This window comes from Panthera leo, chromosome C1 (genome assembly GCF_018350215.1).
Source record: "Panthera leo isolate Ple1 chromosome C1, P.leo_Ple1_pat1.1, whole genome shotgun sequence".
NCBI classification, from domain to species: domain Eukaryota; kingdom Metazoa; phylum Chordata; class Mammalia; order Carnivora; family Felidae; genus Panthera; species Panthera leo.
In genome coordinates, this window is record NC_056686.1 from 8,772,664 (window position 1) to 8,890,200 (window position 117,537).

Here is a 117,537-nt window from a genome sequence, read left to right on the forward strand (position 1 = left end):
CCCTCGCCGCCTCTCCCAAACTGTCGGTATGACTGCTCCAGTTTGGGGACGAGGCCTGTCTTCAAGCCTAAGGGGCCCCAAGAGTGAAGGTGACAGGCAGAGACCCCTGGACAGAGCTTCATGTCTCCGTGGCCTGCTTCACTCAGCCTGCAGCCCCCACCCGCTGCCGTCCTGCCCTCCCAGCTGCCCACGAGCCGCTGCCAGTCCTTCAGGGTCCTTCCCTCCCCCTCCCTGGGGTTGCCCGGATCTCTCCTTGTCCCGCACCTTCACCCCTCTAGCTCCTACCCAGTCTTCCACATCTCAGCTGGCGAGCCCATCAGATGGACCCCACCGGTCACACGCCTCCCCTCCCTGCACCCGTCCGTCTCGGGCCTCGTGTGTTACTGAATTCCTGATCGTGAGATTCCTTGCTGTGTGCCCCTCTGCCCTGCTAGAATGTAACAGCTCCATGAGAGCTGAGGTAGTTCTTTTTTTCTTCATTGTAATTTTTCCCCCTACTTTCTCAAGAGTGGTAGCTAACCTGCGTTCCGCATTTGGCGTTTTCCTCTCGCCTGGTTTTCCACCCACATCATGAAGGTGACGAGAAGGATGCTCTAATTTCGCGGAACCGAAGGAGCCCTGTGGTTGCCACAGACACTGGTATGTCTTACCTGTGTCTCCCCACTCCTGCAAATTAACAGCATTCTTTTTTTTTTTTTCCTTTTTTACGTTTTATTTCATTTTTTTTTTTTGAAAGACGGAGACAGAGCACGAGCAGGGGAGGGGCAGAGAGAGAGGGAGACACAGAATCAGAAGCAGGCTCCTGGCTCTGAGCTGTCAGCCCAGAGCCCGACGCGGGGCTCGAACTCACAGATCATGAGATCATGACCTGAGCTGAAGTCGGATGCTTAACCGACTGAGCCACCCAGGGGCCCCTAAAAAAAATTATTTAAAAAAAAGAAGTAAAGGAGCACGTGGGTGGCTCAGTCAGTTAAGTGTCCTACTTCAGCTCAAGTCATGATCTCACAGTCCAGTCCGTGGGTTCAAGCCCCACGTCGGGCTCTGTGCTGACAGCTCGGAGCCTGGAGCCCGCTTCGGATTCTGTGTCTCCCTCTCTCTCTCTCTCTCTCTCCACCCCTCCCCCGCTCATGCTGTGTCTCTCTCTCTCAAAAATAAACATTTAAAAAAAAGTAAGAACAGGGGCTCCTGGCTGGCTCAGTCGATGGAGCATGCGACACTTGATCTTGGGGTTGTGAGTTCGAGCCCCACCTTGAGTGTAGAGGTTACTTAAATAAACTTAAAAAAAAAAAAAAAACAGAGGGACTGACCTCTGTTGCCTGTATCACAGCATAGACTCATGGACCCCGCACAGGTCATTCACTCACTCGTTCACCGTGTGTGCACCGAGCTCCTGCCGTGTGCCATCACTGTGTCCGGGGCCCTGCAGTAAACCTGACGGCAGTGACAGCAGCGTCCTGCCCCCACGGGGCCCCCGTGCAGGAGCAGGGACCGAAAGAAGCCAACTCTGTAAAGTGCGAAGCGGCCGTGGTGCCCACCACCTCTCCTCCCTTCCGCTCCAGCCCTGCTGCAGCTTTTCTTCTGGGTCTTAAACCTGCTGCTGCCCCCCGCCTCCGGGTCTGGATCCACGCAGCTCCTTCTGCCCAGAATTCTCTTCCTACCGCCGAACTACGCAAGCCTCAGCTCCCGTGTCTGCTCGTCAGAGGCCTCCCCCAATCCCACAGAACTGGCCAAGGCCCCCCCGAGTCTGAGACCCGCCTCGACTCTCCTGCCGTAGCCTCTTCCGCCAAACAGTGAGATGTTGGGGGGCGGGAACCGGGCCCAGACTCGTCCTCAGCTCTGTCCTAAAACAGCATATGGCATGTGGTTGGTGTTCAGTAGGTAAATGGTGGGTGAGTGAATCAATGAGCCCCTGGGACTTGAGAGACAGACCCACACAGCCCTGGGACCCGGGTGATCCCAGGGGATCCGGGGGTTGGCCCTGGCAGGTGAACTGTAACTGACTAGTTTTTAGTATGTTATGTTGTCCTGTGTCTCAGGCAGATCACGGGGGGTCTGGCCTCCTGGGAGGGGACGTGGGGAGCGGCTGGGGACACCGTGACATCTCCATCCTGGAAACTTCCTACACCTGTCTGCCTCCGTCCCCGGAATGCAGATGGGGAGTGTGTGGAGAAGCGAACTCTAGCTGGCCTCTCAAGGGACCCTTCCAACGTCCCAAAGAACAGAAGCTCCCCCAGCTGCCATCTGGGAGGGTGGCTCTCCCTGGAGGGGTGGAGTGGCCGCTCTGCTGCTGCTCTGTCCTCACGGAAGTGGCCCGCACGTGGCCCGGAAAACAACACAACGTTGGATTTTCCAGAATTATTTCCCCACGTGCTGTTTGAATGTAGCGTTCTGATGTCCTGAGGATTTACAGCATTTTGGTGCAATGAAAAGTTTCTACTGGGCACCCCGAGGCAGAGATCGGGGTTCAGACCCTTGCCGCGGTCTGGCGGCTTCCCGACCCATGTCCTTGGGTGCGTCACCTACTCATCCTGTGGAAAGGGTGGCAGCACCAGTGGGCAGGTACAGAAGGCTGCACGTGGGCTGACCTGAGAACAGGGCCCTAACTGGTAAGACAGGTCAGGTGTCCCCAGCTCTTCACGTCCCCCACCCCGTCTCGTCAAGACCAGTGCCATCTAGACGGGGCACAGTGCCCTGCCCTCTGAGTTCAGCTTCCTTGTGCTCCCCTTCTCCAGGGGTGAGGGGGGCGGGGAGCCATTAAGTGTGGAGTCTACAGGGTTAAAGCCTTGCTGCTCTGGGGGCTGTTGCCCAGAGCAAATGGGTGACAGAGCAGTCCTGTCATCGGGGCTCTGCCCGCAGGGAGTAGGACAGGCGAAGCCAGCCACAGGCCGCAGGTGACCAGGGCCTTCCCCAGCCATGTGAGGGTGGTTGGCCAGGCTGTGCAGGAAGTCATGAGGGGAAGCCAGGGCTCCATGGGGCCAGGTTGTGGCCAGAGGGGGTGGCCTGAGGTTGGACCTCGCTGACTGGGTGGCCTTCAGGGACATCCCCCTGTCGTGGCACCAGGCTGAGCCCTGACCACAGGGTACTCCTTTTCAGGTCCTCTTTGTCTGACTGGAGGTGGCAGGGTTTCTCTCTCTGTTTCCAGAAGCCGCCAAAACAGCCTCTGAAAGTCCCCAGAGTCCTCTCTGCCTTATGGCAGGGCAGCAAGGGGCCCGGGTGCAGAAGGGACCATTCTTGGCTACCCTGGACTGGGAACCCATGGGATCTCAGCTGGGAAAGAAGGTGAGGGAGGCTTGGAGAATTTTCCAGATCTCAGATATGGTGGGGGTTGGGGGGGGGGATCTTTCCTGCCCTCAGGGCTGGGGAATCAAAACCCCAGCCCAGAGGGAGACCTCTCCTTTCTAATCCCAACAAATTCGGACAACCTCCCCAGCCCCCCTTGCCAAAGTCTGCTGGGAGTGGAAGGAACAGCACGAGAAACACCCTCCCTGGTTGGCGGGGTCAGTCCCAGCCAAGTGGGCAGAGCACTGAGCCTGGAGCCGTGGGCCTCTGAACCTCAGTTTCCTCATCTGCGGAATGGAGATTTTAATGCTGGCTACCTTATGAGGGTGTTTCGAGGACTAAATGAGATAATAAATGCTTAGTGCAACAGCTAACACTCTGTGCTTGATAAATACAAGGGACTGATTGAAAGCAAGCGTCTGTGTAAGTATTTGAAGGTGGAGGTCCTGTCTTTGGGGAGGTCTTCCCCACCAGACTTGAAACATAGTAAGGAATGAGGGAGGGAAGGGGAAAGTTCTAGGTAGTTTCTCTGGTAAATGATTGGTAAAGGACCCTGCCTGGCCCCATGTCCCTCCCAGGGTGGGCCCCCATGGGCCTGCATGCCCAGGAGAGCCGGGTGGGTGGGTGAGAACAGCATGGCCGGGCTGACCAGAGGCCTGGAAACCACTCAGGCCTTTCCAGGAATCGTCGGGTTAGAACTAGGGGCGTGGGGCTGGCTGACACAGCCTGGGAAGAGAGCGGGACGTGGGCATGAGGTTACGCAAGCCTCCATCCGTCTCCTTTAGGAACAAGCCTCTCTCCTGTCTTCCCTTCAAGAACTGTTGTCCAGACCTTTCCTCAATCTCCCTGCCTGGCCCCGCACTCCCTGCCCCCAACCCCCCACCTCTGGAAGCCATCCCTGGCCTTCATCTTCCCACGTCTCTTGACCAGGGCCGGGTGGGCTCATTGGATCTTCTTGCCTTGCCGGGCGGGGGCCGGGGTTCCCAGGGGCTGCTCAGCCCCGTCAGCCCCAGCTCGTCGATGCCCACGGAGGACGTGGTGGCCACCAGCATCGGGAAGAGCCAGTATCGCCCCTGGGCCCCAAAAAGTGGGTTCAGTGGTGGCCCCAAGGATGGATCTTCCCAGAACCTCAGAATGTGACCTTATTTGGGGTTGGGGTCTTTGCAGACGCCATCAAGGTAAGGCTCTCAGGATGAGCTCGTCCAGGATGAGGGAGGGTCTTAACTCCAGCAGCAGGTGTCCTCGTAAGAGGAAAGGAGCACACGGACGCTGGAGAGGGGGCGTGACGTGTCTGGAAGCCGAGGGCTCCGGGATTGCTGGCGGCCGCCAGGAGCTGGGCAAGGTGCCGGGGACAGATTCTCCCTCAGAGCCTCCAGAAGGAACCGACCCCGCAGACGCCTTGCTTCGGGGCTTGCCGGGGAACGAGGCGCGGCCCTGTGCGGGGCTGGCCCCCTTGATGGTTGCTCACGCGGGCGCCCCGGTCCACAGCTGGGCTCTCAGCTGCAGGAACTGACTTTGTGGGCAAGCAAAGCCTCCGCGTCACGGGCCGAGCGTGCCCCGCCACCACCGATTCATACGTTGAAACCGTAACCCCGCGCACCTCAGAAGGTAACCAAATTAGGAGACCAAGTCTTTAAAAAGGTGATTCAGTTCTTTACAACCCAGCACGACTGGTGTCCTTATAACAAGGGGAAATTTGGACTCAGATGCACACGCGCACACACACACACACACACACACACACACGGAGGAAACACATTTGGGCTTTGTCAGCCACGGGGCGCGTGGTCCTTTGTCAGGACAGCCCCGGGAGACTGAGCCCCCCCACCCCCCCCACCCCCGCTGCACACACACACACACACACACACACACACGCGGCCTCAAGGGCACACGCCCTCCTGCACGCTCACACATCCCCTCACACGATCAGCACACACACAAACGCACACACACACACACACACGTGCTACAAGAGGCCTTGTCGTTGTCACAGTGGCCCCAGCACCTAGTCATTTAACACCCCACTGGCCTCCGCTGCTTTCATGGAAGCCAACGTTTGGTTTTTCTTTTGCCGAGAGCTTCTCACTCAATTTCTCTCGGTCTCACTTTTCATTCTGACTGGGAAGGGTTTTTTTTTTTTGTTGTTTTTTTTTTCAATCTCTCTCTCTTGTGGTTTTGGCTGGGCCAGTGGCTGCAGCTCTGTCCCCCCACCTCCGGGCTAGCTCTTGCCTCTCCCAAGTGTCTGTCCACTGGGGGGTGGGGGGGACGTGCCCTGCTTGTCAGTCCCCTCCCCCGCCAGCTGCCCAGCCCTTTGCAAAATGGAAGGTAGAGGGGAAGGACGTGTGAGGGTGACACGCGAGGTCGCCGCGGGGGCTGGGGTGGAGGCCGGACCCCAAAGGCACGAATGTGTCATTCAGCCTCCTCTACTGGGAGTTTCTGTGAGCAGTTCGAGCAGTGTTTGGGCACAGAGAATAGTGACGTGATAGCTAGAGCCCCTTCAGGGACTTGGGGTCACCAGCTGATCACAGAGCTTTCCTGGGGATGCTGACACCTGCTTGCCCCAGATTCTTGCCCCTCCCCCAGCCACCACGCTTGGGGTTCTCCAAGCCGGGCCTCCACCCGCTTCCTTCAGACCGTCTTCAAGTTCAATTCTGCCTCTGCTAACGGAGGAACTCTGGGCGAGGCCCTCCATGCCCTCATTAACTCAGAGTTGTGAAGTATGAAAAGTTCTAGAACAGTCCGTGGGAGAAAGCAGCCTCTTCCTGCTTCCAGACGCTTCAGACCCCAAATCCTATGACTCCCCTCTTCCTTTTCAGATTATTTGAATTTGGGGAGAGGGGCCACGGAGAGATGTGGTTCATCACTGGAATAGCAGAAAATTGTACTTTTTCTTCCTTCTGATGGGATATTGGATAATTCACCCCTCAACTCAGTTTCATATCCATAAACTGGCTATTGTAATGCCTACCTTGTGGGACACAGGGAAGAATAAACGAGCTCGTGAGGCCCTACGCCCCAGTGTGACCATATTTGAAGATAGGGCCTCTGGGGACGTACGGTTAAGTGAGGTCATAAGAGCCCCGGTCCTATAGTGGGCCTTAAAAGGAAAGGACAACGGGGGGTACACAACCAGGAGCAAGGTCAAGTGAGGACACTGAGAAGGTGACTGTCTGCAGGCCAAGGAGAGAGACCTCAGGAAAACCAAACATGCTGACACAGCGACCTTGGGCTTCTAGCCCCTAAGGCTGGAACTCGGCTTCTGCTGTGTGAGCCCCCAGTCTGTGGTATTCTGTTACAGCAGTGATAGCAAGCTAATGTAGAGGCTATTTTTTTAAGTGTTTTTTTTTTTGTTGTTGTTTATTTATTTTGAGAGAGAGAGAGAGAGAGAGAATGCAGGGGAGGGGCAGAGAGAGAGGGAGAGGGAGAATCCCAAGCAGGCCCTGAGCTATCAGCACAGAGATCGATGCAGGGCTCGATCCCGTAAACAGCGAGATCATGACCTGAGCTGAAATCCAGAGCCGACACTCAACCGACTGAGCCACCCAGGTGCCCTTAACCTAGGGGCTATTGTTGGGATCACTGGGATGCACAAAGAAACTGGTCAGTAAATGGGAGGCAGTGTCGTCAGTGGGAGGTAATTCTCCCTGCTGTTTCTACAGATCTCATGGCGGCTTTTGTCCTGGACAGTCCGTTTGCACAGCCCACAGCCGAGGGACCTAGTGACTGTCTCCCTGTGGGTCAGAGAACAAGTTCATTTACCCTCTAGAATGGTAGGGTAGGGTCTGCCACCGCCCCCCTCCCCCTCCAGTCCCCAGTGGAGATCTGCTTCCACTGCCGGTTAATAAAAATAATGTCATCTTGGGGCAAAGGATGAGTCTTATGAGATCGGGGGTCTCCTAACCTGTGACCCAGACAACTGTATGCTCAGCATTCAGCTGGGCCAGCGCCACGCATCACCCTGCGGGACTGGAGGGCAAGGGGACCCGTTCAAACACGGGGCTCAGGCTGCATGCTGTGCGGCGAGCAGTAAACCATTTAAATCCCTTTGGGCTCCTTGAATGCCACGGAAGGGCGGCAAGCCCAACTAATTGTTTGACATTTGTTATCACTAACTCAGGATGGCTGTGTTCATTAAATCAAATATTTATAGTGCCAACCCCCGGGGGGGAAAAGCATTGAAGAAATTAGGCAAAATTCCCTGGCTCATTGAACTTGCCTTCCAACGGGGGTTCTGAGACTCTATGCACAAGTGCTCCTGTGTGCGTGCGCTGAACCCTTGGGGACCTCGGGGGGGCCTGCAGGGAGCATGGTGGCCTCATTTGTACTAGATGGCGGTGTATTTGCATGTTTAGAATAGATCCCTGTCTTTGTAGTAGTTAGGCAATGAATATTCGCGAGCTTCCTGTGTATCCAGCACTCCGTGAAGACTTATCAGCTCCTTTAATCTCTGCACAACCCTGTGAAGTGGGTGAAGCGGGCCTGGGAGGTTAACCAGCTTGCTCCGGGTGGCTCAGCTGTGGCAGAGACAGAGGCACGATTTGAACCCAGCTTTGTCTGACTTACTTTCCCCAAATTCTTGCTTGCTTGCTGCTTTTTTTTTTTTTTTTTTTTTTTTACAACACTGGGTGTGCCTCCAATTCCATTCTATTCATACAAGGCATTTCTTTTTCTTCTTTTTCCAAAAAGTTTGCGGCCCAGGTGCTCCGCATGCCGTTCATTTCGCTGAGCCCCGGGGAAGGCGACGGGGATGCCGATGCAAGGAAAAGATGCAAGGAAAAGCTCGCCTTGGCGCCTGGGCTCTTGCAACGCTGAGCTCCCACACAGGGGCCCTGGGGGCTGAGCTCTGCCTGACCTGGTCATTTTGAAATCAGGGGCCCCTCCTGGGAAGGATGCAGGCTGGGGAGAGCTGCAAGGCAGGCTCAAAAATCAGGGCTCGAGATGACTCATCTGTGGCTATTTATTATCCATCTACATTTCTCGGTCTGATTGGGCTGCTCGAGGGCCAAGCCTCCTTTTTTCTGGGTGCTGAGTAAGCAACCCAGCGTCCTGCCCACTCTGGCCTCATCTGGAGCTCGCTCTTCTCGCCCTCGGCAACACTCGGGCCCCGTGGGGCCACGGGAAGTTCCCCCCAACTGCCCTCACCGAGGTCTTCCCAGCAGCGCCCCCCCCGGCCGGTTCCTGTCCTTTTTCCCCAGACGGCTCTTCCTTCTGTTCTCAGCCTCTGTGTCACCACCTCAGGGAAGCCCTCTCTGACCACCACACCCACCCACCCCCCGCAGTCTGCTTACGTGGGCAAGATGGAGTCATTCATGTCAAGCAGGGGCCTCTGTCGAGCAATGACACAAGCAGGGAAGGGCATCGCAGCTATAAGATAGCGTCGGGACCGGCATCAGCTGGCACCCCAGAACTGGTGACAGCCAGAAGCCGAGGGCGTCTGCAAGAGCCCAAGAGCGATTGCGTCCCTTTCAAAAGGGGAGGATTTTTTTTACCGGCAAACTGTCAGACTCTTCAGATGTGACCCCTCCGTGTCTAACCACTTCAAAAAGGCAGCTCCCGCCCAAGGCTCTGCCGGATGGCTCTCCGAACAGAACTGAGGTCCTTCCCTGCTCCGACGTGATAGGCAGCAGGTGTCGAGAGCCGACCCGGACGGGACGGACCGGGGCCTTTATCTCAGCTGCGCGCCTCGGACTGACTTCACGTTTGGCTCGTTGACTTCCTACGGCCTCTGTTACCTTGACCGTGGTGTGACTTGTCTCATGTTCTGCTCCGTGTGCCACGTAAGAGGCCAAGTTAGTCACGTGGTGAGATGTCATTGAGTTTGGAATCCTGAACCTGCTTTAGAACCATGTGAACTTTGTGACTGAATAAAGCTGACATCCTGGAGAGACGCGACCCGTGTGGGCGCCTTCCGAGCATGCTCGTGACAGTCTGGCGTGGTCGGCAGGACTCCATGTCGCCGACTCATCGTGTGTTAGAAAATTTAGAAACATCGGAGTGCCCGGGTGGTTCAGTCGATGAAGCGTTGGCTCTTCCTCTCAGCTCAGGTCTTGATATCAGGGTCGTGGGTTCAAGCCCTGCGTGAAGCTCTGCCTACTTAAAACAAATGTTGAGGGGCACCTGGGTGGCTCAGTCAGCTAAGCTTCCACCTGACTCGGTTTTGGCTCGGATCATGACCTCACAGTTCCGTGAGTTCGAGCCCCGTGTCGGACTCTGTGCTGGCAGCACGGAGCCTGCTTGGGGTTCTCTCTCTCTTCCTCTCCCTCTGCTCCTCCCCCACTCTCGCTGTCTCTGTTTTTCTCAAAATAAATAAATAACGTAAAAAAGCGAAATCTTTAAAAAAAGGAATAACTGGAGGAAAATTATATACTGGTGGGGTCTCATATTACAGATTAGAGACTTGCTATACATTCTTGTGCCCCTGCTTACTTTGCACTTAAACGTTATAGGACAAGTCAAATACATGCACGCTCACTCACGTTATCAATTAGGATACGAAAATGCATCGCCGATCTCGTTTCCTGCTATCGACACTGCTCAGTGAAATATTCCTTATAATTGCCAATATTCTCTTGATTTCCCCAGTTTCCTTTATAATTGCCAATATTTTCTTGACTGAGCCCCCGGGGCTCAATCTCACGATCCTGGGATCACGACCTGAGCCAAAATCAAGAGTCAGACGCTTAAGTGACTGAGCCACCCAGGCGCCCCTGAAGATTTTATTTTTAAGTAATCTCTACACCCTACATGAGGCTCAAGTTTACAACCCCCAGGTCAAGAGTCGTATGCTCCACCAGCTGAGCCAGCTAGGTGCCCTGGTTTAAAAAGAGTTTAAAGGGTGTAATTCCTAATAGAACATTCTTTGATTGAACACCCTAATGACAAACCACTGTACCATTAACGTTTCGGTTGCGTGTGGGGGTAGAGGCGTAGGGATTATCTTGACGGCACCCCAGCTTTCCTCTTGAGAAGGTCAGAGCTACACTGGTTTGTAGTAATGCGACATCCATTAGATGCTTGAAGTTGCTTTTCCTTCAGGGAGGGCTTTATTTGCCAAGAAGGCGTTGTGCTTGATCTCCAAACTTGGCTGACAGCTTACTGATGAGATTCATAACCTTTGGGTTGCCGTGATATTTGACACGTTTGCTGGGCTCTGGGCCGTGTCCTGGAAGGCCACCATAACTTCTGGATCCTGCGTGGCTCCAAGAACGACTGGGTCACTGAGAATTTCACTGAGCCCAGGCATTCCTGCCATTCCAAGCTTGTCCGCTGCCACTCCTCTGGGAAAATTACCAGGGATTCCCCCGGGAAAGCCACAGGGGTAAGAGCCATCCTGAGCTCCTGATTGTCCTATGGCTTCTTCCTTCCCTCGGGCTCTCTCATGTTCTTCCTGAGCCTTCTTAACCCTTTCTATTCTCTCTTTGACTCCTAGTTCCTCACGTCTTTGCTCGTATTTTCTCCAACGTTCGGCAATTTTCTAGGCCCTCGATCGAACTTCTTTCAGTATTGAGCTAGCATTTTCGTCATGATCCAGTTTGCAAGCAAGGGCAAGGTCGTCTGCTGCTTCTTCCCAATGGCCCGGAAGTCTGGGCGCTTCCCCCCTCGCCACTCGTAAGGCTGAACCGAATCAGGATTTGTTTCAATAGCCCCGTCACAGTCTCGGATGGCAGCTTTTGGCTTCTGTAATTTGACGAAGACACCGGCTCTCTTGGCATACAGAAGGGCCAAGGGAGGATTCAATTCGATGGCATCTGAACAAGTCAATGGCTTTCTGTAGTTCACCATCGCTTAGAGCATCAATGGCAGTCATTCCTTTTTTTTAATCATTTACCCGATCCATCATTTCCTCAGTCATCTCTACAGCGTCATCTCCCGTTTCTTGAGGGGCATCAGTATCTGCTTCAATGACACCTTCGTTGTCAATTTCTACAACACTTTCTTCGCCTGATGGTTCATGTGTCTTTCTGTTTCCTCTGCCTTCTTACTTTGCGATTTTTCTTCCTTGGTATTGTCTTCTGATTGAGTTTGATAAGGAGCAGGGGGGAGTCCTCCCTCCCCCTCCCCCTCCCCCTCCCCAATGCTCTCCGCCAACTCCCTCAGGAAGCTCATTTCCTCAGTGTGCAGAATGCTCGGATCCTGCTTACGCATTTTCACAAAGATCTAAAGCTCACTCACTGTGTGTGGGGGGGTCCGTGGTCCACAGGCTCCCCGTGGGGCAGTGGACCCTGCAGAGGTTGCCGCCAGATTCCAAGCACAGGTACCAGCTCAGCGTGACTGTGACCGTGTGAAAGGGGGCGGCTGCCGCGAGCTCTCCTGACGTTTTCTCTTGTTGCATGAACCAGATACTTCACCTATTGCCACAACGGAAATTGCCACGGTGGTAACAAGACCCCAAGCATCGCGCGGAAAATTAGCCAATCCTACCATCTGCTTAATTTTTTAAAGGTTACTTATTTTGTTTTCAATTGTTATTTATTTGTTTTTTAGAGAGAGCGAGCGGGAGAGGGAGCAGAAGGAGACAGAGAATCATATTCTTTTTTTAATGTGTATGATTTATTTATTTTGAGAGAGCTCCAGCTGGGGAGGGGCAGAGAGAGGGGGACAGAGGATCTGAAGAAGGCTCTGCGCTGCCGGGCTGACAGCAGCGAGCCCGATGCGGGGCTCAAACCCACGAACTGCGAGATCATGATCCTGAACTGAAGTCAGATGCTCAACCGACTGAGCCACCCAGGTGCCCAAGCTTGAGAGGATCTCAAGGAGTCTCCACACTCAGCTCGGATCCCGACATGGGGCTTAATCTCCCAAACTGGGAGATCATGACCTGAGCCGAAATTGAGAGTCGGACGCTTAACTGACTGAGCCACCCAGGAGCCCCACCATCTGCCTAATTAATACAGCATTAAAAGAGCAAGGTTTTTCACATTAGCGGAGAAAGACGCACCAAACAGCAGACCCGGCCATACCAGACCTCCCGGAATCTTCTGACAACGATCTAGATTTGGCACGTACAACGTGGGGGTGGGGGGGGGGGGAATGATCCAGAAATTGCCCTGCTCGTTGAAGCGGCCTGGGAAGATCTCTCAGATTTTTCAGAAGACACGTCAGATGTCGATGCCTGGCCACAACAGGTAAACGCCAACTGGCGTGAGTATCGTATTGTCAATGTCTCCAAGGGCTGATTCATCAGAGAGATAATGGAGGACACGATTCTAGGCTACAAACACACCCCACCCCGTACCACATTATTGGCAAAATTTGGTGGCCCCTCTTATGTACCATAACCATAACTATGATCAACATCCTGAGGAACTCAGAAGACAAAAATGATATGTTAGCTCCTGAATACAATAGAACATTCCCTACATCCCCAACACAGCTCACACCTGAACTCAGTTTTTCAAATCATGTCCCAACCACACCAGGGTTGCCTGAGCACATATCAGGCTGTATTTTATACAGTAACATCTTTTCAGAGCTAATTACATACGCACTTCATTCTACCAGAGCTCAGAAAGCAGCTTGAAGTCACGGTAGCACAATTTTAGAACAAAACTTTTATTCTAGCTTACAAACTGCACACCTTGGGGCACCTGGGTGGTTCAGTCGGTTAAGTGTCTGACTTCAACTCAGGTCATGATCTCACAGTTTGTGGGTTCGAGCCCCACGTCGGGCTCTGTGCCGACAGCCTCAAGCGTGCTTCAGATTCTGTGTCTCCCTCTCTCTCTGCCCCTCCCCTATGTGTGCGCTGTCCCTCTCTTGCTCAAAGATAAACATTAAAAAAATGCTGCACACCTTTGTCGAGCCATATACAGAATTAACTACGCACTAGATGATTGTGGACAAAATACGATAAAATGTGAAAGACCAGAATTATGTGCTTTCAATGAGGACTTTTTTTTAATGTTTATTTTTGAGAGAGAGAGACGGAGCACGAGTGAGGGAGGGGCAGACCGAGAGGCAGACACAAAATCCGAAGCAGGCTCTGAGCTATCAGTACAAGAGCCCGATGTGGGGCTCGAACCCACGAACTGCAAGACCATGACCTGAGCTGAAGTCAGACGCTTAACCCACTGAGCCACCCGAGCGGCCCAAGACCTGTGTATTATTGAGAGAGGATGTTGGAATTCTCACTGTATGAGAATGTTCCACTGGAAGCCACAGTAGATACATGGTGTTACCAACCCAACACCAAAAATCCTTAGGCCAAATATGTTTGAGTCTATTTTACTTAACCGTCTGAGAATTGTATACAAACCCATGCCACAGAGAGTTGAAATAATCTTCCAAAAGAAACAATGCAAGTTGTACTATATACAATCTGAACGTAAAATTTATGGCACAGAGTTAGGAACAACCACCCATGAAGGGTCCAACTGACCACCCATCAACAGGATTGAGTTTAGAAAGCCTACAGTTCTGGTAGGATTAGGCAGCATCTCTAATTTAATTATCTCTGGAATTCAGGAAGCAAAAATTCAAATTACGAAGCAGGAATTATTTGCTTTGTAAAAACGTGTGAATCCCCTGCTTAATGCAGTAGGAAGTTTAGATTCCAAGATCTCAGCATTCTGAGAACTATATTCCCTTGTCTCAACTCTGCATGATTACCATGCCTACCAACGGGAATTTAAAAAAAAATTAAAAATAAATTTTTTTAATGTTCATTCATTTTTGAAAGACACAGAGAGACAGAGCACAAGCAGGGGTGGGACAGAGAGAGAGGAGGACACAGAATCTGAAGCAGGCTCCAGGCTCTGAGCTGTCAGCACAGAGCCCAAGGTGGGGCTCGAACCCACAAACCGCGAGATCATGACCCGAGCTGAAGTCGAACGCTCAACAGATTGAGCCACCCTGGCGCCCCCACCCCCCAATTTTTTTTAATGTTTATTTTTGAGAGAGAGAGACAGACAGAGTGTGAGCAAGGGAGGGGCAGAGAGAGAGAGGGAGACACAGAATCCCAAGCAGGCTCCGGGCTCTGAGCCGTCAGCACAGAGCCCGACATGGGGCTCAAACCTGAGAACCGACATGGGGCTCGAACCCGAAAAACGTGAGATCATGACCTGAGCTGAAGCCGGACCCTTAACCCACTGAGCCACCCAGACGCCCCTATGTGTGCAGCATTTCAACAGGCCGCCTGCCTCCCATCCCCTAATGTTTCATCAACCTCTGCAGTCACTCCTTGGTACTTTCCTTGCCAGGGTCTGAAACTCTGATGTCAAACCTTTGCTCCCCTGGAGAAGGGGGATGGTACCAAGCAGCAAATAAGCATGATAAAGCAGGGGGGGTGGTGGGAGAAGAGGGCAGAAGACTGAGGTCTGGGGACTGTCCCTGCACTAACTTGCTGCCCGACTTTTCCTTAGGGACGGTGTAAATGGGTGGGGGAGGGGTTATCCCACGGTAGCGACTCATCGCCTTCCAGATCCCTCTCAGCACTCACACTCTGGGCTGCCTTCTTATGCAAATCAGTAGCTGGGGGCTGTGGGTGATGACTGTTGGGTTTTTGTCAGCCCAGAAGAGAGTCCCAGTCTCCAGCAGGGACCCCGTGAGTCTCCAGACCTAGCCGAGGCCTGAGTCGGGGCGGTGCCTCAGTTTCCCCAGATCGTGAGGCTTCGGCTCCTATTTGGAGGGAGAGAAGGCCCTGGGTGTGATGGCCGCCCCTTCCTCAGAGGTGTGGAGGGACTGGAGCTGGAAAACGCCAGGAGGATTTTCCGAATGAACTTCACGTGCTGATGGGCAGCTCTTGCCAGGAACAGGGTCCCTCCTGGCTAGGACTGTGGCCTGTTCCCATACCCTCTCCCCTACCCCTGCCCCCCATCCCCCTGCTGTGAAGACAGCAGGACAATGGTGCCACGACTCTGTCCTGGGTTTTACTTTCAGAGCAGTGCCTGCTTTTCTCAGCCTGCACGCTGTACCCCTGGAGGGGTCCCCGGGAGGCAGGGCTGATGTCTGCCAGGCCTCCCGGGGCCCCTGGCCTTGTCGTTCAGTCATCCAAAAGATATGCATTAAGCCAAGCCCTGGTCACATCAGTGGGCAAGGCAGATGGTCCATGCTCCCATGAGCTCCCGTCCTGGGGGGGACAGTCAGGCTCCTGGCAAAGAGACAGTTTTAGATGGTGGTGTAAGACGTTCCTTGAAAGGAACCAACAGGGTGAGGTGACAAGAGACTGGCACCAGCAACTTGGGGGAAGGCCTCTTTGAGGTGGTTTCATCTAAGCCAAAAACCTGAAGGATGAGAAGGGCAGCATTTAAACAATTTATCTTTTTAGGGATGCTCGGCTGTCTCAGTCCGTGGAGCATGGAACTCTTGATCTTGAGGTCTTGAGTTTGAGCTCCTCGTTGGCCATAGAGTTTACTTTACAAAATTTAGTTTGGGGGGCACCGGGGTGACTCAGTCTATTGAACATCTCACTCTTGATTTCGGTTCAGGTCATGATCCCAGGGTCGTGGGATCGAGCCCCGCATTGGGCTCTGTGCTAAGCATGGAGCCTGCTTGGGATTCCCGCCCCCCGTTTTCTCTCCCATCTTCTCCCCCCCCCCCATACTCTCTGTCTCTAAAATAAAAAATAAAAATTCAAAAAAATTTATTTTTATAGCTTTACTGAGGTATAATTGGCATATAAACTTTATTTAAGGTACACAATTTGGTGTGTTGGCGTATGTATGCATCCATACAACCACAACCAAGGTAATGAACATATTCATCACCCCACAGTTTCTTTGGAGGGCCAGCATTTTGAAAAGTTGGGGAATAGGATTTCAGGCAGCAGAACTGGCAAGTGCAAAGGCCCTGTGGCAGGGACAAGCTTGGTGGCCCCAGGAGCAGAAAGGAGGCCAGTAGGGAATGTGATAGGGGGTGAGGTGATGGTGGTGAGGGGCAGGAGCCCCACATGGGGGTCTTTTTGATCTAGGTAAGAAGCTGAGTTCTGAATCTAAGTGCTTCCTCGACACCCTCTTGACTGGTGAGTAAGCAGCCACTTTATACTTGGCCATCAGCTCCTCTGGCCCTGTTCTCACCAAGGCTCTTCTGAGAAAGCAGCCATGTGGGTCTATGACACCTGTGAATGACTTAGTAAGTGTTTTCCCCCAGAAATGATTTATGTTTTACTGGGGCCTTCAATACCTCCACCCAAAGGAGTGAGTAATGATGGAATTTCAGGCTGATGGGCAGGCCTGTGGGAGAAGACTTGATCAATCACTCTTCTGTCTCTAAGTTCTCAGCCTTCAGAAAAGTGAAGCTGGCTTCTTGAATATTCTGGTTGTAAGTCACAGATTTGAGGACAGGGTGCATTTGACTCCCTCAAGTCCTCCAGACTTGGTCCTTGGGAGCCTCCCCCAGCTGGACTGCCAGAGGCAGAAGGGGAAGGAGGGGGGTTGACAGAAGCCGATCCTCATAGAGCAAGTTCCTTGACAACAGACAGCTCTGGGAGCTTGAGAGCAGACTGTAGGACCGACCACCAGGGAGTGAGGAGTACCCCTGGGGCTTCAGGACAACATGATTTTGGGGGGCCGGTTACAGCAAGGACAGCCACCACCCTAGAGAGGAGCGAGGCTTACTCTAGAGTCACAGATTTGGGTTTGAATCATGACTCTAGAAACTTAGTAACTGGGTGGCTTGAGCAGATGATTTCTCTGAACATCTGATTTCTCATGGATTTTACAAAATCGTCCCTTAAAACAAAAATCATCACTTTGCAGGGCTACTGTCCAGGTACCTTGTAAGTACCTTTGATTCATTTATTCTGCATTTTTTTTTTTTTTTTTTTTTTTACCATACACCCATTTTGTGCCATGCATGGAACATGGTGGGCAAAATCCCTGCCCCCGGGGGTTACTTTTCCTCCTCGGAAGTCAGCAGACCCTGGCCTTGATTTTTCCATCTGTAGGGTGAGGGCAGTGCTCCCTGGAGAGAAGTGTGGCTCATCCAGGTAGGAAGGTCCCTGTAAGGAGTGATGCCCTCTTTCCCGAGGAGCCACCTGGGGAACTCTTGTCCAGGCACACAGGATTGGGGACGTGCTCAAGGGTACACCCCCTCCTCACCTGTGCCTCTGACTGAGCTGCTGGTACCATCAGTTGCTTGTTTCTTTCTTGCACCCGAAGCCTCTAATTCCATGATTAATATCGGACTAGGCTTGGTTTCCTGAGAGTTGAAATGACTCACCCCCATTCACAACGGCCCTGCTGAGCATGAAGGTCTGGGGGAGACGGGGACTCCGTGATGGGGAGCTGAGGTCCCTGGGGTCATCCCTGCCACCTTCTCGGCCTTGCCCAAGTCTCTTTCCCTCTCTGGTCTTACCTTCCTCCTCTGTCGCTCTGGAAGGTGGAAGGAAATATTGGAAACCGGGAAGAACAGTGGAAGCCCCTGCCAGGCTCCTGGTCCCAGGAGCTCAAGAGGGTTACAATCGTCTCCTGGGGTCTGGTCGGGGCCTCCTCACGGTTCTAGTCACAGGAACCTTTTTAGTCCTCGCTCAACCCTTTGCAGTGGATACGCTGTTCACATTATGCATGAAGAAATCGAGACTCAGAGAGGGTAACTTGCTGAAATCCGCATAGCTAGTAAGTGGCAGAGACAGGGCTGGACCAGTGCCTGGTCTTAGCGTCTCCGCCAGCCTAGAAGAGCAGGGCTGGAAGTATCCTGCAGGAGCCCCGCAGGCCTGGATGAGACCCAGGCCTCCTCTCCTTCATTCTCCCTGGAGCCTCAGACCAAGAGGACTTAAAGCAGACTGTCAGATACCAGCCCCCCATTAAAAATTTTTTTTCTTTTTCTTTTTTTTTTTAATGTTTATTTATTTGTTTTTGAGAGAGAGAGAGAGAGATAGCGAGCAAGGGAGGGACAGAGAGGGAGGGAGACAGAATCCCAAGCAGGCTCCGTGCCGTCAGCACAGAGCCTGATGTGGGGCTTGAACCCACGAAACATGAGATCATGACCTGAGCTGAAATGAAGAGTTGGATGCTGAACCTGTTGCATCCACACGACTCCTGAAACAGAACGCTACGGGCACCAGTGACAGTCACAACAAAGTTTATTACAATGAGAGGCAAGGCCGACCGATCGGGACCAACACTCTTGATAAGAGTGCGGCCCCGAACAGCCGGGGTACAGAGTGTTTATAACCGATCACATCGTTTTATCATCACCTGGGAACAGAACAAAGAAACAGTTTCCAGATGAGTTAGAAACAGTTGCCTAATGAGGTGTTTACTTTAGTCTTTCTGCCTCTAAGTTGCAACCAGTGGATCTCCTTGACCCTGCCTCTGATACTCTTTTCTTTGAACTTTTGTTTCCTTAATTGGTGAAGCCTAATTTACAAGAGTATGAGGCGTAGGTTACCAGAGCAAAGCAAGGCTGTTATCTCTTAACCTTCAGTGTCAACACAAAGCTGTTATTTTTCAGGCTAAGCATTAGCCCTACACTACAATTTAACCCTTACAAACCAACTGAGCCACCCAGGTGCCCCTAAAAAAAATTTTTTTTAATGTTTATTTAGTTTTGAGAGAGAGAGAGAGAGACAGAGCATGAGCAGGGGAGGAGCAGAGAGAGAGACACACACATACAGAATCGGAAGCAGGCTCCAGGCTCTGAGCTGTCAGCACAGAGCCTCACGTGGGGCTCGAACCCACGAGCTGTGAGATCATGACCTGAGCCAATGTCGATGCTTAACCGACTGAGACACTGCGCCCCCAGGCCCCCATTTTACAGATGAAGGCACTGAGGCCTGGAGATGGGTAGTTGTACAGCTAGATGCAGACCTGGGCTCGAACCTGGGCTCCTTACCCTCCTTTCAGTCTTCCCGCCCCTACCGCTGCCACCTATTAGGCGGGAGCCTAGACTGAGCCCGTAGCTGGGCACGGAGGCCCGAGGAAGTGCCCCACAGCAGCTGTGTGACTAGCAGGCTGGCCTGTGCTGAGGCACAGGGGGTGGTCGCCCATGTAGCATCACCTGAGAGGCCAGGGAGGACCTCTGACCCCAAGGCTCTCGCCTGCGGGCACCCGGAACCCCGTCTGAGTCACTCCTAGCTGGAACGGTGAATGCCATGGGAAACTCATCCCTGGGGAAGGGGAACCCCGGACTGTGAGCATTTCGTCTCTGGTCCCAAATGGAGAGGACTGAGGCCGCAGCAGGGGCCTGGATACCCAGTGGGGGTGGGGCAGAAGGCAGCGAAGCTCTTTACATGTCAGAGCTTTCTGCGTCCACTCTTTTATTCAGGGTTCATTGCAGCCCTCAGAAGGCCGCCTGGCAGCTTTATTTATTTTTTATTTAAAAAAAAGTGTATTTATTTATTTTTATTTATTTATTTTATTTTATTTATTTTATTTTTATTTTATTTTTATTTTTTAATATATGAAATTTACTGTCAAATTGGTTTCCATACAACACCCAGTGCTCATCCCAAAAGGTGCCCTCCTCAATACCCATCACCCACCCTGCCCTCCCTCCCACCCCCCTGTATTTATTTATTTTTGAGAGAGAGAGGCACAGCACAAGCAAGGGAGGGGCAGAGAGAGAGAGGGAGACACAGAACTTGAAGCAGGCTCCAGGCTCTGAGCTGTCAGCACAGAACCCCGACGTGGGGCTCGAACTCATGAAGAGTGAGATCATGACCTGAGCTGATCAACCGACGGAGCCACCCCTGCGTCCCTGCTTGGCGGTTTTAAAACCCACATCTGGCAGAGAAGGCCACATGCTGCCGGTGGGCCCCGTCCACCTCCTGGTATTCACATGCCTGTGCAGTCCCCACCCACAATGGGGAGAGCCAGCCTGAGTCACCAGTAACATAGTGCGGAAATGACGAAACATGGCTTCTGAGGCCAGATCATCGTCTACGGCCATACCACCCTGAACGCGCCCGATCTCGTCTGAGGCCAGATCATCAAAGTCATTGTGGCTTCCATCTTGTTCTTTGGGGATCACTTGCTCTGGAGGAAGCCAGCTGCCATGTTGTAAGGGTACTCAAGCTGCCTCGAGACTGATGCCTCCTGCCCACAGCCATGTGAGTGGCTGATTTTGGAAGCAGGTCCTCTAGTCTCAGCCAAGCCTTCAGATGCCTGCAGCCCCCCGGGGACATCTTGACTGCAACCTCCTGAGAGACCCCCGAGCCAGGATTACCCTGTGCAATACCCCCTGGATTGCTGACCCACAGAAACAGTGTGATATAATGTTTATTGTCAATTTAAGCTGCCAAATTTTGAGATACACAGCAACAGATAACTAATACACTCAGAGAAAAGAAAATGTCTTGTGCCATGGCTAGCCCCAGGATTCCTATAGCCGTGATCTTCCTCCTGGGAAAAGCAAGGGTGACAGGGACCTAGAAGGAAAAAAGAAGGTGGCTGAGGCCTGAAAGTCAGACACGGTTGGAGCCAAATCCCAGCTCTACCACTCTCAAGCTGTGTGACCTCAGGCAAGTTACTTAACTACTCTGAGCCTCGGTTTGTTCATCTGTGAAGTGGGGACAGCAATAGTGACTTGAAATCTCGTTGCCAGGATTAAATATGTAGCCAAGGGCCTGGGTCACCTGCTTGGGGGGGGGGGGGGTGTACTCCTGGAACTCATCCAGGCAGCTGGGAACCCCTAGTGTTTGTTCCTTGCCAACTTGAAGGAGTGAACTTCCTGCCCCCAGCCCTCTGTGGCCACTCCTCACCACCTTCTGAGAAGCCCGAGCTGAGTGACCAGGATCCACCTAGTGTCCTGGGCCTCGAGGCAGGGAGACCTCTGAGGCTTTGATTTGGAGGCGGCCGGACTCGCAGGGCCTGCCCGATAAGCTCCCTAATAGTCCCACTTGCATTAAGGCTCCAGAGAAAGGTACTCAGAAAAGCACCTGGGCTAATCAGAGCGGAAGGGTCCGGGCTTTCCTCTTCCGGTTTGCGGCCTCCTACCTGCCGGCTGCTGCCTGTGGCAGAAAGAATCCCTTTATCTGCCGAGGGTATTTTGGGGCCATTTGGGGCTGGGGTTCCCAGCTGTCGGGGAAGTCCCTGACTTTCCTGAGCCTTGTGTCTTACTTGTATCTCTTCGGCGACACAGGCTGCCTGTTCCCTTCCGAAGGCTTCCTGCTGTGCCCACCTTGTGTCCCCCTCGTCCGAGACGAGATGGTGCGGGCAGGCACTGCTCACCTTCCCGCCCCCTGCAGGCCTGGGGTTGGTTTCCACAGCTCACTCTGGGCATGTGTGGCAGCCCCTGCGATGCCACAGCAGCGCCTGCCTGCCGCACCTTGCATGGGGCCCAGGGACTTCCCCTCCTGTTCTTCAAAGCACTTTCACACTTGCGAGGGGGTTCGTGAACCGCCTGGAACCTGCACAAGGTGCCCACTCGGCCCCGTCCAGTGCCTGCCCTTTATAGTCCCCTAGGCCGCCAGTTTCCTGGGCCGCTGCGATTTCTACAGTAGAGGCCGGACTTCCCCGGGCTCCAGCTCGTCCCCTGGCCCCAGAACGTGCCCTTCTCCCTGCTGGCCAGCTGTGGGCTCCCAGCCCTGTGCCGGGCACCGTCTCGGGCTCCCGAGGCATCCCGGTTCTCCAGGAGCCCACAGTTTCCTGGGGCAGATGCATCCACGAACCAGTCATTACAGTCATGACGCAGTAAGACCAGTTCTAGAATTGACGTACAAAAAAACGACAGAAACCGCCTTTCTGACTGGGAAGATGGCTGGGGGGGGGGGGCGGGGGGGAGGGACAGTGCCAGGAAAGTGACAACGAGGAGGTGGCCCTGGAGCAGGCTCTGAAGGTACACGGGAGGCTGAAGGTACACGGGAGGACCTTCCCTGTCCCGAGGGAAGGACCAGGATGGGCAAAGGCATGAAAGAGGCTGGGGAAGCTGGAGGGGAAGACAGGACGCTAAGACTGGGCCTTGGTACCAGGGGCCCTGAGTGCCCCCGGCTTGGAGGAACCGGAGCCTGGTGGATTCACTGTGCCGTGCCTCGGTTTCCCACCTGCACAATGGGTATGCCATCTTCCTCGTGGGATTTTCCAGAGGATTGGAGGAAGCAAGGCCTGAAAAATCCTGGCCCCAAGTCAGCACTCGAAGGCAGCTGTTGTTATTGTCATCAAGTAAATTACATGAGTTTTCGTGTAATGAGAGCCCCCGCCCCCACCCCCACCGCAGGTCTGCGAGGCTTCTATGCAGAGGAGACGTGGGGAGCTGTCCCTTAGGAAGCCCATGAGGGGAATGCCAGCGAGGGGACGCAGGCTTCCAGAGCACCATTATTATGATCATTTTTAATGGATGTGTAGTATTCTAGTAAGCTGGTGTACCATAATCTTCTTAACCCTTAACCCCTGATGTTGTGATTCTTAGGGTATTTCCAAAATGTATAAATAACATTTTAGGAAACATTGCTGTGTTTATAGTTTCCTTTTTTCTTCTTTCCAGTTGAACTATTACCTTGGTTTTTCTTTATGGGGGTGAAATGACTGAGCCACAAGTTGTAAACATTTTTTTTTTTTTTTTTTTTTTGCGGCGGGTTGGGGGGAGGTTGGGGTGGGGGTGGGGGCTGAAGGGGGGCTTTTGCTAAGAATTGCTACATTGCTTTCTGACCAGGGTTGTTAACATTTACCAGCAGAGCATGAACGCATATTCCAGTTTTACCACAACTTTGGGGTTGGATTTTACCAAAGTTGCTTTTATAAAGAAAAGCAAAAAAAACAAAAAAAAACCCTGATGATTTAATGAGTCGAAGACGACATCAAAGGTTGCTTTAATTTGTGTATCTTCGCTTGCTAGAAAAGTGGAATTTTTAAAGCGTGTAATTAATGTTCATTGTATTTCCCCTGTGTCCACTGTTTTGATGTTGTTGTTTGGTTATGCATATGTGTTTTATTCAGAGAAGCTCTTCTATAGTAGAAAGCCCTGACCTGAGGTGTCCTGAGTGACTCCTGCCCCTGTCTGGCTCTGTAAACATCATGGGTGGTCACTTCCACTATTACTCACTTGTTTTTTTTAAACACTCTTTTAAAAATTTTTTAAAAAATGTTTATTTATTTTTGACAGGGAGAGAGACAGAGTGTGAGCGGGGGAGGGACAGAGAGAGAGGGAGACCCAGAATCCAGAGCAGGCTCCAGGCTCGGAGCGGTCAGCACAGAGCCCGATGTGGGGCTTGAACTCACGAATCCCAAGATCAAGTCGGACGCCCAGATGAAGACGGACGCTTAACCGACTGAGCCACCCAGGCATCCCATAACAGACTCTCTTTTCTTTTTTTGTTCTATTTATCTTAAAAGAGAGAGAGAGAGCGTGTGTGCACACAACTGGGGAAAAGGCAGAGAGAGAGGGGAGAGAGAATCCCAAGCAGGCTCTGTGCCGATGTGGGACTCAAACCCGAGACTCATGAGATCAGGAGCCAAAATCAAGTCGGACGCTTAACTGACCGAACCACCCAGACAACACTTATAATCACTCACTTAAGTATTTAAATTGTTTAATGAAGTCCCAGCTCAAACATCCCAGGGCACTGGGCCCGGGCACCCAAAGGAGAGCCTGGAAAGGGGTCTCCCCGGGGTGGGTGCCCACTGCAGAAAGTTTCTCCAAGTAGAATCCAGGAGCACGAGGACAGTAGGGTGTGGCAGGAAGGGCAGCTGTGGAGTCCTGGTGGGAAACTGCTGGTGGGCCAGGAGATGAAGACGTTCCTGTAAGATGGGGGGTGGGGGCCTTATACTTTGCAGGACAGAACGAGGTACAGATCCTGAGGGTCACTGGGCCATTCTGGGCTCAGCGAGAACAAATGGCCATCTTTAATCACAGCACCTAGGACTGGCTGCCTGTTTCTTGGTTTCCAGGTCTGGGAAAAGATTACGAAGACAAGCAAATGAGTCCCTGACCAGCAGCCTCCCTGGAGGATGTGCAGTATATGTTTATGGAATGTACAATGAAAGGAGTAGAGAAGCCGTGGGTTGGAGAAGCACGGGAAGGGAAAATTACCCTCTGCAAATGAGAACTTAATCGGAACGAGGCTTGTATATCTTCTTTCTCTTAGGTAAGAGTTCTAGCCTCTTCCTCTAGGCAGACAACTTTCAGGGGGGCAGGGAAATATTTGTGGATTGATAACCAAACGCTCTGTTCTCTGTCCACCAGTCCCTTCAACAGTCAGTCCATCCACCTATCCAATCATCTGCCCTCGTGTGTGCCCATCCATCCACTCACCCACCCACACACCTGTCCATCCGTCCACCCAGCCACCCAGCCATCCAGCCAACCACCTATCCACCCATTGATCAACTCACCCACCCACCCATCCATTCATCTGCGGATTCATTTTTCAGCGTATATTTCTTCATGGATGTTGGCTGTCTCTGCAGTCTTCTGACTCCAGCTGTCCCTTTGAAAAGAATCCCCAGGACAAGAGAGAAGGTCTGGGTTGATCTGTGTCAGAAGCAGGAACCTACTCAGGTCTGGCCCTTTCTTGGGGTGGGGGTGGGGGTGGGGTGGGACTTTTGCGCCTGGGACCTCCCAATCTCCTGAGTCCCCCACCTCCAGAAGCAGGGGGTGGTGGGCAGGGTGTGTGGGGGGTGATGTGGGAAACAAAGGCGGAAGGAAATGGTAGATAAAATAAAATTTCCTTCTAACCTGCAGCCAAGGTGCTGCTCTGTCTTCCCAGCAAGGCAAACTTGGTCCACATGCCAATACCCATTGTAGTCTAGAATGTGATGGGGGAGCAGGAGAGGGCAGAGCCTTTATGGCAGGCAGTGATCATAGCGATTTTGCTTCAGGGCTACCTTGAGTTGCTTTGATGTCAGGAACCTCTGACATATCCTGCGTGTGGGACACCACCCGGGACTCAGGGGAGGATTTTCTTGATAATGGACCCTGTCTACTTTTCTAGGATCATGGGGGCATCTTCAGTCCCAAGGACTCTCCCTTGACATGCCTTTTAACCCACTGGAAACAATTCAGATTGCAAAGATTGAAGAAAGGACTGACCTCCTCTAACACTGCCTGGCTTCAGTAGGGGTCAACCAGTTAGACCTCTCCTGCAGAAAACTGGGCAAATGGATGGAAGTACCAGGCCTTCATGGCTGTAAATCAGGACCTGGACCTAAGGGCCTCTTGCAGAATGGTTTGGCCACTAATCAGGCCAACAAACCTCCTGCTCTCTTGGATGATAATAGTCTAAATAGGTCTCCTCCAAATAAATCCATATAATAATAAATGGAAACACAGGCCATCCTTAATGAAGACGATACTGCCCCTCTCTCCCACTGTTCCTCCTCCTAATAGATGTGGGGGCTTCTCCCTCATATATTTCCTGGGCTCATGGTTATAATCAGAGTCAACTGTCTCCGGTAAGTCTCCCTTCGACAGGGACTTTACGTAATATTCCCAAGTAGCTGCTGAAACTCCCTTTGTTTTGGGGAAGTTCCCCATTCTCCTGCCCCATGTGGACTGCATATTTCCACTTTGGTGGGAAAATCATGGTGTCTGCTCCTCTGTCTGAGCTGGCAAAGTTTAGAATCAGGAACCCTCTTTCTCTGCCCTTTGGTGGCACCCTGCCTCTTCTGCCTCCTCCTGTTTCTGCACCCCTGTGGGTGCGGCCTGCATAAGTGGTTCCCACAGAGTCCTCTGTGGTGCCTCCTCAGGTACCATCGGCTCCTCGTCCTGCCCTTGTTGTCGAGGAGTGAGGAGCACCCAACCAGAACTTGCTCTGCCCCCTTCAGATTTCCCCACTAGTGTCCCAGGTAAAACACTGACAGTGGGGAGCAAATTGACTTTTAAGTGGACACAGGTGGAACATATTCAGCACTTAAGCTAATTTAAGTTTGTTGGTTTAATTAAAATAGGCATGTATTTAGAGTTATCAGCATTCAATATGAGAATGTATTCTACCTAGATTTACTGAAGGTCGAATAAGCTAGTGGTCTCTGTTGCAATTTGTTAGCAAAAAGTTGACTTAAAATGATGGTTAATTCTGTGTCAAAGTTTTCACGGGTAATTGTTAAGATAGCTTTCAAAGTCTTTGGTAACTGGAAACTTCAAAGCTTTGCATGATAAATGGGATTCAATCCATTGGACATCTAGGTCTTTTCCAAATAGGCTGGGGCACTGAAGCATTGATTTCTGAACATAGGTGTGTGTTTTTGGTTTCTTCTTATTGCAGAGAAGCTAAGGATACTTGGGTCTGATGGTAAACATTTTTTTAAGTTTATTTATTTATTTTGATAGATAGAAGGTGGGGGAAGGGGCAGAAAAAGAGAGGGAGAGAGAGAATCCCAAGCAGGCTCTGCACTGTCAGCACAGAGTCAGACTCAGGGCTTGATCTCTTGAACCGTGAGATCATGACCTGAGTTGAAATCAAGAGTTGGACGCCCAATGGACTGAGCCACCCAGTTGCCCCAGTAAACCTTTGTGCTTAAGTGTATTCATAAATTTGCCATCTAAAGAATTCTGGTGTAACAAACCATTCATAATGGGTTACTGCTTAGTTTTCACTGGAGACTAAAGTTTGCAAGCGTTAAAAGTGCTGCTAATTGTAATTAGATGGAAATTAAGGAAGCAACTCCAAATTTAAAAAAAAAAAGGATTTTTCTCTTTTGTCTTCCTGGAAAACTAATTTCTATGCTCTTTCTTTATCAGCTCTTTGATTACTTAAAGTTTAAACCTCTCAACATAAAAGGAGCTCAGTGGGGTTTTTTTTGTTTTGTTTTTAACGTTTATTTACTTATTTTGAGAGAGACAGAGAGAAGCAGAGGCAGAAAGACAGGAGAGAATCCCAAGCAGGCTCCACAATGTCCGTGCAGAACCCCTCTTGGGGTTCAAACTCACAAACCATGAGATCATGACCTGAGCTGAAATCAAGAGTCAGAAGCTTAACCAAGTCACCCAGTCACCCCAGAGCTAAGTTTTCCTAGTAAGTATATAATCCTACATATTTGCTTTTGGAATTTTTTATTGTCACTTTGGTTAAATAAATAATTAAGTTTTGTAATGATCTCTAATCCTCTAATCCACTTTAGGAACTGCTTTATAGCTTTCTAAGTTTTTTTTTTTTAATTTTTAATGTTTATTTATTTTTGAGAGAGAGAGAGAGAGACCGAGTGTGAGTGGGGGAGGGGCAGAGAGAGAGAGAGAGGGAGACACAGAATCCAAACAGGCTCCAGGATCTGAGCTGTCAGCACAGAGTCCAATGGGGGCTCAAACAGCGAGATCATGACCTGAGCTGAAGTCGGATGCTTAACCGACTGAGCCACCCAGATGCCCCGTAGCTTTCTCAGTTTTTAACAAACTTCTCAAGATTTTAATTGTAAATAAAGTCTTTTTGACCAAGTAGATGTTTTTATTTGGTATGTTAAGTTACTCCGGGAGCACTGTCAAACAAATAATAAGTCATATAATAGTTAAGTTGTAGGTTCTGTTTGGGTAAATGCTATAACTATTCTAGAGATAATATGCAATTCATAAGGTTTTAATATGTTTTGGTAATAAGATTGTCATGTGATATTGTGATTATCGAAGTGTTTTGTGTTACAGAAATAAATGGATTTCCTTGTCAATTGCATCAGAATGAACTCTCATATCAGATTAACAATGTCCATTCCTGACATTTTGTCATTAATAGTTAATTGTTCTGATTCTCTGACAAAAAAAGTAGTTTCATCTTTAAGGAGATTTATAAAAAGGACTTTTAGGGGGCACCTGTGTGGCTCAGTCGGTTAAGTGTCTGACTCTTGGTTTAGGCTCAGGTCAGGATCTCACGGTTCATGAATTCAAGTCCTGAGTTGGGCTCTGCGCTGACAGCACGGAGCCTGCTTGGGATTCTCTCTCTCTCTCTCTCTCTCTCTCTCTCTCTGTCCTTCCCCTGTGCTCCCTCTCTCTCTCTTTTGAATAAATCAACTTAAAAAAAATAAAAAGGACCTTTAGGACAAATACAGGTATTTGACATCTTTAAAATCATAAAACTGAAATAGGTAAAGAATTTCTAGAACTAAAAAGCTGCATTCAGGCAGTCTCGGTGCTCAGTCTGTTAAGCATCCGACTCTTGATTTTGGCTCAAATCATGATCTCGCAGTTTGCGAGTTGAAGCCCCGCGTCGGGCTCTCTGCTATCAGCACGGAGCCCACTTTGGATCCTCTGTCCCCCTCTCTCTCTGCCCTGCCCTTGTGCTTGCTCTCTCTCTCTCTCTCTCAAAAATACATACACATTTTGGGGTGCCTGGGTGTCTCAGTCAGTTAAGCATCCTACTTAGGCTCAGGTCATGATCTGGTGAGTTCGAGCCCCACGTCAGGCTCTCTGCTGTCAGCACTGAGCCCACCTCAGATCCTCTGTCCCCCTTCCTCCCCCACTCATGCTCTTTTTCTCTAAAAAATAAATACACATTAAACAATTTTTTAAAATAAATATATGTTAAAAAAAAAAGCTGCTTTCAAACTAAACAAGACTTAGTAATGACGAAGGAGCATAAGGCAAGTTGATAATCCACAAATGCCTTCCCGGCTTTGGTGGGATACATGTGACATTCCCCAGGGCATTCCTGGCTGCTCCAAAGCTAAAAAAGGAGAAAAACAAATGGTTTACTGATAGAGATCACAGTCATGCAGGATATGAGTCTCCATCAGTTTATAAACGTCTGCAATTTTATCAATAGCCTAACCTCCAGAGACCCATAGATTCAGCTTCCTGGAGCCCTAACATCACGCCCCCCTCCATAGAGATGTGGGGAATAAAGGCAAGAAGGAAATGGCAGATAAAATTCAATTTCCTTGTAACCTGCAGTCCACTGACAAATACTTGAGGTGGGGGAGTATGACATTTCTCCAGGAACTCCCTCCTGCCTTAATGTTCATGCTTTGCTGGAGGGAAAAACAACCTTAGCCTGACAACAGCTAGACCTCCAGTGTCTTTGGAGTCCTCTGTAGCATATACAAGTCCTTTTGCAATCTTACCTTTTTTTTTTTTTTTTTTTTAGTGTTTTACATTATTTTTATTTATTTTTTAGACAGAGACAGAGAACCAGTGGGGGAGGGGCAGAGAGAGAGAGGGAGACACAGAATCTGAAGCAGGCTCCAGGCTCTGAGCTGTCCGCACAGAGCCCCTCCCGGGGGCTCGAACTCACGAACCGTGAGATCATGACCTGAGCCGAAGTTGGTCGCTTAACCAGCTGAGCCACCCAGGCACCCCATATTTGAGAGCGACATGCATAGACTCAGATATGAGTAGACAGTTTTAAGGAACTAGGATCGACTTTATGATGCATAAAGCCATAAAGCCCCTTGGAAATGTTGGTCTGATACCTTGCTTCCAGAGTTCCCAGCAGCCTTCCCATCTGAGTAAAGACTGTCACTTCCTTGCAGGTGCAGGAACCTCAGGATATCTTGGGGACCTTGTGAAGAGGAATTCCCCCAAATCTACAGGTATTGCAGGCGAGTCTCATGGCAAGTACTTGGCTTGGTGTCTGGCCTTGGAGAGGCCACTAAACGCTCAATCTAGACACTCCTTTTGAAAAAGTTCCAGCAAAGCAAACTTTAAAAGATCTATATGCTCAATCACTATTCTTGCTTAGTTTATGTAAATAATTAGGCCACGTCTGTGTCTGTAAAATTAGACTTGTTTGCTAAATGAACAGATCCTGAATTCTTCTGATTTCCTCAGATATTTGGCTATGACTCTCCAAACCAAGGTTTCCAATCTTCTTCCAAAAAGACTTTTCTCACTGCAGACATATCAATAGATGGAGACTATAATGCTTTATTAAGTTATTCCCTTGAGGCCAGGTTAATTCATACGTTTCTAAATAAATATACCGTCCATATCCTTCCTGAACCTAGCTGATAGTGCTAGAAACCCACCCCATATAATCTGGTTTATCTCACGGATTGAACGTCTAATAAAGCAGGGGATGTAGCTCCAAAATGGAAGGGCCCCCGCCAGGTCCTATTATGTACTCCCGCTGCAGTAAAAGTAGGACGTTCCTCATGGGCTCACATATCAGGAATTAAACCTGTTCCTTCCCCACAGGAATCTAGCACGCCAGCTGACACGCTTTCTTATTCCTGTGAACCTGTGGGTGACCTCCAATTTCTCTTCAAGCGACGATGTAGAACTGGAGGAAAATTTTGATTAACCGTCAAAGGCCATTTTTATCGGGCTTCTTCTCATAGTGACATTAACCACATTTTGTTGTCTCTTCCCGTGTCTCTCTGCCTGGTGCCGAGATTCCTTCGCCGCCATAACTTCCAGCTGACAGATGTTCCTTTCTACTGAATGAGGTTCATATACATGTTGTCCCCCTTGGATTGGCTGCCTCTGCCTTTGGTAACTCATATATAAATATATATAAAATGGTCAGGTGGGGAATTAATACATATATAATAATTATATATATTTATAGTTATATATATAATTATATATATATCATGGTCAGGTGGGGAATTAATATATATATAATAATTATATATATTTATAATTATATATACATAATGGTCAGGTGGGGAATTAATACATATATATAATTATATATATGTTTATAATTATATACAATGGTCAGGTGGGGAATTAATATATATATAATAATTATATATATAATTATGTATATAATTATTATATATAAATGGTCAGGTGGGGAATTAATACATATATAATTATATATATATTATATATAATTATATATATAATGGTCAGGTGGGGAATTAATATATATAATTATGTATATAATGGTCAGGTGGGGAATTAATACGTATATATAATTATATATATGTTTATAATTATATATAATGGTCAGGTGGGGAATTAATACATAATAATTATATATATTTATAATTATATATATAATTATTATATATAAAAGGTCAGGTGGGGAATTAATATATATAATTATATAATATTATAATACAATATAAAATATAATATATATTTAATATATAATATATATTTAATATATAATATATTATAGAATATATTATATATTATATTATATTTATTATATAACTATATAATTATAGTATATAATTATATATATTGTATATATTATATTATATATCATATTATAATATATATAATATAATATATATAATTATATATGTTATATATGTTATATATATGTTATATATAATTATATATATAATTATATATATAATGGTCAGGTGGGGAATTAATATATATAAATAATAATATATAATATATATACTATATATTTGTGTGTATATATATATATATATATATATAATATATTATGTATTTTAATTCCCCACCTGACCATTGTTGACCTATAGGTGGGACAGCACGCCACCCCTATTCAGCAGGAAGAAGTTACAGAAGAAAAGAAAGACCTCCCACCCTCAGCGACCTTAAATTAAGGGTCAAAATGGTTCCGGGGACAATGATGTGGGGAACAAAGGCCGAAGGAAATGGCAGATGCAATTAAATTTCCTTATAACCTGCAGCCCATTGACAAATACTTGAGGCAGACAGAGTAAAACATTCCTCCAGGAACTTCCTCTGGTCTTAAGGTAAAAGCTTTGCTAGAGGGAAGAACGGCCTTAGCCAGGTCTCAGGGATCCTGTGAGTCTTCTTTAAGCATAAGAAAGTCCTTTTGGAAACCTGCCCCTGCCTTTCCCGCCCCCAGCTCCCAAGTTTATAATCACTCACTCCTCGCAGTCCCCGGGCGGCTGTTTCTGCCCAGGGTCCTGTCCCCAATAAGATCACCTTTTGGCATCAAAGACGTCTCAAGAATTCTCTCTCGGCCCTCCGCTAAGGACGCCCCCCCCCCCCCCTCCAAAACCACATCCCCCTGGGGGAGCTGCCTTCCCGGCCCCTCAGCCCCGCTGGGCCAGGCAGCAAACTCCCTGGAGCTGGGGGACCACGCCTTCTGTCCAATAGCGGCAGGTCTTTCAAACAGCCCGAGGCGAGCCTGGCCGGTCCTGAGTCATCTCTGCACGTGTTTGTCCGCGCTTACTTTGCTGCCGGTAGCGTTCCTGGAAACAGTTCGGGCTACACCTCGGGATGCTGGAGGAAGTTAAGAGCTAAGGCCGAACGGTCGGAGAAAGCAGTCACTTCTGAAGTGACTTTGCAGCTGTGGCTGGTGCCAGCGGGGTGCGCGGGGGAAGGGGGCCGGCGCCCGAGGTCCACGCAGGTGCGGCTCCGGGGCCCCGGCACCGCACGTGGGCGCAGCGCGCTTCCCAGGCCGCCCGGGTGGGCACCTCCCCGGCCAGCTCAGCCTTCCGCCCGCCGGGATGCGCCCCCTCGGCGCTGTGCTGGGACTGCTGCTCCTGGGGGTGCTGGGAGCCTTCCCGCAGGTAAGCGGCCCGGTGGTCCGGAGCCCCCTCTTTGCCGCCACTGCCCAGAGCCCCTGGGAGCGTGGGCAGCGTGGGGGGCGGGGGAGGCCAGGGAGTCTCCTCCCCTCACTACCGCCCAGCTGGGGTGAGGGGGCACAGGTGACAAGGAGGGGGGCCGCAATGTGCGAGTATTCACAGGTGGGAGGTGCGCCGGCTGATGGGGGCCCCTCCTCTCCCCGCCCGGGGCGGAATGCTGGGATCATTCATTCCGTCAACGGCAACTGAGCGGTGGGGGGCTGCCTGCAGGAGGTAGGCTGTTTGTGGGTGGGGGGTCCTGGGCAGGCCAGCTGGGGCCTCCGTGACCAGAAGAAGTCGGTGTTGGGGCTCTCCCTGCTACTTGCCCCTGGTCCCTAAAACGGTTGGCTTGGGGGAGTGGAGTCTGGGTGCCAGGCAGGGGTGAGGGTGCTAGACAGGCCAGACTGGTATCCCCCCCCCCCCCCCCCCTGTCTGGATCCCTTGCCCTGGAGCACGTGGTAGGTGTCCGCCCCTGGAGAAAGGTCAGTGGTGGGGCTGACGTCTGTTGTAGGAAAACCCCGGAGCAAATGTGGGGACTACTTTAGGAAAACTGTGCACTTACCAGTGGCCAGCACTGAGCTAGGCATGGGGTGGGGGGAGAGCTCAGGTTAACCAGAGGTCATCTACCATGCCAGCGCCCAAGCGGCGGGTCTGAAGAGGAGAGACAGGCCTGTGGCTGACCATAATACCCGGGTGGAACACAGTAGGTGTTGGTGAGGGCCCGCCCAATCTTGGTACCAAGGACAAAAGTGGGAAGAGCAGTCTACTGAGGGAGGGGCAGGCCCACCCCCTTTAATCCTATAGGAAGGGGGCCCTCCAGTGTGGAGGTCAGTCCTATTCATCCCAACCTCGGGGGCGGGGAGCAGGGGAAGAGGGTAGAGGGGTGGGCTTCAGGCCGGAGGAGGAAGAGTTTAGGTAGAAAGGGGGGGCCAGCAAATGCCTCCCACCCCGCCCCAGTCTTCAATGGGACTGTATGAGACCACCCCCCAACAGAGGGCAGAGGGGGCAGCTGATGCCCTGGCTAGAGAACCCTCCTGGCCCTTCAAGTCCTCTGCTGGTGACCTGGGGGAGGGTGGGAGTTTGGGGTGCCAAGGTCTTGGGGAGATAAAGGGAAAGAAGGAATGTGAGGCAGGACTTGGGGGCTTTGCTAGTGTTTGGTGGCTGTAACTCCTATGCTTCCTTTCTATAGCGAGAAACCCCTGTTTAGATGAAAAACAAAAAAGGATGCATTTAATGACACAGGGGTATATGAATATATCCTCAGTGCAGAAAGTACAGATAAAGCGAAATCTTCGGACCTCCCCTCTTCTTGATTCCTTTGGAGGTGTAACTGCCGTTATGGCCCTGATGTTTCCTTGGCCGACCTTGATTAACGCGTGTCCATATTTTATTAGTGTTGTAGAAGTAGGTGGGGTTTTCCATATACTCCGCAGTGTGTACTATCCTTCCTTTGGCTGTTACAATGTCTGCAGTAGGTCTTGGGGATACTGCCGCAGCGAGCCCCTGTTTATCCTTTAAAATGCTGTCTACTGTTCTACCAAATGGGGGGTTCCATTGTTTTACTTGTTTATGTCCCCGATGGGTGGGTGATGAGGTTCCTCCCACTGTTTTTTGTTTGTTTGCTATTGCAACGTATAGCCCCACGGCCCCGTATGGATGCTTCTGGGAACGCGCGTATGCTGCTTTCCCAGAGAAGAAGCTGAGAAGAGAACGTAGAGGTTGCTGGGTGAAAACGCATTCAAATTACAAGACGCCACCGAATTGCCTTCCAAGGTGGCTGGACAATTTACCCCCGACCAGTAGTACATGAGTATCGACTTCCCCACATCCTAACCGACCTTTGATCTTATCAGAGTTTTTATTTTTGTCAACGTGACCGGTGAAAAGGGCCATATCCTTGTTGTCTTAATTTGCATTTCCCGCCTACTAGAGAGACTGAGTGACTGTCGTGGGCTAAGACACTGGGTCATTTCTTGGCAGGAATCGGGTTCCCTGTGGGGGTGGGGGCTGCCAGCTCCTCCTGGGACACCCTTCGACTCAACCAAGCTTTCTTCTGCCTCTGCTGTCCCAGTAAAGTTTTAGGAATTCATTATTTTTTTTTTAATTTTTTTATTCATTTTTGAGAAAGAGAGAGACAGAACGTTAGTTGGGGAGGGGCAGAGAGAGAGGGAGACACAGAATCCGAAGCAGGCTCCAGGCTCCGAGCTGTCAGCACAGAGCCCAACATGGGGGCTCGAACCCACGAACTGTGAGATCATGACCTGAGCTGAAGTCGGACGCTTAACCCAATGAGCCACCCAGGCGCCCCTAGGAATTCATTGCTCAAAAAAAAAAAAAAAAAAAAAAAAAAGAAAAAAGAAAAAAAAATCCCAAGTCAAGGGTTGCATTTTAAATCTTTTTTCTCACCGTCTGATTTGAGACTCCATCATTTTGTGGTTGACGCCCGAGATGAGAATGCTTTCTTGCTGTGTGTCACCTTCTGAGAAAGAGATTTGGCTTCTGATGCCTGATACCATAGTCTCCCCAAGAGTGGTTTTTGTAATGTGACCCACGATCGCTCTGATGTGACTCCGGAGAAGAATTCATTGCCCTAATGCCTCCCCCTCCCCTTCGGCCTCCACCCTTCGCACCCCGGTGGTGGTGGTGGCGGCGGCGGTGGTGGCCGCGCAGGGACGCCCAGGGTCTTTCCACGAGCTCTGCAGCCTTCACATTCCCATCCTGGGCTTCCAGCGCTGAAGTTACAACACAACTCCCTCCCACACCCACTCCCTCCCGTTCCACCTCCTTTTCCCTCCAGCCAGATGTAGACCTTTGAGGCTCCCGCTGGGCATGGTTCTTGTTTGCTGGCGTGGTTGATAAGCTCTGTATGTCTCTCTTCTCACCAGGCTTTCCAGAGCTGGGCTGGTGACCCTGTGGAGTGGAGTGCTGATCAGTGGGTTTTAGGTACCGGCAGATGGAGAGGAGAGAGTTTCCGGTTTTGTTTGGGAAAGGGGACTTTTCCGGGGCCGCTCAAACGCTGCATGGGGGCAGTTTATGCACCAGGAGGAAGGGACCTGGAGGGCAGGGGGTGCCGGATGTGAAGAGCGGGCAGCGGGGAGCTTCGGGTTGGTCTTACTCAGGGCCTCCCCTCCCTCAGAGAGAGGCTGGGGCAGCCAGGAGAGCACAGTGGGGTTTGAGAGGGGCCATTAGTCAGCTTGAGAGCAGTCAGTGCTGGAAGAAGGGCAGCGTTTACTGTAAGTTTCTGACTCTGCTCTCACTCATATCTGACCTAGACTTGTTTCTTGAGTTGATTGTGATTCATCCTTAAGCTCAAATGCACCTTCCTCAACACCCCTTTCACCTCGGGAACATCATCAGAAGGAAAACGGGGCTGAGGGATGTGTGTGTCAGGGCCTGGGGAGCCCCGGAAACTTGGGGGTCCTTGGCACAGATAGGTAGGTTAGGCCAGCCGGGGCCGGCGTGACCTCATGGTCCCCATTTCCCAGACAAAGAAGCAGAGTCTCAGAGGCAGAGGAGGGCCTTGTCCACAGTCCCAGGACTGGTCAGGGGTTGAGCAGGACCACCGCGCCAGACCCTAGGGACAGAAGGTCAAAAAAGGCACCTTCAATGAGACAGTTCTCCAACATCTCTCTCTCTCTCTCTCCTGCCACCTCGCCCAAGGGGCCCTTGGGGTGGAGGTAGGAAGATTTCAGTCCCAAATCTTTGCTGCCTCTGGTTGAAAACTGCTGGCATCCTCAGTGGCCTCGCTGGTGGGAAGGGACTTTTATATGTCACCCAGTTCAATTGCTTATTGACTTCTTCAGTCTTCAGGGACATGCATCTGAATACTTCATTCATTCATTCATTCATTCATTCATTCATAAAATCATAAAGCTGCTCTGTGCCTGGCATGTGCTGAGTGCTGTGTAAAGGTAAGCCATTATTAAGCTCCTACTGTATGCTAGGTATGGTGAATGCAGGCTGAAGGTGAACCAGTCCTTGCCCTTGAGGATTGTGAGAAGAGGGACACGGAAGAGAGTGACCGGCGCTATGTAGAACCCTGTCCCCCACCAGCGGGATCCCATAAAGGGCCTGCCCTCTCCTCCACCTGGGTTGGTGGGGGACAGCTTTTGGAGTGGGGGAGATGAGATGGCCAGGCTGTAGAGTGAGTGACAAGAAGCTGTGTACCGTGGATGGTGCCAACGTCCTCACCAAGGGCCGGGTGGCACAGCACGTCAGCGAGGGTGTGTGTGCGGGCCCGGTGCTCAGAAGCTCCATCACTAACTTCCACGCAAGGTCTCTGAGCCTCCAAAAGCTACATGCCTGACACGCTTCCTGCACCGGGGGAGTGCACGCTTTGCTGAAAAGATTCCAATCGTCCAGGACCATGAAACCCCTAAACCAAATCTTCGCCTTCCTGCTCAGAATGTGTGTCCACCGCTGCTGTGTCAGAAGAGGGAGGCCAAGAGTTGGGTCTTGGGGAGGCTGGGAACCTGGCTTCCCTCTCGTGCAGGCTGGGATGGAGGTGGTCGAGGAAGCAAGCCGGCCCCTCTAGCTGGGGGAGGAACCCAAGGCACCTCGGAGGGCAAAAGCCCAAGTACCACTGGGTACTTCTTTAATGCCATTAAACTTTCCCTGGCAGCTGCTGGTGTCCCTCGGTGGCTGCTGCTGGGACTGGTGGTCCAGGGCTGGTAGATTTTATCCCATCTGAGGTATAGCTGAGTGTGAGGCCCAAGGACTTGCTGCAGCCCAGAACTTTCGGGATGACTGTAATCCAAACAGTTGGCTCAGGCAGCCGGCCCCGGGTTTCTCTAGGGCGGGAGGGGCTTCGGTGAGAAGTGAGGAGTCTCAGATTTTGAACTCCAGGCCAGACCCTGACAAGGTTGACTTCGTGGCCTCCATCCCGTCCGTTTCCTCACCTATGAGTGGCTCTGTAACCTTAAGTGGCTCCCCATGGCCAAAGGCCACATTTCCCAAAGTCACTTCCAGCGAATGAATAGGGGTTGCATGAAGAGAGAGTTTTATGGCCAACTCAGGGTGGGAAACAACTTGTGTCTCTCTCCCCAAGCTTTTCCGTGGCGAATCAGAGAGCAAGCAGGCACATTAAAGGCCCTACGATTTAAAACGCAAACCTCTCCAGTGGAATCCAGTGGCTGGGTGGTGGGTTGTATTTTGTTTTTGCTGGCCACGCTTGGACATTGGGTAGTATTGGCGTTGGATGGAACAGTGTGTGGGAAATGACAAGTAAGTGCACACTGTGTGGCCCTGAGTCCTGAGCCTTTTGTCCTTCTGCAAACTGCTGAGTCCCCCCCCCTCCCCCCCATGGCTCTGTTCTTTCCTGCTTCCGCATCCTTCGCTTCTGCAGGGCTTCCTGCCAGGGATGCTCCCCCTCGTTTCCTCCTGTCAAGATCTCACCCTCCTTCAAGAACAGGGAAGTGCTCCTCGTCCAAGAAGCCTGCGCGACTACCCTGGGCTAGTTTTTCCCCCTCCTTACCGTGTGATACTTGCATCATTCTGCTTTGGTTTGGTCATCCGTGTGCTCTTCTGATCTTGTCTCTGAGCTTCTCCCACAGTCATTCGCTCCAGAGATTGCTGTTTAGTGTCTCCCGTGTGCCTGTCGTGGGAGCTGCGTTGGTGAGCTGGAACCATCTGGAACTGGCTTTCGTGTGGCCCCTAACACCTACCCCAGCGCCTGATTCCTGCTGGGCCTTCGAGGAATGCTTGGTGGCAGGGGGGACTTGGTGGAGGGGGGGTGGGGTACTCGGCTTTATTCTTTGCCTTTTTGGCTGGGGCCCTGGTTTAGCTCCCTGTTGTGGCTGTCATTACCATTTAGGGGCTCAGAACAACACAAAGGGTTATCTGTGGTTCCTAAATCCCAAACGTCACCGGGCTGGAATCAAGGTGTCGGCAGGCCTGCCTTCCTCTCTGGAGGCTCCAGGACAAAACCCACCCCCTTCCTTTTCCAGCTGCTGGAGGCGCAGGCTGTCTGACCCCGCCGCGTCCCAGCTTTCTCGGACTCTGACCCTTCTGCCCTTTCAAGGACACTTGTGATGGCGCTGTGCTCACCCGGATAATCCGGGACCATCTCCCCATGTCAAGGTCACTGATTAGCAACCTCAACTCCCCTCTGCCACATCAGGTGACCTAGTTCTAGGTTCTGGGGATCAGGACGGGGATGCCTTTGGAGGGGCATTGTTCGGCCGACCACGGCCCCCTTCTCCTCTTCTTCTGCCCCACCGGGAAGATTCTCCGGGAGAATGGCTCCTATTCTTGTCAACTCCATCTCAGAAAAGGTGCTCACCTATTCCTCGTGTTCCCTCCTGCCAGGGGTGCCAGACTGCCTCCCCTGTGGCTGTATCTGTGTCTTACTGACTTTGAGCTTTCTCTCCGGCCACGGGGCCAGGCCACACACAGCCATGCACCCTCCCCCCTCAGCAACCTGGAGGCCAGAGGTGGGCGCTGGGGAGAAGCCCCACCTGGCTCCCGCACACGGGTGTGGGAGCTGCAAGGGATGTGGCCCGTGGGCAGGGACAGACTTCATGTCTGTACGTGTGTGGCAGGTTGGGCAGGAGCATGACTTCAATTTTAGCTGGGCTCTTGGCCTGGAGCTCCAGTTTGCCCTGTGGGTGGACAGTGGGGCTCAGAAGCCCCCAGGACTAGGAGAAGACAAAACCCAGTCTGGTGGCAGGATAGCCTCGTGGTTACTTACAAGCAGGACTGTAGTCAGCAGAATTATAGTCCCTTAAAATGTCCACATCCTGACCCCTGGAACCTTATGGAAAAAGGAGACTTTGTACATGGGATTAAGAGTCCAGACCTTGAGGCGGGGAGATTAGCCTGGATTATCCAGGTGGTTCCACTGTCCTCACATGCATCCTTAAAAGAATCTTCCTGGGGCGCCCAGGTGGCTCAGTTGGTTAAGCGTCTGACTTCGGCTCAGGTCACGATCTCGCGGTTCGTGAGTCCGGACCCTGTGTCGGGCTCTGTGCGGACAGCCCGGAGCCTGGAGCCTGCTTCAGATTCTGTGTCTCCCTCTCTCTCTGTTCCTCCCCCGCTCACACGGTGTCTCAAAAATAAGGAAACATTAAAAAAAAAATTTTTTTTTAAAGCAGAATCTTCCCTGGCTGTGTCAGGGAAGGGTGATGTGGAAGAAGAGGGAGATGGGATGGAAGGATCTGCCCCAGCAGTATGGGCTTTGCAGAAGGGGGAAGGGGGCTGGTGGAGTTGGAGGAGTCAAACGGTGCAGTCCAGGGAACATAGCGGTCTCTAGAAGATGCCCTTCGTTGATGGGCAGCAAAGAGATGGGGCCTCAGTCTTCACCACAAGGAAATGGGTTCTCCCCCATAGCCTCCAGCAAGGATGCAGTCCTGCCCGCACCTTGATTGTAGCCTGCTGAGACCTGACCTGAATGGGGATGTAAAGGGAGGGGGGGAGGGTTCCCCGAGGATGCGGCAACGCATGAGTGAGGTCAGAAGGATGGGTGGGGGTGTGCTGGGCAAGGGGAATGGGGTGGTCAGGGGATGCTGGGGCTCCTGGGCCATTGTCCACACTATGGGCTTCACTCCCAGTTGAGTCGGAACCCTTCTGAGTGTCTTTCAGCAAGGTGGAGGGAGGACACCAGGTCTGCGTTTCGAAAAGACCCCTCTGGCCTCTGCACTGTGAGTGGGGCATGGGGAACGAGGTTGATGCGAGGAGGGCCTTGGACACCCTTGGGGGGTGGTGAGGAGGCGCTGGTGAATTTGAGGGTAGCGCTGGAGGTTAAGCAGGCAGGACCAGTAACGGAGCGTTGTGGATAAGAGCCTGCGCAGGATGATTCGGGCCAAATCCTGGCCCTAACGTTGCCCAGCTGTGTGATTTTAGGCGCGTTTCTTAATTTCGCCGTGCCTCAGTTTCCCCACCTGGTAGTCGGTGGGGCTTGGGGTTCTGCGTTTTTAGCGAGCTGCCGAGGGGTGCCAGTGCTCCTGGCCCAGGCACCTCACCTTGAGTAATAGAGGTGGGGGTCCCCTGGGGTGGGGGTGGGGTGCACCCCCCAGCTCTCCCTGGCTCTGACCCCTTTGGGTATTTTGCATTTGACCTGACTCCTCCAACCGCCCCCCCACCCCCCCCCCCAGTCTCCAGCTTGGTCCCTGCAGGTGAGACTCCCCTCCTGTTCCCCTCTGCGGCTGAAACCAGGTGGGGCTTTTTGAAAGTGAAATTTACCAGGTTTTGCAGGGAAAACCAAACCAGCCTGAAAATAGGCAGGTTTAGAAATGGGAAGGTTTCGGGCCACCCTCTTTTCATCTTGATGCCTCCAAGGTCGGGCCACAGGCCTCGGGTTGCACAGCTCGTTACCCTGTGGACACCTCGCTCTGCCTCCACCCTGCTGGGGAACCCCACCCAAAAGCCCCCCTTCCAGTCCCCGGGCTTCCCCCTCCCACTCTCCCCTTTCTGACGCCCCTTCTCTTCCAAGGCCAGGGCCAGTTCCCCAGGGGCAGCAGGAACTGATGGGCCATCCGGGGTCTGGGCCCATGGCCGGCGGGGATTGGTGGGGCCCCAGTATTCAGAGGGTCAGCCTTCTCGGGGCTGCGTTGTGCTGAGGTAAATGGCCTGTGTGAATGGGCAGTGGTGCAGGGCAACAGGGGACATGGGGGCAGGTGGGGAGATGGCGGGAGGAGGAGAGTGATGAGCAGGCCCAGAGGTGAGGGCTGTGCAAGCTTTGGGAGATCACAGTGTTGCAGAGGTGAAGCCCAGGACCCCAGATGCCAGCTCTCTCTAGTTTATGAGCTGGGTATACCCTGGGAAGGTGCGGTTGTCTCCCCTACTGGAGAGACAGCTCCTAGAGGCTGTTTGGGGGCCCGGTCGGCTCTCTGGTGCTCCGTGGGCACTGGATGTACTCACGGAGTGGTCCGGAGTCAGTTGACCTGGACCCAGATCCTGCCCTGCCACAAAGTGCCGCCTTGGGCAGCTCGTTCTCCTCTCTGAGACTAGCTTTCACGGTAGGAGGGTCTCACAAGGGCTGCTGGGTTCAATTACTGCTGTTACTTCTACCACACGTGTGCACCGCACTGGCCCCATTTTCTGGGCACTTGCAGAGTCATGACATCATAGGCAAGAAAATTCCCCTAGTGTCTCTGCCAGAGACGGCCAGCCACAGCTGCCTGGGGCATCTGCGGTGGATGCTGGGGGCTGGCCCTGAGCTGTGCCCCTACCTGGACTCCGCCTATGCCCCTTTCCCCGTAAGTCCCCCAAGGGAACCCCGCCATCACGACCTCGACTTCTCCCACCACATCCTGGCTGAAGTCCCACCGACCTTGTGGACCGCGAGAAGGCAGCGCCCCCTGGCGGCGGCAGCCATGTTACACAGGTTTATCGCTGAAAATTGTTGCCATCTGTTTCCCGGGCACCTATTATTGACACGTGTGGTTTTGTACAATTGCTTTATTTCTCTCTCACGATGTATGCTCCTCCTCCTCCTCTCCTCCTCCTCCTCCTCCTCCTCCTCCTCCTCCTCCTCCTCCTCCTCCTCCTCCTCCTTCCTTTTCCTCTTCCTCTCCTTCTCCTCCTCCTCCTCCTCCTTCTTCCTATTTCCATCTTCTTTTGCTAAACCATTAGCAAGTTAGTTGCAGACATTTTGAATTTTTACCCCTAAATATTTCAGCAGGTTCTTCTACAACAAGGACACCTCTTAGACAAACAGGTTATAAGATTCAGGCTTTCAACATTGATAGGACAGAATCGGATACAAAGTACGTATTCAAATGTCATCAGCAACCTCAATATTCTCCTTCATAGCCCCACCCAGATTCGGAATCCAATGCAGACATTGCATTCAGCCACCATGTCTCATTAGTCTCCCTATTCTGGAGCATTCCACAACTCTTCTTTGTCTTTCATGCAAAGAGTCAAGGCCAGTTGTTTTCTAGAAAGTCCCTCAGTTTGGGTTTATCTGATGTATCCTTATGATTTGATTCGGATTATGGAGTTTTGTTAGAAAGACCACGAGTGTGGCAGGATATCCTTCTCAGCACAATAGACTGTTTTTCTTTTATAGCTGGGCAGCCTGTGGGCCAGAGAGGGGAAGAGAACTGGGGACATGGTGAAGCTCAAATATCATCTGTGCGTTTAGTTGCTGTGTGACCTCGGGTGGGTGACTGCACCTCTCTGAGCTGCAGTGTCCCCATCTGTAACATGGGGTGATGATGTGTGACTGGGAGTAGGGGGGCAGTGATATGCAATACCATGGGTTCCCTATTCCCTTCCATTGGCCCAGGATTGGCAGGAAGTGAAGAAGAAGAATTCAGGCTCCCTTCAGCTGTCCCCGCCAGACCCTGGAAACAGAGCAGGGGCTGGACCTACATCTCCTCCAGAGTCCATAGTTATCGATGAGAGGAGCAGGCAGCCAGGAGGGGAAAACCCAGGCCAGAGACCCAGAATTTTCCCCACACTCAGCAGGCCTGGCAGGCCTGAACCCTCACACCCGACTCCACCCCACCTGTAGGCTTCCAGGCTCACTGGGCGAAATGCTGTGGGTCAGACCGTGGTTGTCCTGGCAGGTCTCTCTTCCTAGAGAGGCTCCCAGGAGCTCCCCGCTCTCCTTGAGAAGAATGGGATCCTGCTGGAGGGAGGAGGCTGGGTGTGGGTGGGTGAAGAGAGGGTCCTCAAGGCCTGGGGCTCTGGATTAAATGAGAAAGGAGGCACACAAGTGCCATGTGACTAGTGTTGCACAAACGTCACGTCGTATTTGTTATTTCCCATGTATATGGCGACGTTTCAGATGTGCAAAAAAAAAGAAACAAGGAAAATGTAATCGATGCTCCGTGTGTCCACTGTCCTGCCACGCTGGCCTCCTCCTGCTCTCTGACCACAAAGGAAATATTTCTTAGTTTTCACTGTTCCCTTGGCTGGAGAAGAGAGTAGGGAAGCCCTGAGGCCAGCCAGGCCTCTCCCCCTGTGGCTTCTGCTCCCCCCGCCGCCCCAATCCAAGAAAGCCCTTTCATCCTCATCCATCAGGCCAGATGGCAGGCACCACCTGGGAGGCTGCAGATACAGAGGTGGGACACAGCTCCCTCCTTCCCTCTCCCCTCTCCCTCCCGCCTCCCTTCCTGAAGTCTAGAAACCTGGTTTCTGCTCTGCTTTCATTCTACCGGGACAAAGTTCCTCCCCCAGGATGTCAGCAGAGAATTTCCTCTCTTGGGCCCCCTCTAACAAAGGGGCTTAACTTTCAAAGAGCCCTGGAAACCTATGGGGAACTTGTTAAAAATGCATGTTCCAGAAAAAAGCGAGTCTTGACCTCTACTGCACACCATGCGCCAAAATGAAACCTACCTATGGCCGGTTAAGCGATAGCATCTAGTGGATAATGTGGGAGAGCGTCTGTACGACATCGGGCTGGCAAATATTTCTTACATAGGACATTAACTGTGAAAGAAAAGACTGATAAATTGTTCCTCATTAAAACTAAGAACTTCTGGGGGCGGTGACTCGATCTCAGAGTTGTGAGTTTGAGCCCCACTCTGGGTGTAGAGATTACTTAACATTTTTTTAATGTTTATTTATTTTTGGGAGAGAGAGAGAGAGAGAGAGAGCACGCATGAGCAGGGGAGGGGCAGAGAGAGAGGAGACAGAGGATCCAAAGCAGGTTCTGCACTGACAGCAGAGAGCCTGATGTGGGGCTCGAACTCATGAACCATGAGATCATGACCTGAGCCGAAGTCAGATGCTTAACCCACTGAGCGACCCAGTGCCCTGGGTGTAGAGTTTACTTAAAAATAGAAATCTTAAAAAGATCAAAAAACAAAACTAAGAACTTCTGTTCATCAAAACTCTCCCTTAAGAAACTGAAAAGGCAAGCCATAGAATTGGGAGAAGATATTTCCCAATACCAAAGGGCCTGTATCCAGAGTATATAAAGATTTCCCACCCATCAGTGAGAAAGGTCAGACAATCTAATTTTTTAATGTTTATTTACTTTTGAGAGGAGAGAGAGAGAGAGTGCGAGGGGAGAGGGGCAGAGTGAAGGAGAGAGAATCCCAAGTAAGCTCCACACTGTCAGTGCAGAGCCCCATGTAGGGCTCGAACTCAACAACCTCGAGATCGTGACCTGAGCCGAAATCAAGAGTCGGACGCTTAACCGACCAAGCCCCCCCGGTAGCCCGATGGTAATACCAAATGTTGACAAGAATGTAGAGTGACTGCAACGCTTCTAAACTATAGTGAAGTGTCAGTCCAGTTTGGAAAACCGTAGGAAGAGTCTATCAAGGCTGAGCATACATTACAACCCAGCAATTCTGCCCCCTACGTATATATCCAATAGAAATGCATACGTTTGTGCACCAAGATATATGTATAGGAATGCTCCTAGTGGGATTATTCATGACAATCAAAAGTGGAAACAACCCCAAGGGCCATCAAGGGTAGAATGGATCAGTACATTGTGCATGTTCACGCGATGTACTACAAAGCAATGAACCTGAATGAATGGCCACCATCGGCAACAATGTGGGTGAGTCTCACAATATGATGTTGAGTTAAAGAAGCCAGTTGCAAGAGAACAGAAATGATTCTATCCTACGTCAAGCTCCAAAGGTGACCAAACAAATCAATGGCGGAGGAGCTGGGTCAGCGGGCACCTTTTGTGTGTAGTGCATGGGAGAGGCCTGAGGGAGGGTGCTGGGGTGTTGCCCATGTCCTGTTGCTTGAGCTGGGTGCTGACTGCAAGACGTGTTCACACTGTAAAAATTCAGTGGGTATGCATCTGAGGTCTGTGCACGTTTCTGTGTAAGCGTGTGAGACTTCAAAAAACAAATTTCCTAGAAATCTGTATTGCTGGGTCCATGCCAGAGGCCAGGTAGGAGGCAACTGAATTAATTAATGCTGGGGAGAGAGGATGGGGACTGGGACCAGGTGGAGGAGGTGAGGACATTGGTCCAAAGAGGCAGAGAGAGGGGGTGGGGTAGAGAGTTTGCTGCTGGGTTGAATGTGAGCATGAGAAGAGTCAGGGGAGACCCCAGGTTTGGGGCTGAGTTATGGAAGGCTGGAGTTGCCATCACCCGCCCCCCCCAGCTGGGGTGCATTTGAGGCAGATGTGAAATCGGTTATTTCTGTCCCGATTGCCTTCTAAAACTCGAGGCTGTGTCTCAGGCCTGGCCTTGGCAACGAGTGGAGACCAGGCCTCCTGGGACCCGAGGGGCAGGAGAGAGGATGCGTGTCTGGGACCGGCCCGGTCTCACCAATTTATCCCGTCCTCCAGGATCGAGTTCCGAGGGACGTCTATGCTGGAGACCCTGGCCACCATCATGACAAAACTGCCGGTAGGTGCTGTCACTGCTGCCCCGTGGGTGAGTGGGGGTGCTGGGGACAAGGGGGGATTTTTGTCCTCAAGTTCTAAAATTCCAGGGGGAATTGGCGAGTGGCAAGATGGGAGCCCCCATTGCCATGTGGGCTATAGGTTCCTGAAGGCCAGCCCTCTGAGTTTTTGCTTTTAGTTACTAGCTGCCCCTTATGAACTTACACCATGCACGCACTGGCCTGAGACCTTCACATGCATCGCATGACCTCATAAGATCCCCACAAGCATCCTTTATCGTTCCTACTTTGCAGACGAGGCTGTTAGGGGTGCTAACAGATAAGGTAACTGGCCCAAGGTCACAGTGGAGCTGGCCGGGGCTGGAGCCCAGGGTTCCGTGACCCCGGAGCCTGGGCTCTCGACACCCCCTGGCCGCCCCTCATTTCTGGGCCTAGAAGCCCTTTGTGGTCCTCGTGTTTTTCAGCCCAGAATGTGTGTTTATCCCCCGGGCCCCCTGAACCGTAGGTCTCTCTGGAACCAGGCTCCCTGCTCAGAGCACATTTCTGGAAGGCTCACCCACCCTCAGCACAGCAATCGGCTCTGGGTAGATCATCAGCCTGCCCATCCCCACTCTGCGGGTGATGCTTAGGCCCAAAGACGCGAGCCAGCAGAACAGGGTCGGGAGGCACCGCCAGGCGCTGTGGTTGTTATCGCAAGTTCCCAAGGCACATCCAGGGGCCTTCGTGGGGCGGGGCCTGAGATAGAGCTGAACCGTGGTCTCTGACCTCTGGTGGCAGAGTCTTGAGGGGGAAAGATACGAGTTCTGGCAGTGGAGGCTGTGAGGGCTGTACGTGGCTGGTTCACGAGAACTGCCTCATGCTCGGAGGCCCACAGGCCACTGGCAGTGGGGGTGAGTGACCTTCAGGATGGGTGGGGGGCCACCTGCCCATCCTCTAAGCCTCCCAGCATTGCTGTCTGGAGGGTGGCGACAGGCCACGATGCACAAAGTCACCGAGGGTAAGTGGCCCGAGCCGGGCGGGAACCTCAGTCCGTCCGTCCGTCCCGAGACCTGCACGCAGCCTCTTTTCTCCACCGTGAGGACAGGCCGAGCCCTGCTCAGGCCACCAAAGCACCGTGAAAAGCATTTGGGGAAAGAATTTGATATTTTCGGTTTCCAAAAATGATTCAGAGTAGTCACGGTGGGGAAAAGAAATAGACCTTTATTGGATTTTCTCACTTTTATGTTGTGGTTTAGTATGGGTTTTGAGGTACGTGTATCTGGTGGGTGCCTGTGCTAGATCTTGGGACTCCAGTGCCTAACTGGCCAGCCCCACCCCCATCTGCCTGCCCATCCCCCCATCCCTTTGCCGCTCTCTTACCTGCCCACGCCTCCCCCTTCTGTTTCCTTCACCCCCTTCCCCAGTCCTTCTGCCACCCGCCCCCCCCGCCCCCCATCCATGTGCCCATCTACCTCAGTCCGCTATGGCGGCCAGAACAGAACATCACAGACCGGGGGGCTTCAACAACAGACAGGTGTTTCCTCACTGTTCTGGAGGTTAGAAAGTCCAAGGCCAGGTTTCCAGCAAGGTTTGGTTTCTGGTGAGAAGTCTCCTCTTCTTGGCTTGCAGACAGCCCCTCTTGTCATGGCTGGAGGACAGAGAGAGAGAGAGAGAGAGAGAGAGAGGAGAGATCTATCTTTCTTCTTTCCTTATAAGGCCGCCAATCCTATCAGATCAGGGCTCCACCATTATAATCTCATTTTTTCTTTTGTTTTTTAGTGTTTATTTATTTTTGAAAGAAAGAGAGGGTGTGAGCAGAGGAGGGGCAGAGAAAAGGGGGACAGAGGATCCGAAGTGGGCTCCATGCGGACAGCAGAGAGCCTGAAGCGGGGCTCGAACTTGTGAACCGCAGGATTGTGACCCGACCCTTAAGGCAGACGCTTAACCGATTGAGCGCTCCCACTTCTGACCTCATTTAACCTTAATGACCTCCTAAAGACTCTCTCTCTCCGAATAAGGCCTTCAACGCATGGATTTGGCGGGGTGGGGGGGGGGGGGGGGGGGCGGTGGGGACACACAATCAGGCCACAGAGCCACCCTGCTCCTTCCACCGCCTTTCATCTGCTCTGCTTTTTGTCCCCCTAACAATTGTTTATTGCTCCTTGTTGTTGTCGTGATGTCACCTGTCCCCTTTCCGGCCTCTTTCCTTTGGCTTTTCTACCGGAATTGCTGTGCTTGGTGTCCTCTGAACGCACTGTGTGCTTTCAAGTCTCTGAGCCTTCTGTCTGCACCTGTTGCACCACCCCCTCCCCCTCCCCCTGCTGCAGTCCTGGCACCCCTTCCTCCGTGAAGCCTTCCCTCACCGGCCCAGTGCTGTGTGGCCGCTCACACGCTGCTTCTCCCCGGGACAACTGCAGTCAGGGTGGCCCACAGGGCTCTGTGACTTTCCATAGGATCCATGATTCCAGCTGTAGGAAGAAAGACACTTCCTTCCCATGCCCTCCAGCTGCCCTCACCCCTGCCTTGCTGGTGAAGTGGGTGGAGGCAGAGTGATGTCTGGGTCCCCGGCTCCCTCCACTTCGATGCTGTGACTTGTGAAGAAGGGGACTCCCCTCCCCCTACGTTCCCTCTCCATGGCCCAGCGGCTGGGGGTAGGTGAGCACCTAATGCCGAGGTGTGGTGGGCGGGGCATTTTGCTGGAGTTTTATTGACTCTGTGCTTCCGGCAAGCAAGAGGAAAAAAGAAAAACCCACAAAAACCCCTTCCTCGGTCTCTGGGGGAAATTTCTGACATTTCGCTCGCCCTCTGCAATCAGCGGTCAGCTCGGCTGTGTGGCAAGGTTGTCCGGGGGTGAGTTGCTGGAGGAAGGAAACTGGGAGACCTTTTGAGATTGAGAAATTTAGATGTCACTGAATCTCTCCTCTTGCTCAGCCGGTAAATGCTCTTTGTGGCATCCTTGACAGCTGATCCCCAGCCCTCTGCTTACACACCCCGGTGACGGGGAGCTCACTCACTGCTTCATAACCAGGACAACCATTACCGATGATGGACTGTGCTCTATGCCAGCCACAGGGCTAGCCCTTTACCTACATTAGCTCCCCAAAACCCTGATAGGAAGCCCAGAGAGGGAACTTGGACTTGATGAGGTTCAGAGATTTGCCTACAGTCACATGCTAGCAAGGAGCCAGCGGGGGCTCCAGTGTGGCCGGCTAACTCAGACACCCGAGCTCTTCCCCCTAAGCTGGTGCTGACCCCCGAGGCAGAGCAGATCAGTGAAGGAGACAGCAGAGTCTATCAGCAAAGAGCCCATGTGGGGGCTACAAACCCCTTCCTATTCTAGACCCTACTTCCTGGATCAATCTGCCCTTGGTGCCCGGACTCCCTTCCCAGAGGAAGGATCTCCCCTGCAGACGTACGAGTCCTGCCCAAGTGTGGGGGTACAAGGGAAGCCAGGCCTGGTGTTAGGCAGAGAGCATGGCTTGCTTGGGGCCTGGCAAGTATATCCCATCTTGTCCCAGGAGCGGAGGGTCTCTCCGAGGGCTGTGAGCAGCGGGGAGTGGGAGGAGGCCTCCCTGGCCCTCTGGCCCTTGGCCGAGCTTGGCTGGCCTTTAGTTCCCTCCCTGGTCTGTTCTCCCTCAGTCACCTGAAGGGACACTTGGCAAACATCTTTCAGCCCCAATTCCAGAGCCCAAGAAGGAAGGGTCTGATGGTGCAGATAAGTCTGGATGTCCACCTCTGCTCTGGTCCCCCCAGGCCAGGACTGCTCTAGACGACAGCTCAGGGGAGAGGTGGGCCGGGGGCAGTTCTCTGAGAAGGGTGGCCTGTGGGGTGGTAAGCCCTTGCAAAATGTGTCCACTGCAGCAGGCTGTTAGAACCCGGGATGGTGATGGGGTGCCTGGGTGGCTCAGTTAGTTAAGCGTCCCACTCTTGATTTTGGCTCAGGGCATGATCTCACTATTCATGAGTTCAAGTCCCGTGTCGGGCTCTGCACTAACGGCATGGAGCCTGCTTGGGATTCTATGCCTCTCTCTCTCTCACTCTCTCTCAAAAATAAATAAAAATTTAAAAAAAAACATAAAAAAAAGAAAGAACCTGGGATGGTGTTGCTGGGAGCCATGGGAACTCACTCCCGGGGCACCTGACCTGATCAGAGCATTCAGGGTGTCTTCCTGGAAGAGGTGGCATCTAAAGGAGTCCTGGGGATGAGCAGGGATAGGCCAGGCCAAGGCGGGGAGGGGGTGTGCTCTGGGCAGAGGCACAGAATGTGCAAAGGTCTGCAGGGGAGTAGGATGGGCTGCTGAAGAATGGGGAAGTTTCCATTTGGCTGCAGTCCAAGCCTGGGGTGTGCAGGGAAAGCCCGGGAGGGCAGGCTGGAGGAGCTGGTGGCCCAGACTCAGCATGGAGCAGTTTTCAGTGTGGGAGTTTTTGGCGCGAGAGCGGCTGGGGGCGGGTTGCCTGATGCTGAGCCAGAGGTGAGAGGCGGTGTGAGAATGTTAGCACAAACTTTGAGACCATCTGGAGTCAGCGATGGGCCCTGAGCCAGAGGGGATGTGGCTGGAGGCAGATCAGGGAAAAGGGATACGTGGGGACCAATTCTGGCATCACCACCACAGCTTTGGAGCCTTTCTCAACCTTTTTTCTCCCTTTCTTGCTTCCTTCTTTCCTTCCTTCCTTCCTTCCTTCCTTCCCTCCTTCCTTTTCTTCCTTCCTTTTCTTTCTTTCTTTCTTTCTTTCTTTCTTTCTTTCTTTCTTTCTTTCCTTCTTTCTGTTTATTTATTTATTTATTTTGAGGCTGAGAGAGGGAGAATCCCAAGCAGGCTCTGCGCATGGAGCCTGATGTGGAGTTTGATCACAGAAACCGTGAGATCATAACCTGAGCCAAAATCGAGTCTGACGCTTAACTGACTGAGCCACCCAGGCGCCCCTCAACCATTTTTGTTTCTGATTATGAGAGTGATATCCAGGGGCAGCTTGGTGGCTCAGTCGGTTAAGTGTCTGACTCTTGATTGTGGCTCGGGTCATGATCTCACAGTTCATGGGTTTGAGCCCCGTGTTGGGCTCTGTGCTGATGGCACAGAGCCTGCTTGGGATTCTGTCTCTCCTTCTCTCTGCCCCTCCCCTGCTTGTGCTTTCTCTCTCAAAAAAATAAATAAACTTAAAAAAAAAAAAAGAAAGGAAGAAAGTGCTATTCACTACAGAAGATCAATGTGGAAAACGGGAAAAGAAGAAAATAGAAATGAATCAACAGTCGTAATTCTTTGGCTCCGCCTACTCCAGACCCCCCCCCCCCCCCCCGTCCCGCCATGGCCTTTCTGTTCTTGGCACAAGCCATGCTTGTTCCTGCCTCAGGGCCTTTGCACTGGCAGTTCCCTCTGCCTCGAGTGCTCTCACCACAGCTCTCTGTGCAGCTGCCTGCTTCCAGCCTCCCTGATCCCACTTTCTGGAGCTCTCACCCCTCTCCCTCTGCCCTCTCTCTTGGTTCCTGCTTTATTTTCCTCAAAGTTTGTATCCACACTGGAAGCCAACTTGCTAATTTCTTTTCTTTTTTTTTTTTAACGTTTATTTATTTTTGAGACAGAGAGAGACAGAGCATGAACGGGGGAGGGTCAGAGAGAGGGAGACACAGAATCTGAAACAGGCTCCAGGCTCTGCGCTGTCAGCACAGAGCCCGACGTGGGGCTCGAACTCACGGACCGCGAGATCATGACCTGAGCTGAAGTCGGCCGCTCAACCGACTGAGCCACCCAGGTGCCCCCCAACTTGCTAATTTCTTTCTGCACTTGCTTGCCTCTCTTCCCCAGGCTAGAGGGTAAGCTCCACAGGAGCAGGGGCCTCACCTTCTTCTATCTCTAAGTCAGTGCCTGCCACAAAGGTGGTAGTCAATAAAGGTGAATTGACTGAAAACATAATCCTGCCACTGGATTAGTCTCAGGTCTGCCTCAAATCCTTGAACCGATTTCCTGCAGCAGGGGGTTTCTAAAGTTCACCCCAAACAGCCCCTGGTGCTTAGAGGTGATTTTAAAGAGATCCAGAGAGGGGATCTGGATGGGGATCCGGAAAATTCCACCAGGGGATGGTATTTCATCCTGAGCTGGCTGTATACAGACAGTTCCCAGTGGGTGGAAATGCAGATGGGCAGGTGCCTCAGCCTGGGCAAAGCACATTTGTATTCGTTCTCTAGGGCTGTCATTAACCAAATATCACAAACTGAGTGGTCAACACAACAGAAATTTATTGCCTCACAGTTCTGGAGTCTAGATGTCCAAGATCAATGTGCTGGTAGGGCCATGCTCCCTCTGAAGGCTCTGGGGAAGGGTCTCACCTCTCTCTCAGCTTCTGGTAGTTCCTGGCTGCTGACATCATGCCTCCAGTCTTTACCCGGCTGTGTTCCCGTGTGGATGTGTATTTCATGTCCAGATTCCCACTCTCCCTTTTTATAAGGATCCCAGTTATTGCAGATCATGGCCCACCCCAATGATTGCATTTTAATTTAATTACCTTTGTTAGTATGCTGTCTTCAAACATGATCGCATTCTGGGGGCGCCTGGGTGGCTCAGTCCGTTGAGCATCCAGCTTGGGCTCAGGTCATGATCTCATGGGTTGTGACTTCGAGCCCCTGCATCGGGCTTTCTGCTGTCAGCACAGAGCCCACTTTGGATCCTCTGTCTCCCTCTCTCTCTGCCCCTCCCCCACTCACTCTCTTTCTCTCAGAAATAAACATTAAAAAAATCATATTCTGAGATACTGGGGGTTAGGGCTTCAGCATATCTCAACCAATAACAACATTCGACCCATAACAACATTCCAGGACACAGGAGGGGTGCTAGAGAAAAGCCCAAGAGGCACAGTGTTGGCTGCAGCATAGAGCCCATGAAGTGAGTCGTGTACAGTAACGCCAGAGCAGGAGTCGGAGACAAAGAATGCGAGGCTAGTTCCATATTGATTAGGTGGTCAGAGCATGTATTGATCAGAAATGTGCCAGGCCCTGTGAGATGGGAATCATTGGTGCGCTGAAAGGGAAAGATTCAGCCTCGAGGAGCTGACATTCATGTGAGGAATTCAGACACTGAGACGATTTGTCCCACAAATAAATGTGATCACACATCTAGATTAAATAGATTACAGCAGAGTTAGGTGGAGGAGGGAGAGGTACATAGGACTCTGATAGTTTATAACAGTGGCCCTGGCCAAGTTACTGACAAAGTGATACGTTGGCAATGATGTGAAGGCTGAGCAGGAGTTTACCAGGGAAAAGGTAAGAGGAATATTCCTGGCAAAGGGCAAGCTTGTGCAAAGGCCCTGGGGGCTGAAGGGAGCATGGCCCCTTTGGGGGACATGGAGATGCCAGTGTGGCTAGAGATTAGACAGTAGGGGGGCTGTAGGCGGGCAGAACCTCCTAACCCAGTAAGGACCTAGGCCTCTATCCTGGGAATGAGAAGGATTTGAAAGTTTTAGGCAAGGGAGGATGGGACCAGATTTACCTCTCCGAAAGACCACTGGGCAACTACTGACGTTTTCTGAGCTAGAGGGTGTTAGCCATCAAGCTAGTATTTTTCCAGAGGTTCTTGCATGTCGTTCTAGAGCAGGGGTTTGCCTTGGGGTCCATGGATTCCCTAGTGCCCATGGGTATATTTCAGGCGGGCCCTGAACTGAACGAGGTCACTCATTTTTCATCAGCCTCTAACTAAAATGTCCTGTATGAATTCCTTCCATTATGAATCAAGATAATAAAACATACTAATAATATCATAGTACCTGCAGTTTTTCCATCAGTAGAAATCAGACATTCTCATGATATACTGCAATTATATTATAGTTGCTACAGTTGTCATGAAATATTTATATTCATCAGTACTATGAAACCATATTTATTAGACTTTAATGAGTTTATAAAGAATCACATGTATGGCTAGATCTTAAATTATTTTAATGTTCTGATAACTGTATTCTCACATAGCTAGGTTCCTTTGTAATCCTTTGTATTTTATTTTATGCACTCAGAAACACAATCCTGAGCAGTGTCCCAGGTTTCCCCAGAACAACTAGGGGGCACAAGAAATATTGAGAACCCATGGTTTAACTTTAGTCTGTAACTACTCAGACCCAACTTATTTAGGCACAAACAAGACAAAAGAGAAATAAATGGCTCAGTAACAGAGAAGTCCATGGCACCATAAATTCACTGAGAATGTCCTCAGCCGTCCATTTCTCTCTGTCTCTGGACTTCTGCTCGCCTTTGGATCATCTCGTTCTCAGGCACCCTGCCCATCCAGCACCTGCCACGACCTGGCAGCGCTGGACTTAAACCGCCCTTTGCACCACAAGTCTGAAAGTAAAGAGAAGGGCTATTTCCCAGGAGCTTTTGTGAAACTCTCAGAGATGGGGCTCATTGGCTGGCATGGGTCATGTGTCTAAGAAGCAATTAGAATGGCGAGGAAGATTGGCCTCACCTCTGATTGGCCTGTTTGGGTCATGTGCCCGTCTGAAGGATGAAGTATTCTGATTGGCCTATCTGGGTCGGCTGAGGCATCTGATTGGCCTACCTGGGTCATGTGCCCATCCTGAGCGATGAGGTATTCTGATTGGCCTACCTGCGTCATGTGGCCATCTTGGAATCAAGCGGTGGGCGGGTGGCCTGTCAGGACGCCACTGGAGGGAGAGCCCACAGGGCAGGTGAAGGCGCCCTGCCCGCTTTGCCCCAGGCAGTCGGTATCAACGCGATTCGTGTCGCATCCCTGTGTAGTGGGAGCAGGGAACAGTTTGGCACTACTCGCTGATCCGCGAGCGTCTCAGGCTGGCTTAGGCTCCGCAGGGTCTCGGGACTTAATGGCTCCCCGGTTCCTGCAGTGAAGCAGGCCTCCTGCCCAGGAAGGCAGCCGCCAGTGCCCCTCCGGCACTGGCTGTGTGCTAAGCACACGTTTATTTTCACAACCCCTGTAACCCGCTCAACAACCCTAACAGGTCGAACTTAACAGTGCCCGAGAGATGGAACCCCAGGCCCAGGGCTTCTCCCAGCTGCCAGGGGACCTTGGGGCAGGTCGGCCCTCCTCTGCGCCAGCGCTTCCGTCTGTAACGCCAGGGGCGGACTGCCGTGTTTGGGCGCTAAGGGGTGGAACTGGCGGTGGCTTTAGGGAGGAGCGGTAACCGGTGGGGAGGTGAGGCCTCTGCCCTGGCGGCCTGGCCTGGAGCTTCTCTGCTTCCTTCCCCAGGGCTGCCGTGCCCCCAGGGGTCACCTGACTGCAGGAAGCAGTGTGAGCCCGACTACTACCTGAACAGGGACGGCCGCTGCACGGCCTGTGTGAGCTGTGCTCGAGGTAAGGGCTGTGTTCTCCCCTCCAGGGGCAACTTCTTGGGAGGGGGTCACCGCGGGTGGGGGGGTGGCAGAGAAGGTAGGGAGCATCAAGATTTGCTGCCTGGACTCCGGGTTGGCCCCCTGGTGCCTCGGTTTACCCCTCTGGATTTGTGAGTTGTTACCAGCCATGATGTTTTGCATCCGTTTTCAGAGAGACTTAGTTAACCCGTTTCCTCAAGGGAGGGACTCGCATTTATTGAGTACAATCTTCACAAGACTCCTAGAAGATTTTGTTTTTCTTTTCATTTTAAATTTTTTAAAATGTTTATTTATATTTGAGAGAGAGAGAGAGAGTGCATGAGCAGGGGAGGGGCAGAGAGAGACGAGACACAATTCGAAGCAGGCTCCAGGCTCCGAGGTGTCAGCATAGAGCCTGGACGTGGGGCTGGAACCCTTGAACCCTGAGATCATGACCTGAGCCAAAGTTGGATGCTTAACCGACTGAGCCACCTAGGCGCGCCTGTTTTTCTTTTTTTTAAGTGATCTGTCGGCCCAAGGTGGGGCTCAAACTCATGACCCTGAGATCAAGGGACGCACGCTCTACAGACTGAGCCAGCCAGGCACCCCGAAGGTTCTTTTCTCATCCCTGCTTTACAGAGAGGAAACCCAGGCTTAGGGAAGTTAGGACCTTTGCAAAGTTACAGAAGTCTCGTAAGTGGCAGATCTGAAGTTTGAGCTGTGGTCTGACACCAGGAGCTGTGTTCTTTGCCTGCGACCACAAGTGCTTCCAGGAGATTCTTCCAATGAGCACTTTCATTGTTAATTTCTTACTATGGTGATTGAATGTGGTTTGTGAGCTCTCTGGTGTTTGTTTTGTTTTGTGCGGGTTTATTGTGAGGTGGGGCTGGGAAGTTTGTTGAGATTTCTTGTGCCCTAATAAATGTGGATATTTTTAAAACCTATTTTTAGTGTGTTTGGAGAAAAATGTGTTGTGTACAAAATTCTCTACATACCAATTGGATCAAGTTTGTTAATTGTGTTTTTCAAATAATACGCATTCTTTTCAACAATTTTTTTTTTGAGTTTATTTTTTTCAGTAACCTCTACACCCAACGTGGGGCTTGAACTCATGACCCCCGAGATCAAGAGTCTCATGCTCTTGCAGCCGAGCCAGCCAAGCATGCCCCTAGATAATATGCTTTTTTTTTTATTCTTAATTATATTTGTCTCCTTCCCAAAGGTTGATGTCAGAGATAGATGTGTTAAAATCCATCTTGCCTATACTTTTTTTCATCAGATTTTCATTGTGTTTCATTCATTTTTTCTCTCTATATGTCAAAGCTATGTTATTAGGTACAGTGTTTATGAATATTGTGTTTTCTTGGTGGGTTGGACCTTTTGTCAGCGTGAAGTACACCTCTTTAATCCTTATAAAGAATGCCTTAATTCCATTTTCATTTGATATTAATATTGCCATTCTTCTTTGCGTTAGCATTTCTCTGATGTATCTTTTGAGTTTTTAAAATTAATGACAGTGTTGTATGAAATGAAAGCTATAGGCATTCATTATAAAAAATTCAAGCAATACAGAAGTGTAAGGAAGAAGGCCAACTCTGCCTGTTCCCCATCATTGGATGTCTGACTGACACTTCTCTGTGTATATATAGAGAGAGAAGGAGAATGGGAAGATTCGTAGCCAGACTATACACACGTAGAGAAAGGGATTTAAAATTTTTTATTTATTTTAAAGAGAGAGGGAGAGAGTGAGCAGGGGGAGAAGGGCAGAGGGAGAGAGAGAGAATCTCAAGCAGTGGCTGCGCTTAGCCTATACCCCAGCGAGTGGCTGGATCCCTGACAACCGAGCAGATATCAAGAGTCAGATGCTCAACTGACTGAGCTACCCAGGCACCCTGGGAAAAGGGATTTTTAAGAGGATGGGATCATACTGTTGACGACATTCAAGCGATTACATTTAATTTTATTTAAATGTATCAGAGAAAGAAGAAAGCAAAATTAAAAAAGAATGAAATGATCACAAGAGACAGTAGTTTCTACGAAAATCCTCTAAAATTAAGAAGAGGTGTTGAAAATCAAGAAGCAGTTAGGAATCATTTAAGGAACAACTATGTCTTGTATTAAAGTCATGTTCTACTTGTTTCAGATTTTGGACGGGATGGAGTAGATTGGCTTCCTATAATGAAAAATGAAGTAATTAGCCTGCCTCCTCCCTGTCCTCTTCCTGACTTATTACTTACTTTTTTTTCTTTGTTATTGCCTGTGGCATTTATATTCTTTTCTGTTACCCACAGTCCCTTGGCATGTTTGTTTTAGTTTGCTATTTAAACTCATTCATTGTACAGTATGAGCACATTGACCACAGCTTCACTCTTTCTGAACTTTTTTTTTAAGTCTATTTCTTTCTTTCTTTTTTTTAATGTTTATTTATATTTTCGGAAGAGAGAGAGACAGAGCGCCAGCAGAGGAGAGCAGAGAGAGGGAGAGACACAGAATCCAAACCAGGCTCCAGCTCTGAGCTGTCAGCACAGAGCCCAACACAGGGCTCAAACTCATGAACCATGAGATCATGACCTGAGCCGAAGCCAGAGGTTTAACCGACAGAGCCGCCAAGGCACCCTCTGCTCTAGGAAGTTCCTACACGTAGAATCGTAACATATTTATCCCTGGTGACGGCCTCATTTCACTTAGCATAATGTCTTCAAGGCACTGTATCATGTGTCCGAAGCGCCTTCCTTTTCAAGGTTGAATGATACTCCGTTGGATGGATCCACCCCGTTTGGTTTATCGTTCGTGCCGATGAACACTTGGGGTGCTTCTGCCTGTCAACTATTGTGAATACGGCTGCTGTGTACCTGAGTCTACAAGTGTCTGTTCAGGTCTCTGGCTTCAGTTCTTTTGGGTATCCTTAGCAGTGGAACGGCTGGATCCTGTGGTAATCCTGAGTGTTACTTTTGAAACTGATTTTAGGAGTCTGAGGACCTGGGTGGGAGGCCGAGTGCAGCCAGAGATGGGTGTCGTCCTTGCTGGAGCAGGGATCTGCCTTCCCTTCTGTGAGATCGTCATTACCAGAGCTCCCGCGGCTGCAGAGAGGTGTACCCACTCCCGGGGTCTCTACCGATTTCCACTGGGCCTGCCTGCCCGCCCGAAAGTTAGCCAGTCCAGCCCCTTTCCCACCTTTGTTCAGGCTTGTGATAATTGTGCTTGGCTACTACTCTGGGGTTTAAAACCTTTTTTTTAAGTAGGCTTTACGCCAAGCGCAGAGCCCAGTGCGGGGCTTGAGCTCATGATCCTGAGAGCAGGACCTGAGCTGAGATCAAAATCAACCAAGCCACCCACGTTTTTACATGAATTTAACAGGGGTGTCCACTGTTTGTCCTCAGCCGGCCTGCCTCTCTCTTAGATTTTCTACAACTCTCAGGATTTTATTGTCTCCTCGGTACTGCTTCCGGGGTGCAGGCGAGAGTTAGGGGCTACAACAGTGCAACCACAGCAAGGAAGAGAGAGATGATAGAGCCTCCTGCGATGGTTTTAGGGGCCAGGCCTGGGAGAAGCCCTTATCATTTCTGTCCACGTCCCATTGCCAGAATGCCATCATATGACCCAAACCAAACTGCAAGGGAGGCTGGGAAATGTAGTCTTTCTGTGAGCCCACTGGAATTGGTGAACACAACATTGTGCCCGGGGGGTTTCTTTTCATGGCTTCCGTTTCCTTTGTGCCCTTCCTTGAGCTCCAGGGGATTCTGTTTTATAGCTGCCGATTCCTGAGAATATTGTACGGATTCTAACAGCTCGTTCTGTTTTTGTTGTTGCTGCTTTGTTTTTTGTTTTCTATTACCTGCTTTCTCAAGAGTTTTTTTGAGTTCGGAGGTCTTTTTGCTTGGTGCTGGTTTTCTCTCATGGGTGGTGACCTCTAGTTCTGCACATCCTGTCTGATGACCACTGGGAGGGGTTCTGTTAAGCGGCTGATCTTCTGGGTCTGCAGGCTCCCTTCTTCCCAGGTACGACCAGCCAGGGCACTGTCCCGTTACCTCCCCTGAGAGTCTCCTGGGGGAGATGCTTGGCTTCTGGGTCTGTGGCATCAGTGGATGAGAAGTGTGGGGAGACCCCGTGGGGCACTGCCCATCGGCTTCCCTGGGGCCTGCCCCTGCCCTCACCCACTTGGAGACTGGAGTACCCCACCCCAGAGCCGCTCCCAGAGTAATCCTCTTGGGTGTATTCTGGGCTTTGGTCTCCTTCTTCCATGCGATCCTATCTGCCTTCCATATTCTAAGAAGTCTTCATTGATGGTTGACCAAGGATGCCCTGTGTTGCTTTCCAGGGTTGTGTGCATTTGTTAATTACTTATACCGGTGATGTTTTTTTCTCTTGAGATCAAATTCACCATTGTTTTCTTTTAAATTCATTTTAATTACACTCTTTGCTTATTTATTTGTTTTTGAAATAAGTTCCGTGCCAAACATGGGTCTTGAGCTCATGACCCTGAGATAAATAGTCACATGACCTGCCAACTGAGCCAGCCAGGAGTTGGTAAAATTCACCATTTTAAAGTGTGCAATACAGTATTTATTTATTTTTTTTAATTCACAATGTGGCACCACCACCACTATCTGATTTCAGAGCATTTTCGCCTCCCCCAAAAGAAACCCCTTCTCTCCCAATTCACTCCTTCTTCCATGCCCTTACAGTGACTCATCTACGTTGTGTCTCTATGGATTTGCCTACTCTGGGCATTTCATCTAAATGGAATCATGCAATATGTAGGTTTTCATGACTGGCTTCTTTGACTTTGCAGTGTTTTCAAGGTTCATTATGTTGTAGTACCAGTCATTCCTTCTTTTCTTTTCTTATTTTAGTGCTCATTTATTTATTTGAGAGAGAGAGAGAGAGAGAGAGCAGGGGTGGGGTAGAGAGACAGGGAGAGAGAATCCAGAGCAGGCTCTTTGCTGACTCAGTGCCCAATCCCACAAACCTGTGAGATCCTGACCTGAGCCAAAATCAAGAGTCTGATGCTTAACTGACTGAGCCACGCAGGCACCCCCTGGGTCATTGCTTTTCACAGCTGAATAATATTCCTTTGTATGGACACACCACGTTCTCTTTATCCATTCATCGGTTCATGGACATTTGGGTTAATCTACTTTGTGGCTGTTATAAACAATACTGCTGTGATCATTAGATTTAGGGCTCTCCTCCTAACCGTGACAACCACTGATCTTTTTAGTGTCTTTGTTTTTTCCTGAACGTCGTGGAGTTGGAATCACACAGCATGTAGCCTTTTCAGATTGACTTCTTTCACTTAGCAATATGCACTCAAGGTTTCTCCGTGTCTTTTTTGCCCATTTTAATGGGGTCATGAATTTGTTTTTAATATGATGGTGATGACGTCTGGGGATATGAGCGGGGAGTGGAGGCTGCCTCATAGGCGCCACCTGGCATCTTGCCTTCGTTGCAGGAACCCTCTGGAAAGAAGGGCTGGGTGTGCGGGCTCCCTGCCCGAGGGGAGGCCAGAATGATGTCTTGTCTCACATGCCAGGCTGTCCCTGAGGGGTCCCCGGATCCCTTCCCCGGTCCTCCCTCTGTCTCCCATGCCCGTCTCTGTGTCCCTTAGACGATCTTGTGGAGAAGATGCCGTGCTCAGGGAACTCCTCCCGCGTCTGTGAGTGCCGCGCTGGCACGTTCTGTGCCACATCAGCCACCAACTCCTGTGCCCGCTGCATCCCCCACACCGTCTGCCCGAAAGGGATGATTGTCAAGGTCCAGGGTAAGTATCCCCACCCTCAGCCCGGCACCGAGACCTGTGCCAAGCTGTACCCCGCCTCCACCACCGTCCCAGATCTCCAAGTGACCTCTGACCTTCTCCTTCCTCCTTCCTGTTGGACTGACACGTCTCCTTTCGAGATGCTGTGGGTGTACCATTTACTCAGAGCCCCCCGGCCTCTTCCCTGCACTTTGGGTCCCAGGCTCGGAGAGACCCTGGTGGCCTGAGACACAGGCCCGGCTGGAGGAGTGTTGGGTTAGTGGAGACTCGGGGCAGAAGTTCTCTGATGCCTGAAAAACAAGAGCAAAACTCAAGTCTTCTGTCCCGGGACTTTCCCAGGGTATTGGGGCCGTTTTTCCCAACTCACAGTCGAGGCATTGGGAGTTAGAGGAGCCGAGGAACTCGGATTTCTCTTCCAACTTGCTGTGTGAGTTCAGGCAAATGCTTGACCCTCTCTGAGCTTCTGATTTTGTGACAGTACAAGGAGGCCAGAAAAGAGGTAGGAAAAGAGGCCAGGAAAGAGGTAAGGGCCACAGATCCGGTGCAGGTGGTACTGAGGGCACGTTTCAGAGGGAGGTTGGAGAGTGGGTGGGCTCTGGACCATGGCCCACTGGTGGTGCCACAGCCACCCAGGCTGGGAGGCTGCAGGGTGGAATCAGAGAGCTACACCCATTCGGGAGAAAAGTGCCCAACACTGAGCCCATGACGCTCCTTGTCCTCAACTGGTCCTTTTCCAAAGCCCAGGCCTTACCACCCTCTCCCCCGACAGCCCATCCTTCCCTCACCCCCACAGCCAGCCTACCCCCAGTCCAACAGATTTTGCTCCCCAATTCTGTCTCCCGTTCCCACCCCCATTTCCTCCTGCCGTTCCTTGCCCATGGCTGACAGGCAGAGCCACCCTGCTTAACCAAATGTGATTTCTCTCTGCCTGTCTCTCTCACCCCCACACACCTGCCGTAAAAACACTTCAGTATTTTCTCGTTTCTACAGCGATAATGACATGGTCCTTTGGCAAAAGAGAACGGGTGTTTGGAGGGATTTCTTTAATTCTGCTCCCGTTGGCATTTCTGGGCTGCTGGTTTATCGGGCTCCATGTCTGGGATCTATGAACAAAGAGAAACCCCAGCGGACTTGCCACCGTGTCCTTCCTAGGGTTCCAGGGGCTACCCTCTCCTCTCCACTGTTCAGAGCCTTCTTTGTCTCATGCATATTTTTATATGTATAAAGCACATATATGCGTGCTTTATACATGTGCCCGGGCGTTTAGCTGTCCTTGTCGGGAGGACTAGGGCAAAGGGCACCCAGGCCAGCTTCGCACGAGCAGTCTCCAGGACGTGACCCTGCACGCGACCCTGCGCCGTGTCCGCCTCCCTCCTCCAGGTCAGACTCCCGCCTGCCCCCTCCTTTCTTGGCCCCACCGGTCTGCTCCCCTTCGGCTCCGTGGATGTGCGGTGCTTCTCACTCCTACCAGGCGTTTGTGCGTGGTGTCCCCTCAGCACATCCTCTCCTCCTGCTCACTCGGTCACGTCCTGCTCAGCCTGGCCTCTCTGTCCTCGCCTCACTTCCTCAAGAGGAAGTGCCATGACTTGTGACAGGTCACATCTCCATTGTGATCTCTCATCACACGCGGTCCTTTTCCAACACGGACGTGAACACCGGTGTCTGTCTTGGTTCGATCAACGCTGGCCTCCCTCCCTGGGCCGTAGATGCGTGAGGGCCGAGGTCATCTCCCCATTGCCTGATCAAGGCCAGGCACAGAATCTTCTCTGCAGAGATCTATGCAGGAGGACGTGGGGGCCCCGGACAGCTCAGTGCTGCGGGTGGGTGGGGCTCAAATCCGGCCCAGTTCTTCCCCGGTCACACAAATGCTGTGCTGAGGGGCTTGCGGCAGCGCGCCACCTGCCAACAGGGCCGGGGGGGGTGGAGTGGAAAGTGCTCTGGGCTGGGCATCAGGTCCCCGGGGTATAGTTCGCCTGCAGCCGTGGGGCATGTTCCCACCCCACCCTGGGCTTCAGTGTCCCTTCTGGGAAATGTAAAGTTGCCACTAGACGGCCCTGGGGGACCTTCCAGCTCTGAAACAATTGCATCTCTGCTAGCATCGGTTTAGAGTTCTGTTCCAGCCAGGGCCCATGGACCCGCTCCAGAAAGGAGGCCCTGTTTTGGTGGTGTTCCTGCAGCTGCCGCATGGTGGCGCCCGAGCCCCCCCTTTGCTGCCCCTAGACCCCTGCTGCCCCTAGCGGTACCATTGGCCACATGCCTCCACGGAGCGTTTAAAAGGTGGCCAGTTGCAGGAGTACGAAAATGTAAAACATCTCATTAATTATCATTATGTTGCTTGTCTACCTCTGTAGTTTAGATATATTGGGTCACATACATTAAATTAATTTCACGTGTTTCTTTTTACTTTTGTAAAAATGTATCTTTCTTTTTACGTTTTAAAAAGGGGTTACTTGGAAATTTAAAACGACAGCGTGATTCACATCATATTTCTATGGGACAGCGCTGCTGGCTGACTTCTGGGCTCCCACGTGGACGCTCCCACAGGGCAACTCTCCAGCTGCGAGATGGACAGTAGTTTCCGCTTTAGCGTCAGCCGGTAGCTAAGCCGCATGGGGCAGCTTACACAGGTGTTCCCTCCTGAAATTTTCAAAACTCCAGAAAGTAGACGGAAGTATCCCCATTTTAGAACGGGGGAAATTGAGGTCCAGGGATGGCAGGTAAATCGCTCAAGACCACAGAGCAGGGAATGTCCGGGCTAGACTTTGAATGTCACACCCAGGCCTTGTCACGCCAGCGCACTCGGAAATACGAGACACGTGAGCATTGTTCAGGTCCCCTCCACTGAAGCCTTCAGATCATAATCGCACACGTGGGACTGTTTCTAAGCAATGGGACAGAGGTCTAGAAGGGGAAAAGGACACGCTGTTCCTGGGGCGTTTACTCTGTATCACGCAGTGTGACGGGCACAGTGAGGACATGTTAGCGGTGGCAGGCAAACTCAGATCCACCTGATGGAAAGTGCTATGCGTTTTTCCTCTTTACCGTGTTTGCACCCAGGATTCTTCAGGAGTCTTTGGGTTGCACGTAACAAAATCTCAAATTTTTTGGCTGATGTAACTGCAAAGTCTGGGGCTGGCTCTGGGTAGTATCAGGCATGGCTGGATCCAGGAGCCCTGTCTTTACCTATTTGTCACCTCTTGTCCCCCAGATCCAAGCTTGCTTCCTACCCAAACCCAGTAGAAAGACGGTTTCTCCTTCCTGCAGTTTCAACAGCCATAATTGAAACCATGATATTGTACCTCATGGGGGTGGCTTGGGTCACGTGCCTACCGCTGAACCAGCTCCTCAGGGTCAGAGGAATCAAAGGGATTGATTGGTCCAAAGTCGTCTGGGTTTACTCCTGGGAGGGTGGGGTGGTGAGTCGGCCTCAGCCCCGTGCACGGATACTGAGACCGGGGAGAGTGTTCCAGGAGAATTGGGATGCCTTAGCCCGAAGGGGAAGGGGTGCTGGGCAGGCACAAACACCAGATGGCCGCTGCGTTTTCCAAGCACCTCATTCCAAACTGTGGGTTGTGGTGCGAAAGAATCTGTTCCTAGAGCCTCCAAGCTCCTCGGTAGCACATCTGTCCACCTTGTGATCCCCTGCAGGCACAGCACAGATGGATACTGTGTGTGAGCGGCCTTCCCCGGTGACCAGCCCTGACCTCGGCACGGGCCCAGAAGACTGCCAGGCGCCCACCAGGTGACTCCCGGCCCTCTCCCTTCCAGCTGAATGTGACATGGGGCTGTCCCAGCCCCCAGGATGCCCAGAGCACAGCTGGGCTGTGGTGTGGGTGGGGTTTGGCCCAGGGTATCAGGACTCCAGGGTGCCTCTCTGTCAACCCCACAGTCGCTTGACCCCCACCGTGTGCCCAGTGTTGCCCGAGCGCACGAGAGAAGGTCTAGACAGCACAGCCATGGCTCCCAGGAGCGGACGGTGGGGCTGCCAGAGGCTGTGGGCTGAGGGGCTGGGAACCCCTTTGCTGTGGAAGCGGTTACCCCTGAGCACAGACCTCCCTGCGTCACCAGGAGGGTTGGCAGTGCCCTTTCCGGCTTCTTTCTCAGCGACACCAGCGCCCAGGCCAGGCCCCTGGTGACCTCAGTGAGCTCCAGTGCCAGGACCACGCTCCTTGGAGGGGGCACTGCCATCACCCCCGAAGATGACTCCAAAATGACGGGGGCCCCCGGCTCTCCCTCCTCTGTGAGGAAGCCCAGTCCAGATCCAGGTAATTTCTCGAGAAGCTTTGGGTTGTTTCCCAGGGCAACGGCGACTCACTGGTAGGCGACCTGTGTGTGGTATTCCGGGCAGGTGGGTCTCTCCTGGTCCAGGGAGAAGAGGGTCTCTAGGTCCCTTGGGGCTTTAGGCTTCGAGGGCCAGAGGGGATAAAGGAAGAAGTCATTCATTTGACAGCTTGGTGCCTGCTATGTGCCAGACACCGAGGTCCTGGCAAAGTGTCTGCTATGTGCCAGACACCGAGGTCCTGGCATATCCTGGTGGATATGACGCCCTCCTGGTTCCTGTGGTGACGAATTAGGGTCTTCACTTCCCTCCTGTTTATCGCTGACCAGTCTTCTGTTGTATGGGTGTATACACCGTGTATATCCATTAGTGTTTGGATTTGGGTTGTTTCCACTTTTGGCTACAATTAACAGTGATAAACAAGTCTTTGTTTTCATGTCTCTGGGGTCAGTTTTAACAGAAAAAAATTTTTAAGTGCATTAATTTATTTTGAGAGAGAGCACGGGGGAGGGGCATAGAGAGTGGGAGACAGACAATCCCAAGCAGGCTCTATGCTGTCAGTATAGATCCCGATGTGGGGCTCCATCCCAAGAACCATGAGATCAGGACCTGAGCCAAAACCAATGGTCTCTGCTCAACCAACAGAGCCACCCAGGTGCCCCGCTGAAGAGGTGTTCTTAATTTTGAAGTCATCACGTGGGTCCATCTTTTCTCTTTATGTCCTGCCTTATTTCACTGAAGTCTCAAAGACTCCTGCATTACTTTCTAGGATCATTACTGTTTTGCCTTTCACGTTTAGATCCGCTGTCTGCCTACCTTTTGTTTGTGGCGGAGGCAGCGGTCATGTTGCAAGAGGCCACATGGATATGCAGTTGAACCGACGCCTTTTATCGAACAAATTGTCCTTTTCCCGCTGATTTGCCTGCCATCGTTGGGGTAAATCTAAGGTCCATAGGTGCCTGGCTATGATCCGGACTTTATATTCCTTTCCGTTCGTTGTCTTTTTGTCTGGTCTGTGTGGATGCCATGCGGTCTCGACTCCAGGAGATTTTCGGTATATGGTGGAACAACTTCTCCATCTCTGTTCTCCAGCCCTGCCCTGGCTCTTCTTGGTAATTTGCATCTCTGCATCGACTTTAGAATCAGCCTTTCAAATTCCACAAAACGTCCCGTTGGGATTTTGATCGGGATTGCACTGAATCTGTGGATCAGGTTAGAGAGAATCCGTATTTTTATAGCATCAAGTACACGGGAAAGCCGTATGTTTGTTCAGACCGTCTTTATTTTTATTTATTTATTTATTTATTTATTTATTTATTTATTTATTTATATTTATGAGGCCTCGCTTTCACGGTCTGTATTCGTACTGAAAATCAAGATCAGCCGTCTTTATTTTTATGTATTTAATTTTACTTAGGTCAGCTTGAACTTCTCTCTCCCAATGATGTTTTATGAGTTTCGATGTAGAACGATTTACATCTTTGTGTTAGATTTCTAGGTATTTGATGTTTCTGATGATGATGACAGTGGTATTGTATTTTTCAGTATTGCGGGTTGTAAGTCTTCATTTTTAGTATTGTTTTGAACCGTGTGAGTAGTCAGTATGTGACAGCCTAACCTGTCACAATAGCAGTCTCATAGGGTTCAACCCAAATGTATAGACACTCAGCTGAGTTTGGTGTAATAACATTATATCCAGTTACCTTGCTAAACTCACTGTGAGTCCTAATAACGTATCTGCCGATTCTTTTGTGGAATCTGTGCACCTAATGATGTCATCTGTCCCTGACAGCCTGGTGTCTTCCTCTCCTGGCCTCACTTCTTTTCTCTCCTTGCCTTGCCTTGCCTTACTGCCTCGCCTGGGACCCCAGGGCCACACTGAGCGGAAGCTGTGGTAGTCGGCATCCTTGCCTCGTGGCTGATCTCAGAGGGAAGTGGCTCCAGGGTTTTGAGGAGGGTGGTGACATGGTGGGGCTGGGGAGAGGGCTCTGGCGTAGTGGCCATGACGGATCGCAGAGGGAAGGGCCTGGAAGCAGAGGGGCAGTTCAGAGGGAGTCAGTGCTCTTTTCCTGTGTGGCTGTAGACACATTCCTTCCCTCTCTGGGCTTCAGGACTCCCTCTGCAGATTGATCTGACACGTGAGGAGTCTGGGCGCCAGCCTTGGAGCTGGTGGTGGCGACTGGGTGAAGAGGTGGTGGTGAATGGGGCCTCTGCCTTGGCGGCCTGGCCTGGAGCTTGTCTGCTTCTTTCCCCAGGGCTGACCCCACAGCCGCCGTGTCCCCAGGGGTCACCTGACTGTCGGAAGCAGTGTGAGCCCGACTACTACCTGGACAGGGACGGCCGCTGCACGGCCTGTGTGAGCTGTGCTCGAGGTAAGGGCTGTGTTCTCCTCTCCAGGGGCTACTTCTTAGTACGGGGTCCGTGGCGGGCAGGGGGTGGCAGAGAAGGTAGGGAGCATCAAGATTTGCTGCCTGGACTCTAGGTTGGCCCCTTGGTGCCTCAGTTTACCCCTCTGGATTTGTGAGTTGGTATCCTCCCTGATGGTTTGCATCCGTTTTTAGAGAGACTTAGTTAACCTGTTTCCTCCAGGGAGGGACTCACATTCATTGAGTTCAATCTTCACAAGACTCCTAGGAGAAGAGGTTATGTTTCTTCTTTTAAGTAATCTCTGCCCAAGGTGGGGCTCAAACTCATGACCCTGAGATCAAGGGTCGCACGCTCTACAGACTGAGCCAGCCAGGCACCCCGAAGGTTCTTTTCTCATCCCCGCTTTCCAGTGAGGTAGGCTTAGGGAGGTTAAGGGCCTTTGCAAAGTTACAGAAGTCCGGTAAGTGGCAGAACTGGAGTTTGAGCTGTGGTCTGACACCAGGAGCTGTGTCCTTTGCCTGCGACCACAAGTGCTTCCAGGAGATTCTTCCAATGAGCACTTTCATTGTTAATTTCTTATTATGCTGAGTGAATGTGGTTTGTGTGCTCTCTGGTGTTTGTTTTGTTTTGTGCGGGTTTTTTGTGAGGTGGGGCTGGGAAATTTGTTGAGATTTCTTGTGCCCTAATAAATGTGGATATTTTTAAAGCCTATTTTTAGTGTGTTTGGAGAAAAATGTGTTTGTTGTGTACAAAACTTTCTACATACCTATTGGATCAAGCTTGTTAATTGTGTTTTTCAAATAATATGCATTCTTTTCAACAAATTTTTTTTGAGTTTATTTTTTTCAGTAAACTCTACACCCATCGTGGGGCTTGAACTTCACGACCCCCGAGATCAAGAGTCTCATGCTCTTGCAGCCGAGCCAGCCAAGCATGCCCCTAGATAATATGCTTTTTTTTTTATTCTTAATTATATTTGTCTCCTTCCCAAAGGTTGATGTCAGAGATGGATGTGTTAAAATCCATCTTGCCTATACTTTTTTTCATCAGATGTTCATTGTGTTCCATTTATTTTTTCTCTCTATATGTCAAAGCTATGTTATTAGGTACAGTGTTTATGAATATTGTGTTTTCTTGGTGGGTTGGACCTTTTGTCAGCGTGAAGTACACCTCTTTAATCCTTATAAAGAATGCCTTAATTCCATTTTCATTTGATATTAATATTGCCATTCTTCTTTGTGTTAGCATTTCTCTGATGTATCTTTTGAGTTTTTAAAATTAATGACAGTGTTGTATGAAATGAAAGTTACAGGCATTCATTATAAAAAATTTGAGCAATACAGAAGTGTAAGGAAGAAGGCCAACTCTGCCTGTTCCCCATCATTGGATGTCTGACTGACACTTCTCTGTGTATATATAGGGAGAGAAGGAGAATGGGAAGATTCATAGCCAGCCAGACTGGACACACGTGGAGAATAGGGATTTAAAAAATTTTTTTAAATATTTTATGTTTTTTTGAGAGAGAGAGCGCAAGTGGGGGAGGGACAGAGAGTGAGACACAGAATCCAAAGCAGGCTCCAGGCTTAGTGTCAGCACAGAGCCTGAGGTGGGGCTCAAACCCACAAGCCGTGAGATCATGACCTGAGCAGAAGTCAGACGCCCAACCCACTGAGTCACCCAGGCATCCTGAGAATAGGGATTTTTAAGAAGTTGGGATCATACTGTTTACAACATTCAAGTGATTGATTACATTTTCTTTTATTTAAACGTATCAGAGGAAGAAGAAAGTAAAACAAAATGATCACAAGAGACAGCACTTTGTAAATAAAACCCTCTAGGGTCCCTGGGGGGCTCAGTCGGTTAAGCATCCGACTTGATTTCAGCTCAGGTCGTGATCTCTTTGTCTGTGAGATTGAGCCCTGCGTCGTCCTCTGCGCTGACAGCATGGAGCCTGCTTGGGATTCTTTCTCTCCCTCTCTCTCTGCCCCTCCCCTGCTTATGTTCTCTCTCTCCAAATAAATAAACATTAAAAAAAAAAAAACACACCTCTAACATTAAGAAGAGGTGTTAAAAATCAAGAAGCAGTTAGGAATCATTTAAGGAACAACTATGTCTTATGGTAAAGTTATGTTCTGTTTGTTTCAGATTTTTGATGGGATATTGTAGATTGGCTTCCTGTCACAAAAAATGAAGTAATTAGCTTGTCACCTCCTTGTCCTCTTCCTGACTTTTATTACTTACGTATTTTTTTTACATCGTTACTGCCTGTGGCATTTATATTCTTTTTCTGTAACCCTCAGTCCCTTGGCATGTTAGTATTAGTTTGCTATTTAAACTTATTCACTGTGCATTATGAGCACATTGACCACAGCTTCTCCATTCCTGATTTTCTCATTTTGATTTATTGATTGGTTAGTTAGATTTCACTGACCTTGGGATTTATCAGTAAGGACTCATCTTTGCACATCCGTCAGAGGATTCTTTTATGTTTGAGAATGTTTCTTGCCTTTATATTCCACAGACAACCTGGGCAGATATATGATTATTCCTGGGCCCTGTGTTCTCCAGAACTTTGTAGACATTGGTGCATTGTCTTCTCATGGTGAATATTGCTGGGGAGGGGTCTGCTATCTGCCTTCTTTCTCCTTTGTAGGCGACTGCAAGAACAATTCTTTCTTTATCCTTAATGATAAAAAACTTTGAACCAGACTGTGCCTTGATATTAATTGTTTGGAAATAATTCTGGAATGTCTTTTTTTTTTTTTTTTTTAAGTTTTTACTTATTTAAATAATCTCTACACCCAACCTGCAGCACCTGTAGCCCCAAGATCAAGAGTTGCATGCTCTATCGACTGAGCCGGACAGGCACCCCTGGAATGTCTTTTTTCTGTCTGCACGTTTAGTTCTTCCTTCATTTCAGGAAAATTGACCTGGAATTTAATTTCTTTTTTTTTTAATTAATTTATTTATTTTGAGAGAGAGAGAGAGAGCAAGTGGGGGAGGGACAGAGGGTGAGGGAGGGGAGAATTCCAAGCAAGCTCTACCCCAGTGCAGAGCCCAGTGCAGACCTCGAACCCATGAACTGTGAGTTCATGACCTGAGCCAAAATCAAGAGTTGGACTCTCAACCGAGTGAGGCACCCAGGCGCCCCTGGATTTTTATTTCTGCTAAATACATATCTCAATGTCAACTTTATGGACTCTAGTTATCCTTCCGTTTGATTGTGTTTGCCTTTCCTCCCTGTTTTATTTAATTGCATTAGTATCTTTGTCTCTTCACCTTGCATTCACAGATATTTTCTTGATCCTTTCTCCATGCTGTGAACTCTGTTTTGTTTCTCATGTCTTCTGCTGCTTGCCTCCCGGCTGTCGCCAGGGCTCCTAAGGCACTGCTAATTTATTTATTGGATATCTGTGCGGTACATCTCAGTTTGCTTTCTTTAGCTCTCTAGTCTTCCTTCTTAGCCCATCCTTTTTGAAGATCAGCTTTTCTTTGAGCTTTTCCTTTGCCAAACTTCTATTGTTCTTAAGTTCCTTTATAGTGGGGAGCATGCTTGGGATGGCTTCTGTTTGTTTTAGACTGGGTTCTCTGTCTTTCCAAAATATATTTCTGTTTCTTTTAGATTTTCTATTTCTTTTCCTGTCTTCCCCGTCCTGGTACAGTGTGACTTCTCCTTACATTCCCCCCACCTACCTCACCGGGCTCTACTTGGTCCTTTCTGCTCAGAGCTTCACTGGGGACCGAGTGTTACTTACAAAAAAAAAAATGCTGTAGTAAAATATACATAACATAAAATTTAGTGGCACTTAATACTGTAGTGAAATGTACGTATATAAAATGTATCATTTTGGCATTTGGAAGTGTCCTGTTTAGTGGCTTTGGGTGCATTCCCATTTTAGGGCAACAAAAACAATGTCTAGCTGCAGCACTTGTTCTTTCGCCCCAACTGAAACTCGGTTCCCATCAAACACTAGCTCCTTAATCCCCCCTCCCCCACCAGCCTTGGCAGCTCCCAGTCTACTCTCTGTCTCTGTGAATTTGACTACTCCAGGAAGTTCATACGAGTAGAATCGTAACATATTTATCCCTGGTGACGGCCTCATTTCACTTAGCATAATGTCTTCAAGGCCTGTATCATGTGTCCGAAGCGCCTTCCTTTTCAAGGTTGAATGATACTCCGTTGGATGGATCCACCCCGTTTGGTTTATCGTTCGTGCCGATGAACACTTGGGGTGCTTCTGCCTGTCAGCTATTGTGAATACGGCTGCTGTGTACCTGAGTCTACAAGTGTCTGTTCAGGTCTCTGGCTTCAGTTCTTTTGGGTATCCTTAGCAGTGGAACGGCTGGATCCTGTGGTAATCCTGAGTGTTACTTTTGAAACTGATTTTAGGAGTCTGAGGGCCTGGGTGGGAGGCCGAGTGCAGCCAGAGATGGGTGTCGTCCTTGCTGGAGCAGGGATCTGCCTTCCCTTCTGTGAGATCGTCATTACCAGAGCTCCCGCGGCTGCAGAGAGATGTACCCACTCCCGGGGTCTCTACCGATTTCCACTGGGCCTGCCTGCCCGCCCGAAAGTTAGCCAGTCCAGCCCCTTTCCCACCTTTGTTCAGGCTTGTGATAATTATGTTTGGCTACTACTCTGGGGTTTAAAACCTTTTTTTTAAGTAGGCTTTACGCCAAGCGCAGAGCCCAGTGCGGGGCTTGAGCTCATGATCCTGAGAGCAGGACCTGAGCTGAGATCAAAATCAACCAAGCCACCCACGTTTTTACATGAATTTAACAGGGGCGTCCACTGTTTGTCCTCAGCCGGCCTGCTTCTCTCTTAGATTTTCTACAATTCTCAGGATTTTATTCTCTCCTTGGTACTGCTTCCGGGGTGCAGGCGAGAGTTAGGGGCTACAACAGTGCAACCACAGCAAGGAAGAGAGAGGTGATAGAGCCTCCTGCGATGGTTTTAGGGGCCAGGCCTGGGAGAAGCCCTTATCATTTCTGTCCACGTCCCATTGCCAGAATGCCATCATATGACCCAAACCAAACTGCAAGGGAGTCTGGGAAATGTAGTCTTTCTGTGAGCCCACTGGAATTGGTGAACACAACATTGTGCCCGGGGGGGGGGGGTTCTTTTCATGGCTTCCGTTTCCTTTGTGCCCTTCCTTGAGCTCCAGGGGATTCTGTTTTATAGCTGCCGATTCCTGAGAATATTGTACGGATTCTAACAGCTCGTTCTGTTTTTGTTGTTGTTGCTTTGTTTTTTGTTTTCTATTACCTGCTTTCTCAAGAGTTTTTTTGAGTTCGGAGGTCTTTTTGCTTGGTGCTGGTTTTCTCTCATGGGTGGTGACCTCTAGTTCTGCACATCCTGTCTGATGACCACGGGGAGGGGTTCTGTTAAGCGGCTGATCTTCTGGGTCTGCAGGCTCCCTTCTTCCCAGGTACGACCAGCCAGGGCACTGTCCCGTTACCTCCCCTGAGAGTCTCCTGGGGGAGATGCTTGGCTTCTGGGTCTGTGGCATCAGTGGATGAGAAGTGTGGGGAGACCCCGTGGGGCACTGCCCATCGGCTTCCCTGGGGCCTGCCCCTGCCCTCACCCACTTGGAGACTGGAGTACCCCACCCCAGAGCCGCTCCCAGAGTAATCCTCTTGGGTGTATTCTGGGCTTTGGTCTCCTTCTTCCATGCGATCCTATCTGCCTTCCATATTCTAGGAAGTCTTCATTGCTGGTTGACCAAGGATGCCCTGTGTTGCTTTCCAGGGATGTGTGCATTTGTTAATTACTTATACCGGTGATGTTTTTTTCTCTTGAGATCAAATTCACCATTGTTTTCTTTTAAATTCATTTTAATTACACTCTTTGCTTATTTATTTGTTTTTGAAATAAGTTCCGTGCCAAACATGGGTCTTGAGCTCATGACCCTGAGATAAATAGTCACATGACCTGCCAACTGAGCCAGCCAGGAGTTGGTAAAATTCACCATTTTAAAGTGTGCAATACAGTATTTATTTATTTTTTTTAATTCACAATGTGGCACCACCACCACTATCTGATTTCAGAGCATTTTCGCCTCCCCCAAAAGAAACCCCTTCTCTCCCAATTCACTCCTTCTTCCATGCCCTTACAGTGACTCATCTACGTTGTGTCTCTATGGATTTGCCTACTCTGGGCATTTCATCTAAATGGAATCATGCAATATGTAGGTTTTCATGACTGGCTTCTTTGACTTTGCAGTGTTTTCAAGGTTCATTATGTTGTAGTACCAGTCATTCCTTCTTTTCTTTTCTTATTTTAGTGCTCATTTATTTATTTGAGAGAGAGAGAGAGAGAGAGCAGGGGTGGGGTAGAGAGACAGGGAGAGAGAATCCAGAGCAGGCTCTTTGCTGACTCAGTGCCCAATCCCACAAACCTGTGAGATCCTGACCTGAGCCAAAATCAAGAGTCTGATGCTTAACTGACTGAGCCACGCAGGCACCCCCTGGGTCATTGCTTTTCACAGCTGAATAATATTCCTTTGTATGGACACACCACGTTCTCTTTATCCATTCATCGGTTCGTGGACATTTGGGTTAATCTACTTTGTGGCTGTTATAAACAATACTGCTGTGATCATTAGATTTAGGGCTCTCCTCCTAACCGTGACAACCACTGATCTTTTTAGTGTCTTTGTTTTTTCCTGAACGTCGTGGAGTTGGAATCACACAGCATGTAGCCTTTTCAGATTGACTTCTTTCACTTAGCAATATGCACTCAAGGTTTCTCCGTGTCTTTTTTGCCCATTTTAATGGGGTCATGAATTTGTTTTTAATATGATGGTGATGACGTCTGGGGATATGAGCGGGGAGTGGAGGCTGCCTCATAGGCCCCACCTGGTCTCTTGCCTTCGTTGCAGGAACCCTCTGGAGAGAAGGGCTGGGTGTGCGGGCTCCCTGCCCGAGGGGAGGCCAGAATGATGTCTTGTCTCACATGCCAGGCTGTCCCTGAGGGGTCCCCGGATCCCTTCCCCGGTCCTCCCTCTGTCTCCCATGCCCGTCTCTGTGTCCCTTAGACGATCTTGTGGAGAAGATGCCGTGCTCAGGGAACTCCTCCCGTGTCTGTGAGTGCCGCCCTGGCACGTTCTGTGCCACATCAGCCACCAACTCCTGTGCCCGCTGCATCCCCCACACCGTCTGCCCGAAAGGGATGATTGTCAAGGTCCAGGGTAAGTATCCCCACCCTCAGCCCGGCACCGAGACCTGTGCCAAGCTGTACCCCGCCTCCACCACCGTCCCAGATCTCCAAGTGACCTCTGACCTTCTCCTTCCTCCTTCCTGTTGGACTGACAGGTCTCCTTTCGAGAGGCTGTGGGTGTACCATTTACTCAGAGCCCCCCGGCCTCTTCCCTGCACTTTGGGTCCCAGGCTCGGAGAGACCCTGGTGGCCTGAGACACAGGCCCGGCTGGAGGAGTGTTGGGTTAGTGGAGACTCGGGGCAGAAGTTCTCTGATGCCTGAAAAACAAGAGCAAAACTCAAGTCTTCTGTCCCGGGACTTTCCCAGGGTATTGGGGCCGTTTTTCCCAACTCACAGTCGAGGCATTGGGAGTTAGAGGAGCCGAGGAACTCGGATTTCTCTTCCAACTTGCTGTGTGAGTTCAGGCAAATGCTTGACCCTCTCTGAGCTTCTGATTTTGTGACAGTACAAGGAGGCCAGAAAAGAGGTAGGAAAAGAGGCCAGGAAAGAGGTAAGGGCCACAGATCCGGTGCAGGTAGTATTGAGGGCACGTTTCAGAGGGAGGTTGGAGAGTGGGTGGGCTCTGGACCATGGCCCACTGGTGGTGCCACAGCCACACAGGCCGGGAGGCTGCAGGGTGGAATCAGAGAGCTACACCCATTCGGGAGAAAAGTGCCCAACACTGAGCCCATGACGCTCCTTGTCCTCAACTGGTCCTTTTCCAAAGCCCAGGCCTTACCACCCTCTCCCCCGACAGCCCATCCTTCCCTCACCCCCACAGCCAGCCTACCCCCAGTCCAACAGATTTTGCTCCCCAATTCTGTCTCCCGTTCCCACCCCCATTTCCTCCTGCCGTTCCTTGCCCATGGCTGACAGGCAGAGCCACCCTGCTTAACCAAATGTGATTTCTCTCTGCCTGTCTCTCTCACCCCCACACACCTGCCGTAAAAACACTTCAGTATTTTCTCGTTTCTACAGCGATAATGACATGGTCCTTTGGCAAAAGAGAACGGGTGTTTGGAGGGATTTCTTTAATTCTGCTCCCGTTGGCATTTCTGGGCTGCTGGTTTATCGGGCTCCATGTCTGGGATCTATGAACAAAGAGAAACCCCAGCGGACTTGCCACCGTGTCCTTCCTAGGGTTCCAGGGGCTACCCTCTCCTCTCCACTGTTCAGAGCCTTCTTTGTCTCATGCATATTTTTATATGTATAAAGCACATATATGCGTGCTTTATACATGTGCCCGGGCGTTTAGCTGTCCTTATCGGGAGGACTAGGGCAAAGGGCACCCAGGCCAGCTTCGCACGAGCAGTCTCTAGGACGTGACCCTGCACGCGACCCTGCGCCGTGTCCGCCTCCCTCCTCCAGGTCAGACTCCCGCCGGCCCCCTCCTTTCTTGGCCCCACCGGTCTGCTCCCCTTCGGCTCCGTGGATGTGCGGTGCTTCTCACTCCTACCAGGCGTTTGTGCGTGGTGTCCCCTCAGCACATCCTCTCCTCCTGCTCACTCGGTCACGTCCTGCTCAGCCTGGCCTCTCTGTCCTCGCCTCACTTCCTCAAGAGGAAGTGCCATGACTTGTGACAGGTCACATCTCCATTGTGATCTCTCATCACACGCGGTCCTTTTCCAACACGGACGTGAACACCGGTGTCTGTCTTGGTTCGATCAACGCTGGCCTCCCTCCCTGGGCCGTAGATGCGTGAGGGCCGAGGTCATCTCCCCATTGCCTGATCAAGGCCAGGCACAGAATCTTCTCTGCAGAGATCTATGCAGGAGGACGTGGGGGCCCCGGACAGCTCAGTGCTGCGGGTGGGTGGGGCTCAAATCCGGCCCAGTTCTTCCCCGGTCACACAAATGCTGTGCTGAGGGGCTTGCGGCAGCGCGCCACCTGCCAACAGGGCCGGGGGGTGGAGTGGAAAGTGCTCTGGGCTGGGCATCAGGTCCCCGGGGTATAGTTCGCCTGCAGCCGTGGGGCATGTTCCCACCCCACCCTGGGCTTCAGTGTCCCTTCTGGGAAATGTAAAGTTGCCACTAGACGGCCCTGGGGGACCTTCCAGCTCTGAAACAATTGCATCTCTGCTAGCATCGGTTTAGAGTTCTGTTCCAGCCAGGGCCCATGGACCCGCTCCAGAAAGGAGGCCCTGTTTTGGTGGTGTTCCTGCAGCTGCCGCATGGTGGCGCCCGAGCCCCCGCTTTGCTGCCCCTAGACCCCTGCTGCCCCTAGCGGTACCATTGGCCACATGCCTCCACGGAGCGTTTAAAAGGTGGCCAGTTGCAGGCGTACGAAAATGTAAAACATCTCATTAATTATCGTTATGTTGCTTGTCTACCTCTGTAGTTTAGATATATTGGGTCACATACATTAAATTAATTTCACGTGTTTCTTTTTACTTTTGTAAAAATGTATCTTTCTTTTTACATTTTAAAAAGGGGTTACTTGGAAATTTAAAACGACAGCGTGATTCACATCATATTTCTATGGGACAGCGCTGCTGGCTGACTTCTGGGCTCCCACGTGGACGCTCCCACAGGGCAACTCTCCAGCTGCGAGATGGACAGTAGTTTCTGCTTTAGCGTCAGCCGGTAGCTAAGCCGCATGGGGCAGCTTACATAGGTGTTCCCTCCGGAAATTTTCAAAACTCCAGAAAGTAGACGGAAGTATCCCCATTTTAGAACGGGGGAAATTGAGGTCCAGGGATGGCAGGTAAATCGCTCAAGACCACAGAGCAGGGAATGTCCGGGCTAGACTTTGAATGTCACACCCAGGCCTTGTCACGCCAGCGCACTCGGAAATACGAGACACGTGAGCATTGTTCAGGTCCCCTCCACTGAAGCCTTCAGATCATAATCGCACACGTGGGACTGTGTCTAAGCAATGGGACAGAGGTCTAGAAGGGGAAAAGGACACGCTGTTCCTAGGGCGTTTACTCTGTATCACACAGTGTGATGGGCACAGTGAGGACATGTTAGCGGTGGCAGGCAAACTCAGATCCACCTGATGGAAAGTGCTATGCGTTTTTCCTCTTTACCGTGTTTGCACCCAGGATTCTTCAGGAGTCTTTGGGTTGCACGTAACAAAATCTCAAATTTTTTGGCTGATGTAACTGCAAAGTCTGGGGCTGGCTCTGGGTAGTATCAGGCATGGCTGGATCCAGGAGCCCTGTCTTTACCTATTTGTCACCTCTTGTCCCCCAGATCCAAGCTTGCTTCCTACCCAAACCCAGTAGAAAGACGGTTTCTCCTTCCTGCAGTTTCAACAGCCATAATTGAAACCATGATATTGTACCTCATGGGGGTGGCTTGGGTCACGTGCCTACCGCTGAACCAGCTCCTCAGGGTCAGAGGAATCAAAGGGATTGATTGGTCCAAAGTCGTCTGGGTTTACTCCTGGGAGGGTGGGGTGGTGAGTCGGCCTCAGCCCCGTGCACGGATACTGAGACCGGGGAGAGTGTTCCAGGAGAATTGGGATGCCTTAGCCCGAAGGGGAAGGGGTGCTGGGCAGGCACAAACACCAGATGGCCGCTGCGTTTTCCAAGCACCTCATTCCAAACTGTGGGTTGTGGTGCGAAAGAATCTGTTCCTAGAGCCTCCAAGCTCCTCGGTAGCACATCTGTCCACCTTGTGATCCCCTGCAGGCACAGCACAGATGGATACTGTGTGTGAGCGGCCTTCCCCGGTGACCAGCCCTGACCTCGGCACGGGCCCAGAAGACTGCCAGGCGCCCACCAGGTGACTCCCGGCCCTCTCCCTTCCAGCTGAATGTGGCATGGGGCTGTCCCAGCCCCCAGGATGCCCAGAGCACAGCTGGGCTGTGGTGTGGGTGGGGTTTGGCCCAGGGTATCAGGACTCCAGGGTGCCTCTCTGTCAACCCCACAGTCGCTTGACCCCCACCGTGTGCCCAGTGTTGCCCGAGCGCACGAGAGAAGGTCTAGACAGCACAGCCATGGCTCCCAGGAGCGGACGGTGGGGCTGCCAGAGGCTGTGGGCTGAGGGGCTGGGAACCCCTTTGCTGTGGAAGCGGTTACCCCTGAGCACAGACCTCCCTGCGTCACCAGGAGGGTTGGCAGTGCCCTTTCCGGCTTCTTTCTCAGCGACACCAGCGCCCAGGCCAGGCCCCTGGTGACCTCAGTGAGCTCCAGTGCCAGGACCACGCTCCTTGGAGGGGGCACTGCCATCACCCCCGAAGATGACTCCAAAATGACGGGGGCCCCCAGCTCTCCCTCCTCTGTGAGGAAGCCCAGTCCAGATCCAGGTAATTTCTCGAGAAGCTTTGGGTTGTTTCCCAGGGCAACGGCGACTCACTGGTAGGCGACCTGTGTGTGGTATTCCGGGCAGGTGGGTCTCTCCTGGTCCAGGGAGAAGAGGGTCTCTAGGTCCCTTGGGGCTTTAGGCTTCGAGGGCCAGAGGGGATAAAGGAAGAAGTCATTCATTTGACAGCTTGGTGCCTGCTATGTGCCAGACACCGAGGTCCTGGCAAAGTGTCTGCTATGTGCCAGACACCGAGGTCCTGGCATATCCTGGTGGATATGACGCCCTCCTGGTTCCTGTGGTGACAAATTAGGGTCTTCACTTCCCTCCTGTTTATCGCTGACCAGTCTTCTGTTGTATGGGTGTATACACCGTGTATATCCATTAGTGTTTGGATTTGGGTTGTTTCCACTTTTGGCTACAATTAACAGTGATAAACAAGTCTTTGTTTTCATGTCTCTGGGGTCAGTTTTAACAGAAAAAAATTTTTAAGTGCATTAATTTATTTTGAGAGAGAGCACGGGGGAGGGGCATAGAGAGTGGGAGACAGACAATCCCAAGCAGGCTCTATGCTGTCAGTATAGATCCCGATGTGGGGCTCCATCCCAAGAACCATGAGATCAGGACCTGAGCCAAAACCAATGGTCTCTGCTCAACCAACAGAGCCACCCAGGTGCCCCGCTGAAGAGGTGTTCTTAATTTTGAAGTCATCACGTGGGTCCATCTTTTCTCTTTATGTCCTGCCTTATTTCACTGAAGTCTCAAAGACTCCTGCATTACTTTCTAGGATCATTACTGTTTTGCCTTTCACGTTTAGATCCGCTGTCTGCCTACCTTTTGTTTGTGGCAGAGGCAGCGGTCATGTTGCAAGAGGCCGCATGGATATGCAGTTGAACCAACGCCTTTTATCGAACAAATTGTCCTTTTCCCGCTGATTTGCCTGCCATCGTTGGGGTAAATCTAAGGTCCATAGGTGCCTGGCTATGATCCGGACTTTATATTCCTTTCCGTTCGTTGTCTTTTTGTCTGGTCTGTGTGGATGCCATGCGGTCTCGACTCCAGGAGATTTTCGGTATATGGTGGAACAACTTCCCCATCTCTGTTCTCCAGCCCTGCCCTGGCTCTTCTTGGTAATTTGCATCTCTGCATCGACTTTAGAATCAGCCTTTCAAATTCCACAAAACGTCCCGTTGGGATTTTGATCGGGATTGCACTGAATCTGTGGATCAGCTTAGAGAGAATCCGTATTTTTATAGCATCAAGTACCCGGGAAAGCCGTATGTTTGTTCAGACCGTCTTTATTTTTATTTATTTATTTATTTATTTATTTATTTATTTATTTATTTATTTATTTATATTTATGAGGCCTCGCTTTCACGGTCTGTATTCGTACTGAAAATCAAGATCAGCCGTCTTTATTTTTATGTATTTAATTTTACTTAGGTCAGCTTGAACTTCTCTCTCCCAATGATGTTTTATGAGTTTCCATGTAGAACGATTTACATCTTTGTGTTAGATTTCTAGGTATTTGATGTTTCTGATGATGATGACGGTGGTATTGTATTTTTCAGTATTGCGGGTTGTAAGTCTTCATTTTTAGTATTGTTTTGAACCGTGTGAGTAGTCAGTATGTGACAGCCTAACCTGTCACAATAGCAGTCTCATAGGGTTCAACCCAAATGTATAGACACTCAGCTGAGTTTGGTGTAATAACATTATATCCAGTTACCTTGCTAAACTCACTGTGAGTCCTAATAACGTATCTGCCGATTCTTTTGTGGAATCTGTGCACCTAATGATGTCATCTGTCCCTGACAGCCTGGTGTCTTCCTCTCCTGGCCTCACTTCTTTTCTCTCCTTGCCTTGCCTTGCCTTACTGCCTCGCCTGGGACCCCAGGGCCACACTGAGCGGAAGCTGTGGTAGTCGGCATCCTTGCCTCGTGGCTGATCTCAGAGGGAAGTGGCTCCAGGGTTTTGAGGAGGGTGGTGACATGGTGGGGCTGGGGAGAGGGCTCTGGCGTAGTGGCCATGACGGATCGCAGAGGGAAGGGCCTGGAAGCAGAGGGGCAGTTCAGAGGGAGTCAGTGCTCTTTTCCTGTGTGGCTGTAGACACATTCCTTCCCTCTCTGGGCTTCAGGACTCCCTCTGCAGATTGATCTGACACGTGAGGAGTCTGGGCGCCAGCCTTGGAGCTGGTGGTGGCGACTGGGTGAAGAGGTGGTGGTGAATGGGGCCTCTGCCTTGGCGGCCTGGCCTGGAGCTTGTCTGCTTCTTTCCCCAGGGCTGACCCCGCAGCCGCCGTGTCCCCAGGGGTCACCTGACTGTAGGAAGCAGTGTGAGCCCGACTACTACCTGGACAGGGACGGCCGCTGCACGGCCTGTGTGAGCTGTGCTCGAGGTAAGGGCTGTGTTCTCCCCTCCTGGGGCTCCCTCTGGGTGCAGGGGGTCTTGGCCGAGAATCTGGGATGGAAAACCTTGAGTTTGTTCTGGGACTGGTGAGTCCTCAGGAGCCTAGCTCACCATTCTAGCATTTTTGAGCAGTTAGATTTTCTGAGTCCAGTTGTGATTATAGGGTTTTAATGGCAGTGATCCCTTTTCAGAGAGCTTCCATTTGCTCACTCCTGCAAGGAAGCATTTGTCATAACTTACCTGTTCTAAACTTGTCTCATTATTTTTGGTAGCTACCTTATGGTGCATGGATTACAAATATCCCCGTTTTACAGAAGAGAAAACTGAGGCTTTGGGAACTGAGGCGTTACAAAGGCCACACATCCTTGTGAGAGCCAGAGCTAGAGTTTGAACTTTGAGGTTCTCAGTTGTGGTCATTCCTTGCGCAGTCCCTTAGCACATGCTCTGGACGGGCACTTGCTGGGTGCCTGCTGTGTAGACGGTCAGCTCACTTACGGCAATACCAGCTGCCCCATGACGTCTGTGAGGGCCACAGAGGGCAGGGGAAGCTGCCCAGGACCCGAGGAATGTGTGATTATGTCTCCTTGTCCAAAGTTTCTTTCACACAACAACGCAGCCTGAAGTCCAGGGAGGCCTGAAGAGGAAAGAACACTGTTTGTGGTCACCAGGGGCCACTGTTCTAGTTATGAGGCCACATAGCAAGTTTTGTCAAAGCTTGTGGTAATAAACAAACCATTCTTTGTACTCGTGAATTCTGTGGGTCAGAATTCAGACAGGGCACTCTGGGGACAGCTGTCCTTCGCTACACGAGGTCTGGGGTTTCCATTGGAAAGTGTGAAGGCTGGAGGTTGGAATCATCTGGAAGCATTTTCATTCATGGGTCCGGGTTTGATGCCAACCGCAGGCTGGGGCCTCGATGCTCTCTGTGTTGGCCTGTATATGGCTGACTTTGGGCTTCCTCAAGCCCTGGTGGCTGGACTCCAAGGGAGGGGGAGGGGTGGGCACAAGCCATATCCCTTTTGTTGACGTTACCTCAGAAATCACACGTCGTAACTTCTGCCGGTTTCTACCTGTTGAGGCAGTCACAAATCACACTGAGTCATTGGAAGGAAAAGAAATCAAGCTTCTTGATGGCTAAGTGGCAGAGGCGTAGACGAGCAGATGGGGCCAAAATATTGCTCTGGCCATTTTGGACAAATGTAACCGGTCATAGCCACCGTGTCACATAGAGAAGCAGGAGGTGGCTGTGGGTCTGAGAATTCCTTTAGCTCTAAGGATGAAGCCCTGCAAAGCAGTGGGTGCAATGCAGGGGCTAAGAGCACAGACTCTGGAGCTCAAGTGGCTGGGTTCAAATCTTGGCTCCACCCCTTTCCACTCTTTAACACAAGCACGTTTCTTAATTTCTTGTGCCTCAGTTTCCTCATCTGTAAAATGGGTATAATAATAGTACTCTCCCAGAGAGCTGTTGCAGGAATTAAATAGGTTAAACCAGGTTAATCTGAGCAGAGTGCTAAGAGTACTTCCCCCCTAACCTCGATTGTATTAATGCTGCTTCACAGGCACTCAAAGGTATCAATAGCTATAATCATGATAATAGCTATTACTGTCCTGTCTCACCTCTCTCACTGCTGAGCTCACTCTTGCCCTCCACACAAATTCTCCAGAGCCTCTCTGCTTCCCACTCTCTCTGGAGGTTTCAGGGAGAAAGTGTGAGGTCCTTTATCATTAGAGGTCTTTTCAGTATCCTGCTGACTGAGAAAAGCCCTTAATGACCAAGTCATATTTGTCTAATCTAATAACGCCATAATTCTATTTTCACCCATGTAGAGCACACAAACTGTTTCTGAACATATGTAAATGCATTATTATATGTTTTCTGTTCACAAAACCTCTAATATTTTAATTTTGGGGGAAAACCCCTTTCTGTCATTGAAAATGTCAGACCAGTTGAGAAGCAGAAAGAGTCAGGAACGATTATGGAATATTCCCCAGGTTTAAAGAATGATCAAGGCGTGGCCAGTGTGGGTCCACCTATGTGCACGCCCACTCACCCTGTCCTCTAGATTATTTTCTTTTAACAGCTCTATTGAGGTATGATTGACAGGCAATGCAATGCGATGTCTAAAGTGTGCCATTTGATACGTTTTGACATATGCATGCAGTGGTGAAACCATCACTACAGTCGAGGTAAATGAACTCTCCATCCCCCCAGAAAGTTTCCTTGTGCTTGTTATCATCCCTCCCACCACTGTTCACCCCACATCCATTCCCAGGTCACCATTCTGCTTTCTGTTACTGTGGAAGAGTTTGCATTTTCTAGCATTTTTCATAAACATAATCACATAGTATGTACTCCTTTTTCCTGCCTTCTTTCACTTAGCGTAACTATTTTGAGCATGCCAAGAGATCCGCTCAATGGAAGAGTCATATGAGCATTTGCTTCTGGACAAAGGAATTCTCTGCCCTCCTGGGTTCTCTGGAGCCCCTGCCCTTGCCATCCCAGATCCTTCCCCGTGACCCTTCTGTATCCCTTAGATGACCTGGTGGAGAAGACACCCTGTACCTGGAACTCCTCTCGTGTCTGCGAATGTCGACCTGGCATGTTCTGTGTCACACCAGTCACCAACTCCTGTGCCCACTGTGTCACCCGCCCCGTCTGCCCACCAGGCATGGCCACCAAACCCCAAGGTAAGCAGTCTGTACCCCCAGCCAAGGGGCTGAGGTCTGTGCCCCTATAGCTGTACTTTTCCCTACCCCCAGCTGGGCAAATGACCTTCAACCCTAGCTGTTAACTAGGTCAGGTTTGGGCTTTGGTTTTTCTTTTAATAGCTAGATCCAGTAAGTGGAGTAAAATCTGGATTTGGGGGCACCTGGCTGGCTGAGTTGGAAGAGTATGTGACTCTTGATCTCGGGGTTGTGAGTTCAGGCCCTGAGTTGGGTGTAGAGATTACTAAAAGATAAATAAATCAACTTTAAAAAATGTTTATGTATTTGGGGGGGGGGGTGGAAGAGAGGGAGAGAGGGAGAGAGAGAATCCCAAGCAGACTCTGTACTGTCAGCTCAGGGCCCAACGCAAGGCTCGATTTAATCTCGTGAACTGTGAGATCATAACCTGAGCAGAAACTAGGAGTCGGATGCTTGACCGACTGAGCCGCCCAGGCACTTCAAAACATAAATAAACTTAAGAAAAAGTCTAGGTTTGGCATTTTGGTAAGAGATTCTGATAATATGTTTTAAAATTCTTCCTTCTGAAGGTGTTGGGTTTGTAAAATTTTGACTCGTTTTTAAAAGGCTGTTTCATGACTCAAGACAGATAAATGAAATTTTTGAAGATGGTTCCAACTCAGGTGGTAGACGTTTGGGGCGCCTGGGCTGTCTCGTTCAGTAGAGCATGGTGCTCATGATCTCAGGGTTGTGGGTTCAAGCCCCAGGTTCGGTGTAGAGCTTACTTAAAAAAAAAAAAAAAAAAGAAGAAGAAAGAAAAAAGAGAAAAGGAAAAATAAAAGATGGTAGACATTTGCCAGAAAATTATAACTTCTTGATGGAAAAAACCCAAAACACGGTTAATCAGTACATGAGATCTCAGCAAATTTCTAGAAGGTAGAAAACAGAGGGAAGGGTGGTGATGGATGAAACCAGGGGGAGGAAAGCTCACCCCAGGATTCAGTGCTGCAGGAAATGTGAGAGGTAACTTGCTCTGAAGACCCCACAGAAGCTCTGCGCTCAGAGCAGGCAAGTAAAAGGAAGGATGAGATGCGAGTGAGATGGAGAATCGAGAGGTACAGAGGGTTGCAACTTCATCTTGAAAATAAAAATTAAAGCTTGTAACAGTGGCCTGCCACGGACACTGACCAGTCTGAACAGACGGTACCTGAGTTTTCATCCTCTGGTGAAAATTGTCAACTTTTTGGCTAAAGATACTGAAGGAGTATCTAGGGAAACATAGGGCTGCTGGTGGGGTACTGCCACCCTGCTGTAAAGCCCTCTTTGGTTGTGTATTTGGGAGTACGCCCTGTCAATAGGCTACCCCTGCCGAGTCACCCTGGAGTGAAAACTGCCAGCCTGCACTCCCCCCATGGGCCCAGAGTTCCTGGGTGGATCTCCTACTCAGGGAAGAGACCCACTTTGAAAAGGACATGCTGGAATATTCAGCATTGTTCTTTTTATGATTATTATTTATTATTATTTTTTAAATTTATTTTTCAGAGGCAGAGGGCGAGAGACAGAGCACAAGTGGGGGAGGGGCAGAGAGAGGGAGACACAGGCTCTAAAGCAGGCCCCAGGCCCTGAGCTGTCAGCACAGAGCCCGACGCGGGGCTCCAACTCAAGAACTGCGAGATCATGACCTGAGCTGAAGTTAGAAGCTCAACCAACTGAGCCACCCAGGAGCCCCTCAGTGTAGTTCTTTTTAAGTAAATATGAGTGAGCAGTAAAGATATCCAGACTGGTAAGGAAAACCAGCAGCATGAAAGAGAATAGCAAGATACATTGACAGAAACATTTACTATGGATGGAGTGATAGGAATTGCTTCAGGAATAGCAATAGAAGTTTAAAAATTTAAATTTGGGGTGCCTGGGTGGCTCAGTCGGTTAAGCGTCCGACTTCAGCTCAGGTCACGATCTCGCGGTATGTGAGTTCGAGCCCCGCGTCGGGCTCTGTGCTGACTGCTCAGAGCCTGGAGCCTGTTTCAGATTCTGTGTCTCCCTCTCTCTCTGACCCTCCCCCGTTCGTGCTCTGTCTCTCTCTGTCTCAAAAATAAATAAACGTTAAAAAAAAAAAATTAATTAAAAAAAAATAAATAAATAAAAATTTAAATTAGTGTCCACAGGGGGCGCCTGGGTGGCTCAGTCGGTTGAGTGTCTCTTGATCTCTGCTCAGGTCATGATCCAGAGGTTCATGGGATAGAGCCCTGCGTCAGGCTCTGTGCTGACAGCATGGAGCCTGCTTGGGATTCTCTCTCTTTCCTTCTCTCGCTCTCTCTCTCTCTCTCTGCCCCTCCCCAACTCACTCTCTCAAAAGAAATAAACTTAATATAAATAAATAAGTAAACTAGTGTCCACAGAAAAATTCAAGTTGTTACATCCATAAAGCGAGAACAGAACGCAATGAAAAAGAAATAGTAAGAAAATAGAGGACCAAAAAAAAGGCTTTTAGAAAGTGTGCCTGTTACCAATGGTGGCCTCTCAACTCTCATTGCACCCTCAGCTCCTGCTGTGCAGTAGAAGGCTGGACTCTTTGCGCATTTCTCCTTGTGAACATGATGTTAAGCTTTGCCCGTAGAGGGTGCTGGGGAGCCACTGCAGGAAGAAGGAGGCTTTTCTTGGCTGCATTTACTTTTTCTTGCTCTTGCTGCACACTCTCTCAGCAGGGCGCATGGGTGGGGTCATCTGGTTCCAGTCATACTCCCAGAGTCGACAGTCCCTTGCAACCTCATAGCCCCAGCCTAGGTCTGGTGACCACCTTGGCATGGCCCTTCCAGTGGGGACACTGGTACATCCCAGGCCTCATGTCAGCAGAAGTGCCATAATTCCCTCGGTGCACTCCCAACCCCAAGTCTTAGGTCTTCTGCATTCCCATTTCTCATGGCCCTCTTGACTTGGTCACTGTGTGCTCCGGGCCTTGTACCCACAGCGGTGCCCCAACTTTCCTTGCATACTTGACCTGAAAAATACAAGGTTTCAGACTGAAAGGACTTACCAAGAGCAAAGCAGGATGAATGAAGATTACCCACACCTAGACATAATAGATGTATTTATTTATTCATTCACTAGTTGACAGACATTTGGATTATTTCCAGTTTGGAGCTATTTTTTAAATTTTATTTATTTATTTTTGGGAGAGAGAGAGAGAGAGAGAGAGAGAGAGAGAAGGAGGGAAGGGTGCAGAGAGAAAATCCCAAGCAGGCTGTAGGCACAGAGCCTGACGTGGGGCTAGAACCCACAAAACATGAGATCATGACCTGAACCAAGATCAAGAGTCAGATGCTTAACCAACTGAGCCACCCAGGCAACCCTCCAGTTTGGAGCTATTATGAATACAGCAGTTACAAACATTCTTGTACAACTCTGTGTGAATATGTATTTTTGTCTCTCATGAGTAAATACCCAGGAGAGGGATGACTGGGTCACTGTGCTGGCCATACAGAATGTCTTTAAGGGTCAATTCAGAACCTGCCACCACCTGTGATCTGATCTCACAACCTAGTTTTACAGATGGCTTTACGGAGAATCCCTAGTTTTACAGAGAATCATAGGGCCAGAGCTAGAGCTGGAACACAAGGATCCTGAGTTTTAGCCCAGAGTACTCTCCACCAGACCACATCAGCTCCTTCTTAGTTCTGAACCTAAAATTTTCAGTTAAGATACAATTAAGTTTGAGAGCAGAACAAAAACATTTCAGACATAAAAGGGTAGAAAGATTTTTCCCTCGTGTCCTCTTTTAGAAAGTTACTTGAAGACGTAATCCAGCTAAATGAGGGACAAGAAACAAAAATCCATGAATCTAGAAAACAGTGACTCTGTCCCAGGGGAGCAAGAAAGGGAAGTCCCAGAATGATAGCTGTGTTGCAGACCAATTGAACCAGATAAGAGGGGGAAAATGAAAGAGGGCTCCAGTGAATTGTCTTGTCTGCAGGAATGAAAGAAAGAATTGCAGTGAACTTTATGCGTAGTACCTTTGAAAAACTTGATATGGTGAAGGCACATTATTCTTTTATCAACAAGAAAAAGAAAGGCAATTTAAAACTCCAGGGAAAATAGAAAGCTGACAAGAAATTTACACTCCGAATATGAAGATGAAAATTTCATCTGACTTAAAGCGCTTGTTGGATATACAAAAAGATAATCCATTTTATCTTGATGCTAAGACCATTCTCCTTCAAATGGCCCAAGGATCAGGTGTTTGGATTTAAAAAGAAATATTTCAATCTGGTAAATAATATCCTTTTTAGTTCTAAATTGGGACAAAGAGTAGGTAGGTTCTTTTTTTTTTTTTTTTCTCTCTTTCAGTGGGCCCTTACCAGAGAACACAGACAAAGTAGTGGCTAAACAATACCTTCTGTTTACCTCCAGATTGAAAGAAGGAAGAAAAGGGGAGGGTCACTAACCCAGGAGGAAGGAGGAAGGTATGGTACACATAGAGAGGTTGGGAAACATCCAAAGACCACTGGGTCCATCTTCTCCACTTAGAGAAGTTCTGTTGCTGGATTCCAGCATGTATTCCAGTGGGAGCTCAGACTGAGGCTGCCTTAGAGAGACGCCAGAGGGCTCTCTGCTCATGGTGCTACCTGCGTGTATCCGTAAGTGGTATATTTGAACACAAGAACTTCTCCAATCCTCTCAAAGTCAACTCTTGTTGAAACCAATGACGTCTTAAATGTAATTCAAATACTGATTTACAAATAAATAGAAATTATAATAACAAATTGCATCATGTTCCTCATAGGCTAAAGCCTCCAGGCTTCAGCTAATTCAGGTAATAGTCTGGTGGCCATGTGGAAAGACATAGCATCTATTTGGAGACTGCCAAAAGAGGAGAGTTCCTCAGGACCCTACTAATCCAAAAAGGAAATTAATCCTTGCTTCACTTTCTCTTCAAGGTATTTCAGGAAAAATCTGAGAGGCATCACGAGAGCTTTTTAGAAGGGAAATGAATTTGGTTGGGGATTTGCTTTGTACCCCATCAGAGGAGGGATGCTGTCACCAGGAACATGGGGGTAAAGAGGGATAGTGATCAGCTTCAAATGTGGGCCAGTTTTTTTAGCCCTACAAAAGCAGTTAATTATAAACTTGTAAGAAAGTGCTCATTCCCAAGGCAGAAGGTGTGCTCTGGGCTGGGACTAAGGAGCCCTGCCTTCTGGGTCTAGCTCTGGCTCTATGATTCTCTCCATCTGTAAAAAAGAGGTGGCTGGGTCAGATCAGAGGAGATCATCTCTGAATGGTCCTTAAAGACATTCTGTCTAGTCAGCAAAGTGACACAACCTTCCCCCTCCAAGGTACTCAACAGGAATGAAATTCTATGTCCTCACAAAGACTTGTACGAGAACATTCAGAGCTACCTTATTTATAATAGCTTCAAACTGGAAACAACCCAAATGTCCATCAGCTGGTGAATGAGTAGGTAAATGGTGGTACATCTCTACAATGGAACATTGTTCCATGGAACATGTTGCTCTGTGCAACATTAATGAATCTCAGAAATATTATGCTGAGTGAAAGAAGCCAGACGCCAGAAAGTACATACTGCCTGATTCCATCCTGTGCAATTCTAGAACAGGCAAACCAATCTACAGTGACATAAAGCAGACCAGTGGTTGCCTGAATGTGAGGGGAGGATTTATGGCAGAAAGGCACTAGGGCACTTTCTGGAACAATGGGAATGTTGTAGATCTTAAATGGAGTTAGAGTTACATGGATGTATACGTTCTTCAAAACTCATCAAACTGTACACTTAGAGGTCATTTTCTTCTATATAAATTATACCTTAATGAAGTTGATTTCAAAAGAAAGACTTTAAAAATTGAGGCTACATTTAAATATCAGGGGATAGTATTTAAATTTATTCATTTATATGTATTTATCCGTTATTTATATAAAAGAGTGAGCGAAGGTAAGCAGGGGAGGGACAGAGAGAGAGGGAGAGAATCCCAAGCAGGCTCCTCACTGTCAGTGCAGAGCCTGACATGGGGCTCGGACTCACAAACTGTGAGATCGTGATCTGAGCTGAAATCAAGAGTCAGATGCTTAACCGACTGAGCCCCCCCAGGCGCCCCCAGGTTTCTCTTTTAAGTAAAGTCAGAAGACCTAGAGCCACCAAGCCACCTTCCTATGTGACCACAGTTGGCTGGAGATAAGGAGCAGCCTTTTCACTTTGATCTTTTGAGACACGGACCAGACCGTCTCAGCCAGCTCTAGCTGCAGGAATAGCGGCTGACAAACAACATTGACGTTTCAGTGTTCAGCTCCTGCTCCTCCGTGGGTCAGCTGGGCACTCTGCTGACTTGCCTGGGCTTATTGGTTTGGTGTGGGTTTGCTTCCAGCATTTCTCATACTTCTGGGACCAGCGGGGGCCCCTCCCTGCCCAGAGCACCATCTCCTTATGGCAGCGGTGGAAGTGCAGAAATGCCCAGGCTGGAAACAGGCACTCTCTTACTTCCGTCCTGCTCCCCTGACTGTCAGAGTCGCATGGCGTTGGTGAGGCAGAAACACAGACCCCTCCTCCACCCGAGGAGTGGACCCTTGATTCAACCTAGCACACGGATCCCATCCTATATCACTAATTAAATCGTTGCTTTGGGGAGAAAGACACAATTTTTTAAAAATTTATTGATTTATTGAGAGAGAGAAAGCTAGAGAGTGGGGGAGGGGCAGAGAGAGAGAGAGAGAGAGAGAGAGAGAGAGAGAGAGAATCCCAGGCAGGCTCCGTGCTGTCAGCACATAGCCCAACCAGGGGCTCCAACTCACAAACTGTGAGATTATGACCTGAGCTGAAATCAAGAGTCGGATGCTTAACCGACTGAACCCCAGGCGCCCTGAAAAAGCCCCACTTTTTAAGAACAGCTTTATTGCAGTATACTTTACATACCACAAGATCTGCTGGTTTTAGGTGAGTATAATTCAATGATCGTAAAGAAATTTACGAAGTTGCAAAACCATCACCACGATCTAAGAGACCTCACGCCTTTAGTGGTCAATCCCCATGTCCCTCCCCAGCTTGGACAAGCACTGATCTACTCTCTGTCCCTCTAGATAAGCCTTATCTAGACATTTCGAGAATATGTGTTCTCTATCGGGGTTCTTTCACTCATACTAATACTTTTGGGGTTCATTCAGGCTGTCACATGTATTAGTGCTTTTGTTCCTCTTATGTCCACACAATATTGTGGTACTGATATACATTTTATTTACCCGTTTACCAGTTGATGGGCATTTGGGTTGTGTCCACTCTTCTGGCTATGATGAAGAACACAGCTATGAATGATCATGTACAACAGACAGTCGTGTACACGTTTTAATGCGGCTGCACACCAGCCTCCCCCATGCGCTCGCTCTCTTCCTTCCCCCACCTATGAGCCACCCCACTTGCAATTTCCTCTGCTTAGATGGCCCTATCCATACACACATCCCAGCAACAGCCTCCCGAGGGAAGCCTTCCTGGTCAGATGAGGTTGAGTCTCCCATTAAAGGGAGCCCATGTGCCTTCGTGTGACACCTGCATCGTGTCTGTGAGCCCCACCAGCCTGCGAGCCCCTGACGGTAGGGATCCGTTTTGTGCACTGCTATGTCCCAGGCTGCAACACGGTCCCTGGTACACAGTAGGTGCTCAGTAAGAGTTGTTGCATGGAGGGAAGGAAGGAGGGAGAGAAGGAAGGAGACAGGGCCAGAACACTAACCTGGGTCTGCCCGGCTGCAGTGTCGTTCTGGCCTCACCGTGTCGCTTCCCTGGAAGTTACCAGTCCTGCTGGGTAAGGCTCCTTGACACCGATTCTACGACCACTCCCTGCAGGTACAGCTGAGAGGGATGCCACCCATGAGCCGCCGCCTCCCCTAGAAGCCCACCCCGAGTGCAGCACCAACCCAGAGGACAGCAAGGCGCCCACCAGGTGACTCCCTGGTCCCTTTTGGGGGAAGTTGGGCTGGGGTTGGAGGTGGGGCCTGGGCTGGATCTCTGTGCTGAGCTCACAAGTCATCTTGGAGGATGTGTGCCCATTTCTGTCCTGGGGTGGCTGGGAATGGCTCCTGTGTACACACTTCCCTTTTTCCGTCTCAATCGTCAGTCTCACCTCTGGCTTCTCTCCTGGCAGCGCCACGGCCTCTCCGGTCTCCGCAGCAGACCCCCAAGGCAGTAAGGAGCATGGAGGGGGCAACACCCACACCTGGGGAGACACCTTCACATCAACGAGCTCCCCTATCTCTTTCTCCTCCACGGGAAAGCCCATTCTGGTTTCAGGTAATGATCACCCCCCAGAAAGGAGGGTCTGCCTCCCAGGAGGCCAGGAGGAGGGAGGTTTCTTCCTGGGCAGCAGCATCCATTGGGTGGGGGAGCCCAAGGTGGACCCCAGGTTTCTGGCTTCTTGAGCTGGGCCTGCGGCTCGGTCACTAGCTAGCGCTCGTTCCTCAGTTCTTGTGAGCAGGGACTGTGTTCACAGCTTCATCCCCATGGCCTGTAATTGCTACTCAGAAAATGTTTGTACCTGGTTAGCTCAGTTGGTAGAGCATACAACTCTTGATCTCAGGGTCATGAGTTGGAGCCCCACGTTGGATGCAGAGTTGGTTCACTTAAATAAAACTTATTTATTAAAAAGAAGAAGAAACACGAGAGACGATTAAACGTATTTGGTTGAATGGATATATGATCTTGACTAGTTGCTTAATTCCTTTGAACCTCGGTTTTCTCACCTGTAAAATTGTAACGCCGTGTGGCACGCAGGGCAGCAAGCATTGGAATACATGCAGCTAGTCCAGTACGGACGGACAGGGCTCCTTCTAGACAGACATTCCAAGCGCGCTTCAATTTAGGGCTTGCAGTTCTCGTGCCAAACACTAGGGGGCGGCAGTTCTCCAGCCAGCCGTCCTCAAAGCGCCCGTCCTGGACTTGCAGTTTCAGCAGCTTGTTAGAAGAGCAAATTGTGGGCTCCACCCCAGCCCCACTGACCCAGACTCTGCATTTGAACATGGCCCCCGGAGATCCCTATACACATTAAAGTTTGAAAAGCACACATATGGCGCATGCTACTTTTTAACATCTGAAACTGGACTTAAAAATCAGTAACTAGGTATGCGATCTTCATAAGGGACAAAGGATAAAAGGAGTATTTTAAGTACTAAGTTGTAAAAAAGTATATACTTAGCTAGCGGTTAAGCGTGTAGGCGCTGGAGCCACCCTGGCCTGGCCCAAGCCGTGATTCTGCTGTTACCCTTTGCCATTTAAGGGAGTTACTTAATCTTCACAAGCCTCAGTTTCCCTCGTTTGTAAAAATGGAGATGGTAGCGGTGCCTACGTGATATTCAGGGAACGCTTGCTGAGCATGTTTATGTTCTCATGGAGCTTCCCATCTGGAGGGTAGCTGGGAGTCCTCCCAGACTCCCCATGTCACCCGCCTCGCTACTCTGCCCGCCCCCGCCCTGACTCTGGCCACACCGGAAGTGCCACAGGCTGTCGGGGGACGCACATGGCATGTGCCCTCCTCCACGGCCACTGAGACTGTGACTTCTTTGTTGTTGTTGTTGTTGTTTTTAAATGTTTATTTTTGAGAGAGAGAGGGAGAGAAAGGGAGTGCGAGCCTACAAGCAGGGGAGGGGCAGAGAGAGTTGGGCAGAAGATCCGAAGCAGGCTCTGTGCTGACAGCAGACAGCCTGATGCGGGGCTCACTCCCACGAACCATGAGACCATGACCTAAGCCAAAGTCAGATGCTCAACTGACTAAGCCACCCAGGCGCCCCTAGACCGTAACCTTTTGGACCTCAGTTCCTTCACTCTGGCTCTGTGACTCCTCAATTTCTCACTGTCTAAAAATGGTTTGCTCTTCTGTCAACTATTCAACTCCCCCGATGGGCTCCCTAGAGCCAGGTGAGGGAGGGCAGGTCGATAAGGGCCTGGTGCCAGGGAGATATAGGGTCTGGGTTTCAGTCCCCTCTCAGGGAAGGACCTGGTCCTGCCAGCCTCCATGGCATGTGTCCCAGGAGAAGGAGAACATAGTCTGGGCTCGTGAGGGCCGTCCCGTGTGGTTGCAGCAGGGCCCCTGGCACACCGCGATGGTGGAGACCTCAGCCCCCCCTGCTCCCCGCATCAGGGCGGAGAGTGCAGGGCCGCCTCTGTGTTCCAGGACCTGTGCTCTTCTGGATGGTCATGATCCTGGTGGTGGTCTTGGTGTCCATCTCCTTCCTCCTGTGCCACTGGAGGGCCTGCAGGAAGTGGATTCGGCAGAGTGAGTAGATGTGTCCTGGGGGCCTTGGAAAGGGCCAGGCGCCCTGCACTAGTCTGGCTGGGGCCCTGCCCTGCCCCCTGAGGCTCCCTGAGGCTGGCACCTCCAGCCAACTCTGCTGTCCTTTCAGAGCTCCACCTGTGCTACCCTGCCCAGACCTTCCGGCCCACGCTGGAGCCTGTGGGTAAGTGTCCACGTGTCCAGAGGGGCTGCTCGGGCCGCACGGACACAGCAGCTCTGGGCCCTGGGTTTGGGGCTCCCTCTGTCCGCAGCCTCATCTGTAACAGGAATGTGATGCGGGTGGGGACTGCACGGCCTGTGCCTCACGGTCCTCCCAGAGGGCTGGCAGGAAGCTTTACGATCCACCTCGTCTTTCGTTCTTTCCTCCACGGTGCCTCTCGGAGAGGCGTTCCTGAACGCCTTCCCCTCCTTCCTAGCCTCCCTACGCCTTCCTTTCTCCCCTCTCCTGCTGGCAGCAAGGGGCATAGTGGTCTGCAGGGCAGGCTGATGGGGCTGGGATCCTGGGTCTACCACTTACCAGCTACATGGCCTCGGGTGAGTTTCTTAATTCCTGTGTCTCCGTTTCCTCACCTGTAAAAGGAACAGTGGGACTTCGGAGGGCGGGCGTGTGGATCCATCGAGGTGGGCCTGTTGGTGCTGTGTGGAGTGCGTGGTGGGTGGGGCTGTGCAGCGGGGGGACTGCTGACTGACAGACCGGCCAGTGTTGGGGGCCTTTTTCCTCACCAGGAATCTCAGGGCTTTCTGGATTCTAGGTTGTTCTGAAGCCCTCCCTGGCCCTTACTCTCTGATCCCTGCCCAGCTTCCGGGCCAACTTTTGCAGGCCGCCTTTCGGAACCCCTGACCTATTTCCAGCTCTCACCTGGTGTGTGTGTTGTGGGGGAGGGGTCCCAGCCATCTGTGCCCCAAGTACCTTTTCTCCCCTGTGCAGCCCTTTCCAGGCAGGGCAAGGTCTTCATCAGCACTCCGTAAACACTGATTGAGCACTTACTGTGTGCTGGGCCCTGACCATCTGGGAAGGAGTGAACGGGAATTGTCTGAGCTTCCCTTTCTGGTTTCGAGGCAGGCTCCCACAGAGGGTCTCACTGACCCAGAAACCCCAAGGGAGGTGGGTGATGATCGCCATTCCACAAGGAGGCAGCCAGGCTCAGAAAAGGTGGATAAGTGCCCGGGGCCACACAACCTTCAAGGCTCAGGCGTGGTCCTTGAGATTGTGGACTTTGTGGAGTACAGACCTGTCACCTCCACCTTCCTCCCCTCAAGCTGTGTCCACCCCCAGGGTCCACTCATGAGCCCAGTGGTCAGCCTCAGGCCAGGTCACAGCTCCCTTGTCCCCCGGGCCCCCATCTCCCCAGGGCCCTTGGAGACCCTCACTGTGGCCCGCCTTTTGACTTGAGCACAAAACCTGTCCACTGAGGCCTGTTTTGAATTTGATGAGTTTCACAGCAGGTGCATGTGCTCCCTTAGCACGGGGGGTTTTCGTGTTTTGATAGTTTCAAGCCTTTTTCCATGAGCTGTCAGCCCTAATGTCTCATTGAAACCTGTGTTTGCTTTCTTGACATTTTTCTAGTATTAAAATTTCCATTGCCGTCAGTTTATTTTTTTCTTCAAACCTTCTTGATGGCAGTTTTGCCACAGAGAGAGAGAGAGAGAGGGAGAGAGAGAGAAAGAAAAAAATCACCTCTTAAGAAGCCAGACCTACAAGGAGCCAAGCTCTGAGACTCAGTGGTGGCCATCCTGTTTGGGGCTGTTTTCGGCCCTCTGGCTTCCGGTGGGTCCCTGGGCAGAGGCGGGGGGGGGAGCTGGGTTCCCAGGCCTGAGATGGAAGGAAGGCGAGGCCAAGATAAGCACCCAGGGCCCAGGATGAGAACGGACTAGCGGGGTGGATGCCCCGTTCCCTCCCGAGCAATGGGTGCTAACGGGGGAAGCGGCTTTCATTCCTGTGCTTGCTCATTCGTGTATTTAGATCGTCCTCCAAGTGGCTCTGTGCTGGATACCGAAACGGTGGTAGCTCTCCCAAGCCTTCAGACCAGTGTCGGTTCTTTCGGGGGACGGAAGGCTAGCAGGATGGGAATGCGTGACCCAGCCCTCCCTATCCTGGAGCCCCAGCGCTTTACCAGCCTTCCCTTGAAGTGATGTGACTTTGCGGCACATGTCCTTGGTGACAGGCATTTGCAAAACACATACGTGTACAGGGGGTCTGTGAGGCATCTGCTATTTTTATTCCCATTTCACAGACCAGGAATCAGAGGCGCAGAAAGGTGGAGGAACCTGTTTAAGGCCACTTGGTTAATAGGCAGTATGACCAGGATATTGTTGTTACCGTTGGTGGTGAGATTTTTGCACAAAGGGCCTCTCGCTATTGACGTGTGGGGCCAGGTCGTCCTTTGCTGTAGGGGCTGTCCTGTGTGTTGTAGAAGGTTCTGCAGTTTCCTCGGTCTGTAGACCCACCGGATACCAGTAGCGCCTCCCAGCTGTGACAGTCAGCCACATGTTCAGGTAGCTCACTGTCCCCTGGGGGTGGGAATCACGCCTGGTTGAGAAACACTGACTAAAATTCTTTTAATCCTTCCTTTTAATGACACTGAAGTCATTATCTGCTACTTCAGGCAGGTCGAAGTTGAAAAACATTTTGTGTTGTTTTGAAACAATTTCACACTTACAGAAAAGTCACAAATGCAGTACAAAGAACTTAATTTTTTCTGAACCTTTTGAGATAAGTTGCCCACTTAATGCCTTATCGTCTCCAAATACTTTAGCGTGTGTTCATACAAACATGGGCGGATTTTTAGACAACGTAGTGAAACCATCAAAATCAGAGAATTCACACCGATGCATTTACCACCAACTAATTCTCAGACCCCTTTCAACTTTCTTCATTTATCCCAACAACATCCTTTATAGCAGAAGAATCCAGAATTTCGTGTTGCATCTGGTTGTCATGTCTCTTGAGCTTCCTTCAGTCTGGGTGCATTGCCGCCTTTTCCTCCATGTTCACGACTTTGCCACTTTTGGGGATCCCAGCCTTGGGTTTGTGGATGTCCCTCACCTTGGGTTTGCCTGATGCGTCCTCACTACTGGAGATTGGAGTCCGGTCATGCGTCTCTGGTGGCGGGAAGATCCCAGGAGTGACACCCAGTTCCCCTGGTGGCATCCGTCCTGCCAGGCTGCAGCACCAAGTGGCTCTTTTCTCCTTGGCAAGTGCTAAACACTTTCAGGGGGGGTACTTTGAGGCCCCGCGAATAACCGCTTCCTCAACAAACTGTCTTCTTTTTCCTTTGTGTTTATAGCTGCCTGGACTCTTGGATTGCTATTTTATTCTGTTGCCATCGTTATTTAATTTGATGTTCAAGTTGCCTCAGATTAGGCCAGCGGGGGCCCTTGAAGCTGGCTCCTGTGTCCTTTTGTCCCATCCTTTCCTGTTTTGAGCACTTCTTTAAGATGATCCCAACTTGCCTGGTACTTTCCTGCCCTCGCCCTGGAATCGGGTATGTCTCCAAGGAGCCTAGGTCTTAATCTCGGGGTGCCCATTGCCAAAGCTTGGCTGAACCTCTGTGCCAGACTCCTTCCCTGGGTCCGGTCTGCTGCCCGCAGCAGCCAGGACCCCAGGCCACATTGGGGCTGGGACTGAAAGGGGAGAGTGACCAAGATGGAAGGGACCGATAGTGTGCGCATCAGAACCCCTGTGCTCGGCTACGGTGGCCCTCAGAGTGGCCCCGGGGATACCATGCACTTGTCCCAGGGGTGGCCCCGATGCTTAGTGTGTCCCTGGACTCAGGTCCTAGGGTGCCAGATGCGTTTATAAGAAGATCACAGTTATTCCCCAAAGCAGGAAAACAAATCAATGAAGACAGTGGACTGAAGCAACGTTTTTAGGGGAAACGCACTTACGAAATCTGACCTCTGTACTTGGCATGACTGGTTCTGGGTCTTGAATCAAAGCACACACGTGGGTTGTAACGAAGCTGTAGGCAGACATTAGTACCTCTGGATTCTGCCTTTTCACCTTTGTGTTATTTTATGCTTGTTTCCAAGAGTCAGTATCAAATGCTGATTTTCTCTTTGGTGGGATGGAGTGCCGAGCCTCGTTAATGTCCCGGGACCGACTATATGCCAGGCAGCATCCTGGGCACAGTCCCTTTTTCACGTTTAAAGTTTAAAAAATTTTAAACACACTTCATTTTTTAGAGCATAGGATATTTGAAAAGATAGTACAGAGAGTTCCCTTATCACACCCAGTGTCCTCCATTATTAATGTCTTATGTGAATATGGCGTATTTGTCACAATAAACGAATCAATATTGATACATTGCTATTGACTTTATAAAGTCCGTACTCTATTTAGGTTTACTTAGTTTTACCCAACCTTTTTTTTTTTTTTTTTTTTTTTTTTTACCGTTCCAGGCTCCCACCCAGGAAACCATGTTACAAATAGTTGTTGTCTCTGTTTGGGCTCCTCTGGGCTGGGACAGTTTCTGACTTTCCTGTTTTTGATGACCTTGGCAGTTTTGTCTTGTTTTTTTAATTTTAGAGGGAGAGTAAGAGCATGAGCAGGGGAGAGGGGGCAGCAGGAGAGAGAATCTTCAGCAGGCTCCATGCTCGTCACAGAGCCCAACACAGGGCTTGATCCCATGACCCTGGAATCATGACCTGAGCTGAAATCAAGAGTCGGATGCTTAACCTACTGAGCCACTCAGGCGCCCGTCCACCCCCATGACCTTGCCAGTTTTGAGGAGTGCTGGCCAGTTATGTTGCAGGATGCCTCTCTGTTGGAATTTGTCTGACATTTTCCTCCTTATTAGATTGGACTTAAGGGGCGAGGGGAGGAAGACCGCATGAGTACAGGGTCATTCTCATCATATCACATCAAGGTTCATGCTCTCCGGGTGATTGATCATTGGGCACCTTCACGTTTGAGATCTCATTTATCTTCACAAAAACCCTCCAAAGTTGGCATGATGTGTCCCATTTTCCAGACGTGAGGACTGAGCCTGGGAAGGTGAAGTAATGTTGTGTTGGCCTTCCTGCCAGGAAGGCCTCTGCTTCAAGACTGCTAAGCAGCCTCATTGTTTGGCATCTGGCTCGTTTTCAGTTTTTTGTTTATTATAAATACCACCTCTGTGCACAACCCTGCTGTGTTCTCTTGGGTTATTTCCTGAGGGCGTGTACCCAAAGAGGGATTACTGGGTCAAAGGGTGTGAGGTTTTCCTTGCCAGTTGGCTCTTGAGAAACATGGAACCGGTTCACAGGGCATGAGAAGCTGTGTTCCTTTTTACCCACATCCTCTCCAAGACTGAATTTTATCACTTTTATTTATTTTATTTTATCTTGTTACTTTGTTGTACTTTCTCCCTGTGGCCACCCAAATCAAAGTTGGCTGTTTGCAAAACTCAAACTCACTCTTAAAGGACAAAGATGAGGGGCGCCTGGGTGGCTCGGTCCGTTAAGCGTCCGACTTCGGCTCAGGTCATGATCTCACGGTCCGTGGGTTCGAGCCCCGCGTCGGGCTCTGTGCTGACAGCTCAGAGCCTGGAGCCTGTTTCAGATCCTGTGTCTCCCTCTCTCTGTGACCCTCCCCCATTCATGCTCCGTCTCTCTCTATCTCAAAAATAAATAAAACGTTAAAAAAAATTTTTTTTTAAATAAAAAAAAAAAAAGGACAAAGATGAGGCCTCACTGACATCATTTAAAGGAAGCTGCCTCGGGCCAGAGAGCATTTGGTGGCTTGGACTATGGACAGTGGCTACCTAGTGGGAATGAGCCACGGCCTCCCAAGGTGACCACTCTGCTACCAGTTGTCAGTGACAGTGTCACCAGTGTCAGTGACCACTCTGACACCAGTTACCAGAGGAAGGAAACTCGGTGCATTTGTTAAGTCAAGAATCCAGAATTGTGTCATTTTATACATGTTCTCCTTTTGACCATCATTCTGGTTCCTTTCCTCTTTAGACACTTTTTAGTGTCCGGTTCCTTTCCTCTTTAGACACTTTGCTGATGGTCGCTTAAAAGGTACATGTAAGAGTGTTCCCCAAACTGACCTAATGTCTACACAGCATGTTCACACCACCTGTCTTGTTTGTATTATCACAGCTGGTGGGCCTCCAGTGAAGTGTTTCAGCTAGGATTCAGGGCTCATGGTTCCCAGAGCTGCTGAAATCAGAGAGTGTTCTGGAGGTGACTTAGCTCATTGGCATTTTCAGAGCAGATCTCTCTGGTCAGGTGTGCACACCCACAGCAGTCTATTCCAAGTCTCCGAGAGGGCCTCCTCAGGAGTCCTAAAGGGCTGTGTGTCCCTAGAGGACGGTCTGTGCCGGGAGTTGATTTGCCCTCGGGTAGACCAGATGCCTGGGCACCATCCCCAGCTGTCTCAAATGGCCAGTGGGCCGTGGCTAAATACCAACATGTGCTTGGCCATGACCTGGCCCTGTATTTGATAGGAGAGAAAACCTGGGGGTGGGGGTTTGGGATAAGAAGCAGTTGTGCCCTGAGAATCCCTGGGTCTGTGCCTCCTGAGCCCACCAGAGGGGGATGGTAGGTGGCAGGCTGACGATGAGCAGCTGTCTTCCTTGAAGGTGGTCATATGGGCTCTTCCAGGCACGAGTCGTAGAAACCGAGCTCCCACAGAAGGCCTCCAGGGTCGCCTGGCTTCGGTGTGCCCGGAGCAGGCTCGGCAGAGGTCCTCAGGATCGGTCATCTGCTCTGTGTTACCAGTCCTGAGGTCTTCCGTGAGACGTTTGCATGGGGCTCTGAGGAGTTCTGGGCTCTCTAGACCCTGGGGGCTACAAGATAGTGTCCGCAGCCACAAACCAACTTCTGAGCCCGTGGGCTGGGAGAGGGCGTCAGTACTGTGATTGGCTTAGCGGCTGGGGGACAGGTGGTTCCCGGTTCTCCCATTGGCGCTACAGAAGTGAGCGCTGGGAAATGAGTTTCTGTGCCCAGGGTTGGGCGCAGACTCTGAAGCCATCCACTGCTCTCCAGCCCGAGGGCCTGATAAGTGTCAGCCGCCATCCACGTGTGGGCTGGGACAGGACCAGGTAGCTCCCAGAGCCTCCTTGGTGAGGTCACTGCTCTGCTTCTTTTTGCAGATTCCAGGCCCAGGAGGAACCTGACCGTAAGTAGCCCTTCTTTGCCCCGCCTCCCTGGCTTTGTGCCCCTAACTCTGACTCCTTCGCTAACAGACCTGCCGGTTCTGAGAGCTGTGGGTCATTCCCCTCCCACAGTGATGGGGTGCGCCCCCCGCCCCCGCAGGTTCAGGCTGGGTCTGCCCCCCCGTGGGATGCTCTGAGCACAGCGGGGCGAAGCCAGGCTCTGGCAGTGGATGGGGAGCCCCACCCGCTCAGCTGCCTCTGGCTCCCGGCTCACCCTGCTGGGGACTCTTCCAGAAGGGCCGTGGATTTGGTTTGGGCCGATTGGGGTGCCAGGTGTGGTCAGAGGAAGGCCGTGCTGACCTCCCCTTTTCTCCTTCACTCCTCTGTGGCTCTCATCCTCACAGCTGGGATGGCAAATCCAGAGCATGACTCTGAAAATGTAGCCATCACACGTGGGCACTCCCCAGGAGCCAGGCACCTCGCTTGTGACTCTTAAAGTTACCTTGGGTAGGCCGTACAACACTCAGAGGTTGGTACTGTGGTCCATTTTACAAAAGAGGAAACAGAGGCACAGATGGGAAAGGATACTCCACAGCTGGAAAGTAGATCAGCGAACCCTGGTTTGATCTGAACCCTGGTTTGTATGCCTCCAAAGCTGGTACCCTGGGCTCTAAGGACCTCTTCACCTGCCTTTTACAAGCAACTTGCTGTGGGCAGGCGCTAGGCCAGGCTTTGCAAACTTTACCGTTGATCCTACGATTACCCCAGATGGGGCTTCGACACCCGGTCCTCACTGGGTTTGGCCTGGTGCCCTGCTATGCACCCGGCCTCCAGGAGCAACCTTTGCGGGGAAGAGCAGGGGTGTTGCCATCGGGAGCTGAGGGACAGGGCAGGACATATGGATGAGTCTCATGTGTGTATGGTCCACCTATTTTTGTTTTCTTTGATCAAGTCTTCCATACCCTTTTTAAAAAAAATTATTTTGAGTGTGCATGCATGCAGGTGGGGGAGGGCAGAGAGAGACGGATGGAGAGAATCTCAAGCAGGCTCCCCACTGTCATCGCAGAGCCCACGTGGGGCTCAAACTTGTGAAACTGTGAGATCATAACCTGAGCCAAAATCAAGAGTTGGATGCTTAACCGACTGAGCCACTCGGGCGTCCCCCCCGTCACCCACCCATGACTTTCTTTTGACTCAAACTTTCACCCTTGGAGAAAGGTTTCCATCCTTTAGTCTTTAAATATAATAGAACCACAATGTGAGTTCAGTTTCAAATTATGGGAGGTCACATTCAAATATGCTTGGGTCAGATAAGTGGCTATTACAATACCAGGAAATTTCATGAACAAGGCATTTAATGATTTCTAAGATAATCAAACATCTTTTGGCCACAGGAGTCAGTGCTTTTATAGTAACTTGTTTAAAATGCCATCTTTTGGACTTCAAATTAATATAAAAGAATATTTGGGGTTATGTAGATATACTTTGTGAATTACTCAGACTCATTCCCTAACTAGTATGTGTTAGAACATTTCATGAGGGGCGCCTGGTTGGCTCAGTGGGTTAAGCATCTGACTCCTGGTTTTGGCTCAGGTCGTGATCACACGTTTCATGAGATCGAGCCCCAAGTCAGGCTATGAGCACAGAACCTGTGCTATGAGCACAGAGCCTGCTTGGGATTCTCTCTCTCTCTCTCTCTCTCTCTCTCTCTCTCTCTCTCTCTCTGTTCCTCCCCCATGTGCTCACATGCTGTCTCTTTCTCTCTCTCTCTCTGTCTCCCTCTCTCTCAAAAATAAACTGAGAAAAACCCAGAACATTTCATGAGACCACTTCTCCTTTATGCTTACTTATAAAAGTAAAAAACTAAACCATTTTCCTGAAAATGTACAGAACGCATTGATGTAATCACGAACGACCGCTGTCCCAGGAGGTCAGGGCTGGGGAGTTGGGGTGGGTCTGGAGCGCACGCTTACCAACAGGTGCTTTATGAGCATGGATTCTGGAGCGAGGTGCCAGCGTTCAAGTACTGGCCCAGACACTTACTAACTAACCTGAGCAAGTTCCCTGACTCCTCTGTGTCTCCGTTTCCTGATCTGTAAAATGGGGAGGGGGCTATTCTCAGTGCATCGCACTGAGTGATGCACTGGTGAGTGCAGTGGGGGATGCTGGCTACTGTCATTTAGTACAAGTTAAAAGCAACACGACTTCTAAAATTCTCCACAGGGACATCAGGCTCTCAAACCTGAGAAGCCTTGGGGCACCTGGGTGGCTCAGTCGGTTGGGCGTCCGACTTCGGCTCAGGTCGTGATCTCACGGTTCGTGAGTTCGAGCCCCACGTCGGGCTCTGTGCTGACAGCTCGGAGCCTGGAGCCTGCTTCTGCTTCTGTGTCTCCGTCTCTGCCCCTCCCCCGCTCATGTTCTGTCTCTCTCTCTCTCTGTCAAAAATAAATAAACATTAAAAAAAAAAACAGCTGAGAAGCCTTGGGTGGTGTGTGGCAGCTTTAAGGCAGAGAGGGAGACCCACTGTGGTCTACAGACATGAAGAAACAGGGGCTTCCCAGCTCAGAGCCCGAGGGGAGGTTGGGGCACCCCGCATCAACTCCCCATCTTCTGTGTCCACAGCAGTTGAGGAGTTGCATATCGGTGGCCGAGCCGGGCACAGAGGAGCTGGGATTAATGGGCCCCCCGGCCATGGAGACCTGCCCCAACGGGGAAGTCTGCCTGGAGAGCATGCGGCTGCTGGATGCCAGCCCGGCCGGGAGCCCCCCGTCCCCCAGGGACCTTCCCGAGCCCCGGGTGACCTCAGAGCATACCAACAACAGGATCGGTGAGTCTGCCGATTTGGGGTGTGGTCAGGGCCGAGGGGGCAGCAGGGAGATGGGCACTGGCTCAGGGTCCAGTGCCCCCGACTGGAACCAGAGACCCTAGGGTGCGAAGGCCCAGCGAGGAAGAGGCCCTTGTAAGCAGGAGATGCTTGTTGTGAGAGAGTTAAAGCATGCTTAGGTATATCACGAAGGCTGTTCCCCCTCGTTACCCCAATTCAAATTTCTGTAAAACAGGAATAGTGCTAATTTTGCCTCATGGGGCCATTGCGAGACGTGGAATCATGCGTGGAAGGTTGTCCTGGTGGGTGGGGGTGAAGGTGGGGGAAGGGGCTCCCCTGACTGGTGCCTGTTGTTGAGGTAAGATGTGGACGCCGCCCCATCCCCCAGCAAAGAGCCCCGTGAAGGGACAGGAGGACACCTTGAAAGGTGCCGGTGACAATAAGACCTGCCACTTGTCTAGGTGAAAGTCATCTCTCATTGTCCCATGGCCTCTGAGGACAGTGTCTTCCTCCTCTTTTTATAACTGGGGACACTGCAGCTGGTGGGGGGGGGGGGTAGGTACGTGAAGAGATCTTCCCTGTCACACAGCCACTGAGTGGCCCAGCTGCGACACGGCCCCCCACCTGCGGGGCTCCGAAGCCTTTGGCTTGCCCACGGCGGCCTGGAGGCCAGCACTTCCCGAACTGCAGCCGCCCTCCCACTCGGGCGGACCTTCTGCTTTGGCTTCCCAAGGGCCTCCCTGTCTCCTCTCCTTCTGCTCTCCACCCTGCTACACCCAGAGTGTTTGTGCCAAAATATATGCCCGTCCGTTGTGCACCCCTGCTTAAACCCCTGGGGCTGGGGCAGGGGTCCCTGTTGCTCTCAGGATGGATTCCAGGACTCTTATTCCGGCCTTCAGACTGGTCACCAACTGCCTCCTCCCCACCAGACTCACCTGCCTCCTGACCCCACAGGCCTTTTTCTCCTACCCACTGGCAGTTTCCCGAGTTCACAGAGCCCTCCCTCCCTCCTGAGCTTCTCTGTGGAAGCTGCTTCCTCACCCTGGATGGGCAGCTCCCTCTTTAAATCTCGTCAATTCCTGAGCTCCTGAGGCCCCTGCCCTTTTGCCTCCTCCTCCAGGAAGTCTTCCTGGCCCTCTGCACTCTCCTGTCTAGACCGGATGCCCCTCTGCTGTGCTCCCCCAGACCCCAGGCCTCCTGACCTAGTATCCTCAGCACCCAGCAGTGTGACTATTTGTAGCCTCCCTTCCCCCCTCCCCTCACCCCTCCACCTGGCTGTGAGCTCCATCTCTGTCCTCTGGAGGGTTAACCGTTGCTGGGTAATACCAAAGAGGCTTTGTTCTCCACATTTCTGTCGCAGTTGCTGGTGGATTGAATTCTTTGGGGCTGAGTCTTTCATATGAAAACAAAACTTTTGGAATTGTAGCTTTCAGCAAGGTTTTTTGTTTTTTCCCCATTTTTTAAAAGAGGGTTATTTGGGGAAATACCACCAAAGACATCTCCTTTAAATTTCCTAAGAAGTCCTAATTTGAACGTTTGAGTCCCTGCCGAGGGCAGTGCCCGGAGCTGCGGGGGCAGGTGGAGGGAGGTACCGAGCTCCCGGGATGGGAGTGGGCAGTCTGCTCCAGCTGGCCTGTTAGCCTTGCTGGTGAGCGTGGTGGTTGGGAGCGAAGGCCTTGGAGGTCCTCTCAGGAGCCTTTTGTCCTTCTCATACCATCCCAGAGGGGCCCCTGCTGCCCTGTCCAGCACCCCCGGGGGACCAAACTGCAGCTTGAGCTTTATCCCTCGCCCCCAGGGCACCAGGCAGGGAGAGCCCCTTCACTTCCCACCAAGATAACTTGCCTGGATTCTAGAGCCCTGGGTGGGCTGCTCCATCCCAGTGCCCTGCTCCACCCCAGCTTTCAAGTTCCTTCTTGAGCTTCCTCATTCAGACTCCAGAGATAGTCACGGGGCCGGGCTGCTGGGAGGCCCTGAGTGCAAGGCCATGTAGCTGGGCCGGGTAAAGGCTCTTCGCTTCTCGGCTTACTTAGCTCCCCTGAGCCTCCAAAGCCCCAGCCATAGATGGTGGTACGGCCCTTAGGGAATCATGCCTCTGATGGGCTGTGCTGCTGATTCATCCAAGCAACATACACCAGCAGCCCTACTACGTGCTACTCAGGCACAGCTGTGAAGGCCTCAGGTGGGCGATGGGAAACACGTAGCGAACACCTGAAGACCCGAGGTACGGCCCCGAGAAAGACTCCCAGGCTGCGGCTAATTATCAACAGGGCTGAGGTTTCTTTTTTTTTAATTTTATTTTTAAGGTTTTTCATCTTTCAGAGACAGAGAGACAGAGCGTGAACGGGCTCTGAGCTGTCAGCACAGAGCCCGACGGGGGGCCCGAACTCACGGACAGCGAGATCATGACCTGAGCTGAAGTCAGACGCCCAACCGACCGAGCCACCCAGGCGCCCCAGGGCTGCCTGGGTTTACCTGGACCTTAAGAGGTTCATGGGGCTCGGGACTGTCACGGCCATGTCCCAGGAGTGCCCCCAGGCAAACCGGGACAAGTCCGTCACCCGTGGTTTCTGATTTAGGCACGTGGATAGGAGCGGAAAGGGTGGCCAGTCAGGTGGGGGTTTCTTCTGAGACTTCTGACTACCTGGTGACTTTGGGCAGGTCTTTTAACCTTTCGGGGCTTTAGGTTTTTTATCTGTCCACGGGGACAATCCTAGACTCTCCCCCCGGCAGCCGGGATGTGAGGACTCGGGAGTAACGCGTGGAGGGTGTCTGGACAGTGTCTACCACCGGCTAACCTCCTCTGGAGCTTCCCGGGGCTGCCACTTGCCAGCTTCTCTCCCCAGGGCTCGCTTTCTCTCCCGGCTTTACTCTCTCCTTCCCTACCAGATCCCCACGGAAACTGGAGGAGACCGTGAGCCTCTCCCACAAGGAGCAGGCGGGCCGGGCCAGTCCTTAACTTCTCAGCGCATGGTTTCTAGCTGTTTTATTTCCTTTGAGCCTCAGGACACCTGTGAGGTTGGTGGGGCTTACCGTGGATCGGAGAGATTGTGTCATCTGCCTGAGGCCACACAGTAGGAGTGACGAGGCTGGGGCTTGCACCCACCTCTGCCTCCTCACTCCGTCCAGCCAGGGCTCCCGTTCCCTCACTTCAACCCATCCTTTTGCTTACAGAGAAAATCTACATCATGAAGGCTGACACAGTGATTGTGGGGACCGTGAGGACCGAGGTGCCTGAGGGCCGGGGCCTGGCGGGGCCGACGGGGCCTGAATTGGAGGAGGATCTGGAAGGGGACCACGCGTACCCCCACTTCCCGGAGCAGGAGACAGAGCCGCCTCTGGGCAGCTGCGGGGACGTCATGTTCTCAGTAGAAGAGGAAGGAAAGGAGGCCCCCTTGCCCATGACTGTCTCTGAGAAATGAGGCCTGGTCTGGGTTGGGGCTGAGAGGGCAGCTGGGTGGCCCCGGAGAGGCCAGGGTGGCACTAGTGGCACCAGGCTGGCAGCAGAGGCCTGTGTGGCCCGAACTGAGGTTCCGGCATCCGGTGGAAGACCAACCTGGGCAGGGGGCTTCTGGTGGTTTCCAGTTGTGCCCCGCCCAGCTGCCCCCCCAGCCCAGACCCCGGGGGAGCCCGGCTCGTGCCGTGGAGACAACCCAGGGGCTGGATCCGCACGGCAGTGTTGGAGCAGCAGGCAGACAGCAGGGACCGGGCGCCCCGTCTCCCACCACTGCCAGGAAGACGCCCTCGGAGCCCGGAGCATCAGACGCACGCCGCCAGGGCCGGAGCTCACTGGCGGCAGAGGTTGTGAGGCACAGACCCCTCGGCCTGCTTCTCTCGCCCGGGGCCTCGGGAGCAGTGCCCCCCTGACCTTGCTGCCATGCCGGCAGCCCCCAGTTACTGTGGTGTGGCCCCCATGGGCACCGAGCCAACGCCTGAGTCAGTGGGGAAGCCAAGGGACGAGGCATCATCCCCCATCTTGGCAACGGCTGCCACGCTGTGCTCTGTGCCAAGGTGTGTGCCCAGCCTGGCCTCCTGCCCTGCTAGGGCTGAGCGAGACCCTCCTGGTGCCTCCAGCCCCTCCCTATGCTGCGGCCCCCACGGTGGGCTGAGGGCCTGGAGTCAACTGTCTCAAAATGTCCCCACCAGTTCTCCCAGTGGGAAGCATCTTGGGACCCAGATGTCTGTAGATGCTCCAGTTGCGGGGTCCTGCTCCAGCCGGAGACCCCGCCCACCCGGCTGCCCTCCTGGAGAATGGCCTGCTGAAGGGGAGCCGTGGGCCCTTCCTGGATCCTTGCTTCTGTGTCCTGGGAAATGAAGATGCTCCTTCCCCAGATCTGCCACGCTCACGGATCCCGGCGGCCCCCCGCCCTGCCCTCGGGCTCCCCTGCTCAGCACCCACGGTGGGGATATGGATGTCAAAAAGTAACGTGGTTTCGCCCAGGCATTCAAATGCCTTCTTCTGGATTCTTGGAAAAGCAAGTAGTTCAGTCCAGATTTCAGGATCTTTGCAATTCACAAGAAGAGAAGCTGCTCTAACTTGTGTCCGCTGGCCTGCTCTCCCCGGGGCTTTCAGACTCCTGTAAACACACGAGGGGCCTTGGAGAGGGGCCTGTGGGCAGAGGACAGGTCGGCCGCAGCCCAGGGCGTGGAGTCTCAGCCACCTAGAGGCTCCTGGAATTACCCCCCGCAGGAGGCCAGGCCCGGGAATCTGCTGTTTACCCACCAGCCTGCTCACTGTCGGGAGGAAGTCGAGGCTGGGTCAGGAATCAAAAGGGTAGTTTCTGAAACTGCTCAGATGTTTTTGGGAAAGTTGGAGAGGCTAGGACGCTGACAGACACACCAGAAGCTGGAGAAGTTTACATGAAATTTTAGAGACAGCACCGGCACTGTGCCCTGAGCTTTGGCTCTGAGGGGCCCCGAGGACGCCCCACCCCGCCCAGCAGGCCACCCAGCAGGGTTCCGGCAGTCTCGACTTGAAGATACTGACCCACGTCTAATGAAATGGAGCATTCCCTTGCCCAAAGGCCCCTCACAAAACTTTCGATCCTCCAAAACTTTTGATCCTCAGAAAATTAGTAAGGTCCCTTAAAAAAACTAATCGTAAGGCTCAGGAAACTATCTTTGGATTAAGAGTATTTGAGAAGCTCTGAGCAGGAAGGGTCTGGGCAGTCTCTCTCCCCACAGGACAGGGAGGTCCCTCTTCACCCATCCACCTGGGCAACCAGCCTCTGGTGACAGGGAGCCCACTATCTGCTGAGGCAGCCCTTCCTCTGCGTTCCGCCTACTCCCTGGTCCCAGACCTGTCCTCCGAGGATATGCAAAATAAAGCCTCTCTTGTCATAAGGCTCCGTTTGGGTATTTGCAGAAAGAGATCCCTGGCCTCCCCATGACCTTCTTCCCTCTGGGCTGGGCTGAGCAGCCTCCCAGCTTGGGAAAAGGGGAGTCACAAAGTAGTAGCGTAAACACGTAGTCTCCGGAGGCGGGGGGTGGAGGGGGCGGGCGAGGGGAAGACGAAGGGGTAAGTGTGAGACTTGGACTTTGGGCCTGAGCTGGGGGGGAACTGCCCCCACAACAGGCAGCCAGCCTGGAGCCCCCCTCCGACTGTGGTTCCCCTGTGGGGTGGAGGAAAGAGACGGAGGGCTGTGGTCAGACCTCACCCACCCCATCGCCAGGACTCCAGCTCATGCCCAGACCTGCAAATCAACCCAGCCGTTTAACCAGCGTCTGCCGGCCATGTGGCTGGTCTGAGAGCCACGGTGAATTTCCCTGTCTTGACCCGTGATCAGGGGCCACTTCTCAACCTCTGTCTGTTCTGATGTCCAGGTGGGCAGACGGGCAAGGCCCCTCCTACTCAGGCTAGCACTTCGTAGGCTGTAAGGATCCCTCCCGTGCACACGTACATCCCTCTTCCTGAAGAGTTTGTATTCGGGGAGTGACGGTAAGTGATGTGTCCTACGGAAGCTATTGCACTCAAAGGAAATTTATCATTTCCCAAGCTGTCTGGTAGGTTGTAAGCTGTTCCAGGTTCTGAGAATCTGTAAGGCCAGGCCCGGTCCCCGAGATGGAACAAGAGGCTTCTGTCTCATCTCACCCCTCCCCTGGGTGGGGGGAGATCCTGAAGACCGGTCACCGGGAACTGGCCTGTTGGGCTAAACAGACATGAAAATCGGTGCTGACAGCGCAGGAAGTGGAGGGTGGGTGGGGTGGAGACTGAGACAGAGCGCAAGCGGGGGAATAAGGCTTGATTGGAGGCCAAAGTGAGGATATTAAAAGTTTCGAGGTCCACTCCGTGACCCTCCCCCAGGCCCCTCGCCCTGGGCCAACACCCCATGCTGGGTGCACATCCTGGGGCCGTGCCCAGGGGCCAGAGGAGCACAGGTCACCAGTGTTTGAGAGCGAGGTGCAGGCAGGGAGGTCTGCCCACCGCTCTCTGGGGCGTGGGCACAGAACAGCAGCAGTGTGCAGGTGGGGATGGGTCCTGGGGTCAGACCTGGGTTCGAGTCCTAGCTCTGCCACTTACCAGATGGGCACTCTTGGTTATGTGCCTCTGTCTCCCTAAAGCTATTCCCTGGTCTTCGAGGTGAAGGTATCAGTCTCTATCCGGTAGGGTCATGGGGTTGCATTAGACGCCACCTGATACATGGATTGTGCTTGCTGCATGGAAGCTTCTGTCCTGGGTGCAGCCCGGCTGCCACTTGCCAAGAGCGAGCCCTTCCTAGGCTAGCAGAATTCAGCTCCTTCCAGCCTACAAACAGGTCACCCTCAAAAGGGCATTATAAGTGGTGGTTGGTTCCGGCAAGCCTGTGTTTGCTCTGGTAAGGTTAACCGGGGCTTTCAGGCTCTCCTGGGACCTGGCCTCCCTTGGGGCCAAGTTGCAATGGGAACCCCTCACATCATGGTCATAGGACTGGGCTGTTTATTAGATGTCTGGAACTCTGGGTATTTGCGATGTGCTCTGGGTCCCTCTGCAAGGGACGTCCTGCTCGTGGTTCTAGTGCATTCCAGGCTGTACTGCATTGGTGCTCAAGATCTTTTTTTTGAGTGGCCTCCCTCCCTCCTTCTTCCCGCCCTCCCTTCCTTCCAAAAACACCTATGGTGACCAGGCCCACGTCTAGCTGCAGAGGGACCTAGGAAGGCCTAGGTCTGTCTGTCTAGCGCTCAGACTTGCTGTCCTGGGTCCTGGGTCCAGTGGATGGAGACCGATGAGTGTGCACAACTGATCAGTGAACAAGGTCATTCCAGGATTAACCCCACTGTGTGCTACAAGAAACCCCAATCTGGAGCCTGTGTCACAGTGTCTGGAAGGGACGGGCAATTCTGGCCACGTGGCCGGGGAAGTCTTCTCTAAGGAGGGGTCCTCTGAGCTCAACCTGAGGTGACATGACAAGAGGGAGTCTGGGGACCTGGCGGCAGAACATTCCGGCAAGTCAGGGGAACAGCAACCACAAAGGCCCCGAGGTGGGAACGGCCTGGAGATTCAGGATGCACGGGGTATCTGGGTGGCTCCGTGCGCTGAATGTCCAACTCTTGATTTCGGGTCGGGTCACAATCTCGCGGTTTGTGAGTTTGAGCCCCTCATTGGTCTCCGTGCTGGTGGTGCAGAGCCTGCTTGCATTCTCGCGCTCTCTCTCTCTCTCTGCCTCTCTCTCTGTGCCCTGTGCACTCTCTCTCTCTCTCTCAAATAAACTAGAAAAAAAAAAAAGATTCAGGAAGCACAGCACCCTGGTGGAAACACAGTGAGCAGAACAGAGAGAAGCAGGAGGTGAGTGTGGAAAGCAGCGGGCCGGGTCACGGGGGGCCTGCTGGGTGGCTGTCAGGCACTTAGACTTCGTCATAAAACACCATTATTTTTATTTTTCTCCTATTAGAACAATAAATATCCTGGTCTTATCTCAGGAATAGGTGTGAAGGGCCGAAGCAGAGGCAGCAAAGGTTGTTTGAACCTATTTCAGAGGGAAGCCTGGGCCAGGGGCAGCGGTGGCCAGGAGCCAGGAAGCAGTGGGATGGGTGGTCTCAGGACACAGAGAGAAGCCTGCATTAGTGATTCATGTGGCCCTGGTTGATGTCACCACAGGAGGCTGGCCGTCAGTCAGCCTAGTTCCCCCTTTCTCTGGGTGCCTTCCAGGAGAGTAAAAACCACACCAAAAATTCCTGGGGGAGGCTGGAGCCTTTGTTTGTTTTCGGGTGTGGGGCGTGGGGTCTCTCCGAACCACGGCCTGCACTTTCTTCCTCCGTCGGCCAGCACGCGCCCCCTTCTGTTTCATCACCATGGCTTCGCCTGTCCGGGAAGGAATGGCTCAGCTCGGTCAGGATTCACCTCCTGCTCAAGCGACTCCGGCTACGGGGCCTCCGGCAAAGCCCTTAAGCGCCTTTAACTTCGGTTTCCCAATCCGCAAAATGGGCACAACAGCTGCCTTCCGAGGTGGTCGTGCGGCCCAGCGGTAACGCGGGGCAAGTGCTCGGCCTGGTGCTAGGCATGGTCCCTGTTCAGGAAATAGCAGTCCAAGTAGGCGTTTCAGGAGCCTTACAGTTGGCTCCAGCCTGTCTGCATTCTTTCTGTATTTGAGCTTCATGATGATAGCTGAAAAGCCAAGTATCAGCGCTCCCTTTTACAGACCGGAGCTCAGAGAGGCAGACAAACTGACCTGCTGTCACACAGCCGGGAAGTCCCCCTCCCGCCCATGTGGCCAGGATGCTTCTGTGGTTGGGCTGTGTTTATGTAGAGCCATCATCTGGCACTGTGCCCTCTGGACAAGTTTCCTTTCACTTCCCAACTCTCCACAGCTGGGAGATGGGAAGGAGGTCAGTTTCATTCCTCCTCTTCCAGGGAGGCAGAGACGGTCACAGGAGGCCAGGTAACCTGCCCAAGGTCAAGTGGCAGGCCAGTTGTGGCTTTCTGAGTCTCCTGGTGAGGCAGAAAGGACACGAGGCTAGCCCAGTCAGAGCCTCTGTTCTTGGAGCTTCTCCCCCTGATCCTGCGGGCAGGGGAGACCCAAGGCTGGGAGGGCAGACGGTGCAGACGGCATCTTCTGGAGAACCACCTGACCCCGGTATTGCCTTGTGCATCCTCAGTCACCCCTTGTGCCCTGCTCTCTGCCCCATGCCCCTGAGGAGCCCCCGAGGAGCCCTCCCTTCTGGGAGCCCCAGAAGGAAGACCAGTCGAGAACAAGCCTCCCCATTTCACAGATGGGAAAACTGAGCCCCACAGAGGTAAAGCAATTTGCCTAACATCTCAGCTTGGTGCTGTGTGGAGACAGGGTGGGGGGAAATCACTGTTCAGTCCAAGTGAACGAGTAAAGATTACCTGCTGACTTTCATTCTTCCGTTTTTTGTTTTTGTTTTTAATTTGGTGTTAAAAGTAACTGTGGTGAGTGAGTTGGGTTCTTATTGATGAGGCAGCTTTGCAGGAGTCAAAGTAGTTCCCACAGCCAGACGAGAACGTCGTAGGAGCAGGGCTTCCTAAGCACGCGGCTTGTTTGGTCCAACAGGACTCCTGCTTTGAAGGGCCAGCGCTGGGTTTACTGTTTTGCTGTGCTGTCTGATAAATTATTAACCTTTGGACAAAGGGCCCTGTGTTTTCTTTTTTTTTTTTTCCACTGGGTCTCACAAATGACGTAGCTGATTCTGCATAAGAGGCAGCGAAATTGTTAGGAACTCACTCAGTGCCAAGGCACTTTCCATACTTTGCCACTTACCCTCATAGTGGCCGCGATTATAGATGAGCTCGCCGGGCCCCAGTTTGCAAAAATGTTGAATGGCTAGTAACTGACCTCAACGGTCCTGGTTCTCCCTTGCTACGTCATAAACCACCTCACAACTCAGTGGCTTAAAACAACATCCGTCATCGATTGTGCTCACAGATCTGCAGTTTGGCCCCGACTTGGCAGGAGAGTCCACCTCGGTTCACATTGGTGCCCCGCTGCTGGCCCGGGGATTGTTGCGGGTTTCTCCCCACGGGCCTCTCCTGCGTTCCTAGAACAAACCACCCCAGCGTAGGAAATAGGACCCGCCAGGTTCCTAAGATCTGGACCCAGAAACGGGCACAGCATCACCCTGGCTACATTCTGTTGGTTAAGCAGCCACAGAGCCCAGATTCAAGGTGAGGGGTTGTAGATCCCCCAGCCCTCAATAGGAGGGTCAAAGAATTTTGAGATCTTACTGTGTGACAGGCACTGTGCTTAATACTTCGTATATCGCCTCATTTCGTGTTCCCAATAATTCGACGCTTACTGCTCCCAGAGTTGCCTCAAGGAAGCTAAATATAACCTGTCCAAGGTCATCTGGATGGAATTTGAATTCGAGTTTGTCTGTCTCCGGAGTGTGAGCTCTGACCTTGGGGACGACCTGACCTGTGCATCCAGGAGCCCCCGCAGTCGGAATGAGGCAGAGCCGGAAATCCAGCCTACGTCTGTTTGATTCCATAACTTTGGAGGCATTCAAAATAATCAGCTCAACACCCCAGTTTCCAGATGGGGAAACTGAGGCTGCAAGAGGTCTTGCTGAGCCTCCCCTGAGAAGGGGGGGCAGCGTCTGGCACCTTCTAAGGCAGGATGGGTTCCCCCCCTCCACACCCTCGCCGGGGCTGCGCACAGCCTGGTCAGGAAGTCACAGAGAGCTGTGGGCAGGTTATGCAAGAGGCTGTCGCAGGGATATTGTTTTTCATCGCGATCACACTTCACTCAGGAAGTACCCACAGCTTCGGTGGGTGCCGAGGGAGGAGGTGTCGAGGCAGGTGTCAAGGGAGGGCCCCTCACTTCGGGCAGAAGACCCCTTGTGAACTCTGGGGCGCTCCGGAGACGGCCTGGCCAGGTTCATTCACTCAAAGTTCTCTGAGGGCCCCTCTGTGTCCCTGTGAGCTGGGCTCTGACCGAAGAGGTAGGGGCTCCATCCCTACCTTCCAGGATGTCCTGCCTCAGTGAGGAAGACCATACGGACTCTTACTTACCGAGGCTTTCTGTGTTCTCGTTTAAACCCCACAGTGCCCTAGGAAGAGATTGCTATTAATACCTCTCTGTTACAAGTGAGGAAACGGAGGCACGGAGTGATTCCGTCACCGGCCTGAGGTCACACAGCTGCCAAGTGGTGCAGCCAGCATTCAAAACCCAGGCCATCCGGCTGGGGTCCGAGTTCCCAACCGCTTGGCCATGCCATTCCGCCATAGCTGAGGCTGCGGTCACCGCTGTGCTGTGGCTCCGCCCTCAAGTCCCAGACCCCGCAGAGCACGCCACCCGGGCATCTGCCAGGCTCCAGGCTCCAGAACCATACAGTGAATGGAGTTTGCCTCCCGGCTTTCATCCTCCCTTTTGGAAGCCCAGCTCCGGCTGGGCTGTTCTCTCATACAACCTTTGGTGGTTCCCCAGTACCTACGGGCCGGAGTCCGCCTGCCAACTGGTCCTCGCGGGCACGTCCTGCTACCTCCCGTGGCTCCTGTATCCAAACCAGTCTGCGACCCAGCTGCGTCCCCTCTCTCGATTCCACCCCACCTGCCCCTGGCACCAAATACAGAAGACACGTCTCGCCGTGAAATCTCGGCCCAGCGCCCCAACTCCCAAACCTCCATCCTCCGCTTCCTCCTCCTCCTCCCCCTCCAGAAAGCCTTCCAGGACCACCCAGGACCAGGGCCTCTGTGTCCTCCAAGTTCCCACAGCGCTGACTTGTGAAGAGGGTTGGGGGTCAAGTCCCAGAAGGCTCACAAGAAACATCTCTGTGCGGAGAGAAGAATTTGTTCACCCGTTTGGCAGAGTCGTTTGAGCAGCAGGCCCGTCTAGAGCACCTACTGTGTGTCAGGGACTGTGCCGGGAGACACTGGGCTGGGAGAGGACAGGGATAGACGGTGCTGCTCCCGGGGAGTCCAGGCTAACCACAGAGGCCGGCCTGGGGTCGGGCAGTGGCTGAGGATGTGACCGTCGCTGGGACTGAGGGAAGCGTGGGGCGTGGGGCTCTAGTGCCCACGGCTTGGCACCTGGCCCGGAGGGTGGGCCTCCTCGACCTCCTGTGTGGAATGGGTTTCACGAGAGTACTTGTCCCAAAGATAGGTTGCAAAGATTAAGCCCGTTCATGGGTTTGTGGATTATTGAGCTCACACCGTATGTGCTGCTGGGCGCTGGGGACATAGCCCTGCCCTTGTGGAGGGACAAGAAAGGGAGCATGAGACAACTTTAGCCAGCGGTACCCGCTATAAAGACAAAAACCTCAGTGATATGCGTAGGGCGCTCAGGGATGCGGCCAGGGCTTGGGGATTTGGTCCCCTTTGAAGGTCTGAGGGTGGGGTGAGAAATTCGGGGCCTGGTGTGAGAAGCGGTAATGGGGGCGTTTGTGGGTCTGGGGCAGAGGCCGCCTCTCTGCCGAATTCCCACCTCTGGGCCTCTAAGGACGAAGGGGCGAGATGCCGGAGGCAGTGTCCTAGGGGGCAGCCCTGCAGGCGCTGGGAGGGAGGCGGAGGGGCTGGGCCCCTGGTGACAAGTTGCCACGACCTCACGAGGGTGGGGGAACTGCGGGGGAACGGGGCCTGCAGGGGGTTTCCTTTGAGTGTGAGGGGGGAGGAGAGGGACTGAGCGCTTCGGGAACTTCACAGGGAAAACTTCCCCTGAACTTGTGGCGGTGGAGGGGGGCGGGGGAGGGCAGCGCGCCCTTCTGGGGAGGCCGAATGCACGGCCACCGTCAAGTTCTGAGTCTCCATTTATCGAGCACCTGCCACGTGCCACGTGCTGCGGGCTCCCAAACCCTGATCTTTACAGTATCCCTGCAAAAGGGACTTTTAAAAAAGATGATTGATTGATTTATTTTTGAGAAAGAGAGAGAGAGAGAATGGATGCAAATGGGGGAGGCACAGAAAGAAAGGGAGACACAGAATCCAAAGCAGGCTCCAGGCTCTGAGCTGTCAGCATAGAGCCCGATGCGGGGTTTGAACCCATGAACCATGAGAGCATGACATGAGCCGAAGCCGGAGGCTTAGCCATCTGAGCCACCCAGGAGCCCCAGGGTTTATTTTTATTTTTTATTTATTTATTTTCTGATGTTAAAAAAAATGTTTTTTAACGTTTATTTATTTTTGAGAGAGAGAGAGATAGAGCATGAGCAGGGGAGGGACAGAGAGAGAGGGAGACACAGAATCGGAAGCAGGCTCCAGGCTCTGAGCTGTCAGCACAGAGCCCGACAGGGGGCTCGAACTCATAAACCGTGAGATCATGACCTGAGCCGGAGCTGGATGCTTGACCGACCGAGCCACCCAGGCGCCCCTGTTTTTTGATATTTTAATTTATTTTTGAGACAGAGAGAAAGCACGGGCTGGGGAGGGGCAGAGAGAAAGAGAGACAGGATCCAAAGCCGGCTCTGCACTGAC

The 117,537-nt window shown here is 51.4% G+C and overlaps 1 protein-coding gene, 2 long non-coding RNA genes and 1 pseudogene across 4 annotated transcripts; 1 reads left to right on the top strand and 3 right to left on the bottom strand.

The window, feature by feature from the left end:
• Window positions 1-4,184: 4,184 nt before the first annotated feature.
• On the bottom strand, window positions 4,185-21,487 carry LOC122228451 (annotated as a pseudogene).
• Window positions 21,488-32,405: 10,918 nt separating this feature from the next.
• On the top strand, window positions 32,406-109,521 carry TNFRSF8 (TNF receptor superfamily member 8). 2 transcript variants are annotated; one of them, XM_042951840.1, is made up of 19 exons: window positions 32,406-32,483; window positions 45,745-45,805; window positions 54,989-55,093; window positions 60,698-60,850; window positions 64,496-64,589; window positions 64,952-65,112; window positions 67,382-67,498; window positions 74,528-74,680; window positions 78,324-78,417; window positions 78,780-78,940; window positions 81,218-81,334; window positions 83,881-84,033; window positions 91,850-91,946; window positions 92,148-92,293; window positions 94,170-94,271; window positions 94,399-94,452; window positions 101,372-101,397; window positions 103,997-104,201; window positions 107,370-109,521. In XM_042951840.1, exons 1-19 carry the CDS (start codon window positions 32,421-32,423, stop codon window positions 107,615-107,617), a joined length of 2,310 nt encoding a protein of 769 aa, XP_042807774.1. In that variant the 5' UTR covers window positions 32,406-32,420; the 3' UTR covers window positions 107,618-109,521. The 2 variants fall into 2 exon arrangements, with proteins under 2 accessions (XP_042807774.1, XP_042807775.1); XM_042951841.1 differs by lacking the exons at window positions 32,406-32,483; window positions 45,745-45,805 and adding exons at window positions 54,386-54,452; window positions 66,919-67,056.
• Window positions 60,727-61,948, bottom strand: LOC122227389. The gene is made up of 3 exons (XR_006206002.1): window positions 61,799-61,948; window positions 60,943-61,137; window positions 60,727-60,818 (listed from the first exon to the last, which is right to left on the bottom strand). It is a non-coding gene; the product is annotated as an uncharacterized LOC122227389 (long non-coding RNA).
• On the bottom strand, window positions 74,598-75,778 carry LOC122227390. Its single transcript, XR_006206003.1, has 3 exons — window positions 75,629-75,778; window positions 74,773-74,967; window positions 74,598-74,648 (listed from the first exon to the last, which is right to left on the bottom strand). It is a non-coding gene; the product is annotated as an uncharacterized LOC122227390 (long non-coding RNA).
• Window positions 109,522-117,537: the final 8,016 nt, after the last annotated feature.

Bases quoted from the DNA above. Each gene is read 5' to 3' on its own strand.
- TNFRSF8 (XM_042951840.1), top strand. From the start codon at position 32,421: ATGCGCCCCCTCGGCGCTGTGCTGGGACTGCTGCTCCTGGGGGTGCTG. The intron at 65,113-67,381 runs GTAATTTCTCGA...TTCTTTCCCCAG, and splicing joins GAAGCCCAGTCCAGATCCAG to GGCTGACCCCACAGCCGCCG. The intron at 94,272-94,398 runs GTGAGTAGATGT...CTGTCCTTTCAG, and splicing joins CAGGAAGTGGATTCGGCAGA to AGCTCCACCTGTGCTACCCT.